Below are 144,179 nucleotides of genomic sequence, written 5' to 3' on the forward strand. Positions count from 1 at the left end.
TTTACCTACGTTATGGCCCTCATTTTTTCTCTCTGATGGATTGCTACCATGACCATTAATGTTGCGCATTTATGAAGTGGGAATCTACCAGCGAAACTAAATGGTTCCTTCATGGGCGTAGCCAGGATTTTTTTTTCGGGGTGTTTAGGGGGGATTTTTTCTCGCCCCCCCCCCCCGAAAAAAAATGTGTATGTATGTATGTATGTGTGTGTGTGTACATAATCTTTATTAAATTCTGACACTTCATTCTTTCGGAACACATTTATTGTGTCCTAGAATAGGTTCTTCCTGTTGTTAGTGGAAAAATTGTTGACTCCCCGCCATTGCCAGCAGGGGGGTCTGGGGGAGCGCTAGGAGCTCCCCCAGCGCGGGGCGGAGCCCTGCCGCCAAGCACTATTTCTGGTATTGAATGCCAACAAAATGCATATTCTGAGGTATCTACAGTGCATTGTCCTGCTATTAAAAAGTCTTATTTCAAAAACCTAATGTGTTATTCTTACCTTTCGGCGCATTTTTTTTTTGTTTTATAGAAGATGGGGATTTAACTGCAAAAAACCCTAGTAGGTCGTTTTAAACTCAAAACCCCCTTGGCTGCGCTGGGGCAAGTGATGGTTTAGTATTAAAATTTCACCTAAAATAAACAAAATCAAAGCAAAAAATCAGTCACTAAAGCCTGTCTTCGTCTTCATTTTTTAAAGGGTCAATGTCTTATTCAAATCCTCAAGAAAAAAACAAAACATTTCAGTCAAAATGTTTTTTTCTTTTAGTTAAGTGTTCCGTATCTATATAGGAACTATGCAGTTCACGCGATAATATGAAAAACTACTTATTAATTGTTGTTTTAAATTATGTCCAACTTATATGCATACTAAATAGATTTTTATCTTTAAAAAAAGTAATCATTTTTTTAGTGTAAACGTAGTAGTTAAAATGACAGAAGCAATACAAATGTAAAAAAAAATAATTTTTGACAAAAGATCTAAAACCGTTTGCATAAAAGTGTTAAAATTATGGTGGATGTCTATCTTCGCTACTAAAGAGCCTTACGTGTTTGTTAATATTAATAGTGAATAGTTGTAAAAGTGGTGTATTTTTATGAAAAAACTGCTTGCATAAGTGATTTAAAAAATTAGTTGTTGTTTTTTTTTTCGCTTTTAGAAAAGAAAAAAGTACCCGTTGCATCAGAACTTTGAAAGGTCTAAAATATTATGATGTCTGATTTTCCCTATCTTTTCTAGTTTACGAGATCTAATCGGGGCGGACGGACGGAGACAGACAGTCCACACAAAACTAATAGCGTCTTTTCCCCTTTCTGGGCCGCTAAAAAACGAAAACATTGGGGTTTTTGGTAAATTTAATCACTGCGGTTCGGATCATGAAAATAGCTTATGTGTTCTATGTACTTGAAAAGTAATTACATGTTCATTTTTGGTATTTTATCATCCACTGCAACGGAAAGAATGATTGAATATCAGTCAGTGATCAGGGCCAATGATTTTATATTGTAGAACATATATATTCTCAGAGAATAAAAAATGTCTATTGTCACATATTTATTCTATCAAACAGCTAGGTGCGAAACATTTTCACGAATGTCTATTTATTTAACTCTTTAATAAATACTTAGTTCAATCTTAAAAGATGCAAACAAAGTTTAATTTTAAGATGATTATATTTTGAAGAATTGTAACGGTCAAATCAGAGTTTTTCCTGTGTGACCAACTAGCTAGTAATTTTTTTCCCATATATATATTTATTTTTGTCAATGTTCTAGGAGAATCGTTAGAGCAGTTTTCGAGATACGTGTCTACCCAGTGTCCACACCTTTTTTCCTTAACCCATAAAGAGTTTGCAAGCTGATAAGAGGAATCGTAAACCCAGTAACATATTTTTAAAGACAATTCCTCATTTATTAAGCTGATGACCTTTTGTAAGAGTGATAACTTTGCTCTTAATAACTCATGAAGGATAGACAAGCATTTTTTTTTATCGGCTGCGATTCTCTGCAACCCCCAACGCCCTGAAAAAAATCCTTGTTAAGCCTATGTATAAATCTACTCATAGTGTATACAATTCTAGTCTAGTGATACAGATCAAGACAAGGCAACATTATAGAATGATAGCCTAGACTAGATTACAATACTTGATCTAGATTAAGGCTATGGTATAAACGATTCTAGTTTGGATCAAAAGTCTCGACTAACCATTAAAACACTAAAACATTAAATATACTATTTCTAAAAAGACAACACCTGCTTTATACAACTTACAGAGCGACTGTTTTTTTCTCTTAGTAGCTAATGAAAGTTATATTAAAAAAACAATGTAACATTTTTTACCCCACCCCATTCCCCACGAGAAAGACTCCTGGTTAAGTGAATGTATAGATCTACTACACTTTATACTATTCCAATGATAGGCATTTAGATCTACACTTTATACTATTCCAATGATAGGCATTTAGATCTACACTTTATAATATTCCAATGATAGGCCTTTAGATCTAGACTTAAAAGACGATGCTCAAAATTGTATTAAACATTAATTTCTTCAACTCTACAATGAATGCGCTAATACCCGGAGACGTCTAGTCCGTGCATTATCAATATTTTCTCGTTCTTTAATCAAATTTACATTTTTTTTATAATTTTTTTTTTTTACTTTGAAAATTATAACTGTCAAACAAAAGTGTGGCCAATGAGTTATAAACTCATTTCTTAACGTAATACAGCAACTGTTAAATTTCTAGGAAAATCGTTAGAGCCGTTTTCAAGATCTGTGTTTAGGTTGGTTCCAACCCAAAAGGTTCCAGGAAGTTGAAAAGAGGTGTAAAAAAAAAACAACTCATTTTTAGTCGTAGAATAGAAAATGGTGATTTAAATATGGCGAAATAATGAATAGTTCTGACCAGGACCCGAATATCGGATGCTTGGACTCGATAACTCCGCATTACCGGTTGCGCTGTATCGGCACCTTAGACGGAGGTCACGGCTGTATACCATTAGCTGTACGGCAGTACCGGCTGAGCACTCCTCATTAGTACCGGACTGTTAGGTTTAAAAAAAAAAAAAAAAAGGCAGAAGCACATTAGGAAATGAAACTATATCGGTGGCGTCACTGGGGTTGGTGTCACCCGGTGTGGTAAAATCGGGGTGTCAACCCTTCCCCCTCTCATTAACCTTTCCCAGAAATTTTCCACCAAAGAATTATCATGAGTTTGTTCTTCTTCTTGAACCGATACAATAAACTGATTATCTACTTCCATCGATTGTGACACAACTGTAAAACGAGTGTTATGTTTTGAAATGTCCTCGTTTGTGGCAGTTATAGTTATTTTATACTTTAAAATGTAAGTTTATTCCAATTAGAAATAGAGTTAACATCAACTGATCATGTTAGACGTAAACCAATTTTAGACTTTACGGAAAAGATCTTCCATTATGCCAGTGCTATTCAAACTAATGATACCCATCTAGACCAAAATGTCTGCCTCTTAGCTAGGGGTCTTAGGTAGCGCTGAAAGTGTCCCGGGTGCCAACATTTCTGTTATCCAAAAACTCGTCCTTCTTCGGTCTACAAAGCATTGTTTCTCCTAGAAGATTGCAAGTCTGGTCTACTAAGCTCTGTTTCTCCTAGAAGATTGCAAGTCTGGTCTACTAAGCTCTGTTTCTCCTAGAAGATTGCAAGTCTGGTCTACTAAGCTCTGTTTCTCCTAGAAGATTGCAAGTCTGGTCTACTAAGCTCTGTTTCTCCTAGAAGATTGCAAGTCTGGTCTACTAAGCTCTGTTTCTCCTAGAAGATTGCAAGTCTGGTCTACTAAGCTCTGTTTCTCCTAGAAGATTGCAAAAGTCTTCAATCTTTTGTCGGGAGAAATTGTGTCGATTCGGCTGTTTAGAGTGTAGACTTTAGAATCGCATTGGGGAAGATAAATTAAATTCTTTTTTTTTAAAGAACCTTTTCAATCAATTTAGTTGGAACAGTAGAAATGTTTAACTGAGAAGATGAATGGACCTCACTCATTTGAAATTCTTCAACTTTGATACTAATGTCATTTGTATTTGGTTAATGCTAAAATGTGGAATTACAGCAATGCTAATACAACCCCTTTGTATAAAGACTGGTGTTCATTGTGTAAACAAATCAACACATTAGCAGTGACATAAGATTAATGAACAGCAGGTGTTCACGTGGAAATGTTATTTTAAATCATTTCATGTGTACGAGTAGATATATGCTCTACCATGTAGCTCTACAACAATGGACGCTACGGGTACCTCCAAAGTAAATAAAGGTGGTGAAGAAGACAGATGTTAGCCTCGTAAATTAGTTCACTCTAGTCATTGTAATCTACTAAATGGAGACAGGATGGGATGGAGTAATCCGGTGACTGTTTTAATGTGTGTGAATTGTATTTCTAGCCCTAACAATTTTTTTTAATGCGAAAAAAATTGCGAAAAATCTTAAGAAGTAGTTACATTATAATCGAACCGGTTTAATTAGCGAATCAATGCTGACTCCACCTCCCATCTACTTCCTCTATTGTAAGAGATACAGTAGCCCATTGTTCTCAGAGGAAGCCATGTTTTTATGTTGTTCATCCACACATTTCACACACATACACATGGAACTCCATGCACGACATTTTGTTTGGATTGTTCTTTGTGACCATGTGCCTCTCACTGGAATGTTTGTTTCTCACGGGGGTCCACAGTGCACTGATCTGCGTTCTTTCAAAGTGAAAGTTTGTTTCTCACGGGGGTCCACAGTGCACTGATCTGCGTTCTTTCAAAGTGAAAGTTTGTTTCTCACGGGGGTCCACAGTGCACTGATCTGCGTTCTTTCAAAGTGAAAGTTTGTTTCTCACAAGGGTCCACAGTGCACTGATCTGCGTTCTTTCAAAGTGAAAGTTTGTTTCTCACGGGGGTCCACAGTGCACTGATCTGCGTTCTTTAAAAGTGAAAGTTTGTTTCTCACGGGGGTCCACAGTGCACTGATCTGCGTTCTTTCAAAGTGAAAGTTTGTTTCTCACGGGGGTCCACAGTGCACTGATCTGCGTTCTTTCAAAGTGAAAGTTTGTTTCTCACGGGGGTCCACAGTGCACTGATCTGCGTTCTTTCAAAGTGAAAGTTTGTTTCTCACGGGGGTCCACAGTGCACTGATCTGCGTTCTTTCAAAGTGAAAGTTTGTTTCTCACGGGGGTCCACAGTGCACTGATCTGCGTTCTTTCAAAGTGAAAGTTTGTTTCTCACGGGGGTCCACAGTGCACTGATCTGCGTTCTTTCAAAGTGAAAGTTTGTTTCTCACGGGGGTCCACAGTGCACTGATCTGCGTTCTTTCAAAGTGAAAGTTTGTTTCTCACAAGGGTCCACAGTGCACTGATCTGCGTTCTTTAAAAGTGAAAGTTTGTTTCTCACGGGGGTCCACAGCGCACTGATCTCCGTTCTTTCAAAGTGAAAGTTTGTTTCTCACAAGGGTCCACAGTGCACTGATCTCCGTTCTTTAAAAGTGAAAGTTTGTTTCTCACGGGGGTCCACAGTGCACTGATCTGCGTTCTTTCAAAGTGAAAGTTTGTTTCTCACGGGGGTCCACAGTGCACTGATCTGCGTTCTTTCAAAGTGAAAGTTTGTTTCTCACAAGGGTCCACAGTGCACTGATCTCCGTTCTTTAAAAGTGAAAGTTTGTTTCTCACGGGGGTCCACAGCGCACTGATCTCCGTTCTTTCAAAGTGAAAGTTTGTTTCTCACAAGGGTCCACAGTGCACTGATCTCCGTTCTTTAAAAGTGAAAGTTTGTTTCTCACAAGGGTCCATAGTGCACTGATCTTCGTTCTTTCAAAGTGAAAGTTTGTTTCTCACAAGGGTCCACAGTGCACTGATCTGCGTTCTTTCAAAGTGAAAGTTTATATCCTACAGGGGTCCACGGTGCACTGATCTGCGTTCTTTCAAAGTGTAAGTTTATTTCTCACAGAGGAATCAATGGGTCTCTCAATGTAGTCGAAATTCCTGCATCAAGTAACCTTATTTCTATCAGTCGCATATTTATGGGAAAATGCCATCGACGAAACTGTTGCTCTCGAACTTCTTAAGGTGGCTGTAAGCTTTGTTTGCGAACTTTGGGAAAACTATGGCGACGTCCAGTCCGTTGTTCATACTCACGAAAGTACAGTCATACACTCTGCTCGACAATACGCTGCCTACATGAATACTTCTAGCGTTTAAGGTGGCCAGTAGTCGTTTGCCCAAACCCACACATTTGGACAACTGTGTATGCTACGCCGCGGATCGACTAGTTTGTTTCAGTTAGTTACTCTGTGTTGAACGTCTTAAACCCACACGCAGACAAACATTTAAAAAAAGAGTTGAAGAGGGTCGTTGGATAAAATGCAATAAAGTAAAGAGGGAAAGACGGACTTTTTCACACTTTAGACCGATGAATGTCGGACGGAGGACATGTCCTCCTTTTGCGGGCTTCCGATGATCTTGTTTTAAACTAATTTCTTTGTTGTTTTGTTTTGTTTTTACAAAGCTCAAATCAACTCGCTCTGTCTCGTACAAATGTTGAACACGTTATTTCTCCCACTTCCCGTCGTTGGATCAAGTTAAAACTTTGCACATTTATTCATTGTAACAAAATATGAATCAATAATAAAACAATATACCAATGATACTAATTTATCAATTGGTTTAATAAAATAGTGGTATTTAATTGATTATGTATATATCGAAAAGGGGAAATAAATCTTCATAGAGATATGTCTGTAAATGTGGAGTTTTCCCCTTAGATAAGTTGTTGTTGTTTTTTTTATGTTGTTGTTTTTGTAAGTACTTTTTTATATTTTACTTGTTACATGTTTCGGATGTTTCTTCAGATGTGAAGACTATTACATACTAGCCCGAAATTCCCGCAGGCCGACGGTGTACGGCATCGGGTAGGGTTCAAACCCGAGACCATCGGGACGACAGTCCAGTACGCATACCACATGAGCAGGGAGCCAGGTTAACCACCTTCAGTGAGTGATCTATGTATAAAACAAGCGAATATAACCTATATCTGCCAATTAGGTACAAATTATTTCCCTTATTCGATATCAAACAAAGTAATTATTTACTAATAATGAATTGACAAATTGAGTATTCTTGTTTATTGATTCACGTTTTTTAGGTACGATAAATAATTTACTTGATCGGAGAAAGCGCGAGAGAGATATAGTGTGATTTTTTTAAGGGGACTAAACCCAACAAATTTAGCCATATCTTTAAATACTGAAGTATTAGTTTCCCTTGTTGCTATTAAACGAAAAATAAATAATTACCAGTAATTAACTGTCTAATTGGTTACTTTTTGTTTTATTGATTCATGTCTTCTCTTTGTCAATGAATAAATATGAAAAGTTTCAACTTAATCCGAGAATGGGTGTGGGAGAAATAACGTGTACACACTTTTTACCAGACAGACAGATTGAGTGAGTGTTGTAAAAAATGTATTGTTATGAGGCTGTTACGTCATAAGTCCCCGCATTGGCGCGCGCTCATAATGTAACCTTTTGAAACATCGAAAACTAGGGATGCGAGGCAGTGGTTGGGAGATGGAGGACAACATGAATCTTTCTTTTCAAACCTCTCTGATCACACCGCAGACAGAGTTGTAATGAATCCGACAGTGAAAATTCCTTCCACATAAGTTGAAGGCATAGTTAGGGCTACGTAACTTTCTTTGCTTTGAATGTGTTCAACCACTCAAATTCCAGACTGCAAGAAATAAATTAGACGACTGGTCAGTGGTGCCCCAATGTACGTACGTATCATGTGAAATTTCTTATCTTTTTTTTTTCTTCTAACTTGCTAGACGTGTAAGTGTTTGTGTGTGTGTCTAAAATCAGGAAATACAAACTTTTGAGTGAATATACATGAGTAAGCAGCAGACATCCGTACTACGTTGGTACTCGATACCAAGCAATGAAACACACTGGAAGCGATACAGTTTCTGACCTCAAGGACACTTACACGCCTTAGGACTTCAAGTCATCTCCTGCGCGTGTATCTTCACTGTGTGCCGCACTCCAGTATCGCTGCCAACTTATTTCATTTCTTCAGCACTAGTCTAATAGATCTGGAAGAACCGGGTCCCAAAATAAAAAGCAAATTGGTTTCAACGAAAACTATCGAAACAAAAATGTCCACACTTGCGTTCCAAGAAAACAGTATCGTAGATGAGGGAGGGGGGGGGGGTTTCTCCCTCTTTCCCCTTCCAGTGCCAAAATCTTTTCATCAAGACGACTCTTTATCTGAGGGTCAATTATGATGGTTTAAAAAAAAAAGACGTTAGTAAAATAGTTTTAAAAAACAAAACTAAACATGTAGGCTGTATTACTAATGTATTGCCCGCCCCCCTCTTTTTTTTCCTCCTTAATTTCTGTCAGCATCACCACAGCACACACACGCACACTCTTCTCACGCGCCTCCCATCCACGTCCATTACTTAGGACCCCAGCTTGGCCATTAATAAACACACACACCGTAAAGATACGTGTAGGAATCCGCAGGCAGTTCTAGAAGGTGTGCGAAAGATGTGGAATTGATTTGTAATCATGTTCTTTAGAAACAGAATCGCGCGCTAAGTGTCGCGTGAGGGAACAAAAAAAGAGGGAAAACTGCAAGACGTACACAAATGTCACTCTACAATGTCTACATTGATCGTCTGCTCCGCTAAGAAAAGGACGGAATTATTTTTTTGTGTCTAGTCTTGTGTGCGTGTGTTTGTTAATGTATTATTTTGTGGCCCTCCTTAGATCCTAAGAACTTGGGGTTAACGACCCCACCACCTCTTTTCCATCCTACACGTCTATCAGAGACACCTTTCATCAGATTTCCAGATTGTAGACCTAATATTTCCCGGTCGGCGAAAAGACATTTTAAATATCGTCTGCCGATTTAGTTTACAGACAGGGTTTTTGTTACTTTTGAAACGGAAATGGGTCGCACGTGTGGATACGCTGGTCCTGAGTTCGAACCTTTCCCGCTGCTATCCCAACACACCTTCGATATAGTCCCCCCCCCCCAAACTGTACTGCGGTTTGGGACATACTCTTCTTTTCTAGTTGAACGTCTGAAAGGAAACCAGGATGGCTACCTGATTGTATGATATGCGCTCAGGACTGTCGTCATGAAGGTCCCGAGATCAAACCCTGCCCGCTGCCATTCTGCAGGACATATGCGCATAAAGCACAAAAAGTACAGTTCCAAAACCGTTATCATTGACTATGGGACATTGTATCATGTTGGCGCCAATCTGTGGTGGTGGTGTGTCGGGGAAGCATGGTGGAAAGTTACCTGGCAGCCTTAATTATCCACATTTTGTGGTTGGGAGAAAAAAAAAAGGGGGGGGGAGGGGTGTTTGCATTCCTTGTCAGGCATATCTGTTTCATAAGCTAAATAAACGTACAACTTAGTCCTGTGGCACTTGTGTTAGTCGCGCTAATGTGTGCGCATGTCATTGACCTATGACACATTTATGAATTACTGTCGTTAAAATAACACCATTTGGTGTACACAGCGAGTTCTAAGCGGAAATTACCAAAAAAACTAAAAAAAAGCATAGCTTTCAGGAATAGCCATAGACATATGAGAATAGCCAAATTATCTTTTAGCGTAGCTTCCGAGAGCGCAGGGCTGATCACTTTTGCCAATTAAAGAATAAAAATGACTGTATTATAAAAGAAATACTTTAGAAATTCGATTTTAATGTGCAAAAAAATATTTACTCTACCAGGTAATATGTTTTTTCAAATATATTTTTATCAGTGTTTCCGTGTATGCATAACGGATGCACCTAAAGGCTCGTTTTTTTGTGGATATTCCTCCATTTATGAAAATCTCTCAAAAGTGCGTGTTTATATTATACATTTAATTTAATACTACCTCTCCAGCGTTTTCTTCATGCGCAGTGCATACATATGGGACCAGTCGAGCAGACATGTCGCAAACAATGTGCTCTTCTCGTGATTGTAGCAAACATCAATGCTTGATTCAAATATATTAGCTTGTTACGAGCGAATATAGGACGTAAGGAATCAAGTGGGCACCGTGGAGACACAATAAGCAGCGACAGTAATTACAACTTAGTCTATTGATGGCTGATAAAAAATCCGACTAATTAGCTGGTAGGCTCAGGAAGACGGAAGCTATAGTCTTTAGTGTAGAGGTAGTAGCTGTCCACGTGATAAGACCAAAAGTAGACGCAGAAAAAGTTGTGCAGTGGATGCACTATGTCCATCTCATTGATGCATCAACGCATTGGTATTGATGTATGTGCAATGGTATTGTGGTATGTGCTTTGGTATTGTGGTATGTGCTTTGGTATTGAGGTATGTGCATTGGTATTGAGGTATGTGCATTGGTATTGAGGTATGTGCATTGGTATTGAGGTATGTGCATTGGTATTGAGGTATGGGCATTAGTACTGAGATATGTGCATTAGTACTGAGATATGTGCATTAGTACTGAGATATGGGCATTACATCCCTTTCTCTTCGCCATGATTCTTTACTTCTCCAATGTTTTAATTAGGAAGGAGCTACCTCTATGGCTGTTAGAGAATACAATATGTGATACACGTTGATTAAGTGATGTCAGGCTGAAACTGAATACCCTTTTCCAATGGCGTCACTCGCGTTGGTGTCACTACAGCGGCCCGCATCCTAGTGACGCCACTGTCCTTTTCTAGGTTTGGACTACAGATCATTGTAGACAGAATCGTCTTAATAATTTTAATAGGCCTAAATCTTACATTTTTCTATTGTTTGATTTTTTAAATGCTATTAGTAAATTATCACATCTAAACAATTATTTTAAATTATTACAATCAGAGCCGGATTTAAAGAAAAGCAGGCGGGGCCTCCACAAAAGAGAAAAACATATCCGAATTTCGACGAGGCAGAAACTTTGAAGTTGTAGTTGGCTGGCAAAAATATCTTGATAAAGAAATGTTTGCTTGCAGTATGTTCGGAATAAGTAAATACAACTCTGGATTTACCATGTTCTTTACCCTCCACAAACCCAAAAATACACACTTTTTAAACCTAAATTTTGCAAATTAAATATTTTATAAAAGGAAAGTAAGATTACATTTACAAGAAGTCTGTTTCCTTCTTCGCGAAATATAGCATGCTTTTAGATGTAAGTATCTTCATTCATTCAATCAATCATTAAAGCTTTCGAAAAATAGTACGGTTCTCCACAAAAAATCATTCCCGGGGCCCAACATACTTAAATCCGGCCCTGGTTACAACAGAAATAGGCCGACGCGTCAAATCGTCAGTTTAAAACGATGTGTCTCAGCCCACAGTTTGAGAACTACTTAGTATAAAACATAACCTTCATCGTTCCTGCAGTTGGCGGCATTCCTCCCCTTCGTCCCATGTGTAACGCTAATTTAGCCAAATTAATTACAAGCAAAGGTAGACGTTGAAAGAGAATTCATTATTACTTAATGACCTGACCTGGCAACTTAAAGAGGAAATCGGGATTAACATTCAACTAATTCTAGTCTTTGCCTTCCCAGAGGCTTTCGACCTGTGTCGTCTTAGCCTAACCTACCCGTACTGAATCAAAGCGCTGAAGGTGGCTTCTGCTAGGGTCTCAAATTTTACTCAAAGTTATCTGCCCTTTGCCGTATTTTCCCCCTCCTTTTTCTCCGAAGCCCGCTTTGTTGGATAAAGCGATTTTCCCTCCCTTGTTCTCACACAGAACGCTAGTCATTCGTGCGCTGCCTTGAACTTCGTGTGAACCGAATTCTACTCTTTTAATTTTGTGGATTCCTTCATGGCTGTTTTATTCTGGATTCGACTTCTTAGAATTATGTGAAAAAAAAAAAGGTAGGCCTTTTATTTTTTTTTTTATTTCGGTTTTATTAGCATGCTTGTATTATTATTGTTATTATTTTGCAAATCACTTGGCCTAATGGAGGGACTACTTAACAATCTAGGCTAGACCTCGAACTACGTCGTATGAATATAATAATATAATAATTGAAATAATTAACAATAAATCGGTATTACTAGAATTAAATAGATCTATGATATTGATTTCTAAGTCTAGATCTAATAATAAAATAATATAATGCTGATCTAAGATCTAATCTAGAACTCGGCCATTTGAATGGTATCAAGCTAAATTAGATCCTAGATTCTAGATTAGATGAGGATCCGTATTTACTAGATCTAGATCTATTATAATATAACAATATGCCTTTGCCATGACCAAACAAAAACTATAATAGACTCTACTTAGACCTAGATCTAGTTGTTTCTAGACTGTATTGAATATAGATCTAAATGGTAGATTAGATATTTGATGCAAAAAATACATATTTAGAAAATCATAACTTTAAAAAAATCAAAGCTTTGGAGCGTCACTCAGTATGGACGCTCATGCTCTCTCTGTTTAATAACGAAAATTGATGATTTGACAGTAAAAACGAAATATCCGGTATCTGATTTGTATATTCGAATATGGTGTTTAGCCCCAGATCTACTTATAACTTATTGGTTTAGCTTAGGCTTAGCGGTCGCCTGTGTAACTCTTCGTGTTATGAAAAATAGTTAGACACTAGACTGAAGATATAGAGTCTAGTCCTAGTGTAGAGTGAAAAGCCATGATAGTGTTTACTCTGATGCATAGGACTAGGATAATCATTGATAATTAACCAAGAAATTATGTTCTTTCTAAAGTATAGCATGTTGTCAAGGTAATCAAGCGATCTCTTAAAAGCCAGCGAATGATTCAATAATATAGTCAGAATAGATAGAGGGGTCTAGAGTCTAGATCTCACCCACACTGCCACAGTGCCGACTTGCTGTGATCAGCTGTGTCGTTGTCACCCGTTTTGTGACGGTGTCATTGTGATTGTGTGAGAGAAGGCCATTAACTGATTGCTGCTTTCGAAATTACACAACAAAGTAATGGCTTTGACACATTCTAAAGTGTAGGCCTAGGAGCTAGGCATGTTGATAGGTCTTTTTCTGTTGTTGCCTAGAAGTAGATCTACGTGTAAGCCGATCAAGGCTTTATTATTCCCCTCTCACCCTCTGTCCTTGTCGTGCTAAACACATCACACAACCCAACCGTCACTACGCTGACTCGAGGTTGGCATTTACCATTGATTTTACTGAGCACGATTTTTTTTCTCCCATTAAAAATAACAGTCTGCTTCATAGGCTGCTTTTGACTGGTGCTAACTGGATTTAAATCTTTTACTAGATATCTAGTCTTTATTCTTTGCTCATACTCATAGATCTAGTTTCTGGAATTTTCTCCTAAAATGACTTTAAAAGGTTATTGACTTACACTTTAAACTGCTTTAGTTTGTAGTGGTCAACTTTGACTTTTAGAAAACAACTAAGGGAACAGACTTCATCACACCACACTAGGTCTTGACCTTTTGCACTAGAAGTTATTGCCATACCTACAAGTTCATGTATGCTCATGAAGTGTAACAATGTAAATGTATAGATCTAGGCTCTATGTGGGAATTCTTTGTTTTTTTTTCTTTGCTTGTGCTTCCTAGGATTTAAAAAAAGAAGACATTTTCCAGAACAACTGTCAACCATTAGTTTAATATACATGTCCTGATGTAGTTTTTAATTTGCATCTTAGTGCATATGAATTCTGCATTTCTAACTTATCTTTGTGCAATAAAGATGGATTTTATTTTTCTGTTGATAAAGCACTGACTTGTAGATTATATAGAACATCTAGACTGTAAGTTTTGGATGGTTGTAGGACTAAGCACTCCATTTCTCACTCACTTTCTTTTGATGGTTTTCCTAATTCTGCCCAATTAGAATATATATGCTTCATTGTTGTTGTTTAACAGCATCATCGTCCATGTACTGACTGAAATGCTTTATTATCACCCACCCTAACAAGCCAAAGGTTTAATGATGTTTACCAATCCTTTAATACACTATGTGCATAACTTGTATGTCACATCAGTTGTAGGTGTTCAGTCGCTTTGTCTCTGTTGATGTACCTGATATGTGACAGTAACTGGCCAAATGACATCCCTCCAGTCTCTCCTATCTCTGTCATGCACACATCAGACTGTGTTCTAATCATATGGCTTGTAAATTGGTATTTTCTAAGTTTCTAAGTAAAGAAAATTAAAATTTCTTACAGTTGAAAGAAAAATAATGGCATTGCTGCATTGTTTAAAACAAAAATAAAAATACATTGCCCATAAAATGTATTGCAGAGAAATGTTTTTCCTCAAAGAAATTGTTAAAAATGTGAAATATAAAATATTTTGACATTTCAGAACTTCACTTACACTATAATTTTCCTTGTCAAAATCAATTTGAGCCCTTTTCCCTGCCAGGTTGAATTAGATTCCACCGTATATATATATATTAAACAACAATATATCAGTTAACAGCTCTGTATATATTTAAAATTAGATTTATCCTGTTCATTGAATTTTTTATTTATGTTTAAATATTTTCAAAGAATTCAGCTTAATTCAGACTTTGAATATTGACGTTTTTGGGCCACAGACCTTATTTTTTTCTTTTTATTTTATTCATGGTTCAGAAATTCTAAATCAGATGATCAAAAAGCTTTCTTCTTAGTAGGGTTCAATTGATCTAATTCTGCATTTCTAACTTGGAGCCTTAGATAAGGGTAAAACTACTAGATTTCATCTCATCACTAAAGTATGTATTTGGGGTGTATAGCCATTACCTAGAGCCCATGAGGATAAATTGCTTTTATTTTTTATTGCTAGAGCTTAAAAGTATCTCTTTCTTTCTCATCTAATTATTACCAGTTAAGTGTAGTCTACTTAACCAGAAGACAACTGAATCCAAACTGCCAACACAATGCAGCTCCATAATGGGAAAGGCTTTTGGAAGAAACTTGGAAAAAAAGAAGCTAATGACCCTTAGGCAGTTTAAAGTAGACTTTCTGTCATATCCTATAAGAGAAAGAAGATATCCTGCAATGCTTCTGCTCCAAAATTCTATTGGTTCTTGTTCCTTTGAACTCCATTACTTTGGGGGAAGGGGGGATACCGTGTGAGAGACAATGTAGTATCCATACCTAATGTTCAAGCTTTTACCTCATTCCAAGGAGTTGAGGCATAGTCCTCAGACCAGATATATTACCCTCTTTTGTGACATTGTTGTAAGCCTCCTTTCTTATTTCTATGTTAAGTTTCAATGTGTTACTGTTAGCATAGAAATACTTAAGTATTTTATCTTTTACTTGTAGGTTTTATTTGTATATACATATTTTTTAAATTATTACTGATACCTATAGTAGGTTAGTGTTAGTACTGCTATTTTTCCTTCCCAGGAGCTACTAAACTACTCACTAACAGATTCAGAGAGTGAATTTGAGCGGGGGTGGGGGTGGGGGGGTGATCACCACTAGAAATATCTACCACAATATCTTCTCCTTATCTTTTCCAGTAAAACCCCCAAAACAATATTGTAACAGAATATTTGTCATGTGCAGAGTAATGAGACTGGACCTTTCTTTAGAACCTTTTTAATAAAGCAGAACCCTATTATAAAGTATATTTCAAGTAATCAGAAGCTCAATATTTAACTCAAACTTGATGTACAAACTTGTTTAAGTTCATATCAGGATGCACTTTTTTTCTTTTCTTTGTTGCCTTTTTAATTCTCAGCTTAACAAATAATAGTTCTGTTTTAAAAAATGATTTTAAACAGTTCGGAAGATGAATTTGAATTAATATATTCTCCATATTTGCTGTTTTTATTTTCAGTATTAATGTGACTTGATTGTAATCTATTTCAGAACAAGCAACATAGGTGTGCACTGCTTGGATGCATTGTGTGATTATGGATGAGCAGCCATGGAAACCAAAACACGTGCTTATAATAGTCAGGCATGGGGAAAGTGTCTTCACCCAGCAGAATCTTTTTTGTGGATTTGCACATGATGCTGACTTGACTGATGTAGGAATACAGGAAGCAATAAGAGCTGGCAAGGTACATCTCATTTTGTATACAGGAAGAAATTATTGGATCATAAGATTTTGGAAGCATTGTTTAAGAACTAGATTTATGCCAAGAAAAAAAGTTTTCTCCTTTTTTTTCCATCCTGTATTTCTGATGTCATTTAAAGTCATAATAATATTACACAGACCTATTTGGAATAAATTTATAAGATTTTTAGCTTTTTAAAAAGTACACAATTATATTTGAAAGCACTACAGACAAATAATCATAGCCTACTTCCATGAAGCCATTAAAAAAAATTCCCTTTTTTTTTTTGTTGTTTTTTTCTATGGGAGCTCATTCAAGGATTAACACTTGAAATAGAAGTTGCATTGCATTTTTTTTAATCTTAAGTTTATGTCAAATATTTTCTCTCAGAAATATAGGCCTACAATGTTTAGTTGAATGTATTCTTTTCTTTCTTAATATTTACAAGTTGTGTGTAACATAAAATAAAATCTTTACCTATAAGGAAAAATAAATTGTAATAAATGCTTAACACAATGACATTTATCTTTTTTTTTTAATCCAAATTTGAATGCTGTAGCTGCTAAAAGAGAACAATATACAATTGGATATGGCTTTTACTAGTGTGTTGAAAAGAGCAATTAAAACTTTGTTTTACATTCAAGAAGAGCTTGATTGCCATTGGTTACCAGTAGTCAAAACCTGGCGTCTTAATGAAAGGCATTATGGAGCACTTCAAGGTCTTCATAAATCTGAAACTGCAGAGAAGTACGGAGAGGACCAAGTGAAGGTTAGTTGCTAAAGCACTATTACGCATACACAATTTTAAATTAATATTTTTTCCACTTGAAACTGTTAACAAGGAATAAAATGGAAAGCTTACCCAAATAATTTGATGTATTTTATTTTTCTTAAACACATTGACAAAATGTAGGCAATTTGAAATCATCATAAAATGTATTACATACATTAGGACAGTTGAGAATCACCTTGGGTTTTTGAAAAGCAGCATGTTCCAGCATAAAGACTAATAATTAAACTATCATTTTTAGAAGCGGTGATATAGTTTATTCCTCATTTTGAATGATTTATTTAAGGTGTGAGGGACTTTCTTTTATTCAGTACTTTTAAAGGGAAATATTAGGTATTCATGGTACAGCTTAAAAGGCTCAATATTTCGTTTGTGTTTTTCAGTTGTGGAGGAGATCATATGATGTTAAACCCCCTCCACTTGACATAAATGATGAGAGGTGGCCTGGCAAACAAAGGCAGTATGCAGTAAGTTGAATCTTTATTACTAGCAACCATTGTAAAACTGTCATATCAACCAACATCTTGTTACAGTTTTTCTTTTTTTTTTTTCCTTGGAAGAAAATAAAAATCATTACATTTTTTAAACTCAGTTTGACTAAACTAAGGGGCAAAACTCTAGTAGAAAAAAAAAAGATTACACTTATTCTCTGCCCACAAAAAAATAGTTTTTATTTACTCACATACTTACAAATAAATGCATTGTAAAATAATGAGTGATGTTTTGAAACGTCCATGAAGTTTTACACTTATGATGGTTCAGTAAAACAAGTTTTGTCCTCTTGATATCAGGCAATGGATCAAGGAATGTTTCCGACGAGTGAAAGTTTGAAAGATACCATTCAACGAACACTGCCTTGTTGGTATGATCAAATAGCACCTGCAGTTAAGGTAAACTTTTTAAAAAATTTAATCCAAATTATTATAGCGATAGAGGCTAATTAAAAATTTTAAAAATCAAATCTTATATGGGTATTATGAAAATTTGTTCACAGCTCACTGAATTTTGTTTATTACAAGAATTAATGCAGCGGCATATGTGCTACATACTAGAACATTTTTTTCAGTAATTTATTAATGAAATGAATGAGCAACATTTTTAAAGTAATCGTTATATAAAAGACCAACTGTAAATCTTTTTACAATATGACACATTTCCTTGTAGTGATACGGAGGTAGTTATGGTTTGTTTGTAAAGATCCTTACCTAAAACTTATATATCTAATATTTGATATTGTGATTTCTTACAGAGTGGAAAAAATGTTTTGATTGTAGCCCATGGCAACAGCTTGCGTGGCATCATAAAATACTTGGATAGAGTTTCAGACGAGGATATTGTTGACTACGAGGTTCCTACAGGTAGTTCAGTTTATTAAAAACACTTAATATGAATAGAATCTAATAAGTCAGCCAAATATAATTTCAACCTGCTGTAGAAGGAGGTTAGTAGTGACATTTTGTCAAAGACATTATGAAACAAAAACAAATCTTAGCCGCATATAGAACTAGAAATGTTTTAAACACCTTTAAGTTTTTTGAAGGAATAAAATTGAAAAATAATAAACAAATTGAATCCATCGTTTGTATAATCTAAATCAAATTTGATAAATCTGTAATGAGATGTTAAGCTAAAAGACTTTTGAAAACCAAGTGATTTCAATTTCATCATTTGTAAAACCCCCCCAAAAAAAAAAAAAAAAATTGGGGGAAAAAAGGTGTAAGCTGTTTTATTAATTACATGGTTTTCTTTTGATCTCAGTTTAGCTCCATTAGAATTTTTTTTTCCTTTATTAGTTTTATTGAAAGTATTTTTAAGAAGAAATAAAAGCTGCTGATTTCTTTGAAATATTAACACAATGAATTGAATGAAATAATATGAAGTCACTTGACTCTGACACCATCACTCTTTATATAGGGTCCCTTGAAACTAATAGAAGTCACTATATATTATAATCACTTCTGCATGATCACTTGACCTTTTCTGGCATGAATGGCCTGAAAATTCACAACACAAATTTTTTACTGAAGCATCACGGTTGACCACCTGCCAAGCACTTGCCTGTCATCTGTGTCCACTAATTACACACCCTAATACCCCTAATATCTGCATTGCTACATCTGTGTCCACTAATTACACACCCTAATACCCCTAATATCTGCATTGCTACATCTGTGTCCACTAATTACACACCCTAATACCCCTAATATCTGCATTGCTACATCTGTGTCCACTAATTACACACCCTAATACCCCTATCTGCATTGCTACATCTGTGTCCACTAATTACACACCCTAATACCCCTAATATCTGCATTGCTACTTCATAGTTATTACTTGTTATAGTTTTCAATGTGTATAAAATGTTAACCCACTATTGGTGTAACTTATGTGTTCAAATAAGGAAAATATTTTCCGGTAAGGACTGAGAGTTAACATTGCTATTATACCTACCATACTTATTAAACACTTGACATTGTTTTCTACTTCAGGCATTCCAATGGTATATCACCTTGATGAAGATTTGCAGCCTACCAAGCGATATTATTTAGCATCAGATGAAGAGGTAGCCCTCGCTCAGACCTTGCTAGCCAATCAAGGCAAGATAAGAGAGAAATGAACGTTTTCTAGTCCAGTTGATATTTGAATTTCTAGTCTCAGGTGCTGCCACATGATCTCTCACGTACTATGACTGTGTATGTCATGTCATTGTTTTAACATTGCACAAATCTCCAAGTGCCCACTTGTTGTAGTCCATGTTAAATTATTCCATAATTTTTTTCCTTTCCTCAAATGCATTTTGGTGTATGGAAAAACTTAATAAATAAAATATGTTTCTCCCCTACATTTTTTTTTATTTATTATTTTTTTTTCACCATAATTAGGTCTGATCAATTATTGTTGACCTTTATGATTTCTGTTGAAGGTAAAGGATTAAACCAATAATTCCCAAAGTGGTCTATATTGGGGGGACCCCTACTTCCCTTGGATTATGGCATAAGTGGGTAGTCCATGTGAATGAAAAAATGAATTGTTTTCACTCTTCATCTCACTAGTTAGAAATCAGAAAAAAAAAAGTTACTAACACATTTGAAGTTGAATTTGCAAAAATGCAACATTTGCTAAGCAGGGTGGAGCATGCACCAGTTCACAGCCTTGGCGCTAAGAAAAAAATGTTTTTCATACAATTTTGAAAATAAATTAGACTTTGGTACTTGAAGAACTGAGAATCAAAATCTTTTTATTTTTTGTTTACTTACACCACCATAAAAACCACTTTTTGTCTTACAGTTTGTTGGTGATTGTTAGAATTATTTAAGAGAAATATTCCGAACAATAGTGTTTATTAATTAAACTTCCTTTCGAGGTCTCAGCCAGGAACTCTCTGAAACTCCAGATAACTCATACACGACGAGCTTGGGAAGGGAGGTAACAAAATCTAATTTAAATGAACAAGCGGTAGAGGTTTCTTTTTTGTTTTTATTGTAACAGAGATTAGAAAAAAAACAAAAATGTGTTAAACAAAAAAAAAAAAAAAAAAACATTGGACAAAAGTGCTGGAAAGATCAATTACTCGCTGTGCTGCCAAAGTGAAGGTCTCGAGTTCCAATCCAAATTGGAGCTAGTCATATTTTCAATTGGAAATTATTTCTAGCCGCGTTACCAGGCAGCACAGACACTTCTACACATATGTCCAGAAATAAGTTCAAACCAGAGCCCACTTTCTAGGTTGTAGTAGCATGTAACGCGCTGTGTTAAAAAAAAAAATTGCATCAGTTAATAAAACACAGAACACAAAGTTAATGTCGAAGCTATTAATGAAATGATTTAGTCACATGACCTACAAAAACGTCTTGCTTTGACAAGCACTCTAGACGTCTTCTACACACTGTTTTTGAAAGCTTCAATCAGAAATGCTACTGTCTTGTGAACTGAACTAAAAAGGCATGCACGTTTGCTTAAAACTCTTTGCTCCTCCATTGCCAGAGAGTTATTTGAAAATCTTCAATGATTAAATGCGTGATCAGTAGTAGCCCATTGTGTAGGCTGTAAGTCACTAGTTGATTATCCACCGAATGAACGGACGAAAGGAAGATGAATGATGGAAGTTGTTACACCCAGTATAATTACATGAATTGTTTTTAAAAAAAAATGTCTCATTAATTCATCGCTCAGTTTTGGGTTGCTTCGTTTTTGGTTAGCGCCAAGGCAAGGCCGAGCACTCCAGCTATCACTATCACAGTGCCAAACACTAGCACTGTAATCCATATACACTTCCGGTGTCTAGGGCTCCTGGTATTCACCTGAAAATGTAGGAGGGATGAAATTAAAATACATTCTAACTTTCATTTCTTAAACAACTTAAAACATTAAACGTCCATGCATGACACACCAGGCTCCGGTGTTGTTCTAGATTATTCTAGAAGACCAGAAATGGCATTGAAATACTATGGAACCAGAAATGGACTTGAAATACACTGGGACCAGAAATGGCCTTGAAATACACTGGAACTAGAAATGGCCTTGAAATACTCTGGAACCAGAAATGGCCTTGAAATACTGTTGTGATAATGCAACGAAAGTTTTCTTCAAGTTGATCTCAGCTCCTACTGACATGCAGAAGAGCTACACTTGGACTAGATACCTATTTCATGTTGAATTTGAGAGGTGGTCAAGTCCTCTCATCAAGATATGATAACTGTATCTCAGTGGTACAAAACGGAAGTGGCTTATGGGAAACACGATGCACATTCTTACCTCTTGTAACAAGTGATCGACATTTGATAGGCCAGTTAGGGTGTCAAAGAATTAAAATCGTTGTGCAGGGCGCCGAGGTCTGGGATGAAGCCATTAGGTTCCACCAGCTCTGAATATCTGGTCAGATGTGGAGGGTGTAAAGAACGCTGAGTTTGTTTCAGCCACATGCTCAGGTTTTTTTTTTTTTTTTGGGGGGGGGGGGGCTCATCTAATAAATGTCTAATATGAACTGTATATTTTTTTTATTTACATATCCTCTTGCACTTTTGAGATGATTTATATTGAGCGCTTCAACTCATGAATAAACAGAAAAAGAATAATAGGCCCCTATATAATAAAGAAGAATAAACAATAATTAAAAAAAAGCATAAGATTCAACAATACCAGCTGTATCATGTTTCATTTGAATAGAACTGGTAATTTATTATTTTTATTTGATTTCAAATAAAGGAAATAGCTTCCACATTATATAGTTGTAAGTGCGAAGTTCTTCCCCTTAGACATGCTGTGTTTTTTTTTTGTATGATTTCTTTACATACTGCTAGTTTTAGTGATTTATCTGCATCATCATCTTTTTTGAACTGAAGTCAGTATATTGTATAAGATGAGAAGTGATTTGGTATACATTTCTTTGTCGTCTGTTCGACGTGTCTTGTAGATTTGTGTGTTAGCTTAGTTTTGTTTGTTTCAAATTTTGCTATAACGTCTTACAAACGAGTGTCACTTGGGTCACGTGGTCAAGGGGAAGCTACTATTTTTATTTCTGTCAGCTCGTAGATTGCAGAACTCTCCTAGCTCACACGTACCACTTAGTTGTCCATGAAAGTGCTAGTTAAGCCCCCTGCCTGACGTCATCAATCGATGTCGGGTCGAACCGAGGGACCAATCCTGCTGAGAATCGATACTCCCCCCTGTCATGCCTGTACTCCCTCAAACTCACCACCAACTTTCCATTCCCCTCCCCCTTTCACCTCTCTCTCGTACCCTTGTCAAGTATGGCCCAAGTCGAGTTTGAAAATATCTACAAGAGTGCCGGACTAGGGGAGGGAAGCGATGAAAAAGCGAAGAGAGAGTTACAGTTTTCAAAGGCCGGCATTGTCCAGAGTATTACTAGTCTAAAATCTAGTCAGATGTTCACGATATTATTACTCTCTCTCTCTCTCTCTCTCTCTCTCTTCTAAAGCACACACACTCTCATCCTAAAATGCAATTCATACTTTGATATCTGCTCAACAAAACAAAAACTACAACTCACAAGCACAAAGGAAACAAACAGAATTCTAATTTCCTGTCTTCAGCAACTTACATGTGTTTCTGATCGGCTTGGCACATCTTGTTCTGGATCGGATGTTTCTAAATCTAAGGATTGAAAATAAAATAAACAATGTTCAAAACATGTTAGTTAATGAAATCAAAACCTTTAAAATAAAAATGCAGAAATCTAGGACACAACCGAGTGAGACATTTCTGTTCATGACATTAGTCCTACATGTCACTCGAGATTGTAGATGACAACTAGACTATATGCTTAAGCAGAGACATAGTTTTTTAACACAACACTTTGGCCTTCTGCTATGATTTTTTTTTCAAATGTAGGGAATTGCAAATAGCATTAACAACAAAAAATCGTCTCCCAACAGCTTAAGATTATCCTAAACACATAGTAACATAGGGCGAGCATAGCACAATTTATAGAACTGAATGTCTTGGTGAGCATTAAAAGTTCAAAAGTCCAGCCCCATCAACAGACCTTGCGATCTATACAGCAGATGATGTAAATGTCATCTGTTTCTATGGTTGACGAGCGTGTTATGTGGCGAGCACAACGACCAACCGCTTTACTTTCCCCAACCAATGTCAGGTACCCATTAGAGTTGAGTGCGCCCTTAAATTAAAAATCCCAGTCATCAGAGTGATTCTAACCCGGCACAGCTCGGTTCGGAAGCTAAGCGCTTTACCATTCTGTTTGGGGCATTAATTTCGGTCATCGTTTAAGCCAACGTTTAAGCCAATGTTTACTGTATTAGGACTAGTAGTCAAGTGTTAGAATATATTTGAACGAAGAAAGTCTTGATGGCAACGTAAATAATCTCACCAGAACATTTTGAAAAACAAAACACTGGGTGGAATGAGCGCCTCTGAAAACTTGAAAACTAAATCAAGATGTTTTACCAAGAACCAAACTAACCGTTTACTCTTAATTGAAATGTACTGTTCTTCCTGTAACCTAAATTGACTAGTATAGGCCTACCTATTTTTGTGTGATCAGTGTCTGGTTTGTAGTCCCACGGATTAACATCCATCATCTGACTTGTTGCATAACACATCTCTTGGAGAGTGGCTACTTTACTAAAAAGTACATCAAACGTAGACAGAAAACACAAGTTTTTGAGGACATCAAATATTTATGAATAATGGAAATTATTTTTCAAGAAGTAAACACACCAAATACTAAATATGAGAAAGATATTTTAGTCGTCAAGTTTTCATTTCTACTACTTCAAGTGCCAGGCTTCGTTCAAATGTTGACTCTTCAAATGTTGACTCTTCAAATGTTGACTCTTCAAATGTTGACTCTTCAGATGTTCTCCCAATTTGTTTAAATATATTTTGCTATATTGTTTTTATAGACATTTTTGTTTGTTTTGTATTGCTATCAATTTTAAGTAAGTTTATTCTTTCCTATGACCCAAAGTTTTCTTTAGACAACACTTATTTGTAGCCTCTTTGAAGTGGTAGACTCACTTAAAAATAGATCTATATAGTCTGTCCCAACTTCCTGTCCCTTTTTTTTTACAATCTCAAACTAAAAATATAATTTATTCTTTAAAATGGAATTATGTTTTGTACATTGACAATAAATTAAGAAATAAGCCTACACGTAAAATGGGCGGGAAATGGAAATTACCGTTCTAGTGTCGTAAACTCTTCTTGGTCAGCCATCTTTCTGTCTGGAATAGCATGCTCGTGTGAGTCTGTCGCCGAGGCACATTTCTTGTGGACATAGCATTCGCTGACCCCCGTCTGGATGAGTGCTGTGTTGGCTGCAGACGTAGAAGAGGTCATAAATATGAAAAGACCAGCTACAACAGCTTACAACAGCTTACAACAGCATACAAATGTTTATTTATGGTGCACAATGAATCGTTCTTATTATATCCATATTTAATTTTGTTGTTGTTGAATTAATGACACAATGTCCCATCAGCTACAAAACCCATTAGATCTATACAGGTTTCTGACTTTCTCATCTTCTCTGAGCCCGTTGTCCATAATCCTTATATCCCCCCAGATCTCATTTTCATTAGCCACTTTAGCCCTAAAGACCAATTTGTCTTCATAGCTTCTGGACACATAATAATCCACTCACTTGACAAAACGCCACAAAGGGATTTGTTTACCCCAGCTGCAACGACGCCCCATTTACATAGTTTTCTTTTTTGATGCAATCGCTGTTAAGTAATTTACTTCTAAATAATGGTTATTGCCCTTTAATTCTTATTTCTATCATTTAGTTATACGTAATTTCTATTTTATCTTTACTTCTATAATTAGATTATTGGTTATATATTTTATTGCTGCTTAATCTTTACTTCTAGGATTATGTTAGGGGTTATTTCTTTCATTGATCTTTAATTTTACTTCTTATATCTTATCTTATCTTATTTAATACAGACGTTATTTCAAAAAAGATGATTACGTCATACGCGTCATGCATTTAGTCATGCATAGTAACCAATGACCTAAATTCTGCCAAGTCACTGGTGTTCCTGGCTAGCTCAGGCAACCCATTCCATGCTCTAATAGCACTAGGGAAGAAGGAGCATTTGTATAAATTTGTCCTAGCATATGGTATAAAGAATGCGCCCTTATCTTTGTGTCTTTCTGAGTATTTTATTAGATTTTGTATTTGAAGATTATGGTTCAATGTTTTGTATATAATTGCCACTTTACTTTCGAGTCTTTTATCCTAAAGGCTTTCTAAATTTAGTGATTTTAATAAAGGTGTTACTCTAGTCAAATGTGAATATTCGGTTGTTATGAATCTTACTGCTCTATTCTGTGTCTGTTCCAGTTTCTTAATGATTTCTTTTATTCCTCTTTAATCTTTACTTCTAGGATTATGCTAAGGGTTAATTTTCTTTAACCTAGCTTTTACATTAGTTGTTTTTTTTTAATGCCTTTGATAGATAATTTTACGATATACACAAACTAAAAGCTTTTTTTTTTTAGATTATTTCTTAAGGTGAACAACTTTATTGACCATTGACTGTCACAAATGTATGCTTCGATACTATTGGAGTGTGTATTCGTGTACAGTAAATATCCAATCACTATTGTGTCGTTCGAGTCCTCACCATGACTAATAATGACTTCTGTTTCTTTTTCTTTTTTTTTTTTATACCTTGTATGATTTAGCCTCTTTCGTTCTTTATTCTTGCATGAAATCGAAAATATCATTCTAATATATAGATCTATATGTCGAATACTAGTGTGTATCGAATACAAAAAAGTATCGAAAGACCTACTTACAGTCCCAGAGAGGAAACACAGATTGGAGCATCATAGATCTGACAAACTCCGCCTGAAGCATCTCCAAGCAGGCTACAAAGATGCGGTACAAGCGTTCCAGGTCTTCCCGCTCCTCCTCTTTTGATCGTTTGCTGGGTAGACACAAATGTACATTGAACATTTCAAGACTTAAAGAGTTAAACAGGAGGATATTAGGTTAATGCCCTTGATCACAGAAATAAATTTCGTATTCGGCGTTTTCTCCGCCATATTTGTTTTTGTTTACATCGGCTCCTAGTTGTGAAACACTTGCTCGTTTTATGTGCAGACATCAGCACTAGAAACTAATGAAATGTTAGGCTGTATTACCAATGTCTTAGTCTAGGTGCCTTTTGTCATAGGTTAAAACTTTAGATCTTCTAGTCAGACATCCTTTTCTCTTTATCTTTCTCTCTCTCTTTATTTCTTTCTCTTTGTCTCTCTCTTTCTTTCTTTCTCTTTGTCTCTCTCTTACTTTCTCACTATGTCTCTCTATTTCTTTCTCTCTCTCTCTCTCTCTTTCTCTTTGTCTCTCTCTCTTTCTTGCTCTCTCTTTCTCTCTCTTTGTCTCTCTCCTTGTCTCTATCTCTCTTTCTCTCTCTCTTTCTATTTCGCACAATAAAAGCTAAAGGTTAGTCTATGTCGTTGGGGGGGGGGGGAAGTAGGATGTCTAGACGCAAGTAACTTTCATCGTCATATCAATTTCAATATTATAACGAAATCCAATTCGCAGTTGGTGTTGTTGTTTTTTTTTGTTCAAACGGACTATTGGGTAGTTAAGCTATCTTACATTGAAATGGACCCCCTTAAACCCTGATAATGCCACTACAGGTTATAAAGTAACTTGTAAGTGTAATATTCTCACACATTTTGTAACATTCTCATACTTTTTTTGTAACATTCTCACATATTTTGTGACATTCTCACACATTTTGTAACATTCTCACACATTTTGTAACATTCTCACACATTTTGTAACATTCTCACACATTTTGTAACATTCTCACACATTTTGTAACATTCTCACACATTTTGTAACATTCTCACACATTTTGTAACATTCTCACACATTTTGTAACATTCTCACACATTTTGTAACATTCTCACACATTTTGTAACATTCTCACATATTTTGTAACATTCTCACACATTTTGTAACATTCTCACATATTTTGTAACATTCTCACACATTTTGTAACATTCTCACACATTTTGTAACATTCTCACACATTTTGTAACATTCTCACACATTTTGTAACATTCTCACACATTTTGTAACATTCTCACATATTTTGTATGTATCCGATGAGCAAACTTAAATGACTTCATTAGACGATCACGAATATAATCGAGTTTATTTCATCCAATCAACGTTCGTTTTCCTACTTGTCAATGAGGGCTACTCAAGCTAGCCCTATAGTATCAACCCATTCATTTAATTTACATGCTCATCCACCGACTCAATCACCGACTCAATCAGCGCCTCAATCGCCAAGGCAGCAATCTTAGCTCTTAGTTCACTGACAAAACCCACTGGTTCAGAATGCACTCTCAATCAACTAACGCACAGCCCATCATTTAATTATCCTCATCTCACAAATGGAGCCCGCCACCCCTGACCTAGAGAAGCTATTCAGTCGCTCCATTAAGTGAACCACTACTAGGCCTATTGGCACGGAATCATTTCAAAAAAACCTTCTCTTCGTCCTACAGAATACTTTCAAGCTATTTACCGAACCTAAAACCTTTTTTATTTCAATATCTCATTACTTATAACTTATCCAGACAGTGACCTCATGAGGGATGCAACCACCTAAAGACAATTATTATGTCAATAAAGAAAAAGAGGCCTAAGGCCCAAGGATTCCTATGATGATAAAGCTAAAATTGAATAGCGCAAATTCTGAGGTTTCCTATTAAAAAAGAAATCTTCCTACCACGCATACAGTCAAGCTAACCCAGGGGTTCTCAACCTGTGGGCTAAGACCATCAGAAATTTTGGTTTTTCGTCTATTTTTCTTTACATTTTTGTGTTTTCGGTCATACGATTTCTTTAGTGTTATATCAAGCCCATTTGTACCATAGATGGTATACATTAAAGATACACTCTTTTTTTTTGTGTAATTTAAGAACAACTGTATTTTACATTAAATAAAATTACATAGGGACATTAACGTGGCCATAATTAATACATCATGGATATCAGAAATATACATTGCTTTTTTTTCATACAAGAAATAGGTGCCGGTATTCAGTAATAAAGTAATAAACTATAAAATATACACATTGAAATAGGTGCCGGTACGCCGTACCGCTGCGTAACGTTACAATTTGATTGGTTTTACACTATTGAAATTGCATTTAAGGCCTACCTCGGTCTATGAACGAAATGAATTGTAGCCTACGGCTGAGGTCGCCGCCTAGTGGAGAATCGTATTAGGGGGTCGCCGAGCTAAATAGGTTGAAAACCGCTGAGCTACCCGGACCAGGTCAGATAAATAACGTAGGTCTCTCAGACTCAGAGACCAAAAACCCTCAAGTCATTAAAAAAAAAAATAATTCCTCAACCCGACAACTCAACCAATGCTACTCATGTTACATTGATTTAATTACCTCCCCTACGCGTCTCACACCTCATTTTAAAACATTTATCATCAAATCACAGACACCTACAGTATTGATCACTTTTTCCAGTCACCCGGACCCTTCGCTCCACACCTCGGATAATTTAAAAATGTCTCTACAACACGGCACTATCACAGGACACAATAAACCATTCACACACACAAACAAAATCTCTGCTACGCCCAGCAAGTCAGTTTGTTGGGGTGTTGATTGAATGAAATGTTCGTCTCAAGAACGAAACGTGTCAGCTTAATGAACGCTGGTCGGCTCTTCAAATTCAGTTAGTGTCCGTCTTATTCAAAGGTCTTCCAACTGGTCACCGGTGACGTAAATTGGCAAATCCAGTTCAAATTGATTATGGTACAATAGTATGGACATCACGTGATATTTTGATGACAACAAGACATTTCTTCAGTCAGACATTGAAAAATGGAAATATTAAAACGCACTGAGAGACGTTCTTTTCCATTTGAAAATTCTCACGTGACTAAATCGGCCAATCCTTCATTGATTTACCCCAGCATTGGAGCGGTGACTCCATCTCTCATCAAGGACTTCAAAAGTAAATAAATAATATAGCCTAAGTTGTATTAGTTATCGTTTTTCTTGACTGATTTCTTGAACGAGAAATTGAGAAATCGAACATTTTATTCAAAACTCTTGTTTTCTTTTTAGCGTCAAATTAGATTTAATTTTTGAACCTTAGTTTGGTATACCACTAAATTACTACATCGTCTTTGATATGCTGTACCGTCTCTCTACCCCGAAATCAATAGGTTAAACTATCGATACTATGTACCACACATTCAATGCGTCTCCCCCCCCCCCAAAAAAAAAAAACGCGTCTATAAAATTGGAATAACTGGACATTTTTTTTCTAATTAAAAAATAAAGAATGGCAATCAACAACAGATGTCGTGGCAGCAGTGTCATTTACAATGTCAACGTGAGACTAACACAAGCTGCCTTACCTCAGGAGTAGTGGCATCAGCCGACGTTTGCATAGTTGAACCAGGTCAAAGACTTTGACGCCCAGACATTTCAGCTCGTCCCTCAAGGCGTACGAGTCGCAGACGGCCCCGAGACCCATGCTCATGAAACAGTACACGGCCACCTCTTTACTCAGGCTGTTGACAAGCTGAGGAAGAGGAAAGAGAAACAGGAAACTGAAAGCAATACATGATTAGAAGGGGGAAGGGGAGGAGGAGGAGGAGAAAAAAAAGTTGGCGGGAATTTATACAACAGATGACGTAAATAAGAAACAGAAGATACAGACTCAAACAAAGAAAGTAAATTGTTAGCTTCGAACGTCATGGAGACATGTTAAGTCTTGGGGGGAAAAAAAGATTTTCGATAAATATTTGGTAAATATCAAGCAGACAGAGACTATGTTTGGACGAACTAAATACATTTGGAAGCAGAAGCAACAGCAGACGTTATAAGCAGAAGAGGCGAAACTGCCAACTTTGGTTCTAAGGTTCATTCTAGGCATCAGTTGAGACAACTTTATCAACACTATTTTGAACTCCATTTTGTGGTTACGTCAAGACTCAAAACAAGAGACGCAGAAATAGGGCACAAGTAGCTGGTCAGGTGAAGAAGGCCAAGTACAAACCAGAGTGTTTATGTGTATTGATTGTTGATGTGTATTGATTGTTGATGTGTATTGATTGTTGATGTGTATTGATTGTTGATGTGTATTGATTGTTGATGTGTATTGATTGTTAATGTGTATTGATTGTTGATGTGTGTTGATTGTTGATGTGTATTGATTGTTGATGTGTATTGATTGTTGATGTGTATTGATTGTTATGTGTATTGATTGTTGATGTGTGTTGATTGTTGAAGTGTATTGATTGTTGATGTGTATTGATTGTTGATGTGTGTTGATTGTTAATGTGTATTGATTGTTGAAGTGTATTGATTGTTGATGTGTATTGATTGTTGATGGTGTGTTGATTGTTGAAGTGTATTGATTGTTGATGTGTATTGATTGTTGATGTGTGTTGATTGTTAATGTGTATTGATTGTTGAAGTGTATTGATTGTTGATGTGTATTGATTGTTGATGGTGTGTTGATTGTTGATGTGTATTGATTGTTGATGTGTATTGATTGTTGATGGTGTGTTGATTGTTGATGTGTATTGATTGTTGATGTGTATTGATTGTTGATGTGTATTGATTGTTAATGTGTATTGATTGTTGATGTGTGTTGATTGTTGATGTGTATTGATTGTTGATGTGTATTGATTGTTGATGTGTATTGATTGTTGATGTGTGTTGATTGTTGATGTGTATTGATTGTTGATGTGTATTGATTGTTGATGTGTATTGATTGTTGATGTGTGTTGATTGTTAATGTGTATTGATTGTTGAAGTGTATTGATTGTTGATGTGTATTGATTGTTGATGTGTATTGATTGTTGAAGTGTATTGATTGTTGATGTGTATTGATTGTTGATGTGTATTGATTGTTGATGTGTATTGATTGTTGATGTGTATTGATTGTTGATGGTGTGTTGATTGTTGATGTGTATTGATTGTTGATGGTGTGTTGATTGTTGATGTGTATTGATTGTTGATGTGTATTGATTGTTGATGTGTATTGATTGTTGATGTGTATTGATTGTTGATGTGTATTGATTGTTGGTGTGTATTGATTGTTGTTTATCTGGTAGAAGTGTCGATGAAGTAAGATCTAGAACTCAAAGAAACGTGGACCATAGAACATTCTAGACTAGAAGAACATGGATTCATGGGTTTTCTTAACTCTTGAAGAGCATGAAATGGTTGTCACTTTTAGCTCAAGAGTTTCTGCATGTATCTCTAAATACTACCAGAACTCCTAGATCTATATCCCATTGTCCTTAGGTACGAGACTCACAGACGCACAAGAAATTGTCATCAAGCGTCAGGGGTGTATCTGGTTGAGGAGGAGTAACCCCTAACCCTATGTCCAAAACCATATTTAAATGTGGTCGTAGTCCCTTGTAATCATGGTATTCATTTAGATCTATATACTGGAGGAGGGGAATAAAAGTCTTTAAACGCTTGACGGGTAAAAACAATTATCTGCCATACCAACCTTTCTAAGAAACCAAAAAGGCTACGCCTTTATCAGGACCGGCCTTATGCAATTGAAGGCACTAGGCAAAGTGAATAGGGTGGCCCCAAAAGAAATTAAAAAAAAAAATTAAGGCAGAAAAATAGGCAATGAATTAAAAACCTTCCTGTTTCCAAATCTAAATCAACAATTAAGTTCAATTCATATAGCGCCGATAGCAGGAATGCACTTCAAGGATGATTCTTGATCACAAGACCAGAAATAACTTTTCCACATCTCACCACAAGGAAGACACAATGATCTTCTAACAAGTAGATATAAACATTCGGGAATATGCTCTGTAGAGTCTCATAGCTATAGAACTAAGCTAGTAGACGTAGAGCCATAGCGTCCTGCTATGCTTGAGATTTTATCCATATCTCGCTATTTCTTCTATAAACAAAATGTTGAGCCCTGTGCGAGCACTTTGAATGTCTACTTTATAAGAATAGAAAAGTTGTCGGTTTGAATGTGCAATGACATGTTAGTTTATACTTTCGTCTTCTCGTCCTCAAATATACCAATACAATTTTTGTGCGAGGCCCACACCAATCGGAGATCCTTAATGGCGGCTTAGTTTCTATTCCACAAGGTCGGCCGTGCCGCTGTATAGAAGAAAGCAAAGGTTACGCCTCTATATGTAAGAAAACAAAAAGGTACGCCGCTGTATGGAAGAAAACAAAAGGTTACGCCGCTGCATGAAAGTGAACAAAAGGCTACGCCGCTGTATGGAAGAAAACAAAAGGCTACGCCGCTGTATGGAAGAAAAAGGCTACGCTGCTGTATGGAAGAAAACAAAAGGCTACGCCGCTGTATGGAAGAAAACAAACGTCGACGCCTCTGTAAGTAATTAACGCTTCTGATCATTGTGTTTCCAATATAAAGTGTATCTACTGCTCTGGATCTCAAGTCTTCCGAGGGCTAGATTATACTGAAGGGGCTCCGGGAGATAATCGATATAAGCATCATTCAACTAACGAAGTAGACTGTCCAGATTGAGAAGTTATTGCCACCTTCCCAACCCCTGCCCACATTGGCACATTTTTTTGTTTCTATGCCGGTAAACGCTCAACTCTCCATAAGAACAAAAATATTATGTTTATTTTTATTGCAGTTTTTATATTCACTCCTCTTTATGAGTAGTTAGAGTTATTTTTCCTTTGTAGAGTTGTTGTTTTTTTTTAATCTGCTAATTTCATCATCATATACAGAGTTTGATTTGGCTGTTGTCGTTAGCAACCGTAGCCACGCCTAGCAACAAGTTTTGTTTTTTATCAACATCTGGAAGAGGAGAAAAAGAAACAAAATGATTTCGCCAATGAATGCCTAGTAGGTGAACTCCATGTCCGAGCGTATCATTTGGCAGAAGGATCAAAGAATGTCAAGTCACATTAAAGTCATTAGTGTTGATGGTTGCTCGCTCGATGGATCAGGTTTGTGAACTGAGGCCACATCAACTGTGAAACGAATCAAAACTAAATCCGGTGATAACAAACACAGAGAGAAAACATGACGTAACATTGAAACAACAAAATAGACAGTGCGCTATGGTCCAATCACTTTGTGGACCAGTGTGTGTGTGTGGGGGGGGGTATCCGGGGGAAGGTTTCTGTGCCGTCCTTTCAAAACCAATTTAAAAAACAAAATTGCACGAGTCTAAATACAAACTGAAATTCTTTGAGCCTCCATGCTAGCAACTTATAAATAAAAATAGGTGTTATAGACTACTGTTATAGACTACTGTTATAGACTACTGTTATAGACTACTGTTATAGACTACTATTATAGACTACTGTTATAGACTACTGTTAGTTAATATTTTTTTATTTTTTTATTTTTTTGCGAATGACCTAATTGACACAAGGCTTATCTCCCCTAAGTCTAGTACATTTTCATAACAAAACAAAATTAATTAATTACAACTAATGGATTAATAAATTGTTTCGTTCCTTTTATTGATTCATGTGTTGTCATCGACAATGAAAAATTTTGCAAAAGTTTCAACTTGATCCGAGAAACGGAAATTGGAGAAACAACGTGTCCAAGATTCCACCAAGACAGAGAGTAAGTTGATGTAAACTTTGTTAAAATACACAAAAATTAATGAGAGAGAGAACACGAGCTAGATGTCCAGGTCAACCTGTTCTCAACTTTTATATGGGATGTGAAGTCTGGAACAATGTCACGTGGTAGTGGTGGTTCTGTCAGCATGTCCAGCTTCCCTTTCTATGACCTCCCACGCGCCTAACTCACCACGACACACATACACGCACAGACAATAAATTGTACGAGGAAGGGAATCGATAATTGTTAAGCCTTACGGTGCTACATACCCCTGGTCATGTCAACAATCTTGACCAGTGGCCGTGCTCGGACTGTAGAGCGCACTGCTTTAGACGTCGTCCAACTTTATGTCAAAAGGTTTTATTGAAATCAGGCCAGGCCATTACAAATACCAAAGTCTCAGTAATTTGATCTGAGTTACACACACACACACAAAACTGAACCCTGCAATGCAACGTATTATAAACAATAAGAAAAAGTAGGATCTAGTTCTATATAATTTAATATGCAAATACAAACTCTACTTTACATTCTGTCAGCACAGGCCATAGAGTTACACCACTAGGAGACCAGAATGTTTGCTGTATACGTTCATCGTTGACTTTGTTTCTTTATAAGAACTTCAAAATGACATTTATGTATTCCAGTTCACAGCCAAGATGCCGGGACAAACAGAGTGCTAATAGAACAAAAGTAGAGGAGCATGGTTGAGATCAGAGAAAGCTTTTGTTTTGTTTTTCTTGAGCTTTGTATCACTTTCACAAACTCCCTACAGTAGAGGCACCAGTTTATACACTAAATAATTCATTCACTTGATAGTAGAAGATATTGAAAAGGTATTAGCTACGCAGTTCAGTTAGGTTCACATTAGAGTGGCAAATATTAGTGTCTGTCGAGAGATCAAAAAGACTTGTCACTGTCTGCCAGTGCGAAGGTAAAGGAGGTATTGCAAGTGACTTACACATTTTGTCAAATCCAACATACATATATATATAGATCTAGATATATTATAATTATATATATTATTATAGGTTTAGTACGGGATTCGTCTAATCGGGAATTTCCTTTTAGCGACGCAACTTTTAATTGCACATTTTTTTAGACGGAAGTAGTTCTGGGATAGTAACGGCAGTTGGAGACGCACTCTTCTAGCTTAGGCAAGACGTTGTTTTTAATAAGGAACTGTTGACAGTGGACGGAGCCTCTTCTTTATGAAGTAAAGGTATATTTTAAGTTGAACAAGCTTCAGTTTTATCAAGTCATTTTTCTAAATGTATTATATGTGTAGTGAGTGGTAGCGAACCGCAAGGCCAGAGCGTGAATTATTAATAATTTTTAAAGTGCAGTTCTACATTTACACCATACAATATCACCACCACAACAATATATATATATACAGAGAGAGAGAGAGAGTGAAAGAGAGAGAGAGAGAGAGAGATTAAATTGTGTTTCGAAAAAGAGTCCTGTAATATAATTTTTTTTCCAAGCACAATTGATTCTAGATATCGACTTCACAATTTGTATGTAATAAATAACATTGTGAAAATACCGGACATACAAACAGATTTGAATTGATTTGTCTTGAAACAACGTTTGAAATTGACTTGGCATGAAATAAGGTTTTGAAATACCTGCTCCAAGCAGTTTAAGTAATTAGTATCAGGTACAAGGTATCTTACCTGAACAACTTATTCACTACGTACGTCTCAGTTCTCTCCCCTCTCTCCCTCGCTACCCCTTTGGGCCAATAGTTTCTTCCAATCTGTTATCTCCCTGGTTCAACCAGGTTCTACAGGATGTTATCTCCCTGGTTCAACCAGGTTCTACAGGATGTTATCTCCATCATTCAACCAGGTTCTACAGGATGTTATCTCCATCATTCAACCAGGTTCTACAGGATGTTATCTCCATCATTCAACCAGGTTCTACAGGATGTTATCTCCATCATTCAACCAGGTTCTACAGGATGTTATCTCCCTGGTTCAACCAGGTTCTACAGGATGTTATCTCCCTGGTTCAACCAGGTTCTACAGGATGTTATCTCCATCATTCAACCAGGTTCTACAGGATGTTATCTCCATCATTCAACCAGGTTCTACAGGATGTTATCTCCCTGGTTCAACCAGGTTCTACAGGATGTTATCTCCATCATTCAACCAGGTTCTACAGGATGTTATCTCCATCGTTCAACCAGGTTCTACAGGATGTTATCTCCATCATTCAACCAGGTTCTACAGGATGTTATCTCCATCGTTCAACCAGGTTCTACAGGATGTTATCTCCATCATTCAACCAGATTCTACAGGATGTTATCTCCATCATTCAACCAGGTTCTACAGGATGTTATCTCCATCATTCAACCAGGTTCTACAGGATGTTATCTCCATCATTCAACCAGGTTCTACAGGATGTTATCTCCATCGTTCAACCAGGTTCTACAGGATGTTATCTCCATCATTCAACCAGGTTCTACAGGATGTTATCTCCATCGTTCAACCAGGTTCTACAGGATGTTACCTCCATCATTCAACCAGGTTCTACAGGATGTTATCTCCATCGTTCAACCAGGTTCTACAGGATGTTACCTCCATCATTCAACCAGATTCTACAGGATGTTATCTCCATCATTCAACCAGGTTCTACAGGATGTTATCTCCATCATTCAACCAGGTTCTACAGGATGTTATCTCCATCATTCAACCAGGTTCTACAGGATGTTATCTCCATCATTCAACCAGGTTCTACAGGATGTTATCTCCATGGTTCAACCAGGTTCTACAGGATGTTATCTCCATCATTCAACCAGGTTCTACAGGATGTTATCTCCATCATTCAACCAGATTCTACAGGATGTTATCTCAATCATTCAACCAGATTGTACAGGATGTTATCTCCATGGTTCAACCAGGTTCTACAGGATGTTATCTCCATCATTCAACCAGATTCTACAGGATGTTATCTCCATCATTCAACCAGGTTCTACAGGATGTTATCTCCATGGTTCAACCAGGTTCTACAGGATGTTATCTCCATCATTCAACCAGGTTCTACAGGATATTATCTCCATCGTTCAACCAGGTTCTACAGGATGTTACCTCCATCATTCAACCAGATTCTACAGGATGTTATCTCCATCATTCAACCAGGTTCTACAGGATGTTATCTCCATCATTCAACCAGGTTCTACAGGATGTTATCTCCATCATTCAACCAGGTTCTACAGGATGTTATCTCCATCATTCAACCAGGTTCTACAGGATGTTATCTCCATCATTCAACCAGGTTCTACAGGATGTTATCTCCATCATTCAACCAGGTTCTACAGGATGGTATCTCCATCATTCAACCAGGTTCTACAGGATGTTATCTCCATCATTCAACCAGGTTCTACAGGATGTTACCTCCATCATTCAACCAGATTCTACAGGATGTTATCTCCATCATTCAACCAGGTTCTACAGGATGTTATCTCCATCATTCAACCAGATTCTACAGGATGTTATCTCCATCATTCAACCAGGTTCTACAGGATGTTATCTCCATCATTCAACCAGATTCTACAGGATGTTATCTCCATCATTCAACCAGGTTCTACAGGATGTTATCTCCATCATTCAACCAGGTTCTACAGGATGGTATCTCCATCATTCAACTAGGTTCTACAGGATGTTATCTCCATGGTTCAACCAGGTTCTACAGGATGTTATCTCCATCATTCAACCAGGTTCTACAGGATGGTATCTCCATCATTCAACCAGGTTCTACAGGATGTTATCTCCATGGTTCAACCAGGTTCTACAGGATGTTATCTCCATCATTCAACCAGGTTCTACAGGATGTTATCTCCATGGTTCAACCAGGTTCTACAGGATGTTATCTCCATCATTCAACCAGGTTCTACAGGATGTTATCTCCATCATTCAACCAGGTTCTACAGGATGTTATCTCCATCATTCAACCAGGTTCTACAGGATGGTATCTCCATCATTCAACCAGGTTCTACAGGATGTTATCTCCATCATTCAACCAGGTTCTACAGGATGTTACCTCCATCATTCAACCAGATTCTACAGGATGTTATCTCCATCATTCAACCAGGTTCTACAGGATGTTATCTCCAATGTTCAACCAGGTTCTACAGGATGTTATCTCCATGGTTCAACCAGAATCAACAGGATGTTATCTCCATCATTCAACCAGGTTCTACAGGATGTTATCTCCATCATTCAACCAGGTTCTACAGGATGGTATCTCCATGGTTCAACCAGGTTCTACAGGATGTTATCTCCATCATTCAACCAGGTTCTACAGGATGTTATCTCCATGGTTCAACCAGAATCTACAGGATGTTATCTCCATCATTCAACCAGGTTCTACAGGATGTTATCTCCATGGTTCAACCAGAATCTACAGGATGTTATCTCCATCATTCAACCAGGTTCTACAGGATGTTATCTCCATGGTTCAACCAGAATCTACAGGATGTTATCTCCATCATTCAACCAGGTTCTACAGGATGTTATCTCCATCATTCAACCAGGTTCTACAGGATGTTATCTCCATCATTCAACCAGGTTCTACAGGATGGTACCTCCCCTCCCCCAAGCAATACATGGAAATCGATATCAGATTACTGGATAAACTTGTCCTGTTTAAAAAGAGCATCAACTTGAAATATTGCGTTACGGAAATAGAGTTTGAGTTGAATCTGTCCTCACTTCTAAGTTCATCAATTCGGAGATGTTGACATCTTTCCAACTTGTGCTCTCCAGCGAGGAGATAGCATCACTCGACCCACTATTTACCATTAGCACAACTTATCGACAAAACAGTTATCAGCTAGTACTTTGAGAAGCTATCTTATGACAATACAAGTCTCCAAAGTCTAAGTCTAGAAGCAAACAAAGAAACTAAAATAGGAAAAAATCGATGAAAACATTTTTTAAAGTTAACAAAAAAATTGAAAGTCTTTTGCGTAATGAAGTATCCAAGTGAGAAGACAGTTGGTATTGTTCAATTGTTGTATTAGAGTTCTGAGAATTGTTCCAAATAATAAGACCTCCCTACAATTAAGCTGGAAAACAGATAAGACGTGTGTGCGTAGAAGTTTTATAGATATTTATTTTCTTGCCTTTCATCATAACAACCTTATTTGTAAAACAACGACTTCGGTTTTATTTGAAATACACAAATGTGATATAGCGTTTCCTAGAAGCCATACTATGACTATTATAATTGATGATATAATTAGATTTAGATTTAGAATAGATCTAATAGATTTAAGAAGTTCACCATTTGACCACTACATGAAAATAAATCTAACGACTAGTGCAACGAACTAGAAGTCTATCATTAAAATTATCTGTAGGCTACTTCTAAAAAACAAAAATCCAAATGAACAACAATGGCGACTGGCATGAACGCTGTGACGCAGTCTCGGGTGTTCTCCCCCGTGTCACTAGACTGAACAAAGTATCTGCACTGCGCTGCACCAGTCAATGTACACACAGGGAAGTAACTCCAACGTCAAGTCACAAACAAACTCAGATCTCAATAATTACACCTGTTGGTTTATCAGCTTAAAAAAAAGAACTTTTCTCTTTAGAATGGATTCTTAATGTAGCCATGTCAGCGGTGCCTAGTAAAGCAGTCGTCAGCTGTGCGCCGTGAGGCCGTTGTAACTGTTGTGCGTCATGGGGGAACCATGTCGACTGTTCGTCATAAGGTAACCTCATCAGTTGTGTACCGAAAGGTAACCATGTCATCTGTTCTTCATGGGGTAACCATGTCATCTGTGTGTCACAGGGTAACCATGTCAGCGGTGTCATAAGGTAAACATGTCATCTGTGTATCATGGTATAGTCATGTCAACTATGTGTTACCCTGTCAGCTGTGTCTGAAAATATTTGCTACATTTGTTCCTTTTAAAAGTGTTCTAGAATCTTGTCTCACTTCTTTGACTTTCTAAGACTTCAAAGTATCACTCAAAGTATCACTCAAAGTATCACTCAAATGGTTTGATTGCGATGCAAAGTATGATGGATTGAATAGACACCAGTTGGGAAAATAGTATCGCAATATTTCTGTGTCACAAGAAAGTCTCTGCTATTCATTCTCTGCAGTGAAGCTCCAGACTCAATCTGACCCACTGTAGTGTGTTTCATCGCGACTATGTTGAGCTCTGTTTTACCATTGTTTTATATTGCTGGTTGTCTTTGTCAGATTGTAGAAGCTCCAGTTTTGTTTTCATTCAAGCCAAACACGAGCACATACACAGGAGACAAAATTTAAATTCAGTTTTAAAAGTGCACACTTTTTAACGAAAAAAAAATATATTTTTTTTGAACCTTCGTTTTACTCATTTTTACCCTATTCATCTAATCCTCAATTCTCTGAGGTCACAGAAGATTCCGTCTCAATATCAAAGCCACAGAAAGAAAAATCCTTTGATCGTATTTGATTGGACAGAGAAGATGGAACAAACAGATACACACATACACATACACCCTCACACATACAAACACACATATACACCCACGCAAATACAGACACACCCCCACACACCCACCCCCACCCACACACACACTTACAGATGAATCAATAACTAAACTGTCAATCTGGTCTCAGATTTTTGTTTGAAAGTTACAAGACAACATCTCGACATACGGACTGCAATTCAATGTGATAAAAGTATTTTTAAAAGTGATTCGACTTGATTTACATCTACGTATTTATATAGGCCATGACAGTGTTTTCTTGAGGGGACCTAAACCTGAAGTACATAGTTCAATGTTTACTTCAGTTCGTACAAATAGACAATATTAACAGATGAAAGAAATAATTTAAAAAAATATATATAAATCAATTCCTACTTCATTTAGAAATAATATAGTTAACTAAATTCATATTTTATTTTCATAATTTTACAACAATTCTAACTCATAAAGGTATAGGATCACTACACAAAAGTGGCAAAATAACAAGGTTTTCTTTTCTTTGCATTCTCCATTTCTTCAATCATAAAAAAGATTATGTCTTAACCCTGCACAGGGGCGGCCATATGCAAAAGAAATATTAATGTTACGCAATAATAAGAAAAATACAGTACTGTAATTGAAAGCTCCACCGGGTCTCATGCGTGCAACACTGTGATTCAATAAATGAAACAAGAAAATTATTTTTTAAAAAAAAAGCTTATATTAAGTGTAACTGTATCAATTATTTTGGTTCAGTCATTAAATTTGTAATAGTTCTAGACTAACAATGATAATTATGTACAATTAGAAATATTTTTTACCAATATTATTCTTTTTGTTTTGCGCAATGTCATGCTATTCGCTTACTCAATACGCTATGATCCTATCACTTGTCTGCACCAGATGGCAAGGGTGGGGGAGAAAGAAGGGGGTATCTGTGTGAAGGTTACTGTGATCGCTTTTATAAAGAAAAAAAGGTGTATTACTTGAATTCGAACATGAGGGCTCAAGCCAATCGACTAACCACTGTGCCAGCGAAGAGCTTATGAAAATAGAAGGTATCATAGCTACATATTGCTAGTTTCAAAGTTTAAAGCGACGACCTAATTTTCTACTCAAAGTAAAAAGGGGACTAATTCAACGTATACCACCACATCTGTCGAGTACAATTTTTTTCCTTTGTTCAATATCAAACAAAATAATTAATAACAATTGCATAATTAATTTAAAAAACAAAAGGTTTGTGATAGTCAGGTCCCACATAACTAACAAGAGTTTTTAATTTTACAAAAATTATGGTTCATTACAAAATATTACGTGATTTCTAAATTCGTCTTTTTTATGTCCTTTATTTTAACTATTGTGTATCACGTGACTAAAATGTTAATCGTATGTAGCGCGCGTGTCACCGCGCTGAGCACCCATAAGCATTAATCAATAGGAAGTTATTAATCGGATCTACAGGATTGCCTATTCACACACAGTCACAGAAAACATCAGAATAACTGAACGGAGCCGCAGTGACACTGTGAGGGGACTAGAACATGATTTATGGCGCATCGGGGGTGACGTTGATGGGGCGAGAGGTGGCGCATCAGCACTGCTCTGCTTACGTTGCAAGGGATTGAATGATTTCGCTTAAGTCGTTGTTATACTCGACACCATAACTGTGTTTGCATTGATTTGCGGATCCATAGCTCTCGGCTCAAAGACGAAATTAACCATTGCGTCTGTTTGAAGACACCACTATCCCAAACACACGCTAACAAGCTTGTGGGCTCCTGGCACGGTGCATATGCGACAGTTTGTCTTGCATTGTGGGAACGTAAATCTGTCACTAGCCTATTACGATTATTGCGTTGTCCTTTAGTTGTGCTCGGTTTCATGTCCATCGGCTCCAAGCGCCAGCGATCATTCATGTAAGTTTAATACAGGTCAAACAAATGCACGCGCAGGCACTGTTGCTTTGTTGTAGGGGGACTGGAGTGTCCAGGGTCACTAGCTAACACCTGTCAGCAATGACATTATAGATTCTAGGAATGAAAGAGACGGAACTACATGAGCCAAAGTAAAGTTAGACAAGTGATGTTTTTTTTTTTTTTTTTTTTTGCTGTTTGATTGCCCTTTTGCTATTGCTATTGTGTTTTGCTAAGAAGTTAAATCTAGCACTTATAAATATATTATATATTATATATTACTTATAGAGGCATATTATTCAGTAACGTATTTTTGCGGAGTATCATGCTAAATTTTATTTACAGTAATCTTCTCTTTATTTACAAATATGAATTTTTAATTCAACTCTAGGTTAACATAACAAAAGCATTTTCATCATATTACCGAATTATAAAATGTAAAGTGTACAAAACTTCAGTATTTGGTTCAATGGATACGTTACCACCAAAAGCATAATAGTTCATCCTGTAGAGTGCCTAAAAACGTCAGGCAATATATGGAACCATTTCCTTTCTTGATGTCCTTTTGTGGCTAGGTACACTATAGCATGCCTAGGCCTTCCATAGAATGACTAGAATAGCCTCAGACAATGTGTGGAATGTTGATTTAAAATGTTTATTAATCAAATACATTTCTTGGAATACTATTTTTATTTGCCAGTTATCTAAATAATTTAGTCTTTTTCTTTAAATTGTGGATTTTGTTTTATGACTACGATTATCTAAAAGTACATTATTTGTTACATTGCATCGTACTAGGTAAAAAAAAAAATGACGCAAAAGTTGTTTCATATTACGTATGTATGAAAGGGGAAAGAAAATAGGTCTCATGTTGATCAAGATAAATACTAGTACTAAGACAGAATCACGTGACTCAATCAGAGGTTTCGTTGTGATGATCATAGAAAACATAAGTTCATCATATTAATCAAGGCATCAATGCAATTCATTTTATGTTTGAAATATTGACACTCGGTGTTATGGATATAGTCTTGCTGTTGGGTGTTTTTTTATTATGTTGGTTGTTACCTGGTCTAACTGAATGAGAATTAATGAATGTAATAGAATTATATTGTACTGTGGCTTACAATTTTCATTTGATATTTAAATAACGTTCGATTTACATGAACTTGGCAAACAAGGGGGGTGTTACGTCTTAGAGCAGCATGGTGTGAATGTCAAATGGTGTGAATGTCAAATGGTGTGAATGTCACATGGTGTGAATGTTAAATGGTGTGAATGTCAAATGGTGTGAATGGCAAATGGTGTGAATGGCAAATGGTGTGAATGTCAAATGGTGTGAATGTCAAATGGTGTGAATGGCAAATGGTGTGAATGGCAAATGGTGTGAATGGCAAATGGTGTGAATGTCAAATGGTGTGAATGGCAAATGGTGTGAATGGCAAATGGTGTGAATGGCAAATGGTGTGAATGTCAAATGGTGTGAATGACAAATGGTGTGAATGTCAAATGGTGTGAATTAGGATATTGAATGAAAGAAAGAGGAAGCCGAAAACTATGGACATGAAGAGAGTAGAAACTATTATGTTGACGTTCTTTGTACTACTATTCAAGTGTTTCTAAATTAGAACCTGAGAGTATTTGCTTACTTTTGAAGAGTCTTGTATCATAACAAGTAATGGACGGGCCTGCTATTGAAAGAGGTTCTAACTAAGGCAAAAGACAGAGAAGAATGGAGAAAGACGGTGCCCTAACGGTCCGACTAATGGATAGATGATGATGATGTTGACACCCGATTATTATGAACCTATCGAAACTGAGCTTAATAATCAACTCAGTGGCCGCCATTTTACAGAAAAGAAATGATGTTAAAAAATTATAATAAGTTATATTCTCATTTAAGTTCTTGTTATCTTATGTAATTGACTTTAAGTCAATCCAGATTTTTTAAAAAAGAATAACATTACCTAATAAACAACTTTTTTTTTCCACCCAAAACTAGTGGAAGAAAATGTCAGACATGGAGTTGCAAACTTTGGTATTGCTGAAATGACAGACAGTTGTAAAATGTCACTTCGTCTGAGAAACTTACAATGAATATTGTAATTCATTTTACAGCTTCTGATTTACTAACAATTTTCATGAACTACTTTGTAAGTCAAGTTTTGAAACGCTCATTTTGTCTTCTTTATATTTTCTTTCCTCCTTTGTAAGACTTTGTCTATTGTCCTCCAAAGGATTTGAAGGTTTCTAGTAAGCCTCAGTGGTTCTCACTGCGTTTTGTTTCCTCGACATAAGATACTAGACTTAGAAAAGACTATAAGGCAGAGTTGGGAAATGTAACAATAAAAGACACACAAACAGACTCTGTGGCAGACGAGATTTTCCCTCACTTCAAAGGTAGATGTTTATTTTAAATCCCCTTTCGTTCTATACGTTCAGACATCTAGGTGGAGCAGCGTTCTATTGAGTTTATATTTGAAGTGAAGAAATTAGTCAAAATATTTTAAAATAAGCGCCAGAGGCGTAGCGAGAGTGGGGGGAGGAATGGGGAGAATTTGAAAATCCCCCCCAAATGAGTGTTTTTTTACATTAAATATTACGCAAAATGCAGGGGACCCCAAAAATGTCAAGGCCCCCCCCCCACCGGGCCCCCAAATGGTGGCAAATTCCTAGATATGTGCGGACAAGACACAGTCTCTAAGACTCTTTATGAATTACTTAGATCCTCTTTTGCTGTTACATGTAGGCAGTTTTGCCCTTTCAATGTTTCGGCATCACTTAATTTTTCATTTTATTCTTCTTAGAAGAAACGAAACAATTTTATATTTAATAATTTATATTACTATTGTAAATAACGATTCATTGATTTCAAGAATTATTGGTTATTGAAAAATAAAAATTGAAATTGTACTTAGACATGGGCCTGCGAAGATATTTTTAGTCTTAAATCCTGTTGTTCAATTGTTGTTGTTTTTTTTCATTCATTAATATTTCATTTTTAGATCTCTTTCTAAATAAGATAAGTTTTACTTTGCCTAATGCAGAACTAATCATTCGTTATAATGTCTAGGCAAAGTAAGACATGGAGGGAGAATCGTTTAAAACCATCGCATAAGAACGTCTGGTAACAGAGGCAGCAGAGGCAGCAAAATGCTTGCAATTTATGGATGTGCCTTCGTTTAGGAAATTCTCCATTGTTTCATTGAGAAGTCATTGTTCTCTGATGTAAATTATTAGATTTATCTATATTATACATACATATGTATATATACATATATATATAGTTTTCAGAATCTTTACAGATGGTATTGTTGTATCAACTCTAGAGTTCTAGTGTTTTTTTTTGTTGTTTTTCAACCCTAGAAACACACAGTCACTCGTTGTGCCAGTACCTTTAAGGCATCAACAGTGACTTTGTGACTTTGTATTTATACAAAATGTAAAATAAAGATGAGACGGGAAAGGAGAAGGCTACTGTGAGTACACACGCGCTGTATTTAAGAACTTACCACAGCAATAATGTTGTTCATTTGAGGGGAAATTGGTTGAGACGAGAAAGATTGATACGTGTATTGGTTAATTCCCCTTTACTTTAGCGTTCAACTATTTACCATTGTCTTTGGCGTTGAGATAAATATCAATAAATACATGCATTTGTTATTTATGAATGCATACACCGAATGTGTTGACTCTCTCTCTCTCTCTCTTTATATCTCTCTCTCTCGCTTTTTCTTTGCAATGTTTTTTTAACCTAATTTGTGTTTTCCACGTTTCGGATGTTCCTTCTGACTTGAAGATTATTAAAGCTTACACAAACCTCTTGCCGGACTGTGGGGGTGTCACTTGACAGTGGGGAGGGTTCGAAACCTGGACCCTCCAGACTACAGCCCAAAACGCATACGACACAACAAGGCAGCTTTCCTAATATCATACGTTTTTTTTTAACCAACTCAATAATCTCTATTAAAATCTATGTTTTTATAATCAACTCAATAATTTCTATTAAAATCTATGTTTTTATAATCATGTAGCGATACATTTCTGTTCTTTTTTTTTCTTTTTCCCCGTCGCTTTCCTAGAAAAAAGAAAAATCAAAGGAAGACAATGGGAGAGCTCTCCATTAAAAGAAGTAATCCATTAGAATAGTCCATTTCCGTTGACTGATAAGCGCAGTGTCGCGAGGGAATCCCTTACAGTACGTCAGGAACAAAGTTTTTGTCCCGAGCAACGCCTAAACACTAGATCTTGTTTATGAGGCAGCACTGAGGTCGGTAGGGCTATAAATCATTGGTAGCAGTGTCAGGCGTAACGTTTGGAGTGAGAAATGGCCGGGGGGAGGGGGAGGTAATACATGGAGTAAGTAGGTGTGTTTATATGTAGGTCATGATGTCATCGTTGTTCGACTGCTGATACAAAAAAAAATATTATTTTATTGTCAGAGTGGCTGATTGTTTCCTAGGCCTATTCCTTGGTAGCTGCTGAGTGCATTTGTATTGGAAACTGAAAGATCACTGATGTAGTTTAATAATTTTAAAAATGCCACATATTTCTTCAATTAATGTATGCTCCTAAAAAGCCACGGGAACATTATTCAGTTATGGATCAATACTTCCGGTCATTTAGATAGTTCAGTGGTTGGTTCCCACTGCAGACACAAATAGATAGATAGATAGATAGATAGATAGATAGATAGATAGATAGATAGATAGATAGATAGATAGATAGATAGATAGATAGATAGATAGAAACTAGGTCCAGTATTCTACAGCAATCTATTCTAGACTTCTGCCTTTTGAAGTCTGGATCTCTATCACCAATTTTTATACTCAGTAGATTTTGTTTTTCTATGGGAAAGGAAATAGAGTGGGGTAATAACTTTCTTTTTTTAATAATCTATCATTCATTAGTAATTAAGAGCAAAGTTATCTCTCTTTGAACGATCATCAGCTACAAATAGGAGGAATTGTCTTTTTACAAACAAAAATATTTGTTGCTTGTTTCTGTCTCGCTTGTCTGTCCTCTTCAACTTTCCAACCAGTCCTTATTAGCTTCAACTTTCCAACCAGTCCTTAATAGCTTCAACTACGACAGACAACCTTGTGATTTCATCAGAATCCATTCAGGCTACACAACCAATCCATCCGCTCCCCATTTCTCATGATTGCATCAGAAACTCGAACACACACACTCTATAATAACCCCTCCAGACAGATAGGGGATCTGGAGGAGTGCTAAAGTTCCCACCGCGGGGTCCTGGGAGTAGCCCTGGCGCTAAGCGTTTTTTCCGTCCTAAGCTTTAGAAATTCATTATCACGGCATCTATTCATCCTAGTCACACACAAAAAAATACGCAAGTCAAATTAAGTTTAAATTTGCCAGGGTCTTTCAAGACACGTACAGCGTACGCACGTTTGAGATGGGCGTGATCGCCTTAAGATAATGTACGAGTTAAGTAAAACGTATTGAATTGATTTGTGGTGTTTGAAAAAAAAAACACGAAAAACTACGTTTCTATTCTCTGTTTGCTGCAAGGCACCACTCAAGCAAAATTTTAGAACCCTCGACAAAAAACCAACAACAGTTCATCACAGTTGCAAGGGGACTAGAGCTAGTGTTCAAGCGAACAAGATCAAAACGCTCGTCCGACGTGGTCGATCATTTCTGGACAAGGACAGGGGGGAGACGGGGGATCTAAGTTTTGTTTAATAAGGAATAATGAGCAGAAGATTGCGCTGGCACGCGGATATCATATGTAGTCCATGGAAACCAGATCTTTTTTATCACTGCTGTGACGTATTTCCTGTCAAGTGATGTTCTGTTTGCATATTTCTCAACTGTTCATTTTGGGTGTTGTTTCTTTTTTTTTTTTTTTTGGGCGGGAAAAGAAGCACAAAATATAAGGATGCTGCGTCAAACTGATAATACATTGAGGCTGGGTTTAGAATTTTGATTTTTTTTCTGGGTCTTTCTATATGGCAGGTGCGTGCGTGCGTTTGTTTCAGATAAGAAGATTCGCTCGTTGCCAAGATTATATATTTCACACACTCTCAAAAACACACACACAGAAGTGTAAAATCTTATTACCAAACAACATCTGTTTCTCAATGAAGAAAAAAAGAATGTGTGGTTAAAAGGATTAAATTGTTACAAAAATTTTGGCATGCCAAACGTTTTTACAAAGCTTATATCAACTCACTTTGTCTGTCTGTTTGTCTGCTAAAAGTTTGTACACGTTATTTATCCCACACCCAATCTCGGATCAGGCTGAAATTTTGAACAATTATTTCTTTTACCTGACAAAACAAGAATCATTAAAAAAAAATCAGTTATTTAATTCTGATGGTATTTAATTATTTGGTTAGGTATCGAACAAGGAAAAATTGTACTTCACTGATATAGTGGTATATGTTGAAATAGTCCCCTTTATACTTTGCTTTAAAGTTTGAAACTAACAATAGATGAAACCTTCTATTTTCATAAGCACTTCTCTGGTACAGTGGTTAGTGTGTTTGCTTGAAAACACTAGAGCCATCGAGTTTTAATCCAGGTCGTTCAATTTTTGTCTATTTATTTTTAATAAATGCATTTAAAAGCGATTCCGGTGATATTCACACAGATGTTCCCTTCTTTCTCCCCCACCCTTTTCCCAACTCGTCCAGACAAGTCCTAGGATCATAGCGTCATGAGGAAGCTAAGGGCTGGACTTTGCGAGAAACAAAAACATTGGTACAAATATTTCTAATCGCACAGATTTATTGTTGGTGGTCTAGAACAGGGGTGGGCAACTTTTTTCCATCGAGGTCCGCATTAAAAAAAATGTTGGGAATGGGGCGCATATATGTATATAAAATATGTAATTACAAATCAGAAAAATACGCTAGGTAACTGTGTATAATATCTTTTAATTCGTATATAATGTTTCATACATTTAGATTTTTTTTCACTCCCAATTGAGGAATTAAAACAAAAGCCATTTCTGAAATTACGAAAAAAAAAATAGATCTATATTCTTTTTTTACATCACAACCACAAACGTACAGTTGTACTTTATATGAAATATTTAACAGTTTACACTCGTACATAATGATCCGGAACTGGCTTACTAGTTGTTATCCTCGAGACTGCTGTCAAATTACAGTCAGTCAGCATTGACCTGTGATTACACTTGTTTATTTACTATGAAGAATAACAAATATTTGTTCACAGATGTATGTGGAGCCAAAGAATGTGAAGTTATTTTTAGAATGTTGAACTACAGCTTCTGGCACCAATAAAAGTATCGCGGAAGAACTGACTGAAACTTCTCTAGTAGGTCATATTTGGCTTGGAGGTCTGACCTCTGGAGCCGAATCAACTTCTCCACTAAATGGTGAGCTGAGGGTATTGAAGACTGGTTCCAAGTTCTTGACGTCTTAAAATTTGCTTTTGAATTCACAATCAAGGAATCCAAATAAGTCTTGTACTTTTCAATCACTTCACTTAAACTAGTTTCACCTTTCATCAAAGGAAAATGACAAAACTTGTTTTCAAATGCTTGCCTGGAAAGATGGGATGGATTTGTTTGAGAAGATTTAACATGTACATACATTGCATGTGGAAACATGCCTTCCTCTCTTTAGTACAAATATTAGTCACAATCAATGTCTTTCAAGAACCATAGTTTCTTCCTTAAGATCCCATATTCTTCTCAATACCATCTTGTCCATGCTAGGCCAGCGGATGATACTGCGGTACCGAACATCGGATTGTTTTGTTTCCAAATTTTAAGTACTTCTAGGAACTATCTGTGCTTCACCGAGTTGAATGTAACACGTTTGATTTCTTTTGTATAGTGATAAACACAATGTGTTTGATATTCAATGAAGCTTTGAGAAAAGTTTCCCGTTAAGAATTTATGGTTGGGATATTGTTTTATTTTTCTCAGTCAAAGCACGGGCTCCATCAGTTGTTACACTTGCCATCTTGTTCCAAGCCAACCCAGCACTTTCAACACATTTCTTCATAACATTAAATAAATACTGGCTTTAGTTTGTGTCTTTAACTGTTTTGAAATATTGCCAATAAGAATAATCTTCGTTTAATTTAAACTCTTTAGAATGACATGTAGAGACAATGTTTCTTTAGCCTCTTCCTCATAAGTGATAAAAATCAGAATTTTCTAAAATGAATATAGATATTCAGAATTATTTAGTTTTAAGTATATTTGCATTTTAGATGTTTAACCTGTGTGCACACATGATTTCTTTAGGTGTATGCGGGCCGCTTCAAAGACTCTGGCGGGCCGCATGTGGCCGGCGGGTAGTAATTTTCCCACCCCTGGTCTAGAATCTAGAACTATTTCATATTTAACTACATGACTGATCCAAATTAATTGATACAACTATGCTTATTATAATCTTTGTTTTTTTTTAAAGTATTTTAAACAAATATTTTCTTATTTTTCTATCTGTTCAGTGTTGCCTACATACATAAGAGGAAAAAGTTTTTTAATGTATTAGAGAATAATTTTTAATTTCGATAGAATGTTCTGTTTTAAACTATCACATTAACATGGCTATAAAAATCCAGAGTTTCAACTCTGTTGAGTAATAAGACTTGAATGGTCTTTGGTCTTAAAGGTCAATTACTAAATGCTCCACTTTGAAATGCATCTGTCCATCTTCCCGCCTTCACCGGTTCACCCTCTAGTCGTTTCATTCGCTTTTGGAGGAAAAGAAAAAAAAAAGTTATTTAAGCAGACGTGAAGGGATTCCAAGCTTAACGTGAATCCTTAAAATTCCTTCTCTTAAGATAGCAAACGATAAAGGGAGGCTATAAAAAGTGTAGATTACACCCTACATGTTATATATATTTATTGCTTTTTTTTTTTAAAGAAATGAAAGTTTGTTTTTAGACAGTGTCTCCATCTTCTTATGTCATATATCCTTTCTAGTTGTGCTCAGAATGATTTTGTAAAACTATTAGTGTATATATACAGACAAGTGTAGTACGTTCAAGCTGAAGTTTAAAGTTGAGACACCTAAATTTGCGTTTATCTCTGAGAGTACTTCAGACAAGCCACATATATATACAACCGAGCACGTGATCAGTGGGCACAGATGACACAGGCCAACGCTATGTAATTTGCTAACCGTGACGAAGGGCGACGCTTCAAGAAACCACTATAATCTGAACACTCCATGTGCAAGTCACTCACGATATGATCATTTGATAGTCCATAAGATTGTTCGATTGTTTTCAAGAAGGCCCTCGGGGACTCTACATAACGAGCGTAGGTGTCAGAGTCAAGACCGATTCAGATTCAGTCCGATCCTGTGAGTTCAGTGTGAAGTCGTTCCGACATGGTACGATTCAGTACGAGTCCAGGACGAGACAGAAAGGCCAGTTGAGTTTTGTACAGCAGCACTGAGTTGATACCACAGTACGGTCTATTCAAGGGGAATCATTTGTACAGTCGTGTTGCCAATTGTACAGTATTGGGTGGGAATTGATTTGACGTTCAAGTATTAAAATATGTGTGTAAGTGCAGGATGTAGCTGCAACATTTTATGCTTTGTTCAAGTTCAACACATAAACATGTAAATTGTTTTGAGTGCCATGTATACTAAGGGAATACCGAGAAATACTCTTGCCTATCAAGTCTGGTCAAGTTTTATCTCAGCAGCCATTGCTGTTAACGGAATCCTGGAAGTTGTGAGGCCTTGTCCAATGTACGCACCTAACTTTTCAAATTATTTATGTTTGGTAAGCTAATATGTCACACTAAATGGAGTACCAAACTGTACGTTCTGGAAAGTCTGTGAGAAAACAAGATGAAACTGGCAAACATATTTTAATGTCAAGTTTTTTTTATTTTTAGCTTTCATTCATAGGCCAAGTTCTATAAAGGGTTCAATACATTTTCAGATGGATGTTTCTCATAAGATAATAGTGTAGTGTAGACTACATTTATTTCTTGCTACACTGAGAATTTAAACTCTAAACAATTGTTTACTTTGTTGCAGTAGTTACTTAAAGTTTACCAATACATCGAATAGATTGCAAAGATAAACAAGAATTTAGGTATCCGAACTTTAAAAGAGATTTGAACTCGCGACATTTGTTTCAATCTGATAGTAATTCACTAGTGTCAGGCATTACAATTATGCCGTGAGACATATTTTTGTGCGTAGTTTGATTATTAAACGGGTTTATTTTGTTTGCTCAGTATTATGAGTGACAAAGTCAACAATTTAAATCATTAATGAATACGAGAGATTTGATCAACGCATGGATAAGCGTAGGAACAAGTGCACATTTCAAGATAAGAGGTGATAAAGATTCTAAAAATAGAAAGTTCAAAAGGTCATGGTTACAACACAATCCGGTGCAGCAGTCGACAACACGTTAGGATAAAATAGAGTTGAGGGCTGAGGGGGGCCGGGTAGGGCGAGACCAATCGTTAGAGAAGCCCTCAACACTGACCTGCGACGTCGCAACCTGTGGTCAGTTTAGACCAATAACTCGTTGCCACGTCACAAGTCCGACGTCACAATAGGTGGGTAATGCAAATACTCTAATATAAATGTAGCAGAATTTTCAGTCTTTGCAACAAAAAAAAAAAAAAAAGACCGTCTTAACCTCTCTCCCCTTTCTTTGCCAGCATGTTGCAATCCCTTTTGCATATTGCGAGCCTCACAATTTGAGAATCGCTGCAAACTATGACACATTTTGAACCCCCGGACCTGACAGTCAAATAACTAAAGAACTCAACTTTTGAGACCCGGGATAAATGAATAATTTGATGCTTAATAAAAATTGACATGTAGAGAAAATTGGAGGGGTGGGGGATGACAAGGGAGGTGGGAAAGTTTCAGGAAAAACTGTAAAAGTTTCAAATGTTGCTCTTCTCTAGTTCTCTTTCCCTGGCAACATTCAAGACATGCCATCGTCTAATGGATGAAGTGATATGTACCAAGGGAGGCCATTGTCGAATAATTTGTTATAGGGGAGAGAAGAGACCCATTTTGACATGTCAATTACCAAACTTTCTTTTTTTTTTCTTTCTTTTCTCTCTCTCTTTCTCTTTTTCTCTCTCTTTAAATTATTTCATCTCTTCTGTCTGTATCTCCCTTTCTCCCTCTTCTCTCTCTCAACCCCCCTCTGTGTGTGTGTGTGTGTGTGTTATCCTGCACAAACACACACACTCATTAATTGTGACTATAAATCGAGTTGGCAACAGTTATCTTTCAAAATAGCGTCTTTGACAATCTCTGTCAATCTTGCTCTTTTTTCTTACACTTTCTTTCTAGCCCCCATATTTCTCCACACTGCTTCCTCTTCTTTTTCTATGTTATTTTATTGTATTGTTTAAATAATGTAACCCATATCTTAACAAGAAAAACATTTTTTAAAAAAAGACAAAGAGAAGATTTCTGTATTTAATAACCCTGAAAGTTCCCTAAAGGAATTTTAAAAATTTCAGTTGGACCTATTTCTATCAAATATTTTCAACCGCCCATTTTGTCCGAGAACTGAAAAGTCAATTACGTTCAAACCGTTGGCCAAAAAAAAAACCTAAACTTACCTTAGTACACTCTTGCTTTGTGGCCGGCCCTTTCGGGTCGTTCTCGCTGCCATCTTGGTGGCGTTGTCCTGTGGTGCTGCCGGCGTGTCCTCCCGTGGAATGGCTGTTTTGGTTACCTCCGCTGAAGGTGGTAGTGTGCGGATGGTGCTCTATAGTCTCTGTGTGGTCCGAGGGCACCATGATATCATCAGGAACCAGAGGACCAGCACGGAAAACGGGACTTCATCTTTCATTCAAAACCCTGAAACAATCACAAGTAAAACGAGCACTTATTCACCATGAGAGACTTCAAAGATCTAATTATAGTCTTGTTCTCTTTGAATGTGTTTTTACTCTATTTAAAAATATTAATGTTGTTTGACTTCTTCTTCTTCGATAGATTCGTTTTTTGGACATATTTCAGCGCCCAGATTCAGGGATTGTCCAATGCTATTTGTCCTGCCTCTCAGTTGGAGGCTTGATTCAAAGGAGTGCTAGGAACTTAATGTGAAACTATTTCAGAAGCACTAAGGGAAAACCTTGATCTAGTCACTTGTTATGGAGAGTGTGGGTGTGTGTGTTTCTATGGTAACGGTTGGAAGAGGTTAGCGATTGGTTGTGAATGATGCAAGATTGGTGGCATTGTCCTCATTGCTTTTAGTTAGGACAGATCACTCCAGTACGTGACACTGAAAGGTTGTGTTATTGTAGTGAGTTAGATTTTGTTAAGAAATATTATTACTGAAGTCTGGTACATTCATTTTATCTCATCAACATGATCAACATCTCATCAACATGATTTCGTCTATGTTATAATAAAAGTTTTATTAGTTAAGATATATTATGCCTACAGCAGTTTAGTTGTCTACCAGAAGTTTGGTACTACAAGTCAATGACCGGCAACAACATTGCTAACCCTAAGTGATATGTGGCTAAGAGGCATACACCTCTTGGGGGCTTGATCTCGAAACCCGACTTGAGCTGTGTTTGCTGAGTACCTAAAGACAGCACGGAAACCTCCCCCCCCCCCCCCGCCCCACTGGTCCACAAAAGAGATTGAACCAGAGCGCACTGGGCATGATATAAGCACGAAAGATGAGCTTTAAAAAATGTCGCTTGATCTGACTTTGCACCAAATGGAAAAAAGTTTTGCAACTCCTTTCTAGATGATATCTCAAATAAAGAAAAATTATGGAATGAGGACTGCTTTCTAGATGATAACTCAAATAAAAAAGTTTTGGAATGAGGACTACTTTCTAGATGATAACTCAAATAAAAAAAAGTTTTGGAGTGAGGACTACTTTCTAGATGATAACTCAAATAAAAATGTTTTGGAATGAGGACTGCTTTCTAGATGATAACTCAAATAAAAAAGTTTTGGAATGAGGACTACTTTCTAGATGATACCTCAAATAAAAAAAAGTTTTGGAATGAGGACTACTTTCTAGATGATAACTCAAATAAAAATGTTTTGGAATGAGGACTGCTTTCTAGATGATAACTCAAATAAAAAAAAGTTTTGGAATGAGGACTGCTTTCTAGATGATAACTCAAATAAAGAAAAATTATGGAATGAGGACTGCTTTCTAGATGATAACTCAAATAAAGAAAAATTATGGAATGAGGACTGCTTTCTAGATGATAACTCAAATAAAAAAGTTTTGGAATGAGGACTACTTTCTAGATGATAACTCAAATAAAAAAAAGTTTTGGAGTGAGGACTACTTTCTAGATGATAACTCAAATAAAAATGTTTTGGAATGAGGACTGCTTTCTAGATGATAACTCAAATAAAAAAGTTTTGGAATGAGGACTACTTTCTAGATGATACCTCAAATAAAAAAAAGTTTTGGAATGAGGACTACTTTCTAGATGATAACTCAAATAAAAATGTTTTGGAATGAGGACTGCTTTCTACATGATAACTCAAATAAAAAAAAGTTTTGGAATGAGGACTGCTTTCTAGATGATAACTCAAATAAAAAAAAGTTTTGGAATGAGGACTGCTTTCTAGATGATAACTCAAATAAAAAAAAGTTACTTTCTAGATGATAACTCAAATAAAAAAGTTTTGGAATGAGGACTGCTTTCTACATGATAACTCAAATAAAAAAGTTTTGGAATGAGGACTACTTTCTAGATGATAACTCAAATAAAAAAGTTTTGGAATAAGGACTAATTTCTACATGATAACTCAAATAAAAAAAAGTTTTGGAATGAGGACTACTTTCTACATAATAACTCAAATAAAAAAGTTTTGGAATGAGGACTACTTTCTAGATGATAACTCAAATAAAAAAGTTTTGGAATGAGGACTACTTTCTAGATGAAAACTCAAATAAAAAAGTTTTGGAGTGAGGACTACTTTCTACATGATAACTCAAATAAAAAAGTTTTGGAATGAGGACTGCTTTCTAGATGATAACTCAAATAAAAAAGTTTTGGAATGAGGACTACTTTCTACATGATATCTCAAATAAAATTACGTTTCTACGATATAAAACATTTTCAGTTCTGGTTGTGTTTCCAATTTCCCACTCACTTATGAAATCTCATAGTCTTGTTGGTATTACCACCTAGCGAGTCTTGCTTGGTTGTTGGTATTACCACCAAGAGAGTCTTGCTTGGTTGTTGGTATTACCACCTAGAGAGTCTTGTTGGTATTACCACCTAACGAGTCTTACCTACCACCTAACGAGTCTTGCCTACCACCTAACGAGTCTTACCTACCACCTAACGAGTCTTGCCTACCACCTAACGAGTCTTACCTACCACCTAACGAGTCTTACCTATCACCTAACGAGTCTTGCCTACCACCTAACGAGTCTTGCCTACCACCTAACGAGTCTTGCCTACCACCTAACGAGTCTTACCTACCACCTAACGAGTCTTGCCTACCACCTAACGAGTCTTGCCTACCACCTAACGAGTCTTACCTACCACCTAACGAGTCTTGCCTATCACCTAACGAGTCTTGCCTATCACCTAACGAGTCTTACCTACCACCTAACGAGTCTTACCTACCACCTAACGAGTCTTGCCTACCACCTAACGAGTCTTGCCTATCACCTAACGAGTCTTGCCTATCACCTAACGAGTCTTGCCTATCACCTAACGAGTCTTACCTACCACCTAACGAGTCTTACCTACCACCTAACGAGTCTTGCCTACCACCTAACGAGTCTTGCCTATCACCTAACGAGTCTTACCTACCACCTAACGAGTCTTACCTACCACCTAACGAGTCTTGCCTACCACCTAACGAGTCTTGCCTACCACCTAACGAGTCTTACCTACCACCTAACGAGTCTTACCTACCACCTAACGAGTCTTGCCTACCACCTAACGAGTCTTGCCTATCACTTAATGGAGATGAATGATTCTTCATAAGAGTAAAAAGTACACGTATTACTTTCGATAAAAGCAAAGAGCAGCAACCCATGTTTTCTAGACTAGAGTAAAGAAATAGAGAAAGATGTGGGTAAGAGATGCGTTACAAAAAACAAACTCTAAACAATTTTGTGCTGCTCCAAAATGTGGTTGAGAAAATTAGATGTGAAAATAATTAGAACTTTGCCAACGTTCCGTCATTGCCAAGGGGAAATAACAACTTTCTTTATGAGATAGGAGGAGTTATCTGAATGGGCAGCCATGGTCTTCGCTTAGCGTCTTATTCCAAGCTATATTGTTACCGTTGATAACCTTTCTCCCCCCCCCCACCAAACCTCACCAGACCACCTTCTCCCCCTCTGCTCATTTCATCTCTTTGACGATCACACTCAACCAATCAATCAACTGGATCATGTGAAAGGCAGTTCGGGAAGGGGATGGCGCGAGGGTGCTCTTTCTCCCTCCTGGCTTTAGAATTGGTTTAGCGAACAGCAAAGAGAAGTGAAGTTTCGGTCAGTATGGTAAATATTGGGTCTTTTTTTGGCGCGAAATCTGAGCAGCTTCAGTCTAAGCAGCTACTCTATTGACGCGTGAGGATAGAGCTGACCGGTCAGTAGGGTGAGCTGGACAGTGGCTAGAATGAGACACTTTTATTGAACCTGTTTGTATCTGAACTGATACATTTAAGAAACACATTCGTTAATGGTGTTATCATTATGTGGGTTTATGAATAGGTCTTTTCTGTTTCTGTCTCTTTGTTTTTTTAATTATCTCTCTCTCCCTCTCTCTCTCCCTCTCTCTCTCCCTCTCTCTCTCCCTCTCTCTCTCTCTCTTTCTCTCTCTCTCTCTCTCTTTCTCTATCTCTCTCTATCTCTATCCCTCTCTCTCCCTCTCTCTCTCCCTCTCTTTCTCTCTCTCTCTCTCTCTATCTTTCTCAATCTCTCTCTATATCTATCCCTCTCTATCTCTCTTAAACACTATCTATCTCTCTCTATCTCTATCTCTCTCTCTATCTCTCTATCTATCTATCTATCTATCTATCTATCTATCTATCTATCTATCTATCTATCTATCTATCTATCTATCTATTTGTCTAGCAACCTGTCTGCCTGTCTATCTAAATCTTTAATAGTAAATATGAATTACATTGTAAAAATCAGTTTTCGAAAAATAATCAATCTATAAGTATTCTTGTTCTACTATACCGTACAGCGCGTCCTATTTGTTAATAATATTTCTAAAAGGCAGAGTGGCTTGAAGGCAGAGTCCCACATGACCAACAAATATTACATGAATCATACCCATAGCACCGGGGTGGGGGAGGGGGAGTTCTTTTTGTTCCATTTCTGTTACGATTGCCGAGTTCATGTATAGTCTAATGAAAATGTTTCTGAGTCCATTTGAGATATTTGCATTATGTCTAGTGAGGTATCTGATCTCTAAAATATCTTATTGGCTTTAATGGACGATCAGATATGATTTGCAAGTTTTGATGACTTTCAACCAGTAACCAGTTTAAGTAGAGTTTTAAGCCACTAGATCTATAAACTATCTGAAGACCACGATTTGGTTTGGTTTTGAACATTGTTTGGCAGGCCAGGTTTTATTTTTACAAAAGAAATTTAAAACGCATTGATTTGAGTATTTCGTGTAAGTTGGCCCCTATAAGCGACAAGAGAGTAAGAATCACTGGTTTTAAGTCTAGACCATGAACTGAGTGAAATCCCTGATTGTAAAGAAATAAAAATCCGATGTCTTAGTCACGGCGTGTCTGTGTCTGTTCATTTCTGAACATAAAGTACTTACTGTCTTTCAAGAAGAAATCTAACAACAGACTTTTTCTGTCCTGAACTTGAGAATGCATCTACGTGCTATTAAGACTACTTATGATTGCAGTAAAAACAGAGATAAGTTCAATGTGTTGTTTGTTTTACTGTACACGAAGAGACAATTAGACTTCATTTAGAAAAAAAAATGCTTTTAGGACTCTAAGACAAATGTAAGACACAGAATGATAGACTTCGTAATTCTTTACCTGTGTTCTATATTGAAACAGCAAGTTTGTGCGATAGGACTCAGGTTTCTTTAAGAATTAACAAGCTAAAAGTAAAAACGTTTAAAAAAAAAAAAATAAAGAGCTTATCTAAGAGGAAGAACTACACATTTACAACTATATCTCTAAATTATGAAGAATGTATTTCTTTTTCGATATCAAACAAAATCATTTATTGACAATAATTAATTGAATAATTGATTAATTTTTAAATTGATTCATGTTTTGTTTGGTAAAATAAAGAAATGTGGAAAGTTTCAAAGTTTCAGCTTGAATGAGAATTAACGTCTTCAAAGTTTGAGCAAGACTCATGAATGAAAATGACGCGATATGTCTCCGAGGCACGTCTCATGAAGGACAAGCTTGAAGTCTTCAGGACAAGATTTGCATTCAGTGAGGAAATTAATACGACCTTGTCATTGAAAACTGCAAGGTAAAATCAGTGGCGTAGGTAGGGTGGGAAGAAGAGTGTGGAGAATTCGAAAATCCAAATGAGTGTTTTTTACATTAAAAATTAAATATTACGCAAAATGCAGGGACCCCCAAAGAGGTCAATCCCCCCGGGTCCCCAAACGATGGAAAATTCCTAGCTACGCCCCTGGGCAAAATAAGATAAAAACTCTAGCAAACTTCGTATTTTGATTTAATTAAATTTTAACCACCGAATTCTCTATTTTTATTTTGTAAATTTGTTAGTAGTTGCAGTTACTTTGGACTTATTTGTAAGCCCTACTGTGCTGAGCAATTGGAAACGAAAGTATTTAAACATGTGTGGGGAATAAACTAACGTCTCAGTAGAAATGATGAGTTGATGGTGAATACAGTCGACTTTGACTCAGACTAAAACTGCTTTATCGATTCTTCCTAGAAAGGTGTTGTTTTGAAGTGCAGATGATCTAATGGTAATGAATGGTTCTACACAATATATCGAGAGTATCGTCCTACGAAAATTAAATTAACTTCGACAGCTAGTAAGAATTTCAGTCAATGTGTTCTGGTCACAAACAAGAGGAAGTCAGACTTACTAGTTACGAAAGACCCGGTCCAATTTGGATTGATGAAGTAATAGCAAGATTATAATTGTAGGTATTGTACTATTATTATGTTATAGAGTATATGTGAAGCTTGATAAATGTTACAACTTGATAGTGTAAGATAAATTTAGTTTATGGTCAGTATAACTTCGTGCACAAACACATGGAAAGTCAACGAAATATGATTTTAAAAAATTCATAAAAGTTTTTTTGATTTCTTTTCTAAATACAAAACGAACACGCAAAGAATCCAACTCTTGGACACAAAGACAAAATGTAAATGTAAAAAAACTATTTCAGGAACATTTTGAATTCAGTTTGAACATGGAAACAGAAACTTGGATGAGGAAACTTCTCGCCAGACTGTGTGAGTGTTCTCGCCAGACTGTGAGTGTTGTTCATCTCCATGCAACTGTTTCTAGAACTGCTAATAAATGAAAGATTAACAAGAAGCTGACAACACGAGAGGAGAAACAAAGAGAAAATGGAAAAAACATTACATTTAAAAGCAAGGTTGGGAGAGAGAGAGAGAGAGAGAGAGAGAGAGAGAGAGAGAGAGAGAAACAAAGAGAAAGAACGAAAAAGGGTAGAGATGTTGTAAAGAAAAAAAAGAAATCTTTTATTGACATCTAAATCAGTTTTCCATCTAACAAATTAATTTTAATTGAACGTCTTAATTTTCTGTAACTTGAAAAAAAAAATTGATTCGAAGACAGATACACACACACACACAAAATGGATTTAATTCTTGAAGAAAAGATCACGTGGCCGTCTGTTTCATTTCAACAGAACTGAGAGACCTGAAGAAGTTATCACAGAAACAGATCAGACAGTGAACTAAAGACTCTAGTATATGGAATATACAAAGGAATACCCACAGAATGTCTACTTTAGCATGCAGGGACAGTCTCGGGGTGGACTGTACAATTGCAGCCATGACAAATGAGCTGGTCAGAGCCAAGGAAGAATCGTGTTCCATGGCTGTCCCCAGACTTAATGACGTCATTTCCTGCCGCTAAGTGAATTGGGAGGTTATTATTGATTATTCCGCCCTCTGACCCACCCCGCCCGTCGGTGTTGAAAAGTTATTTTGGCTATTTGCATTTTCATGTCCTTTTTTTTTTTTGTTTATTACATGATCATCTTCATTTACAAGGCAGTTGAAGTTTCAGGAGGACCAGCAGCCAATGAAACGCTGAACTCAATTAAACGACCTGTAGTTTTGACAAAAAATGTGAATACCAATCAGAACAATGCTTTGAAAAGTATAATGGGGCAACAAAACAAATTTGAGAAAGTGAAACTTGGGCAACATTTCCAACAAAACAGATTTGAGAGATTAAAACGAAGGCAACATTTTTGGTGAACATGGAACATGCTTTTGAGCTCCCTCGTCAGGACATCAAACAGACAAGAGCAGGTAAACCTAAAAATACAAATCTGGTTTTGTCTGGTGCATAAACAACATTGACTGCTTGTCCATTGACATGAATGTGATTCCCTCCCCCCTCCCAATTCTATTATTCCATTGATCATCAATGTTTTGTTTCCAAACAAAGCACAATTCACTTACCACCAGATCGTGCTAGTCTGATTCGTCGGCTAATGGAGATGGACGCTGTTACTTTAATTAGTTTCCATTCTGTTTTATTAAATGAATTAATTATCTCTATTTTTAACCCGGCAAAAAAAATGAAGCGATGGTATGCTAATGAAAGCTCTTTACCAACCATTTGTTTGAATAACATCTTTTCAAATGCGTCTTGTATTCTTTAATACCATAAGGAGATGGAAAGACGCCATTCTCCACTGCTACTAGTGTCATATTGAACAGCTGGAGTAGTCACAAGATATTTGTTTGCTTACTATGAAACAATATCAAATGATTTTCATTTGGATACTTGAACGATATAAGGGCTAGTGTTTTCTAACGCCACTAGTAACAAACGTAGCACTGGACCGTCAAGTTCGCATCATTTCTCAAAGAAATTAATTGAATAGCAAGGAGGACAAAAGAACGTTTCCATGCGCTCATTGAGATGAAATGTCGGTTTAACATTCGTGCAGAGATTAGACAACACCAAGAGGTTGTTACAAGCACCCTCTCTCTCTCTCTCTCTCTCTCTCTCTCTCTCTCTCTCTCTCTCTCTCTCTGTATATATATATATATATACTAGCCAAATGTTACCCGCGGCCCGCGGGTCTTAATTTGCGTATCACTGCCGATATAGTCACTGAGAGTGTTTTATAAACAATTAAACGAAATAATAATGTTATAAGTAAAGCGAATGCGTGAATGTAAAAATAGTATGATTGGAGCTATCTAAATAGCTAATCGACCTAAATCCATTTTTTCAAATAAAAACATTTGCTTGTAGGCCTACATAAATTTGATTAAAATATGAAATGAATAGACTTTATTTTGTATGTTCAAGTGTTAAAGTATAAAGAAGATCTATCATCTTTGAATTAGATATTGAGTTAGAGATAGATCTAGACTAATCTAGAGTTAAATATTGGCTTGGATAGAGTTCATTCTGCGCGTGCGTGGAGGCTTCGCTCTGCGCATGCCTGACCTTTTTTGTTAGATGTACGCGACTCATGAATGGAACTATTATAATGTATGTCAACACGGCTTCGCAGTTATAGCGAACGAATGTATGAAAAATCATTTAGAAAAACAAATTTGAATGTGAATTTGATTAAAATATGAAATGAAGAGACTATAATTGGTATGTTCATGTGTTGAAGTATAAAACTATCTTTACGAAGAGAAGTTCTATCATCTTAGAGTTGAATTAGAGTTTTAGACGAGAGATGTGTAAAATTTCGGTCTTGTCTGATGATAGAATGTACGTCAGAAATTCTAAATTCGCAGATATAAGGAGCGAATTTATATAAATGCTTTTGAAACACAAATTTGAAGGTTACTTTTATTAAATAATGAAATCAATAGACTATATTTTGTATCTTCATGTGTCAAAGAAAACAAACTATCTGTGCAAAGCGAAGTTTTAAAAATTAGATCTAGATCTAGTTCCTTTTGATCTAAACATGCGCTAAACATGGCCTAGATAAATGAAATACTAATACTTTCATAGAGTTGGGCAACTTTTTTTGTGGGTCTTTAGTTTGTTTTAGGGCTACTATACATACGTCACGGTTCCAGTTAGTACCCAAGGAACATTTATGCCAAGTTTTATGAAGGTTGGTCAAACGGTTTAGATTTCTTTGCAGGACATACACCCATACATACAACCGTCTTACTTTCTGCTTTATAGTATAGATAAATATAGTATATATATATATATATATATATATATATATATATGGTTTCAAAGGTTGTCATGGCCAGGGGTGTCAATGGGGTTAAGCTCCCATTGTCTATAAAGTACTCCTAATGGCATGCGTCTCAAATAGCCTCTGACAACTAAGTCCAGCACCTGGCCTGCTCGTGTGGCTTAGATATTAAGCCCTGCTCTTACTAACAGGTGAAGGGGTGAAGGCGGATACCTGGCGCCACAAAACCGGGAGCTTCGGGCAGATGGAGCTCGTCAGCCTAGTAAGGCAGTTCATCTAGGAGAGGGGTACTCTGACTTCAAACCCCCGCTGCCTTGCGGTACTGAGGCTTCAGGAGACAACCTCGAGGAGAAATCAGGAGTGAAGCCCCTTAGGCGTTGGGAGTATCAGCTATGAAATTCCCTCCGGCAGCTTCTGCAACTGAGTTGGTGCCAAATGTAATGCGATGCGTTCCTTTGGATCACATCAGCAAGGTCGAGAGAGGGATCATGACGCATGGGCCACCCATGACCCCTTTATCCAAGGCCCAGGAATGCGCCCTGGAGAGGAAACTCTGGTGCTGCTGCAAAGCGGCCATATATATATATATATATATATATATATATGTATTTTTCACATTCTCGGCTTTGTCTGCATCCTGTGGCATTTTACGTCTCGAGAGACAATCTTTTCTCTTTGCAACTTTTTCTATGACTAAAGAAGCCAATCCTAGAGACAAAGCTGCGGTCACAGGGTGGGCAAAGAAATTACAATTATTTTAATGTACATATTCATTTACATGTGTATATCTTTTATTTGCTATAGTTCTACATAATTGTATTATTCTATTGAAATGTAGTTGATTATAAAGTTGAAAACTTTTAGGTCTGGGTAAAAATTAGGAGATAGTTATTTGTAATGTGAACACCAAATATTATTTGTACAAAAGCCTTGAGGTTCTAAATGATAAAATAATATTATGTTATAACATAGGACCTTATATTACCTTTATGTAACAATCTTGGCATTTCTTTGTCTATTAAAAAAATAGAATGTATTATATAAGCTTTCAGTCCTTAAGTAGTGAACAGAGAGTTTCAGAAACAGCTTGGAAGCCAACCACCATATAAGCCAACCACCATATAAGCCAACCACCATATAAGCCAACCATCATATAAGCCAACCACCATATAAGCCAACCACCATCCAAATCAGTGGATGAAAAATATTTACATTATGCTAGCAACACAAAGTTATCAATGTCTTATTTAGTCAGTGGTGGGCAGGGTCAGCCAAGGCGTCGAGTAATCAAGTCAATGACCCGTGGGTCAACAGATTCGAGTTATAAACGAAGTCAATGCAATCTCTGTATGGTACATCAAGTCCTGGTCAGATCCAGGACAGACTACCACAGCAGGGAGACTTGTTTGGACTGAGACGTTGGTCACTGCAGGGCTCGGAAAACAAAGTTTTGAAGTTAGGCATCTGTTTGTCTTCAATAAATAACAATTAAATAATAATATATACAGAGTCGATTTAAGCAAGTGGACGCCTCAGGGCAGGAGTTTTGTGGAGGCCCCTACACGTTTTCGAAAGCTTGAATCAAATACACTTAGTAATAATAATATTTATTGTGTTAAAAGCAAGCCATATTTTAGCAGAAGTAGAGGACTTGTACATTTAATATCATTCTCCCACATTTTTTAATATTTACATTTTGGTCCAAAATATTATATTTTTTTTGGTTTTGCGCACTGCAGTAAATCCGGAGCTGCCTTCACATAATACGAGCACGCTCTAAGCGGATACTTCTTAACCAAGATAGTGTTGCTAACTGTAAGATTTGAAATGCTGTCGGTAAAAATGCGAAACAAATAGATATCATATACCTAAAAAACGAAAAGTCTTTGATTCGTCGAAATATGGATTTTGTTTCTCTATTGTGGAGTCCTTTTCATTTAGATTCCCTGGGCAGTAGCCCCGCCCCTGCACTCCCTACAATCCGGCCCTGAATAAATATATACTTACACCATACTATGGTGCAGGAATTACTGTGGTGCAGCCGTGCAGGAATTCACATACGTGGGAACAACAATAGCCAGCAACCAAGATTTAGAACTGAACTGACAAAAAGAATAGGAAAGGCTTCTGCATCAATTGCAAAACTCTCCAAGCGCGTGTGGGACAATACCAAATTGACTAGGGCAAACAAAATCCTAGTCTACAATGCCTGCGTTCTGAGCACACTTCTTTAAGGCAGTGAGAGCTGAGCAACTTACATGCGTCAAGAACAAAAATTAAATAGATTCCACCTTACACTACCTGCGACGCATAATGTATATATCAATAGCTACATTTTCAGATATTTAAAATAATTTTGTGTTTAAAATAAGGCTGTGTTAAGAAACGTTGGTTGAAATTAAGTTTGTATTTAAATTATCACTTTGACATATTTGTAAAGACAACTGTGCATAGTGAAGAATCAACTCCCTATAGTACAACGTCCCATTACTATTGTAAATCTGATTAGTTTTGTTTCGAAAAATTTCACATTTTCGCCTATGATGTTACAACAGTGGTTCTCAAACTGAGGTACTCGGACTCGAGTCGACCGAAGGGGGTCCTTAGGGAGAGGAAAATTGTAACAATTGAAATAATTTCATCGATAAAAGGTCGAATGATTTGATTAATAATCAACTCGAGCCTCACTTCTGTGTACAGCTGTTTAGTCTATGACATACTCACTTCTGTGTACAGCTGTTTAGTCTATGACATACGTCTGTGTACTGCTGTTTAGTCTATGACATACTCACTTCTGTGTACTGCTGTTTAGTCTATGACGTACTCACTTCTGTGTACAGCTGTTTAGTCTATGACATACTCACTTCTGTGTACAGCTGTTTAGTCTATGACGTACTCACTTCTGTGTACAGCTGTTTAGTCTATGACGTACTCACTTCTGTGTACTGCTGTTTAGTCTATGACGTACTCACTTCTGTGTACTGCTGTTTAGTCTATGACGTACTCACTTCTGTGTACTGCTGTTTAGTCTATGACGTACTCACTTCTGTGTACTGCTGTTTAGTCTATGACGTACTCACTTCTGTGTACTGCTGTTTAGTCTATGACGTACTCACTTCTGTGTACTGCTGTTTAGTCTATGACGTACTCACTTCTGTGTACTGCTGTTTAGTCTATGACGTAGATGAATCCATACCTATGCAGGAGCAGCGTATTTAATATCCACAAACGAGGAACTTTAACCAATGTGTAAACAAAGGTACCACAAATTCTAGTCACAAAAACATATCCAAATGTATATCTGGCATTATGGGTGATAGTATAGAAGTTGTTGACTGCTTTCCCGTCTTCTTATTTGGTACAAAGCGGATTAATTGCAGAACCTCGTCACAAATAAAAGAATCCGACTCGAGAAGTGTGCCCGTTGAGCTGAGTATGAATACACTCATCAAATCTCATCAACTTCATCCAAGTTTTGATTTTTTTTGTTGAGTGGAATGGGGGGGGGGAATGGGGGAGGCTGGGTTAAATATAAGGTTCATAAAGTTGTGTTTAAGAAAAGTGTACAATAGACACTCCATTGACATCGTTTTTATATTTCTTACATACATATACATTTATGTAGTTTTTTTACTTAGGGGTCCGTGCCAAGTTTTGACTATATAAAGGGGTCACCTGTTAAAAAGTTTGAGAACCTCTGTGTTACAACATTGGCGCTACGACAGAAGTCTGTCATTTACATAGAAATACGACTTGAGGAAGGGAAGTGTGTTTTGGTGTACTGAACGATCCAGTTACTTTCGAAGCTTGCCATACGACCGACATCCGAATCCCATTTGATTGCAATGTCTTCATTTTAGATAAGACTTGAATGTCCAGCAGTTTTGTTTTTTTTCTCTAACTCCACTCCATCTCTATCTGTGTGTGTGTGTGTGTCTCTCTCTCTCTCTGTCAATATATATATATATATATATATATATATATATATATATATATATATATATATATATATATGAATACTTTCTGGTTTTTGAAAGGCAAATCTTATTGGAACTTTCTTTTACTCTAAAATATTGGTTTTTGGTATTCACGGATGTTTTTATACAGAAATCAAAATCAATGTCAAGGTTATTGCAGTTATTTTATTAAACATTTTAATATCTAATTTGTTTGAAAGTAGCTTAAATTTGGTTTTATATTAAAGATTTAGACTTAGCCAACGTTGTCATAAGTATATGTATTGGTATTGTACCACACTAAAAAAAATATCTAGTAAGCCGGTTGACTTTTTAAACCAGACTGACTGAGATAAAATATTACTTCAATCTGTAGCAAAAATGTTGACAATATTTTGAAAAACAAAAGGGGGGAGAAGGCCACCGAGTGTTACCAGTGACTACAGTCTGAATGAAAGAGGAACGCTGGTTAGGGCGTTTCCACTTCGCGCTTGAGTTCTCTTTCCACGCTGCGATAGCACGCTGTGAAGACATCTTGAAATGGAATTTTGCCCCATGTGATGGAAAAAAATATGATGTGATATGTTATGGTGTCACGATGCAATTTAAAATTAGAGGCGAGACATATAAAAAAAACATGTGCTCAGTTCTATGCTTCATCCAGGGCACCGTAGCATTGAGTTACTTTGAAAAGCGACTTTCTTTTTATTTATTTATTGATTTTGTGTTTTTTGTACGCCATTGTATTGCATTGTATGGCATATTTGTGAGGTTCAACTCCATTTGGCTCAATTAAATTGTATCTGAAGTTTTAATAACGTAGTTTTCTTTCATCTATTCTGACGCGTTGGTATGTTCGGTCATAACAAAGCACTTTGGAATATTTTAATTCAAACCCAACTTTAGATAAAGCATTTTTTTTATTCAGTTCAAATAGAAATCAAAAGTTGTCAACTAAATATTTGGTCCTCGAGAGCATCAGTTGGAGTAACACAGAGATAAACAAAATGTAAACCCAGCAGTGTGAACGCAACATAAACAAAATGTGAACCCAGCAGTGTGAACGCAACATAAACAAAATGTGAACCCAGCAGTGTGAACGCAACATAAACAAAATGTAAACCCAGCAGTGTGAACGCAACATAAACAAAATGTGAACCCAGCAGTGTGAACGCAACATAAACAAAATGTGAACCCAGCAGTGTGAACGCAACATAAACAAAATGTGAACCCAGCAGTGTGAACGCAACATAAACAAAATGTAAACCCAGCAGTGTGAACGCAACATAAACAAAATGTGAACCCAGCAGTGTGAACGCAACATAAACAAAATGTAAACCCAGCAGTGTGAACGCAACATAAACAAAATGTAAACCCAGCAGTGTGAACGCAACATAAACAAAATGTAAACCCAGCAGTGTGAACGCAACATAAACAAAGTGTGAACCCAGCAGTGTGAACGCAACATAAACAAAATGTGAACCCAGCAGTGTGAACGCAACATAAACAAAATGTGAACCCAGCAGTGTGAACGCAACATAAACAAAGTGTGAACCCAGCAGTGTGAACGCAACATAAACAAAGTGTGAACCCAGCAGTGTGAACGCAACATAAACAAAGTGTAAACCCAGCAGTGTGAACGCAACATAAACAAAGTGTGAACCCAGCAGTGTGAACGCAACATAAACAAAATGTGAACCCAGCAGTGTGAACGCAACATAAACAAAGTGTGAACCCAGCAGTGTGAACGCAACATAAACAAAATGTAAACCCAGCAGTGTGAACGCAACATAAACAAAATGTAAACCCAGCAGTGTGAACGCAACATAAACAAAATGTAAACCCAGCAGTGTGAACGCAACATAAACAAAATGTAAACCCAGCAGTGTGAACGCAACATAAACAAAATGTAAACCCAGCAGTGTGAACGCAACATAAACAAAATGTAAACCCAGCAGTGTGAACGCAACATAAACAAAGTGTAAACCCAGCAGTGTGAACGCAACATAAACAAAATGTAAACCCAGCATGCCTTCAGACATTCAGTGGATCAGAAATTAGAATCAGTGCCTTAAGACATTCAGTGGAACAGAACTTAGAATCAGTGCCTTCAGACATTCAGTGGAACAGAACTTAGAATCAGTGCCTTTAGACATTCAGTGCCTTCAGACATTCAGTGCCTTCAGACATTCAGTGCCTTCAGACATTCAGTGGATCAGAAATTAGAATCAGTGCCTTCAGACTTTCAGTGGAACAGAAATTAGAATGGAGTGACCTTATTTTTTTAAATGGATGTTGACTTCAATAGAACAATAAACTTATACAAAATTACAATACACAGACTCTAGATATTTATCAATAGTTTTTATCTTAACTGATTGGATTATCCTATTGCAGGAACAGTACAAACACTATAAGATTGTGTTGGTAGGTTAGGAATCGGTTCCAACAAGTGACCTAGCTATTCAACGGCTCTCACTACGCACACACACACAAACATACACCAACACATCACATACTGCTTGACAGTTATAAGGAGAGTACGCGTAGATTGTATACAGGAAACAATTATTACTTCCTATGTACAGTTCATGGGATCGCTCTGCCATATTTCATTCAAAACTGTATTATTTTTTTATAACTGAAAAAGAAAGCGTTCAGCCCATAGACATAATATTATATCTAGACTGGAAATCGGAAACAAATTCTAATCGGCGATTGATCGATTCACAGACATGTATATATATATATATATATATATATATATTTTTATGTACTTAACTCTTTTTCAAAGCTGTAAGGGAAGTCGCCCCAATCAATCCTTTCTGTCTTTGAAAAGTAATGATCTTTAGTTTTCAAAGTTTAGAAATATTGCAAACTCATTTCTCGGATTTTTTTTTTAGAATGGGCTATTAATCACAGAACTATATATTCACGCACATATATGAAGCAAAGCTATTTCCTGTTAGTTTCCATTGAGATAATGTTTCAAAAATCATAGATCGAAATAATTCATATCTATTGATTTTAATCATCTTATGTACATTTAAATACATTGATTACCTAGATCTTTCTAGATTATATATCCAAAAATTGCAAAATAATAATTATGAGACGATAATACTCTTATTTTTTCTGTTGTTTTTTTTCTAGATCTAGATCATAGACATAAAATATATCTACGATCTAGATCTAAAAATTAATTTATATGTTACATACATTAGGGTTGAAAAAAAAAACTTTACTTCTTATAACTTCTTATTACTTCTTATAACTACTTTACAAAACAACGCCTTAGACTAAATAGACTAATTAAAAAAGTATCGCATATCACTCGAATACAGCTACCATCTCTTGAAGAGATTTTTCATGACAGATGCCTTTCAATAAACACTCTCGATTCTTAAAGACAACCTGCACCCATTAAACCACTGTTAAATAAGATCTGAACGAAGTGGTAGTCTCCTTTCCATTAGGACTAAAACAGAAAGATTTAAAAACTCCTTCATCCCACTTTCGGTCAGAGTGTTACAAGATCAGCTGTCGTCATTGAGAAGTTCATAGAAGTCCAATTCATAAAGCGCTGGTTGTGAATGTGTATGTGTTTCGTGTGTATATGTTGTTCGATTTTTCATCTATACTGTTATTGTACAGTAGTTACGCTGTCAATTGTAGTCAAACTGAATTTCCATTTAATTGGATCAATAAAATTATCTTATCTTATCTTATCTTGTTTCAACTTTTAAAAAATTCTCACATTTTTTTAGTGTTACAAGATCACCATGTCCAGTCTAGATATAATATATTTAGGTCTATGGTTCAGCTTTTATTTTGTTGGTTTAATAACATTGGATAAAAAAAAAATCTTATGTTTTTTTACCATTTAATTACCTACTAGTAAAAAAAAGTCATTGGTATATCATGCAAATATTGAATTTTAAAAGCGTGCAAATGTGTACAGAGCAAATCGGAGAAGAGAGAGAAAATAGAGAGGGGAGAGAGAATAGAGAGAGAGGGGGGGGGAAGAGAGAGGGAGAGGGAGAATGGTGGACTAGGGTGGGAACCTAATATTATAGTGGTCAAAATGATAAAGACTCGGCAGAATACATCTAGCTGACATTAAATATGCAACAGTATTGCCAGCTTGCATATTCCAGGCCTATAGACACTGTTTTTAGGCCTTGACATTCTAATGTACTTGCAAGGCTTACATAAAGGAAACAATGTAACAGAATACAATGCTAGAAATTAGTTTAAAGCACATTGAAATTGAAATAAAAGCACATTGAATTTGAAATAAAAGCACATTGAATTTGAAATATAAGCACATTGAATTTGAAATAAAAGCACATTGAATTTGAAATATAAGCACATTGAATTTGAAATAAAAGCACATTGAATTTGAAATATAAGCACATTGAATTTGAAATATAAGCACATTGAATTTGAAATATAAGCACATCGGATTTGAAATATAAGCACATTGAATTTGAAATATAAGCACATTGAATTTGAAATAAAAGCGCCGCATTAAGAACATTTCCCGTTTCCCAAATCACAAATTTACAATTCATGCTCCACATCTTTGAATGAGATCTGAAACACGATCTCAAATGTTTTCAGAAGAACTAATGTTGTTGTTGTTGTGTTGTTGTATCTGTTGTAACAGTGACACAAGGATTGAGGTATTGGTTAGCCATTAGGTAGAGAAACATTATTGACACAAATATGCAGCCCTCAAATCTTTCACAATATAGAGGTATACTTAACGACAGGTGATTACATTTCTTGGGGGTAAATAAAGATCTTTGGTTATTAGCTTTGAAGTTGTGTTAGCTCAATAGAAGCTTAAAGAAATTCATTGCACATAGAAATATTGCACATAGAAATATTGCATATAGAAAGATTGCTGCCGCCTTTTCATTCCAAGTCCAAACGTGATCTTTGTTCTAATTATGTTTCTAAGTGTAATATTACTTCCAACCTACAAAAGATTTCTGTTTCCAATCATCAACAGAGCTCGATGAACTGTCTACATTGTCAGCATCAACACACACACACACACATGATTTTGTATTTTTAAAAAAATAATCCTAAAAACCCAAATGATAGAAAAACAAAACCTCCAGAAAATGTCAAACGAAGATAAAAGTTTCTGATAAGCAAAAAAGAAAAGAAAAACAAGAGAAAAGAACTCGCCTAATCTCGGACGGCTTTGATAGTTAGGTTCTGGTTCTTGTCTCGTGAGACCAACAGTTGTGAGTAGTTAAAACATCCGTAGTACGACTTGAACCACTGAAATGAGCTTGAGTGGTCCTCAAATTTTTATGAGAAGCAACTCGATAAAAACAATATCTGGTCTGTTTCTCAGATGCTGGAAAAAGGCCAGGACAATGCTAGAAATGAGCGCGAGTCCACTCAGCTGTTCAGTGCAGACAGTTAAGTTCCAGGACTTGATAATACCCCAAGCTATTTGAGATACGGGGCCCTTTATAAGTACAGCTATTATATGTCAATGCCAGATAAGATTTTCGGATACCTAAAGGATTAAACTGATATACAATTAATAGTGAAATAGTACATATTTAACTTCAAATAGCTATTATTCATAACAAACTCATTTGGACAATTTTAGGGGATGGGGGAAAGCCTTCAAGAACGGGTGGGGTTAAGAAAGTAGGGTCTCTTAGCTATAACTTATGTAGTCTATAAGAAAATCATACACTGGTGGATTCAACTTTACTACATACAATTTCTTGTAATTAGTTGAACTATTTGAATCTATGTACTTAAATGAACTTTGGATTGAATACTGCAGTCAAGATCAAATCCAACTCATCATTTAACTACCGAGTTTGTATGACTTCTTCAAACCTGTGTTACAAAAAGTGTCACATTGCGTCAGCTGCAATAGATGACAGCATAGTTCAGTTTGATTCTACTCCAAGTCACATTTGTAAAGTATGCCTACTCTGTCTTACTTTTAGCTGCAAAATCATCCAACATTAGCATTTTTTTTATTCGTTCAACCTGGATCTAAAGTACAAGCATTTTGTTTAGCTCAGGTGTCACAGCTTCCTGGTGTATGGACCTTTACCTCTGACAGGCAACAAATCATCACACACACACACACACATAATGATACACACACATAATGACACACACACATAATGACACAAAAAAAAACTTCCTAACCTCTAGCAGCATTCATCAGTTTGCGTATTCCAAAGTAAATGCCAGGCTCTTCAATTCTCACCAGAGGCCAATAAATCTACATCTGCGAGGCTTTAAAGAAAGTGGGAATACGACCAAGAGGAAGTAGAGAAAAACAAAACATTGGCTACTTGTTAGTGTGATGTGCTCACGAGGTTTGAGCCCCCCTAGCCCCCAGGAGGTTTGGGATAGAACCTGATAATACTTTCTGTAGAAACGTCCAACAATTGTCAAACAAACAAGCAACTAACGCTCTCGACAATATTACAGAGTTGTGCTTGAATATTATGTTAAGCGCATGTTCACACAGAACATACGAAACACAAACTATAGACCAGCGCTAAGTTCAACATTGTGAAATCTAAAAGTTCTGCTTCTTCAAGGGATAAAGCTAACCAAATGTCGACAATTGTTATCGTCTGCTAAATAAGAAATTTCATAGTTTGTCTGGCAACAGCAGAAAGAAAAAATAACATTGATCTAGTATCAGGCGTGAATAGAAAAGCAAGCAACCACACGCTCCACTCACCCCCCCCCCCCACTTCCCGGATCCATCCAGTGCCTTTAGGCTTAGAGTAGATCCCGGTAGTCCTATAGTTATATTTATAAATTGACATCTTTTCCTATCAGTCCTTGTCAAATTGTAAATTGCGTTATCATTTACACAAAGAGACATCATTTACGCAAACTGACATCATTTACACAAACTGACATCATTTACTCAAACTGACATCATTTACACAATGTGACATCATTAACGTCAATCTCTCCCACTCCCCCACTCTGTCACACGTGTGACTTGTGTATGTTTTCTGCTGTCGATGTGCTGACTAGTCTGTCAAGCATTTGGTGACACGCCACTGACAGCAAACAGTAATGTCACTCACTGTAACATCACAGAGAGGATTATTCAAGCAAGGTCACCCATGACTGACAGGTCTAGACTCTTAACTTACAGAGTTCTGGGGAAAAAGAGAGAGAGAGAAAAAAAAGTTCTAATTCCAACAACTAGGCAGGCGGAAGGAGACAAATCCCAACAACTGCACAGGCGGATGAGAACTTCATGACTACAGGTCGACCAGTCGGCTAAATTAAAGCTGTCTGCCTGGCAAGCAGCTACTTTTAGGAGAGGAAATCTAATCAAAATTAAAGCTGTCTGCCTGGCAAGCAGCTACTTTTAGGAGAGGAAATCTAATCAAAATTAAAGCTGTCTGCCTGGCAAGCAGCTACTTTTAGGAGAGGAAATCTAATCAAAATTAAAGCTGTCTGCCTGGCAAGCAGCTACTTTTAGGAGAGGAAATCTAATCAAAATTAAAGCTGTCTGCCTGGCAAGCAGCTACTTTTAGGAGAGGAAATCTAATCAAAATTAAAGCTGTCTGCCTGGCAAGCAGCTACTTTTAGGAGAGGAAATCTAATCAAAATTCACTGGAGATACTCAGTATTGGTTAAATTTTTTAGCAACATTTATAGAAAAAGAACACTTCTAACGTTTATCACATTTGTGCAGACGACTCTACAGAGACTATTTGTTCTTCTTTCTATGGGACATTTCATGTTCTTAACACGTGAGTTTCTAAAACAAATAGTGTCCTGGGGAGACTAGTACACGTATTTGGTACAGTGGAGCAAAAAGGTTCACAAGATATGCTACTAGATAAGTAGTCATGACTAGACAAACCAATCATCGAGACAGTGCGCAAGTCTCCAGTCAATTTCTCACAAAGACATTTTACTTCAATATTTCTGTGTGATCAAGGAGAAAGGAAGTGACGCAATAATCTAAGTAGTAGCGGACTAGCAGCTCAAATGCAAAAAAAAAAAAAGAAACAAGAAAAATATTTTTAAAAAAATATTTTCAAAAAGATAATACCTCCATTATACAGCTTATAATATAGTCAAATATTTAAAAACAATACTAGAAAAATATTTGGTGTCGAACCCGTAATTTTTGACACTGTCAGATGCGTGATCGGCCTTGGGGTATTGCGTACTTATTTATTTTGATTATTTATTGATATTATCATTGTATGGACATCAAGATCTAATACTAGACCAATACTTCTGATTTAGAACTCTTAAAATCTAGTCAAGATCTAGATCTAGATGTAATCTATATTAGATTTACTTTAAAAAAATATAAGTAAAGCTTAAGATTATGTTTCAATAAACTTGAAGCCAATTTAAATTAACTCAGATAATCTGTACACTACGGCTTACTACGCCATGTTTATTATTATTTTTATTATTATTGAATAATTCCAATGATAGGCCTTCAAACTAGACTTAGAAGATGAATCGTATTTTCCTCAACTTTAGTTTATTATAGCCTACTCTTGAATCAATAATGCCTTAGGCCTAAATTCGGAGAATCCTTTTAAAATTGGTGTTGGCTTTAGATCTAAGCTATTCTACGTTTTGTTCTCGATCCAAATTTACATTTATTTATGTTTTACTTTTTAAAAAAAATATAACAGAGATTTTCCCATGGTGCCAACGAGCTAGTAATTCTTTTCTCAGCAATATACATCAACTGTAAAATTTCTATAAAAATCTTTAGGGCCATTTTGAGATCAGCGGTCAGCATCCTAGCTGGTTCAAGGTGCCATAAAGTTCTGACTTGAATAGAGTTTTTTTAAAAAGGTTTTACAACTAATTTTAATGTTATATTGATCATTTATTTTTTTACTTCTGAAGCCAACATTTTTTACAAGTATCAGTTGATGAGATGCGTCACTTGTCGCTAATAACAACAGAGAGGGGTTGTGGACATTATTTAGCCAGCCAATCTGACGTGCTACAAGTATGACACCATTTCTCGATAAGTCTGGAAAACAAAAAGTCGTTTAGAAATATCTGGTTATTTCCTCCTCTTTAGAAGTTTTGATACTCTAGAAGATAAAAATCTAATGAACTATATATTTTATTGGCAAAGTGCGAAATCCAGGCATTCAACAGAATACCTAGGTATTCCATAGAACACCGAATAGAATGAATAGATCTTCGCCGGGCAATGTAGAAAATATCTTTTATTGACATGTTCTGTATGTAGCTTATATTTCTCAACGCTTGTGTTTTACTTCTTGTAAAATATCTTGTGTCTAGACTCTAGATAGGAGGTAAGATTAACAACCACCAGCCTAGCCATAGGAAGACACAAAGAAAGACATAAAGTAGAACAAAATCTTACGAAAAAGACAAATTACTCAATCAACATTAAAAACCAGGCTTGAAGTGTATAGGATGTAACGTCTCAGTAAATCTTGAGCTGTTCAGCAACAAAATTAAGTCGATCATGTACTTCTTAGACGACGCGGCTTTTTTTCCCATCAGCTCATCATTCAGAAAAGCAAAGATTACGCGTGGAACGCCCGACATTTTCATCTAATAGTACTTTGTAAAGAAAAAAACAAGAAAATAACAACTCTCACTTGATAATCTAGATCATTTTGTATCTCTTCCATCTGGATGAGGCTTTAGGTCGTTAGAAAAACCTGACAGCAAGAATATAAATCAACACCTAATTGTGTTTTTTTGTAAACACCATTTGTTTCCTCTAGAATAGACCACAAAGTGGATATAACTGGATTCTAAAGTTCAAAGTCATGACAATTGAAGTTCTTATTTTTGGATAAAACATCGTTCTTCATTCTTTGTTTTCCTTGATGGCCATTGACCCGTTGAGCACTGTGAATGGTGTCTAATATTTCAGACATAAAATGTATAAATGAACCAACTCATGTTTCCCCACAATAAACGTTTCTGCAGCTAAATGATGAACATCTAGTCACGTGGTTCTTTCTTATTCTTAGTAGTTCAATTAACCTTGAATTAACCTTGGTCACATAGTATTCATTTCACAGGTCTTTCACACAACCCAACGTGAAACATCGGTATCAACCATTGACATAGCATAATGAAGTTGTGCCACAGAAAACACACTTAGACAGCTGTAATTAAAACTGAATCCACCATTTCATCCAGTGGAGTAGCAAGGAATTTGGGGGCCCAGGGGGGCTTGACCTCTTTAAGGGCCCCTGCATTTTGACCTGCGACATCATGACATAAGATAATGTACATAATAAATATATGTCTAATGTGTGGACTACATGCAACATGGTCACTCATGTACACAGCAACATGAAGCAAGATGACATGACATTGGCGTAATAGTTCATGTACAAAAAAATTCGTACACTCATTTGGGGATCCCCTCAAGTAGGGGCCCGTGAAGATTTCAAATTTGGAGCCCCCCTTCCACAGCTACGCCACTGCTTCCACCGTTTAGCTTACTGGCAATTAGACGTTGAATTTCGGGAAATTAATGTTATTTAATAAAATACTTATATAAATCAATAATTCACACTTTGCCTGAAGCAGTTTATAGTCACAGTCTAGAGGAGATGCGGTGGCGGGGTGGTAAAGAAGGAGGCATGGTGGCTGAGTGTTAAAGAGGGCCCCGGGTTCGAATCTTGGAGAAGACGGATTTCTATTTCGGGATATCTGGGAGTCAACCCAGCTCTAATGGGTACCTGAAATTAGTTGGGGAAAAGTAGAGGTGGTTGGTCGTCATACTGGCCACATGACACCATCATTAACCGTGGGCCACAAAAACAGATGACCTTTACATCATCTGCCCCATAGATTGCAATGTCTGAAAGTGAAACTTAACTTTTTTTTTTTTTACAAAGCTTTTTTGAGACTGCGAAAAGTATTTGTGTCTATAGTACAAGTCTCCTTAAATTACTCTTTTATTTAAATTGGAAATTGTATATATTTTCTCTTTTTAAGCGGACTCAACAAGATTTGAAATATTCAACGGATGACCTGAAAAGAATGAAATATTCAACGGCAATGATGAACTGAAAGGAATGAAATATTCAACGGCAAGGATGAACTGAAAGGAATGAAATTTGTCGGTGTGGTTGTTTATTTGCTCCAAAGTTTTGTTGTTGTTGTTTTAATAAAATCACGTCGACAAATAGAATGTCCTTGTGTCCCACTGACCAAACGGTTCTCACAATAATTCACAATGATCGGAAAATATTAGTTTGAGCTTGCCGAGTTATCAGAAGAATATCAAGTATTTGCTGTTTGTTTGTTTTTTATTTTTACAAGTTAATATCAACTCACTATGTTTGTCTGTCTGTATGTCTGTCTGTCTGGTAAAAAGTTTGAACATGTTTTTTCTCTCATTTCCAATTCTCGGATAACTAAATTTAAATAATTAACCCATTAGTTAATTAATTATTCGTGATTAATTATTTTGTTTGATATCGAAATAAGGAGAATAAATGCTGCTTAATGAGAGGTGTGGATGTATATATGGATTTAGTCCCCTTATTTTTTTCTCCGACTTCTTATTCTCGGATCAAGTTGAAATTTTGCAAGATTATTCATAGTCAATGACAAACATGAATGAATCCAAAATGAACCAATTAATTAATCATATAGTACTAATTAATTAATTTTGTTTAAAATTGTAGAAAGGGAGATAAACCCTGTATTTTCAGTTAATTTCAATAATTAGCGCTTCTTCCCCTAAGATAAGCTTTGTTTTTTTTTTTCCTATTGCTTGTTGAATTCTTCATATTGAGGGGGGGATGTATCGTTCTAGACATTCATTATCATTATAGTGTTGTCATTAGAGTTGTCTGTCCATTGATTCATAATTTGATTTGTGAAAATGTAGCCAAAGTATGCCATCTACTCATACACACAACAAAACATATACACAACAAAACATATACACAACACACAAGGCTTTAACTTGAAATGTGTCTAATTCAATAAATATTTTAGTTTAGTAGCATCATCTAGCCTCATGTCTCCCTCATGTAGCAAACATAGGTTCTGTATCTGTACTAATTGTAGTACAAGTATTGCTTACCTGCCTGGACATTAGAGATACCTCGATACAAATCTTTGACTCTAATGTTAATAAATCTAACGGAGCAAGATACTTTAAGAATTATTAAAATAAAATTAATGATACAAAATTATATGTCATGGTTCAATGTCCAAGGTGAAGGTTTCATAAACCAAAGTCCAAACCCCAACGATAAAATGGACAGTGGAGAGTTCAAGTCCATCTAATCCTTGCTTAAACTAGTTTTAGATCAAATATCTGCTGTCTGGATGTGTGTTACCTTTTTATATGCCCAATGGTCATGTAGCTAGCCATTTGCGTCTCATTAATCTATAGTTGTACAAAATGATAGCTTCAGAATTAAAAAGTAATTAATCCTGTTAAGCTAGAAATTAATTTTAAGACCTCTTTCTACGTTTTCTATTATTTTATCCATTGATAATAATAATAATAATAATAATAATTATAATACTAACAATGGGAGAATGACAACTGATTCAAGGCCCTTAACATTCCTAGGAAGATTCTCGTTGCCTGTCATAGGGCAATACTGCTGCAGACCTGCCACATCACCAGAAAATTCTTCAGTGGAAACTGATAAAGGGACTACGATGAATTCTGGCAGCGCCAGAGAATGAATACTCGTTCGTTTCTAACATAATAATAATAATAATATAATCTGTAATAATCTGTATTATCCGTGAGGAAATACATAATTAGAGCAAACAATGTGTACGACACAAGATATAGGTTTATACCTGTTTCTCTTTAACATTACATGCGAAAATTACAACAGTAAGTTACATTTAATTTAAAATTTAATTACCAAAAGGAACAAAATCAAATTTAAATCATGAAAATGAGGATGGTTTTTATTTTAGTTCTTTAAAAGATGTCTGTCAATAGGAAATGTCGTCCGAATTAAGAGCCCTTATTCTGATTATGATTTGATGTTTTTTTCTATTAGTTAATGAAGGTCTTCAGTCAAGGAGTTGTGTTTTTTCTTTAATAATGCGCCGAGCAATTAATGCTTCTACTTATACACATTTAGGATCTACTCAGGGTTCAAAGTTCTCGTCCTTGAACTTAATTTCATTTTTGTAAAGCAAGTAAAAATTTAAGTAGATCTTTGGAGATAATCATTTGACACAAGATTTACTCAGTGTAGATGCAGATAAACATGGCGAATGATGCTGTCAGTGATGTTACATGCCCAGTGTTCTGTCAGTGATGCTACATGTCCAGTTTTCTGTCAGTGATGCTACATGTCCAATTTTCTGTCAGTGATGTTACATGTCCAGTTTTCTGTCAGTGATGTTACATGTCCAGTGTTCTGTCAGTGATGCTACATGTCCAGTGTTCTATCAGTGATGTTACATGTCCAGTGTTCTGTCAGTGATGTTACATGTCCAGTGTTCTGTCAGTGATGTTACATGTCCAGTGTGCTGTCAGTAATGTTACATGTCAAATGTTCTGTCAGTGATGTTACATGTCCAGTTTTCTGTCAGTTATGTTACATGTCCAGTTTTCTGTCAGTGATATTACATGTCCAGTGTTCTGTCAGTGATGCTACATGTCCAGTGTTCTATCAGTGATGCTACATGCCCAGTGTTCTGTCAGTGATGTTACATGTCCAGTGTTCTGTCAGTGATGCTACATGTCCAGTGTGCTGTCAGTGATGCTACATGTCCAGTGTTCTGTCAGTTATGTTACATGTCAAATGTTCTGTCAGTGATGCTACATGTCCAGTGTTCTGTTAGTGACGCTACATGCCCAGTGTTCTGTTAGTGATGCTACATGTCCAGTGTTCTGTCAGTGATGCTACATGTCCAGTTTTCTGTCAGTTATGTTACATGTCCAGTTTTCTGTCAGTGATGTTACATGTCCAGTGTGCTGTCAGTTATGTTACATGTCAAATGTTCTGTCAGTGATGTTACATGTCCAGTGTTCTGTTAGTGACGCTACATGTCCAGTGTTCTGTCAGTGATGCTACATGCCCAGTGTTCTGTTAGTGATGCTACATGTCCAATGTTCTGTCAGTGATGCTACATGTCAAGTGTTCTGTCAGTGAGGCTACATGTCCAGTGTTCTGTCAGTGAGGCTACATGTCCAGTGTTCTGACAGTGACGCTACATGTGCAGTGTTTCGTCAGTGATGCTACATGTCCAGTGTTCTGTCAGTGATGCTACATGTCCAGTGTTCTGTCAGTGATGTTACATGTGCAGTGTTCTGTCAGTGATGCTACAAGTGATGTATGATGTCTTACTGGATGTTTCCCTGCACTGTGCCAAACATCTGTTTACTGCATTTTGCTTTGATTAATAGCGTCACAGTGACTTCATTACCTTGTACCATCATGTAAAATGCATTACATTCTCTTTGTCTTTAGAATCGAAGACACTGCTATTATTATTATTATTTTGATTATGTTATTTTATTGATTGTGACGCAAATGAATATGAACAAGCGGGCGGAATAATGATTGGCATTGTTCATTGTTTGAAGTCAAAGAGTACACAGTGTCCGTTGTGCAGCGTTGATGTTGAATGTAATACTGAACTTTATTTTTATTTTTCAGAGAACTCAGTCAGTCAGTACATTCATAATGTCATCTAAATATAAAATGGATTGGTGTTTTTTTTCTTCTTAAAAGCCTGAAATTCTGACAGATAAAATAACTTTCATGATGTGGAGAATAAGTTAAGGTTCTGGAAACTGGTGTCAGAAGAGTTTGGTTCTTGATGCAGACATGAGCTTGTGGGAATTATTGTTAATATAACGATCTATTTTAACATTATTGAAGTCCCTTGTGTAGGCTACAACGTCATCATTCTCAACAATAACAACAAAAATAATGACTAACTCATACAGACTGGATCTAGTGTTGGATACGCAAACACTGACCTGGAATGTCTAAGGATTGTTGGTAGAGGGAACAGATAATAGGAGGTCATCTTTGATGCTAAGAAGAGGTCATCGTTGATGCTAAGGTCATTGTTGATACTAAGAAGAGGTCATCGTTGATGCTAAGAATGATGTTAAAGAAACATCTCAATAAGAAAGCCTTGTTTCAAAATGCCATCTGTTTTATTTGTATTGGACGACCCTGCTCAAGTCTGTTGGACTAAGTTAAATATAGAAAGTAAACTAATCTTTCTTTTCCCTTAATAACGATCAAGAATTATTTCTTATTTTTTTAAATCATTGAACTCAATTTTACTCTTCTTTGTTGGAAAGATAAGAAAAAAAAACAAGATTACAAAGAGAGTTTGTGTTATCACACAAACTCAGAGGCGGCAGATACCTACCAAATGCTCGTCACGCTACTGCACGAAAGTCGCTGCATAAAAAGTTCATTTTAAAAATTGTGCGTGATATTTACATCTAAAGTGCATTCTTAGCCTTTATAAACAAACAAAAATGTTTTCTTTTAAATTTTAGCAGCTAGTTGACCAGAAAAAACACCTCTAACTAATATTCATATTTGTTGTAAACATTTCTAATACATTTTATAAATATATTTGTCTTAGTAATACTAAAAATACACACAGATATTGTCCTTCTTTGTTAACATATTGTAACATTGCCTCCTTTACATTTACGTAATTGTTTTAGAATTGGTGTATTTTATGAAAAAACCGCTTGCATAATTAATTTTATAAACTAAACGGTTTGCTTTTAGAAAAACAAAAGTAGCCGCTGCACCTAAACTTTTCAAGCCGCATCGCAAGTGAAATAATATTTTTCATTTCTCTTCTAGTTTTCGAGATCTGAGTGTGATAGAAGGACAGACAGACATTTTGCACAAACCTAATAGCGGGGACCGCTAAAAAGCAGAATTTAATTCTAAGTTTTTGTTAGAATTTTGTTTCGCCATATTAGATTAGTCTCAGTTTTTAGCGTGTCCTTGAAAAAGGCATGGCGTGCCACGTCCGGCACGTGTAGGCCATAGGGCGCCTATTCCTGATCAATATCACCATAAAGTGGAGAAACGGGATCTTGATGTCGTAAACATGTTGGACTGTGTCTGCAGTTTGACCTTGCTGAAGTGCCACGAAGCCATTGTACACGTTGAGTTTCACTTTTTAGGGATTTTAGAATTTGTACAAAGAGAATTAGAGGAATGACAGAAATGGGAATCAAATTGGAGCATGTCTTTCCACCCAGAAAAATGTCAGTTATTAATAGTAATTAAAAAGCTAAAACAAATTAATTCCACTTATCTTATTAATAGTAAACCAGTAACACAAACTAAAAACGCAAAATACCTAGGTGTTATAATAAATGAAAAACTGTCATGGAATCCCCATATTGATGAAACTATCAAACAAAGCATTAGCGTTTATTAAAAGAAATTTCTATAAATCAAATAAGAACATAAAACTAAAATGTTATTTAACCTTGGTTAGGGCAATAATAGAATATACATCCTCTATTTGGGACCCCTCAACTCAAGAAAACATTAAGAAACTAGAACAGACACAAAATGTAGCAGTGAGATTCATAACAAATGAATATTCACACTTGACTAGAGTAACACCTTTAGTAAAATCACAAAATTTAGAAAGCCTTCAGGATAGAAGGCTCAAAAGTAAAGTAGCAATAATACATAAAACACTGAACCATAATCTTCAAATACAAAAACAAAATTTAATAAAATACTCTGAAAGACACAAAGATAAAGGCACATTCCTCGTCCCATATGCTAAGACAAATTTGTACAAATACTCCTTCTTCCCTAGTGCTATTAGAGCATGGAATGGGTTGCCTGAACTAGCCAGGAAAACCAGTGACTTGGCAGAATTTAAGTCATTGGTTAATATGCATGACTAAATGCATGTCGCGTAGGACGTTATCATAGTCTTTTTTTGAAGTAACGTCTGTATTAAATAAGATAAGAAGATAAGGGATCACATAGAATCTACAACTTTATCATTTCTGACTCCCATGTTTTTATTTTCGTCCCTATTGGAGACTTTCATACTAATAAGTTATTCGCTGTAATATGCTCTCTCTTGACATATTTGATTTTAATTTCTTTCTACTGTGATAACAAAGTACACACACACACACAAAATAGTATTTCCGTATTCTGAACACCGGATACACCAAAAAGGTTGATAGTTACGGATGTGCCTCCATTTTATGAAAATCGCCACATAGCATTCGTCAAACAATAATCAGGTTGACTAGGCTATTACCCTGGGCCCTAGCTGATTCAAACACACATTCTCTCTTAACAAAATAATTAATGAAATAATTGACTCTGGCCTACGCTTAACAGGCATAACAGAGCTGCTCACTCTAGACAAAGCAAAGAACAAACAATTTCCAGCGCTACCCTACAGACTTTCACCGGCAAAGCGAGATCAATAGTAAAAATAACTACTAAAAAGCTAGCCTAAAAAGGGATTACCTCTGAAGACTATCCGTCAAAAGACAACAACAGAAAGAACAGGAATGTATGAGAAGCTGCAGCTGTCAGACGTATGCCTAAACTCTTGGACAACAAAACACAAAGACCAACTCGTGCCTCTTTGTGCTCAGAAGTGCCGAGGACAAGGGGGAAGCAGCTAAGACTAAGACTAAGACTGCTTTATTGATCCTTACGGAAATTTGTTGTGATTACAAGGACTCGTTTCTCATATAAAGACAACACTAGACAGCTCTAGTTGTAAGGGAAACAAAGTCTCATGTAGGGAAAAAGATAGTTGTTTTGTTTCATTTTGTGTTATCTATACCACTGTCTGTCCGTCGCGTTTACATCTTTTTTTTTTAAAGCGAAACTGAAAATCAAAACCATCATTACATTTTTCTACTCAAATCGATGTAAAGCTACTTTTGGTCCTTTTGCTAGCGAAATGAATTTTTTTTATAAATTCAATACGTAAATTATTTGTTTAGCAACAAAAATGTATATATTTATACTTCTAGTTCCATGATATACTATTGTACGCCCATCGATTTTATAAACGCTTATCGGGTAATAATCAAAGATGTATTAATTTAATGATAGTAGACAACAGAAATGGTTTCACGTGTGTTTTAGGGCATCAGCTACTGGTGCAAGTGAAAGAATTTTGTAAGTTTGCACTTTTGTTCCAAAACAAAAAAAAAACTGTGTCAATTTGTACTTCACCTTTAACTCATATCAATATTTTTGTACAACATGAATTTATTGGCGTTCATGTTTGAAGAATAAAGCATCTTTTATGCAACTTAATGTGGTAGAACTATATCGGTTCTAGATGAAAGTGGTGACCAAACGTGTCAGTAGTTGGCCCCTAAACCCAAACGTGTCAGTAGTTGGCCCCTAAACCCAAACGTGTCAGTAGTGGCCCCTAAACATTTCTGACACAGCGTCACTTCACCGAAACAACAAGAACAAATCTCAGCAGCTTCTTGAAGTGTTTAGGCAGACGTTTCCAGGTCAGCACCGCGTCACGAGCCGGAAGTGGCCCGCGATCCTTAGTTTGGGCACCCCCCCCCCTCTAGGTTCTATACAAGCATATGATCAAATCAAGAAACAATCTAACCCAATACAATCAACTAGGTTGATATTTCAAAAGTACTTCATATATACTAAAACTTTCCAGGAAATGGTAGCTGAGTGTTTTCATCCACTTCTGCAGATAACAAGTCAAATTGTATCATTAGCAGACGAAGTGAATACATTTCTTGGCTGGCTATTTGGTTTAACGTTGTCAAATGTATTTAATGAATCAGCTTGTTTCGAAAAATCAAAGTATCAAGACATAAATCACAAATTTCTTGAAGTTGAGCAAGCATTCCAGAAGACAGATCACGTGCCCGTGTTTGCAAACACACACACGAACACACTCAAGAAGTGAGAAACGTCTGGTAAGCGTGTCAAAGCCATGACGTCATTAAACAAACATACCCAAGTGGAGACAAACCATTCACGCCAGCTCTCTAAGAAAATGTTCACTTCTGCCAAAATCTAATTTCGAAAAAAAACAAAAAACACAAGCATTCGCGACCTGAGTCTTAAAAAAAAAACTTAAGTGTCAATTTTTTTTATACGTTCAAGTAAAAACCCAGACAAAACATAAGTCACATAGTTACGTAGGTCTGAATAAAAAAAGTCACAAACCCAATAACATTATCAGTAAAAACATTAAGAAATATACTGTTCTGGTCGTGCAGTATGCGCTTTGGACAGTATGACTATGGTCCTGAATTCCAATTCTGCCCACCGAGTTCATTTTTGTCTAGGGCGAACGAAAATCTGAAACCTATTATAAATAAACAACAATCAATAGTAAAAAAAGAATGCTTTTAAAAACAAAGTTTATCTTAGGGAAGAACCGATAATTACTGCAATTTATCTGAAAATTACAGGGCTTAACTCCCTTTCTGTAATATAAAACATAACTAATTAATTAGTACTAAATGGTTAACTAATTCGTTAATTTTGGACTAATACTTGTATTGTCATCGAGAATGAATAATTATGCAAAATTTCAAATTGATCCGAGAATGGGAAGTGGGAGAAAAAAAGTGTCAAAATGTAATAAGGGGACTAAATCTATGTATACATCCACATCTCTCATTACGTAGGATTTATTACCCTTATTTTGATACCAAACAAAATGATGAATAACCAACAATTCATTTACTAATTGGTTAATTTTTTGATTGATTTATGTCTTCTCAGGCTCATTCAAAAATTGTGCAAAGTTTGAACTTCATCTGAGAATGAGAAATTGGAGAAAACAAAAGCTCAAACTTTTTACCAGAGAGTGAGCTGATATAAGCTTTGTAAGACAGACAGAGTGAGTTGATATAAGCTTTGTAAGACAGACAGAGTGAGTTGATATAAGCTTTGTAAGACAGACAGAGTGAGTTGATATAAGCTTTGTAAGACAGACAGAGTGAGCTGATATAAGCTTTGTAAGACAGACAGAGTGAGTTGATATAAGCTTTGTAAGACAGACAGAGTGAGCTGATATAAGCTTTGTAAGACAGACAGAGTGAGCTGATATAAGCTTTGTAAGACAGACAGAGTGAGCTGATATAAGCTTTGTAAGACAGACAGAGTGAGTTGATATAAGCTTTGTAAGACAGACAGAGTGAGCTGATATAAGCTTTGTAAGACAGACAGAGTGAGTTGATATAAGCTTTGTAAGACAGACAGAATGAGTTGATATAAGCTTTGTAAGGCAGACAGACAGTGTGAGTAAGCTTTGTAAGACAGACAGAATGAGTTGATATAAGCTTTGTAAGACAGACAGAGTGAGTTGATATAAGCTTTGTAAGACAGACAGAGTGAGCTGATATAAGCTTTGTAAGACAGACAGAGTGAGTTGATATAAGCTTTGTAAGACAGACAGAGTGAGTTGATATAAGCTTTGTAAGGCAGACAGAATGAGTTGATATAAGCTTTGTAAGACAGACAGAATGAGTTGATATAAGCTTTGTAAGGCAGACAGAGTGAGTTGATATAAGCTTTGTAAGACAGAGAGTGAGTTGATATAAGCTTTGTAAGACAGACAGAGTGAGTTGATATAAGCTTTGTAAGACAGACAGAGTGAGTTGATATAAGCTTTGTAAGACAGACAGAGTGAGTTGATATAAGCTTTGTAAGACAGACAGAATGAGTTGATATAAGCTTTGTAAGGCAGACAGACAGTGTGAGTAAGCTTTGTAAGACAGACAGAATGAGTTGATATAAGCTTTGTAAGACAGACAGAGTGAGTTGATATAAGCTTTGTAAGACAGACAGAGTGAGCTGATATAAGCTTTGTAAGACAGACAGAGTGAGTTGATATAAGCTTTGTAAGACAGACAGAGTGAGTTGATATAAGCTTTGTAAGGCAGACAGAATGAGTTGATATAAGCTTTGTAAGACAGACAGAATGAGTTGATATAAGCTTTGTAAGGCAGACAGAGTGAGTTGATATAAGCTTTGTAAGACAGAGAGTGAGTTGATATAAGCTTTGTAAGACAGACAGAGTGAGTTGATATAAGCTTTGTAAGACAGACAGAGTGAGTTGATATAAGCTTTGTAAGACAGACAGAGTGAGTTGATATAAGCTTTGTAAGACAGACAGAATGAGTTGATATAAGCTTTGTAAGGCAGACAGACAGTGTGAGTAAGCTTTGTAAGACAGACAGAATGAGTTGATATAAGCTTTGTAAGACAGACAGAGTGAGTTGATATAAGCTTTGTAAGACAGAGAGTGAGTTGATATAAGCTTTGTAAGACAGACAGAGTGAGTTGATATAAGCTTTGTAAGACAGACAGAGTGAGTTGATATAAGCTTTGTAAGGCAGACAAAATGAGTTGATATAAGCTTTGTAAGACAGACAGAATGAGTTGATATAAGCTTTGTAAGGCAGACAGACAGTGTGAGTAAGCTTTGTAAGACAGACAGAATGAGTTGATATAAGCTTTGTAAGACAGACAGAATGAGTTGATATAAGCTTTGTAAGGCAGACAGACAGTGTGAGTAAGCTTTGTAAGACAGACAGAATGAGTTGATATAAGCTTTGTAAGACAGACAGAATGAGTTGATATAAGTTTTGTAAGACAGACAGAATGAGTTGATATAAGCTTTGTAAGACAGACAGAATGAGTTGATATAAGCTTTGTAAGACAGACAGAATGAGTTGATATAAGCTTTGTAAGACAGACAGAATGAGTTGATATAAGCTTTGTAAGGCAGACAGACAGTGTGAGTAAGCTTTGTAAGACAGACAGAATGAGTTGATATAAGCTTTGTAAGGCAGAGTGAGTTGATATAAGCTTTGTAAGACAGACAGAGTGAGTTGATATAAGCTTTGTAAGACAGAGTGAGTTGATATAAGCTTTGAAAATAATACACGTTATAAATCAAGAATAAATGAAAGTTATCATTGTTTAAGGTGGAATTTTTTTTTTTTGTATTACACTTAATATGTCACAAATATTTGTTTGGTAAATAAATGGGAAAAAAATCCTATTTTATTGACTTAGCAATTATGAGTAGAGATCAGGTGCGGTCTGGGTCAGTCAGGTCATTTCTTTACAATGTGGCCCATAAATTGTATGACATATGATGGGCCTCCAATCATATCTGTCATCAAAAGCATTATGTTAAGTTTAATAATGTATCGAAAGTAGTTTGCTATATGAATAATTTATAAGATGATTTTAAAATTATTGAAGAAGTACTATTACTAAATGAATAAAGTATAACATTTGGAAGGGTGAATCTCTTACTAAAGACATTTCTGCTATCCTATAAATTAACATAAGCATGTACTTCACATTCACATGCCAGGCATTCCAAAGCTGACGTGATCATAAAGGTACAAATGTAATAGAAAGGCAAAGAGAAGCTACATGACAGATCTACAAATACAAACTTACCCTTGTCTTGATATATGCTTAGGATAGCTTCTGATTTTGGAAGAGTGAGAGAATTTGTTACGCCAACCTTTAAGGGACGAATGATTATAAATATAGTAAAAAATAAAAATTAAAAAAACAGGATAAAACAGGTAACAACAATTCATGCAATTTTTTTTATTTGTTTTTTTTGGGGGGAATAAATAAGTATAAAAACTTTAGGTAAGAAAAATACGCATCAGAGAATCGAACTCTGTACCTTTGGTATGACATAACAATGTTCTACGCCGCTGCCACACGACAATCAACGTAAGCGAAACTCATGGTTATTTATACATACTTTGAATGAAATTTCCATCTGAAAGATAAATCTAACATTTTTAGTTTGGTGTTTTGTAAATATTGCTTTTAAAATGTTGAACTTTATATGAATGTTCATATTTTAAAGGTTTTAAAACATTATTTGTAAAAAGAAAGAGTACGTTTAATGCTAACACTATATTTGACCTTAAAAATTATAAATTTAGTAATACTTACATAAATTAAAAATAGATGATTTTGTTTACAAAGTCATCAACCTTTGATGAAATAATCTTTTGATTTTCATATTCGTAGTACAACGACATAGAGAACTATAGGTCTTTTCATTTTAAACAAAATGTGCATTTTATTTGATACTAAATTCTGTTTTAACATGGCATAATAATACTAAAATATTTTTTAAATCAATTATTACATAAAGTTTTACTAGAAAAAAATATTTTAGTATTTATTGTTATAAGATTTGGATTTCAGGAATGTAGTACATTGTTAATGTAAACCAATATTACATTTAATATTTTAATATATATCATGGGCGTAGCCAGGGGGGGGGTTTTGGGGTTCAAACCCCCCCCTCGAAATGAAATCCCCCCCCCCCCAAAAAAAAAGGGGGGTGGATCGGAATTTAGTGAATGATATTTTGCTTTGATTTTGTTTATTTTAGGTGAGATTTTAATACTAAACCATCAATTGCCCCAGCACAACCAATGGGGTTTTGAGTTTAAAACCCCTTACAAGGGGGTTTTGAGTTTAAAACCCCCTACCAGGGAGGTTCGAGTTTAAAGACCCCTACCAGGGGTTTTGTGTTTAAAACCCCCTACTAGGGGTTTTGAGTTTTAAACCCCCTACTTGGGGGTTTTGCAGTTAACCTCCCCTCTTCTATAAAACAAAACAAAACAAAAATGCAAACGAAAATCCCCTAATTCCAAGAGCACAGTTAAGGGAGATTTTGATTTTAAAACCCCCTCCAAAATTTACGATAAACCCCCTCTTCAATATAAAAAAAAGTTAATTACGCACTCAAAATGTTATGAGCGTAGCTAAATGGGTTTTGACTTAGTTTTTAGTTTAAACCCCACTTCAGCGGGGTTTGAAGGTAAAAAATACCTCTTTAATAATAAAAACAAAGCAAATTATACACTCAAAATGTTTTGAGTGTAGTCAAAGGGGTTTTGAGTTTAAACTCCCCTCCAGTGGAGTTTGAAGCTAAAAAGTACCTCTTCAATATAAATAAAAGCAAATTACTCACACTAAAATCTATGAACGCAGCCAAAGGAGTTTTGAGTTTAAACCCCCTGCCAGGGGGTTTGAGGCTAAAAAATACATCTTCAGTGTAAGAAAAAAAGCAAATTACGCACTCAAAATGTTATGAGCGTTGCCATAAGGGGTTTTGAATTTAAACCCCCATTCAGAGGGGTTTAATGCTAAAAATACCTCTTCAATATAAAAAAAAAGCAAATTACACACTAAAATTATTTGAGCGTAGCCAATCCAATCGGGGGTTTTGAGTTTAAACCCCTCTTCTACAGATGGCGTTTGTTTAAAGTTTAAAACCCCTCCAGATGGTTTTGAGTTTAAGATCCCCCTACAGAGCATTTTGAGGTGGAAAACCCCCAACAGATTATTTTGACGATAAAACTTCTCTTTTCGATATAAAATCTAAAGCAAACTACAGTCACTTAATTCCAAGAGCGTATTCAAGAGTGGTTTCACATTTTACCAGTGGCAGGGCTCCCTTAATAAACTGTAGTGAATAGTCATCTGCCGAAATTGAAAAACACTAAATGTTGCTCAACAAAGATGGCTAAGACAGATTTTAGTAGTCAGTTATAGAGATCGGGTTTAAATCAAGGAAATACTATGCCGAACTGGGAGTCGACCCTTTAGTAAGATTGTGAGAGAGCGACGCATGAGGTTTGCGGGACATGTTCTCCGACAAAATGAATTACGCATAAGAAGAGTTGCAATGATATCCTAGTATAACTTGACGCCACTCATTCATTGAGGTCCTCATGGCAGGTGGAAAGAGGCTTCAGACATTACCAGTGACAGATTCTTATGGAAACAGCTTGACGTCAAATGCTCCGAACGGCGCGGTAGGGTCTAAGTCAGTAAGAATAGCACATTAGGTTTTTGAAATAAAACCTTTTAATAGCAGGAAAATGCACTGTAGATACCTCAGAATATGCATTTTGTTGGCTTTCGATATCAGAAATAGTGCTTGGCGGCGGGGCTTCGCCCAGCGCTGGAGGAGCTCCTAGCGCTCCCCCAGACCCCCTTGCTGGTATTGGCGGGGAATCTACAATTTTTCCACTAACTCATGGAAGAACCTATTCTAGGGCACAATAAACGTCTTCCAAAAGAATGAAGTGTCAGAATGCAATAAAGATTATTTACACACACACACATAAATACATATAAAAAAAAAATTCGCGGGGTGGGGGGGGGGTCGGGTGGTGGGAGAAAAAAATCCCCCCCAACCTCCCCCCCCCCCGAAAAAAATCCTGGCTACGCCCATGATATATATAAATAATAAAAACTTTAAGCAATTGTACTCTACATTTATAATTACGAAACATATTCTTAAACTCTTTTTAAAAATCCATTGAAACAAATATTATGTAACTTATTATGAAACGCAGAAATTAATCCATAGAAATATTTATATTTTGAATTTCGGTAAGTGTAAGATGCCCTTGAGTCCACCCTACTCAAAAGGATACCTGACCTTAGTTGAGGAATGCAAATGCGGTTGGTCATTGTACTGCTCGTCAACCATTGGCTAAAGAAACATGACTTTAACATCGTCTGACCTGTAGATCGCAAGGTCTGGAAGGGGAGTCTTACTTTACTCACAAGGTCAAATACTGCTTTCTCAATAACTTGGAAACCTAGTTTGACTGTCTGCATCTTAGAGCTGGCTGCACACACACAACAGAACATTAAGTCCACTTGTTTGACGGTAATTTAATATTGTTATAAACTTGGTGGTGGCACAGATGGGGGTAGTGGTGTGAGTGTAGTCAGCCGACGCAATTCGCCCCAGGCCAGCGCTAGACGAGCGGTCAACCGTGACGAGCTACTACGGTCAGCCGAGTCGAGTGTCAACAGGACAGTTCGGGAAGGATCGCCATCGTGAACAGATCTCAGGGGCGTCACGAGAGTTGTAGTCATCTGACCACCTAGAAACGTCGAGCGGCGTTCTGTCCTGTTCGAGAAGGCCAGTAGGGACCCTATATAAAGAGCGGAGGTGTCGCAGTCAAGACAGTCGAGAAAAGGGGCTCAATACAGCAAGGTTCAGAAAGGAGGTTCACGACAAGAGTTCAGAACACGGTCGACTACAGCACAGTTCAGCGGTGTGGTTCTGTACGGAGCATTACGACGGTTCAGTGCGGAGTACTATCAAGTACAGTTGAGACGAACGGCGTCTTGATCTTGGTCTGTGATCGAGTCCGACACAACGAGCCTAGTGTGTGAAGTCAGTCCTGAACTGTTGAACCCAGTGCAAGCCCGGAACGAGACGGAGAGGCCAGTGCAAGAGTTGATACGGCGGAACGGTGTTATCGGAGAGATATTTGTACAGTGTACGTGTTGCCAATTGTACAGTATTGGCTGTTATTTATTCAACTATTAAAGTGTTACGTTACTTTGGAGCCCTGAGTTGTCAAGTTCTTTAAGTTGGTGGTGTAAGGTGCAGTTTGCAGAGAGCCTGGATAGTGAGATTCGTAACAATATAATTACGTTCATAAAACTAATGCTGTCAAGATGATTTCATATTTTAGCAAACCCTCCATGTAGACCTATATCTCAGTCGTCTTATAGCGTTGAACCATTTCATTCAGAAATGCTGTTATCATAACGTCGGTGAATCTCTAGTGCTTGCGAGAAAACATTTTTTTTTGACAGGATTCCATCAATAGTTGCTTTTTATCTTAGTTATTTTCTGCTCCTTCTTTTTCTATTTCTTTGCATTTTGAGTCCAATTAACACATTTCTACACTGTTCAAGAAAATAATTATAATTTGTGGCTTCGTAGCGGCTACTTTAGATCATGCTACAACTCCACCAAACTAATAAGAATTCGTGGAACGTCGTTGGTTTATTTATAGATTCATCCGAATATATTCACATTAACATTGATCTCTGTATGAAATAATGGCCTTATGTTTCTTGTTTATCGTTTAGTATGTGTAAGGAATTGACGTCTACTAGAAGCACTATATACGGATGTAGGGTATTTACGGCAATGCTTTAGATTAGTATTAAAGTTTAAAGTGTCAAAGATTTTGTTTAAATCACGAACTCAAAGTGTTGCATTTAAAGAGGATATTATAAAATCTTTAAAAAAATTACTGGCATTCATGCGGCCCTTTCGGTGGCCCTACTGGCCCAATAGGGTACAGGTCCACCGGGCATTTGCACTGATGCCCATATAGCCAGTCCGCCCATGGTAGAGATAAAGCGAAGATTTATTGCATTTATAAGTTTCACTCGCGAGTTACGGTTTAAAAGAGTGTCGAGTTGACCTTAGTTTCAAGAACAGACTTTAAGTATGCGCTTGTCTAGGAACAGACGAATGTGTAACAAATTACCGACCAATTCAAAGGCAGCGAAGTAACGTGAGAATAAGATTCTCAGTAGGGAGGGGCTAGGCTCAGTTGGGGGGGGGGGAAGGGATGGTCGCTATATTAGTGGTAGAGGCTAACCAGGCGTAGCCCTTGAGTTCAAAGTTAACAGACCATGAAATTATTCTTGGTTAATCAATCACACTCAAAACATATTAAAAGACAATCGTAGAAATACCATAGCACATCCACAGTAGAGCCACAAAACTACCACAAAACAACTAATGAACTATCATAGACCAACCTCAGAACTATTACATAACAACTAATACCACCATAGAAAAAACACAAAAGTACCATAGAACAACCTCAGAACAACCACAGTGCAGCCACAGTACCACAATAAATTTATGTCCAGTGCAATTATAAAATGTCAGTGTTCATCTTACTCTTAATAACCTTTCAATATTGTTGTTTTTTAAGTTAATATCACCAGTTATTTAATATTTTCCTCTCGAGACTGCGTGACATTATTTCAGATAAAAATAGCAATCTGAAAACTTTAAAACAAATATTTTTATAACATCAAATGACACCATCAAGTGACAAAATCAAATGACACCATCAAGTGACAAAATCAAATGACACCATCAAGTGACAAAACCAAATGACACCAGAACGTTCATCGATGTGTCCCTGTCAAGAGATCGTCACGCAAGTTATCAAAAGGTCGAATTGGAGTCAGATCTCTGACCCTAGCCTCGGTGGATTATCGGAATTAGGAAGAAAAAGTCAAAAAATTAAAATATATTTAGTAGATATACAAGGGAAGATAGATAGATAGATAGATAGATAGATAGATAGATAGATAGATAGATAGATAGATAGATAGATAGATAGATAGATAGATAGATAGATATTAGGACCGGATTTACACATGAAAAGGCCTTAACCTATTTTAAGATACGTGGCATTTGATATGGCCTGGTGATATCTGTGGCAATTAGAAGCATTGTACCTGACCAGAGACAATCTTTTCTATATTAAAGGATATCATTGCTAAATATGGTTTTCGGTTATTTAAAGGATTTAACTGATTAACAATTAAGGTGTACAGCGATAGGGAAATAATACATCCTTGTGTGTCAGACCTTATTCCTCTGTAGATCCTTGTGTGTCAGACCATATTCCTCTGCAGATCCTTGTGTGTCAGACCTTATTCCTCTGTAGATCCTTGTGTGTCAGACCATATTCCTCTGTAGATCCTTGTGTGTCAGACCCTATTCCTCTGTAGATCCTTGTGTGTCAGACCTTATTCCTCTGTAGATCCTTGTGTGTCAGACCCTATTCCTCTGTAGATCCTTGTGTGTCAGACCCTATTCCTCTGTAGATCCTTGTGTGTCAGACCATATTCCTCTGTAGATCCTTGTGTGTCAGACCCTATTCCTCTGTAGATCCTTGTGTGTCAGACCTTATTCCTCTGCAGATCCTTGTGTGTCAGACCATATTCCTCTGTAGATCCTTGTGTGTCAGACCATATTCCTCTGCAGATCCTTGTGAGTCAGACCATATTCCTCTGCAGATCCTTGTGTGTCAGACCATATTCCTCTGCAGATCCTTGTGAGTCAGACCATATTCCTCTGCAGATCCTTGTGAGTCAGACCATATTCCGATGAACTATAGTCATGACTATGTACAGCCATACCAACGACAAAAATTGTTAAACAAAATATTTTTTAAAAAAATTACGGAAGGAAAAATTATTACGTTAATGGGTTAAGTGTAATGAGTTTAGTGTAATGAGTTAAGTGTAATGGGTTAAGTGTAATGCACTTACTTGAAAAGTAACTCATATAAAGATAATAAAACAACTTTCCAACATAATGTCAGCAATAAATTATAAAACAAACACGCCGTGACTGTAATTACTAAAGAAAAAAAATATTGTCTCGTCTGCCGACACACTTGACGCTCAGCGCATGCTCGAGTATAGCTAAGCAACACAGACAAATTTCTTGGGAATCTCCGTGTTTAGAGTTTTTAACAAGGTTAAACTAATAGTTTTAGCGGAAACACAAAGTCAGAATCGGCCTCCGAAGTGATCCACTCAGGCAGGCAAAAAGGCGGGTCTCAATCATTTCAGCATGAATTTCAGAAACTATGAACTGAAAACTATCAACAACCACAGTTCTATATCCGTCGATACAAAAAACAAAAAGAAGAGACTAATGAAAGTCCAAAGTGTTGCCGATAATATTGTAGTGTTAGGTCGACTGTCGACATGATACCACAAGGTACGTAGATATATCACTGTTACTATTATTTTTACATTGTTACTATTCAATGAACTATCTGTTATGGGGGTATGGTTCAGTGTGAGCTAGTTTAATTGGTGTTTTTGAATGATCATCTAATTAATGTTTTTATCAAGAGTTAATCTCTCATTCAAAGCCTCAAGGAGGAGGTCTTTCCCTTTGTTGAAGTGTATTTTGTACTGTCCCCTTAGCACTCCACTTGTAATGACGTATCAAACACCGTTTATCCAATTTGTTATAAAATATACCTATACATACAAATTGCATTCTTTGTCCGTTGAAACAAAAAGAGATCTTTACATTGATAGTAGATTTTAGAACGGAATTTTGTTTTACATTATTTAAGAAAAGAACAAAACCTTTTGCATAGATGTCAAATACATACAGAAAAATCCCCTCAATCAATATAATCTTCCCATGCTTTTCTACTATTACTAGTGAATAGTTGAAAAATTTGTGTTTTATTTTTTAAAAAAACTGCTTGCATATTTAATTGTAAAACTTAAACGATTGGCTTTCAGAAAGCAAACAAGTATAGCCCATTGCACTAGAACTTTGCAACATCTAAAATATCATAATATCCCATTTTCAGCATCTTTTGTATTTTTTTCAGCTCTAGACCGGACGGACCAACGAACAGACAGATTACGCAAAACTAATGGCGGCTTTCCCCCCAGAATTAGACATTTTACACTTTCCATTTGTATTATGCAATAATAATGAAAAAAATGTTCAGTAATGTTCAGTAATAAGTAGATACATGGATAAATTGATTGATTGATTTGACAGCAGCATTGGGTAGGAAACCTATACCAAATTGGATATGTACATATATTAAACATAAATGAATAACAGCACCAGGGACCAAGTTTTTTAAGAGAGAAAGTAGTGAATTAAAATGCTACGAAAATAAGGGCATGCGCCGACCGAGGCTCGAACCTGTGACTCCGGATTCGACACCACCGCCTAGCGATAACGCACCAAGCGAAAGTAACCTCTAGACTCTAGACCATCGGAATGTCCAAAAAAACATTCTTCTGATCAAGAGTCATTTCGCTCGTATGCAAATTACCACCCCAGTGATCAAAGGTCACAAGCCCCAGCTAGCCCCTCCCCCACCCTCGCAGCATCCGTTCACTAACAACTTCGATAGAGCCGACATAGACAGCCGTTAGGCATGTATTAGACAAACGATGGCTCTATCTAATTGTATATCTCTCACAAAGACAAGTGGACAACATAAACACATTACATATAGAAGCTTCAGTGGGTACGAGCAATAATGCTGTAAATGTAAACATAGAGTTGAAGCTAGGTGCTAGGGACCAAGTGTCGAATCCGGAGTCACAGGTTCGAGCCTCGGTCGGCGCATGCCCTTATTTTCGTAGCATTTTAATTCACTACTTTCTCTCTTAAAAAACTTGGTCCCTGGTGCTGTTATTCATTTATGTTTAATATATGTATGTATCATTTGTTTCAGCACCTAGCTTCAACTCTATGTTTACAAATTGGATATGACCTATGTCTAAGGAAATTTTAAAGGAGAAAGGTGTAACAAGTTTACCCCACTCGGAAACGCTTTAACAACCAACTCAAACGTCAGTTCGCCCTCACTGGCAAAAGCAAACAGCTAAACAGCCAGATGCTAATGGTTACTGAAAGAAACAGCTAGAGAGCGTTTACGAATGTTACTTAACAAACATTTGAGACCCAAAGACAATCCAACAGAGGCGTAGACAGCGACAAGAGAACTTAAATAGAGGCGTTGGACAGATAACGGTTTTGTTTGCATCAGATCTAACAAATCATGTAGGTTGAAACTGGGTCTGCGAAGTCACGTGAAATAAGGAACTCATCCTTAATCATCGGACCGAAGACAACGTAGTATGAGTTGTATATATTGATAGTAAATAATTAATTTTTAAAAAAGGAATACAGATTAGATAGAAAGATTACTTCGGATGCATTTTTTTAATTAAACTCAACATGTGAAAATTAGATCAAATACACTGACCTATAAGTTCTCACGTTGAATCGTCCAAGTAAAAATTCCATTTGGAAACACGAACCAAAACACGGGCACTAGATCTACTACAACACTCGGGAATTCGTCCGAATTTAATTTCACCTCGCTAGATCATCCAACACTAAAGGGACAAAAACGAATTTAAAAATGGAGACATTCGATCAAAGACACCGCCTGAGCCCACTCAATGCAAAAAAAAGAAATAGTAATAAAATAAACTTCAAACATAAATGATCACAAAGTTCCGGTGGTTGCATACATTTGCCTTGAACATCAATCGATATCTATGATATGGTAGTCGGGGAGGTGGCTTTCAGTTTGATAAACGAGGTTCAGCTAAAAGGTGTTTATGTCCTACCCATAGACAATACAAGATCATCGTTGATTTTCCTTTTAATTACTTGGATGGTTTTTTTAAATATTGATTTCCAATTTTGTCCACTTTTTGGGATCAGTAAAATTGCACAAAAAGATAAATAAATAATACACGAGGCAAGTCAAACTTAAAAACCAAGCTTTTCTTTGAACAAGACCTGGAATCATTCTATCATGTAGGGGCTAGCGTGCCTAATTGGACTAGAATCAATTGACCTAAATATTGTAAATAATGAATTGAAAATACTGTTTTAAAGTGTGTTTCTACAGTTCCGACTGTTGTATGTGTTCCATACTCTTTCTAGAGGGATGAGAAAGAGAGACTCAAACAATGGAGTTACATTCATTTGGTGAACTAGTTGGTTTTTTTAGCTTTGTCCTGTAGGAAGTAAGTTTCATGTTACTTCCGGTACTAGAAGCAGACGGTCAAAGGTTCTAAAGGAGTTGCGTCAAAACAAAGAAATAAGAAATTTTGAACTTAACTTAATGTAGACCTAAGTGATGGAAATAAGTGATGGAAATAAGTGATGGAAATACGTGATGGAAATAAGTGATGGAAATAAGTGATGGAAATAAGTGATGGAAATAAGTGATGGAAATAAGTGATGGAAATAAGTGATGGAAATACGTGATGGAAATAAGTGATGGAAATAAGTGATGGAAATAAGTGATGGAAATACGTGATGGAAATAAGTGATGGAAATAAGTGATAGAAATAAGTGATGGAAATAAGTGATGGAAATAAGTGATGGAAATAAGTGATGGAAATAAGTGATGGAAATACGTGATGGAAATAAGTGATGGAAATAAGTGATGGAAATAAGTGATGGAAATAAGTGATAGACAAAAAGTGATGAAAATAAGTGATAGACAAAAAGTGATGGGAATAAGTGATAGACAAAAAGTGATGGGACTAAGGTGATGGAACTAAAGTGCAAGCTAACAACAGGAAGTGTAAGTTGTTTAGTCGTGTACTTGTATTTAGTTCCAAGCGTTTAGTAGTTCACTTAGAATGACATCAGCATTGGTCTGTTTCTAGATGTATTCACTTAGAATTACATCAGCATTGGTCTGTTTCTAGATGTATTCACTTAGAATGACATCAGCATTGATCTGTTTCTAGATGTATTCACTTAGAATTACATCAGCGTTGGTCTGTTTCTAGATGTATTCACTTAGAATTACATCAGCATTGGTCTGTTTCTAGATGTATTCAATTAGAATGACATCAGCATTGGTCTGTTTCTAGATGTATTCAATTAGAATTACATCAGCGTTGGTCTGTTTCTAGATGTATTCAATTAGAATTACATCAGCGTTGGTCTGTTTCTAGATGTATTCACTTAGAATTACATCAGCATTGGTCTGTTTCTAGATGTATTCACTTAGAATTACATCAGCATTGGTCTGTTTCTAGATGTATTCACTTAGAATTACATCAGCATTGGTCTGTTTCTAGATGTATTCAATTAGAATTACATCAGCGTTGGTCTGTTTCTAGATGTATTCAATTAGAATTACATCAGCATTGGTCTGTTTCTAGATGTATTCACTTAGAATTACATCAGCGTTGGTCTGTTTCTAAATGTATTCACTTAGAATTACATCAGCGTTGGTCTGTTTCTAGATGTATTCACTTAGAATTACATCAGCGTTGGTCTGTTTCTAAATGTATTCACTTAGAATTACATCAGCATTGGTCTGTTTCTAGATGTATTCACTTAGAATTACATCAGCGTTGGTCTGTTTCTAAATGTATTCACTTAGAATGAAATCAGCATTGGTCTGTTTCTAGATGTATTCACTTAGAATGACATCAGCATTGGTCTGTTTCTAGATGTATTCACTTAGAATGACATCAGAATTGGTCTGTTTCTAGATGTATTCAATTAGAATTACATCAGCATTGGTCAGTTTCTAGATGTATTCACTTAGAATTACATCAGCATTGGTCTGTTTCTAGATGTATTCACTTAGAATTACATCAGCATTGGTCTGTTTCTAGATGTATTCACTTAGAATTACATCAGCATTGGTCTGTTTCTAGATGTATTCACTTAGAATGACATCAGCATTGGTCTGTTTCTAGATGTATTCACTTAGAATTACATCAGAATTGGTCTGTTTCTAGATGTATTCAATTAGAATTACATCAGCATTGGTCTGTTTCTAGATGTATTCACTTAGAATTACATCAGCATTGGTCTGTTTCTAGATGTATTCACTTAGAATGACATCAGCATTGGTCTGTTTCTAGATGTATTCACTTAGAATTACATCAGAATTGGTCTGTTTCTAGTTGTATTCAATTAGAATGACATCAGCATTGGTCTGTTTCTAGATGTATTCAATTAGAATTACATCAGCATTGGTCTGTTTCTAGATGTATTCACTTAGAATGACATCAGCATTGGTCTGTTTCTAGATGTATTCACTTAGAATTACATCAGAATTGGTCTGTTTCTAGATGTATTCAATTAGAATTACATCAGCATTGGTCTGTTTCTAGATGTATTCACTTAGAATTACATCAGCATTGGTCTGTTTCTAGATGTATTCACTTAGAATGACATCAGCATTGGTCTGTTTCTAGATGTATTCACTTAGAATTACATCAGAATTGGTCTGTTTCTAGATGTATTCACTTAGAATTACATCAGAATTGGTCTGTTTCTAGATGTATTCACTTAGAATTACATCAGCATTGGTCTGTTTCTAGATGTATTCACTTAGAATGACATCAGCATTGGTCTGTTTCTAGATGTATTCACTTAGAATTACATCAGAATTGGTCTGTTTCTAGATGTATTCAATTAGAATTACATCAGCATTGGTCTGTTTCTAGATGTATTCACTTAGAATTACATCAGCATTGGTCTGTTTCTAGATGTATTCACTTAGAATGACATCAGCATTGGTCTGTTTCTAGATGTATTCACTTAGAATTACATCAGAATTGGTCTGTTTCTAGATGTATTCAATTAGAATGACATCAGCATTGGTCTGTTTCTAGATGTATTCAATTAGAATTACATCAGCATTGGTCTGTTTCTAGATGTACTCACTTAGAATGACATCAGCATTGGTCTGTTTCTAGATGTATTCACTTAGAATTACATCAGCGTTGGTCTGTTTCTAGATGTATTCACTTAGAATTACATCAGCGTTGGTCTGTTTCTAAATGTATTCACTTAGAATTACATCAGCATTGGTCTGTTTCTAGATGTATTCATTTAGAATTACATCAGCGTTGGTCTGTTTCTAAATGTATTCACTTAGAATGAAATCAGCATTGGTCTGTTTCTAGATGTATTCACTTAGAATGACATCAGCATTGGTCTGTTTCTAGATGTATTCAATTAGAATGACATCAGAATTGGTCTGTTTCTAGATGTATTCAATTAGAATTACATCAGCATTGGTCAGTTTCTAGATGTATTCACTTAGAATTACATCAGCATTGGTCTGTTTCTAGATGTATTCACTTAGAATTACATCAGCATTGGTCTGTTTCTAGATGTATTCACTTAGAATTACATCAGCATTGGTCTGTTTCTAGATGTATTCACTTAGAATTACATCAGCATTGGTCTGTTTCTAGATGTATTCACTTAGAATGACATCAGCATTGGTCTGTTTCTAGATGTATTCACTTAGAATGACATCAGCATTGGTCTGTTTCTAGATGTATTCACTTAGAATGACATCAGCATTGGTCTGTTTCTAGATGTATTCACTTAGAATTACATCAGCATTGGTCTGTTTCTAGATGTATTCACTTAGAATTACATCAGCATTGGTCTGTTTCTAGATGTATTCACTTAGAATGACATCAGCATTGGTCTGTTTCTAGATGTATTCACTTAGAATTACATCAGAATTGGTCTGTTTCTAGATGTATTCACTTAGAATTACATCAGAATTGGTCTGTTTCTAGATGTATTCACTTAGAATTACATCAGCATTGGTCTGTTTCTAGATGTATTCACTTAGAATGACATCAGCATTGGTCTGTTTCTAGATGTATTCACTTAGAATTACATCAGAATTGGTCTGTTTCTAGATGTATTCAATTAGAATTACATCAGCATTGGTCTGTTTCTAGATGTATTCACTTAGAATTACATCAGCATTGGTCTGTTTCTAGATGTATTCACTTAGAATGACATCAGCATTGGTCTGTTTCTAGATGTATTCACTTAGAATTACATCAGAATTGGTCTGTTTCTAGATGTATTCACTTAGAATTACATCAGAATTGGTCTGTTTCTAGATGTATTCACTTAGAATTACATCAGCATTGGTCTGTTTCTAGATGTATTCACTTAGAATTACATCAGCGTTGGTCTGTTTCTAGATGTATTCACTTAGAATTACATCAGCATTGGTCTGTTTCTAGATGTATTCAATTAGAATGACATCAGCATTGGTCTGTTTCTAGATGTATTCAATTAGAATTACATCAGCGTTGGTCTGTTTCTAGATGTATTCAATTAGAATTACATCAGCGTTGGTCTGTTTCTAGATGTATTCACTTAGAATTACATCAGCATTGGTCTGTTTCTAGATGTATTCACTTAGAATTACATCAGCATTGGTCTGTTTCTAGATGTATTCACTTAGAATTACATCAGCATTGGTCTGTTTCTAGATGTATTCAATTAGAATTACATCAGCGTTGGTCTGTTTCTAGATGTATTCAATTAGAATTACATCAGCATTGGTCTGTTTCTAGATGTATTCACTTAGAATTACATCAGAATTGGTCTGTTTCTAGATGTATTCACTTAGAATTACATCAGCGTTGGTCTGTTTCTAAATGTATTCACTTAGAATTACATCAGCATTGGTCTGTTTCTAGATGTATTCACTTAGAATTACATCAGCATTGGTCTGTTTCTAGATGTATTCACTTAGAATTACATCAGCATTGGTCTGTTTCTAGATGTATTCAATTAGAATTACATCAGCGTTGGTCTGTTTCTAGATGTATTCAATTAGAATTACATCAGCATTGGTCTGTTTCTAGATGTATTCACTTAGAATTACATCAGAATTGGTCTGTTTCTAGATGTATTCACTTAGAATTACATCAGCGTTGGTCTGTTTCTAAATGTATTCACTTAGAATTACATCAGCGTTGGTCTGTTTCTAGATGTATTCACTTAGAATTACATCAGCGTTGGTCTGTTTCTAAATGTATTCACTTAGAATTACATCAGCATTGGTCTGTTTCTAGATGTATTCACTTAGAATTACATCAGCGTTGGTCTGTTTCTAAATGTATTCACTTAGAATGAAATCAGCATTGGTCTGTTTCTAGATGTATTCACTTAGAATGACATCAGCATTGGTCTGTTTCTAGATGTATTCACTTAGAATGACATCAGAATTGGTCTGTTTCTAGATGTATTCAATTAGAATTACATCAGCATTGGTCAGTTTCTAGATGTATTCACTTAGAATTACATCAGCATTGGTCTGTTTCTAGATGTATTCACTTAGAATTACATCAGCATTGGTCTGTTTCTAGATGTATTCACTTAGAATTACATCAGCATTGGTCTGTTTCTAGATGTATTCACTTAGAATGACATCAGCATTGGTCTGTTTCTAGATGTATTCACTTAGAATTACATCAGAATTGGTCTGTTTCTAGATGTATTCAATTAGAATTACATCAGCATTGGTCTGTTTCTAGATGTATTCACTTAGAATTACATCAGCATTGGTCTGTTTCTAGATGTATTCACTTAGAATGACATCAGCATTGGTCTGTTTCTAGATGTATTCACTTAGAATTACATCAGAATTGGTCTGTTTCTAGTTGTATTCAATTAGAATGACATCAGCATTGGTCTGTTTCTAGATGTATTCAATTAGAATTACATCAGCATTGGTCTGTTTCTAGATGTATTCACTTAGAATGACATCAGCATTGGTCTGTTTCTAGATGTATTCACTTAGAATTACATCAGAATTGGTCTGTTTCTAGATGTATTCAATTAGAATTACATCAGCATTGGTCTGTTTCTAGATGTATTCACTTAGAATTACATCAGCATTGGTCTGTTTCTAGATGTATTCACTTAGAATGACATCAGCATTGGTCTGTTTCTAGATGTATTCACTTAGAATTACATCAGAATTGGTCTGTTTCTAGATGTATTCACTTAGAATTACATCAGAATTGGTCTGTTTCTAGATGTATTCACTTAGAATTACATCAGCATTGGTCTGTTTCTAGATGTATTCACTTAGAATGACATCAGCATTGGTCTGTTTCTAGATGTATTCACTTAGAATTACATCAGAATTGGTCTGTTTCTAGATGTATTCAATTAGAATTACATCAGCATTGGTCTGTTTCTAGATGTATTCACTTAGAATTACATCAGCATTGGTCTGTTTCTAGATGTATTCACTTAGAATGACATCAGCATTGGTCTGTTTCTAGATGTATTCACTTAGAATTACATCAGAATTGGTCTGTTTCTAGATGTATTCAATTAGAATGACATCAGCATTGGTCTGTTTCTAGATGTATTCAATTAGAATTACATCAGCATTGGTCTGTTTCTAGATGTACTCACTTAGAATGACATCAGCATTGGTCTGTTTCTAGATGTATTCACTTAGAATTACATCAGCGTTGGTCTGTTTCTAGATGTATTCACTTAGAATTACATCAGCGTTGGTCTGTTTCTAAATGTATTCACTTAGAATTACATCAGCATTGGTCTGTTTCTAGATGTATTCACTTAGAATTACATCAGCGTTGGTCTGTTTCTAAATGTATTCACTTAGAATGAAATCAGCATTGGTCTGTTTCTAGATGTATTCACTTAGAATGACATCAGCATTGGTCTGTTTCTAGATGTATTCAATTAGAATGACATCAGAATTGGTCTGTTTCTAGATGTATTCAATTAGAATTACATCAGCATTGGTCAGTTTCTAGATGTATTCACTTAGAATTACATCAGCATTGGTCTGTTTCTAGATGTATTCACTTAGAATTACATCAGCATTGGTCTGTTTCTAGATGTATTCACTTAGAATTACATCAGCATTGGTCTGTTTCTAGATGTATTCACTTAGAATTACATCAGCATTGGTCTGTTTCTAGATGTATTCACTTAGAATGACATCAGCATTGGTCTGTTTCTAGATGTATTCACTTAGAATGACATCAGCATTGGTCTGTTTCTAGATGTATTCACTTAGAATGACATCAGCATTGGTCTGTTTCTAGATGTATTCACTTAGAATTACATCAGCATTGGTCTGTTTCTAGATGTATTCACTTAGAATTACATCAGCATTGGTCTGTTTCTAGATGTATTCACTTAGAATGACATCAGCATTGGTCTGTTTCTAGATGTATTCACTTAGAATTACATCAGAATTGGTCTGTTTCTAGATGTATTCACTTAGAATTACATCAGAATTGGTCTGTTTCTAGATGTATTCACTTAGAATTACATCAGCATTGGTCTGTTTCTAGATGTATTCACTTAGAATGACATCAGCATTGGTCTGTTTCTAGATGTATTCACTTAGAATTACATCAGAATTGGTCTGTTTCTAGATGTATTCAATTAGAATTACATCAGCATTGGTCTGTTTCTAGATGTATTCACTTAGAATTACATCAGCATTGGTCTGTTTCTAGATGTATTCACTTAGAATGACATCAGCATTGGTCTGTTTCTAGATGTATTCACTTAGAATTACATCAGAATTGGTCTGTTTCTAGATGTATTCACTTAGAATTACATCAGAATTGGTCTGTTTCTAGATGTATTCACTTAGAATTACATCAGCATTGGTCTGTTTCTAGATGTATTCACTTAGAATGACATCAGCATTGGTCTGTTTCTAGATGTATTCACTTAGAATTACATCAGAATTGGTCTGTTTCTAGATGTATTCAATTAGAATGACATCAGCATTGGTCTGTTTCTAGATGTATTCACTTAGAATTACATCAGCATTGGTCTGTTTCTAGATGTACTCACTTAGAATGACATCAGCATTGGTCTGTTTCTAGATGTATTCACTTAGAATTACATCAGAATTGGTCTGTTTCTAGATGTATTCAATTAGAATGACATCAGCATTGGTCTGTTTCTAGATGTATTCAATTAGAATTACATCAGCATTGGTCTGTTTCTAGATGTATTCACTTAGAATGACATCAGCATTGGTCTGTTTCTAGATGTATTCACTTAGAATTACATCAGAATTGGTCTGTTTCTAGATGTATTCAATTAGAATTACATCAGCATTGGTCTGTTTCTAGATGTATTCACTTAGAATGACATCAGCATTGGTCTGTTTCTAGATGTATTCAATTAGAATTACATCAGCATTGGTCTGTTTCTAGATGTATTCATTTAGAATTACATCAGCATTGGTCTGTTTCTAGATGTATTCAATTAGAATTACATCAGCATTGGTCTGTTTCTAGATGTATTCATTTAGAATTACATCAGCATTGGTCTGTTTCTAGATGTATTCAATTAGAATTACATCAGCATTGGTCTGTTTCTAGATGTATTCACTTAGAATTACATCAGCATTGGTCTGTTTCTAGATGTAACTGTAGCTAGACGTTTCTAAACATAATACACCTATTACACTGCACTGCAGGCTTTGTGCGCATCCTTACAAGGCCGTCAAACATCTTTTAAAATGCCCCTATTACCTTAGAATTTATAGCTAGTTCTTTTCGATTGGGAATATGGGGATTGTGTTTTATTTCGATTCTTAAAACTAAAGATTTTCTTTTGGGTGAAGAGTGATTTTAAATAATCTTCAACGACCAATGTGTGTTACACTATCAATAGAGAGAACGAAGACAAATTGTCTCTTTGGCCAGTCGACATAGTTCTGTGTCTATAAATAGATCTAATCATAAAATATGTTTCTTGAAATCAATGTTGTTTATCGACTCTTAGTTTTTACTTTCAATCCAAACAAAATTATAATTTTTTATTATTACAATTATTATTTGGCTTTGAGATTTTCGTTTTTAAAACTGGAAATCGTTTCCATTCACTGCATGCCTTATGTCTCAACAGAACTGTCTACTCACATCACTGGTCATCTTGGTTAGGAGCTCGTCTGTTAGGAGCTCGTCTGTTAGGAGGTCGTCTGTTAGGAGCTCGTCTGTTAGGAGGTCGTCTGTTGGGAGGTCGTCTGTTGGGAGGTCGTCTGTTAGGAGCTCGTCTGTTGGGAGGTCGTCTGTTGGGAGGTCGTCTGTTGGGAGGTCGTCTGTTGGGAGGTCGTCTGTTAGGAGGTCGTCTGTTAGGAGCTCGTCTGTTGGGAGGTCGTCTGTTAGGAGCTCGTCTGTTAGGAGCTCGTCTGTTAGGAGGTCGTCTGTTAGGAGCTCGTCTGTTAGGAGCTCAACTGTTGGGAGCTCGTCTGTTAGGAGGTCGTCTGTTAGGAGGTCGTCTGTTGGGAGGTCGTCTGTTGGGAGGTCGTCTGTTGGGAGGTCGTCTGTTGGGAGGTCGTCTGTTAGGAGCTCGTCTGTTAGGAGGTCGTCTGTTAGGAGGTCGTCTGTTAGGAGGTCGTCTGTTGGGAGGTCGTCTGTTAGGAGCTCGTCTGTTGGGAGGTCGTCTGTTAGGAGGTCGTCTGTTAGGAGCTCGTCTGTTGGGAGGTCGTCTGTTAGGAGGTCGACTGTTGGGAGGTCGTCTGTTAGGAGCTCGTCTGTTGGGAGGTCGTCTGTTGGGAGGTCGTCTGTTGGGAGGTCGTCTGTTAGGAGGTCGTCTGTTAGGAGCTCGTCTGTTGGGAGGTCGTCTGTTAGGAGCTCGTCTGTTGGGAGGTCGTCTGTTGGGAGGTCGTCTGTTGGGAGGTCGTCTGTTAGGAGGTCGTCTGTTAGGAGCTCGTCTGTTGGGAGGTCGTCTGTTGGGAGGTCGTCTGTTAGGAGGTCGTCTGTTAGGAGGTCGTCTGTTAGGAGGTCGTCTGTTGGGAGGTCGTCTGTTAGGAGGTCGTCTGTTAGGAGCTCGTCTGTTGGGAGGTCGTCTGTTAGGAGCTCGTCTGTTAGGAGGTCGTCTGTTGGGAGGTCGTCTGTTAGGAGCTAGAGCTCGTCTGTTGGGAGGTCGTCTGTTGGGAGGTCGTCTGTTGGGAGCTCGTCTGTTAGGAGCTCGTCTGTTAGGAGGTCGTCTGTTAGGAGGTCGTCTGTTAGGAGCTCGACTGTTAGGAGGTCGTCTGTTAGGAGGTCGTCTGTTAGGAGCTCGTCTGTTGGGAGGTCGTCTGTTAGGAGGTCGTCTGTTAGGAGCTCGTCTGTTGGGAGGTCGTCTGTTAGGAGGTCGTCTGTTGGGAGCTCGTCTGTTAGGAGCTCGTCTGTTAGGAGGTCGTCTGTTAGGAGCTCGACTGTTAGGAGGTCGTCTGTTAGGAGGTCGACTGTTAGGAGCTCAACTGTTGGGAGCTCGTCTGTTAGGAGGTCGTCTGTTAGGAGCTCGTCTGTTGGGAGGTCGTCTGTTAGGAGGTCGTCTCTGTTAGGAGGTCGTCTGTTAGGAGGTCGTCTGTTAGGAGGTCGTCTGTTAGGAGCTCGTCTGTTGGGAGGTCGTCTGTTAGGAGGTCGTCTGTTAGGAGCTCGTCTGTTAGGAGCTCGTCTGTTAGGAGCTCGTCTGTTAGGAGGTCGTCTGTTAGGAGCTCGTCTGTTAGGAGGTCGTCTGTTAGGAGGTCGTCTGTTAGGAGCTCGTCTGTTAGGAGGTCGTCTGTTAGGAGCTCGTCTGTTAGGAGCTCGTCTGTTGGGAGGTCGTCTGTTAGGAGCTCGTCTGTTAGGAGCTCGTCTGTTAGGAGGTCGGCTGTTGGGAGGTCGTCTGTTAGGTCGTCTGTTAGGAGCTCGTCTGTTAGGAGGTCGGCTGTTGGGAGGTCGTCTGTTAGGTCGTCTGTTAGGAGCTAGAGCTCGTCTGTTAGGAGGTCGTCTGTTAGGAGGTCGTCTGTTAGGAGCTCGTCTGTTAGGAGGTCGTCTGTTAGGAGGTCGTCTGTTGGAGGTCGTCTGTTGGGAGGTCGTCTGTTAGGAGGTCGTCTGTTAGGAGCTCGTCTGTTAGGAGCTCGTCTGTTGGGAGGTCGACTGTTAGGAGGTCATCTGTTGGGAGCTCGTCTGTTGGGAGCTCGTCTGTTGGGAGCTCGTCTGTTAGGAGGTCGTCTGTTGGGAGGTCGTCTGTTGGGAGGTCGTCTGTTAGGAGCTCGTCTGTTAGGAGGTCGTCTGTTGGGAGGTCGACTGTTAGGAGGTCGTCTGTTAGGAGCTCGTCTGTTAGGAGGTCGTCTGTTAGGTCGTCTGTTAGGAGCTAGAGCTCGTCTGTTAGGAGGTCGTCTGTTAGGAGGTCGACTGTTAGGAGGTCGTCTGTTAGGAGGTCGTCTGTTAGGTCGTCTGTTAGGAGCTAGAGCTCGTCTGTTAGGAGGTCGTCTGTTAGGAGGTCGACTGTTAGGAGGTCGTCTGTTAGGAGGTCGTCTGTTAGGAGCTCGTCTGTTAGGAGGTCGTCTGTTAGGTCGTCTGTTAGGAGCTAGAGCTCGTCTGTTAGGAGGTCGTCTGTTAGGAGGTCGACTGTTAGGAGGTCGTCTGTTAGGAGGTCGTCTATTAGGTCGTCTGTTAGGAGCTAGAGCTCGTCTGTTAGGAGGTCGTCTGTTAGGTCGTCTGTTAGGAGCTAGAGCTCGACTGTTAGGAGGTCGTCTGTTAGGAGGTCGACTGTTAGGAGGTCGTCTGTTAGGAGGTCGTCTGTTGGGAGGTCGACTGTTAGGAGGTCGTCTGTTAGGAGCTCGTCTGTTAGGAGGTCGTCTGTTGGGAGGTCGTCTGTTGGGAGCTCGTCTGTTAGGAGGTCGTCTGTTGGGAGGTCGACTGTTAGGAGCTCGTCTGTTGGGAGCTCGTCTGTTAGGAGGTCGTCTGTTGGGAGGTCGTCTGTTGGGAGGTCGTCTGTTAGGAGCTCGTCTGTTAGGAGGTCGTCTGTTGGGAGGTCGACTGTTAGGAGGTCGTCTGTTAGGAGGTCGTCTGTTAGGAGGTCGTCTGTTAGGAGGTCGTCTGTTAGGAGCTCGTCTGTTAGGAGGTTGTCTGTTGGGAGGTCGTCTGTTGGGAGCTCGACTGTTGGGAGGTCGTCTGTTGGGAGGTCGTCTGTTGGGAGCTCGTCTGTTAGGAGGTCGTCTGTTGGGAGGTCGTCTGTTGGGAGGTCGTCTGTTAGGAGGTCGTCTGTTAGGAGCTCGTCTGTTGGGAGCTCGTCTGTTAGGAGGTCGTCTGTTGGGAGGTCGTCTGTTGGGAGGTCGTCTGTTAGGAGCTCGTCTGTTAGGAGGTCGTCTGTTGGGAGGTCGTCTGTTGGGAGGTCGTCTGTTGGGAGGTCGTCTGTTAGGAGGTCGTCTGTTGGGAGCTCGTCTGTTAGGAGGTCGTCTGTTAGGAGCTCGTCTGTTAGGAGCTCAACTGTTGGGAGCTCGTCTGTTAGGAGGTCGTCTGTTGGGAGGTCGTCTGTTAGGAGCTCGTCTGTTGGGAGGTCGTCTGTTGGGAGGTCGTCTGTTGGGAGGTCGTCTGTTAGGAGGTCGTCTGTTAGGAGGTCAACTGTTGGGAGCTCGTCTGTTAGGAGGTCGTCTGTTGGGAGGTCGTCTGTTAGGAGCTCGTCTGTTGGGAGGTCGTCTGTTGGGAGGTCGTCTGTTGGGAGGTCGTCTGTTGGGAGGTCGTCTGTTAGGAGCTCAACTGTTGGGAGCTCGTCTGTTAGGAGGTCGTCTGTTGGGAGGTCGTCTGTTAGGAGGTCGTCTGTTAGGAGCTCGTCTGTTAGGAGGTCGTCTGTTAGGAGGTCATCTTGGTTAGGAGCTCGTCTGTTAGGAGGTCGTCTGTTAGGAGCTCGTCTGTTAAGGGTCGTCTGTTAGGAGGTCATCTTGGTTAGGAGCTCGTCTGTTGGGAGCTCGTCTGTTAGGAGGTCGACTGTTAGGAGGTCGTCTGTTGGGAGGTCGTCTGTTAGGAGGTCGTCTGTTGGGAGGTCGTCTGTTAGGAGGTCGTCTGTTGGGAGGTCGTCTGTTAGGAGGTCGTCTGTTAGGAGGTCGTCTGTTGGGAGGTCGTCTGTTGGGAGGTCGTCTGTTGGGAGGTCGTCTGTTGGGAGGTCGTCTGTTAGGAGGTCGTCTGTTAGGAGGTCGTCTGTTGGGAGGTCGTCTGTTAGGAGCTCGTCTGTTAGGAGGTCGACTGTTAGGAGGTCGTCTGTTAGGAGGTCGTCTGTTAGGAGGTCGTCTGTTAGGAGGTCGTCTGTTGGGAGGTCGTCTGTTAGGAGGTCGTCTGTTAGGAGCTCGTCTGTTAGGAGCTCGTCTGTTGGGAGGTCGTCTGTTGGGAGGTCGTCTGTTGGGAGGTCGTCTGTTGGGAGGTCGTCTGTTGGGAGGTCGTCTGTTGGGAGGTCTGTTGGGAGGTCGTCTGTTGGGAGGTCGTCTGTTGGGAGGTCGTCTGTTGGGAGGTCGTCTGTTGGGAGGTCGTCTGTTAGGAGCTCGTCTGTTAGGAGCTCAACTGTTGGGAGGTCGTCTGTTAGGAGGTCGTCTGTTGGGAGGTCGTCTGTTGGGAGGTCGTCTGTTAAGGGTCGTCTGTTAGGAGCTCGTCTGTTGGGAGGTCGTCTGTTGGGAGGTCGTCTGTTGGGAGGTCGTCTGTTGGGAGGTCGTCTGTTGGGAGGTCTGTTGGGAGGTCGTCTGTTGGGAGGTCGTCTGTTGGGAGGTCGTCTGTTGGGAGGTCGTCTGTTAGGAGCTCGTCTGTTAGGAGGTCGTCTGTTAGGAGGTCGTCTGTTGGGAGCTCGTCTGTTAGGAGGTCGTCTGTTAGGAGGTCGTCTGTTGGGAGCTCGTCTGTTAGGAGGTCGTCTGTTAGGAGCTCGTCTGTTAGGAGCTCAACTGTTGGGAGCTCGTCTGTTAGGAGGTCGTCTGTTGGGAGGTCATCTGTTAGGAGCTCGTCTGTTGGGAGGTCGTCTGTTGGGAGGTCGTCTGTTAGGAGCTCGTCTGTTAGGAGCTCAACTGTTGGGAGCTCGTCTGTTAGGAGGTCGTCTGTTAGGAGCTCGTCTGTTAGGAGCTCAACTGTTGGGAGCTCGTCTGTTAGGAGGTCGTCTGTTGGGAGGTCGTCTGTTAGGAGCTCGTCTGTTGGGAGGTCGTCTGTTGGGAGGTCGTCTGTTAGGAGCTCGTCTGTTAGGAGCTCAACTGTTGGGAGCTCGTCTGTTAGGAGGTCGTCTGTTAGGAGCTCGTCTGTTAGGAGCTCAACTGTTGGGAGCTCGTCTGTTAGGAGGTCGTCTGTTGGGAGGTCGTCTGTTAGGAGCTCGTCTGTTAGGAGCTCAACTGTTGGGAGCTCGTCTGTTAGGAGCTCAACTGTTGGGAGCTCGTCTGTTGGGAGGTCGTCTGTTGGGAGGTCGTCTGTTGGGAGGTCGTCTGTTAGGAGGTCGTCTGTTAGGAGCTCGTCTGTTGGGAGGTCGTCTGTTGGGAGGTCGTCTGTTGGGAGGTCGTCTGTTAGGAGGTCGTCTGTTAGGAGGTCGTCTGTTGGGAGGTCGTCTGTTGGGAGCTCGTCTGTTGGGAGGTCGTCTGTTGGGAGGTCGTCTGTTAGGAGGTCGTCTGTTAGGAGGTCGTCTGTTAGGAGCTCGTCTGTTGGGAGGTCGTCTGTTGGGAGGTCGTCTGTTGGGAGGTCGTCTGTTAGGAGGTCGTCTGTTAGGAGGTCGTCTGTTGGGAGGTCGTCTGTTGGGAGGTCGTCTGTTGGGAGGTCGTCTGTTGGGAGGTCGTCTGTTGGGAGGTCGTCTGTTAGGAGGTCGTCTGTTGGGAGGTCGTCTGTTAGGAGGTCGTCTGTTAGGAGGTCGCTGTTAGGAGCTCGTCTGTTAGGAGCTCGTCTGTTAGGAGCTCAACTGTTGGGAGCTCGTCTGTTAGGAGGTCGTCTGTTGGGAGGTCGTCTGTTAGGAGGTCGTCTGTTAGGAGCTCGTCTGTTAGGAGGTCGTCTGTTAGGAGGTCATCTTGGTTAGGAGCTCGTCTGTTAGGAGGTCGTCTGTTAGGAGCTCGTCTGTTAAGGGTCGTCTGTTAGGAGGTCATCTTGGTTAGGAGCTCGTCTGTTGGGAGCTCGTCTGTTAGGAGGTCGACTGTTAGGAGGTCGTCTGTTGGGAGGTCGTCTGTTAGGAGGTCGTCTGTTGGGAGGTCGTCTGTTAGGAGGTCGTCTGTTGGGAGGTCGTCTGTTAGGAGGTCGTCTGTTAGGAGGTCGTCTGTTGGGAGGTCGTCTGTTGGGAGGTCGTCTGTTGGGAGGTCGTCTGTTGGGAGGTCGTCTGTTAGGAGGTCGTCTGTTAGGAGGTCGTCTGTTGGGAGGTCGTCTGTTAGGAGCTCGTCTGTTAGGAGGTCGACTGTTAGGAGGTCGTCTGTTAGGAGGTCGTCTGTTAGGAGGTCGTCTGTTAGGAGGTCGTCTGTTGGGAGGTCGTCTGTTAGGAGGTCGTCTGTTAGGAGCTCGTCTGTTAGGAGCTCGTCTGTTGGGAGCTCGTCTGTTAGGAGGTCGTCTGTTAGGAGGTCGTCTGTTAGGAGCTCAACTGTTGGGAGCTCGTCTGTTAGGAGGTCGTCTGTTGGGAGGTCGTCTGTTGGGAGGTCGTCTGTTGGGAGCTCGTCTGTTAGGAGGTCGTCTGTTAGGAGGTCGTCTGTTGGGAGGTCGTCTGTTAGGAGCTCGTCTGTTGGGAGCTCGTCTGTTAGGAGGTCGTCTGTTAGGAGCTCGTCTGTTAGGAGCTCAACTGTTGGGAGCTCGTCTGTTAGGAGGTCGTCTGTTGGGAGGTCGTCTGTTAGGAGCTCGTCTGTTGGGAGGTCGTCTGTTGGGAGGTCGTCTGTTAGGAGCTCGTCTGTTAGGAGCTCAACTGTTGGGAGCTCGTCTGTTGGGAGGTCGTCTGTTGGGAGGTCGTCTGTTAGGAGGTCGTCTGTTGGGAGGTCGTCTGTTGGGAGGTCGTCTGTTGGGAGGTCGTCTGTTGGGAGGTCGTCTGTTAGGAGGTCGTCTGTTAGGAGGTCGTCTGTTAGGAGGTCGTCTGTTAGGAGGTCGTCTGTTGGGAGGTCGTCTGTTGGGAGGTCGTCTGTTGGGAGGTCGTCTGTTGGGAGGTCGTCTGTTGGGAGGTCGTCTGTTGGGAGGTCGTCTGTTGGGAGGTCGTCTGTTGGGAGGTCGTCTGTTAGGAGGTCGTCTGTTAGGAGGTCGTCTGTTAGGAGCTCGTCTGTTGGGAGGTCGTCTGTTAGGAGGTCGTCTGTTGGGAGGTCGTCTGTTGGGAGGTCGTCTTTTAGGAGGTCGTCTGTTGGGAGGTCGTCTGTTGGGAGGTCGTCTGTTAGGAGCTCGTCTGTTGGGAGGTCGTCTGTTAGGAGGTCGTCTGTTAGGAGCTCAACTGTTAGGAGCTCGTCTGTTGGGAGGTCGTCTGTTGGGAGGTCGTCTGTTAGGAGCTCAACTGTTGGGAGCTCGTCTGTTAGGAGGTCGTCTGTTGGGAGGTCGTCTGTTAGGAGGTCGTCTGTTGGGAGGTCGTCTGTTAGGAGGTACGTCTATTGGGAGGTCGTCTGTTGGGAGCTCGTCTGTTGGGAGGTACGTCTATTGGGAGGTCGTCTGTTGGGAGGTACGTCTATTGGGAGGTCGTTTTTTAGGAGGTCGTCTGTTGGGAGCTCGTCTGTTGGGAGGTCGTCTGTTGGGAGCTCGTCTGTTAGGAGGTCGTCTGTTGGGAGCTCGTCTGTTGGGAGGTACGTCTATTGGGAGGTCGTCTGTTGGGAGGTCGTCTATTGGGAGGTCGTCTGTTAGGAGGTCGTCTATTGGGAGGTCGTCTGTTGGGAGGTCGTCTATTGGGAGCTCGTCTGTTAGGAGGTCGTCTATTGGGAGGTCGTCTGTTGGGAGGTCGTCTGTTAGGAGCTCAACTGTTGGGAGGTCGTCTGTTGGGAGGTACGTCTATTGGGAGCTCGTTTTTTAGGAGGTCGTCTGTTTTGTGTTATATCCCATAAATGTTTTTGTATTAAACAATAGAAACATAAATTCGTTATGTAATTCAACGTGTCAAGATCGCCAAAACGTTCACAAGATGTTACATTCTTTGTTTTTTTCATTCCTGAACTCCCCATTAAGCTAAAAATAGTATTAAATAGATTCCTAGATTGTGACTATATAAAGGGGCGAAATGTAATCTTGGGGCCCATAAGCTTCAAGACTCTTTTTGAATATATTGAACTCAGCGGATCTGTTTCTCAAATTTAGTTTTATTTGTGCATTCGTACTTGAAATGGTTTCTTTGTTCATTCATTTTGTATGTTTTCAAATATTCAATTTCATAAAAGTGATTTATGTTCATTGATCACAATTTCAATTATCCTGCCTACGATTCGGAGTTTTAGTCCAACGGTAGGCCTACTGATTTCTAACACCAACACATTTATAATGATAAACAACAACTAAAGTACAAAATAATGAAGAAAAAAAAAACTTCATACCCAAAAAAAAAGGTTTATATTAAGTGAAATTGCATCATTTATTTTGAATGAATCATGCAATTAATTTTGTGTAGATGTAGACGAACGATAATAAATATGTGCCATTGGCACTAGTTTTGTTTCACATAACTTTCATGTTATTAGCATGCTCAATGCGCTATGGTCCAATCACTTTTATGGACCAGTGGGGGGGGGGGGGGGGCTATATGCGAGAGTGTTTCCGTGCTGCCTTTTCAAAAACAGTTTAAAAAAAAGAAAAAAAAAGTTTGTCTCTATATAAAGCAAAAAATAATTAATTAATTACGGCTAATTGATTAACTTTTTTTTCTATTGATTTATGTGTTGTCATGGACAGTGAATAATTGTGTACAGTTTCAACTTAATCCGAGAATGGGAAGTGGGTTAAATAACATGTACACGATTTGTACCAGACAGGGTGAGTAGATATAAGCTTTGTAATAAATAGAGTGTAACTCACCTATAGAGATAGATGTAAATCCCAAACTAATGCTGCTATAGTAACAATGCCAAACAACGTTGTGACCTGTTTCTGTGGCTTCAAAATGTTAAGCGAGGAAATCCGATGCTCTGTTCCTAATTCTCCAGTAACCAGAAAGTAATCCAGTGAACTATCCAGTGAACTATCCAGTGAACTATCTAGTGAACTATCCAGTGCACTATCTGCTCCTTCTCTACCTGTCACACAAGGTGTTGAGCTATTAAGGGAACATAAAAACACATTAGCTCTCCACAAGTCGGTCGCAGGGAAGAGTTACACTTGGCAGCGCACGTGTGTGCCAATATCTTGTACTAATTTGATGCCAACATGCCTGCTATAAGAGAGAGAGCGTCACGGTGGGGGGCTCTTGCGCCATGGTGCGGCGTTCAATGGATTGCGCTGCCCCCTCTTTTTTTCACCATCGTCATCGTTTCCTTAATTGTTTTTTTTTTTGTTTTGTTTTAAGATGGTACCCCCCCATGTGACGTCACCACTCACAAAGAGGCTGAGGGAGAGAGAAAAAGAGAAGAAAAAAAAGAAACATCCAAATCGGCAGAGAACATCGCTCGTCCGAAGACATTAGGGGGGGGGGGCTGTGGCGGTATCGGGTGCGCGGGAGGACTAAGAGAAAGGGGGAGAACTCCAGAGAGATAGGCCGCCTCGCGAGCAGACCCTCACGTGATTTCAACATTGAGTTCTCAACAACAAACTTTTTTTTTCTAGGTCTGTGAGTTGGGGGGGGGGGGGGGAGAGGGAGGAATGAGATGGGGCAGGGTTGGAAGGGGGGGGAGAATGAGAGAGGAGGGGGAGTTACGGCAAAGGTGTTAGATTGATTGAGAGAGGGAACAGAGATAAGAGAAAAGGTAGTGCATATGATAATTATAAGAGTAATTGAGAGAACGAAACGGAGATACAAGACAGGTAAATGGTGGGAGACAGTTTCAGTAATAGAGGCTCTAGGTTTTACCTTGTCTTTCACTCTATCCGGACGTATATCGTGCATGTGAGATAAACACATCCGCTACTAGCGGCTCACGAGTCCACACACACAATCAACTGTTTCCCTTACTACACAAACACACATAACAAGAATATGTTTTCCCATCATCCTTTAGTTCTCTTCTCAACGTTTCTAATCATGTCAACAAGGTCAAGAACGCGTTGTCTTTCTGCACACGCTTTTTTGGCACTGCCAACTTCAAGTATGGTTCAAACGATACATTCTCCTCGTGAATCTATCACTGGTTACTAGGGGGAAAAAACGATACAGGAATCAAGCAAAGACGCTAATGTCAATTGTGTCTTCATTTGTTGTCAAACATCTTGCATGAAAGGTTGAATGGTTCCGATTCTGAACTAGATCTATTAGGTTAGATTAGAGAACATAAATCGACTGTCATTGGCTGTCACCTGGGCCGGCCTTAGATATAGGCAAACTGCTAGGGCCTCCGATTAGTGGGGGCCTCAATTTTAGAGAATAAAATGGCTAAAATCTCAAACATAGCAGAAATCTTGTCTTCTAGCCTAGCTCTAAGTCTCTACTCTGATTCAAGAAGCCATACGGATCACTACTGCAATCGCGCTAGATGAATTTATTTGTGTGTATGTGTTGTTGTTGATTTAGATATAGACACAGAAAGATTGTAATTCATTGCGTAATTCTATTCGGTCTTTTATTTTTCTATTTTATTTGGGGGGCCACCTAATTCACTTTGCCAAGGGCCTCCAGTTACCTATGGCCGGCCCTGCTGTCACGGAATATGTTCACCCAGAATTATACTCGGCATTATTTACGTATCATTTGCACAACGAGTTTATTCCGTGTACAAACGGGACACATCCTGGTATAAAAGTAGAACATTTAATCGGATGTACATCCAGACCAAAATCGTGTAATGTTAAGAAAGTAAAACCGATCTAAGCGTTGCCCACTGAGAAAATGTTGAATTCTTCTGTGTGTTACTACGCCAGAATGATATTGCAACCTTAAGAACAAATATTAAAACAAAGTAGTTCGTGTGGGACAATTATCAAACCAACAACCTGAACACTACCCTCCGACTGTAGTCATCCGCATGCTATAAAATATTTAGATACCGATACATTGTTTTTAAAGAGTGAAATTTAAATCTATACTCCACAAAAACAATCCTTCATTGAGAAAAGAGAGGGATGGAAGACAATGGGAGGGAGAGAGGAGAGAGGGGGTGGTAGGGAGAGAGAGGAGGGAAGGAGTAGGAGGGAGAGAGGAGGTAGGACTACAACTTCCAGAAAGCAGGTCAAAACATTGATTGCTGACCATGTTCGAATCGATTTAATCTCTGAAACGACTTACGCCTGCATTGTCCCACGGTGTGAGTGGACGGACTTGTCCTGGAGAGTGAAAGAATAGCGATGTCCTTCTGTGTGTGAGAGAAGCTATATCCTACATTGTGTGAGAATAGCGATGTCCTTCTGTGTGTGAGAGAAGCTATATCCTACATTGTGTGAAAATAGTCTGTCCTACAGTGTGTGAGAAGTGCAATGTATTACAGTATGAGTGGACGATAATGTCCTACATTGTACGAGAATAACTATATCCTACCGTGTGTGGTAATGGATATGTCCTACAGTGTGACAATAACTATGTCCTACTGTTTGTGAGAGTAGAAATGTCCTACAATGTGTGAGAATCGCGATGTCTGTGTGAAAATGGATATATCCTACTGTTTGTGAGAGTAGCTATGTCCTACAATGTGTTGGAATTGTATGTCCTTCAATTAAGGAGAATGGATATGTATTACAGTATGAGGAGACTAAATATCACTTTTTTTCAACTATTTTGCTTTATAGAATTAGAACAACCCTAACTATTGAAAATTGAATATATATATATATACGAGTCTAAGCTCATTATTGCAGTAAGTTCACATTGCTGTACGTCACTGACATACGACAGATGAAGCCAACATTTGAAACGTCAACTAGAAATAGAAGAGGATGCAGACTGGAACCTCTGTCAAAGTCAAAGAGATTAGGGATCACGTGGTGTTACTGCAGGGTACAAAGTTAGACTTCCTACATATTTAGTAGCAAAAGTAGTGCATCAGAAATTTTAGGCGAAAAATTGTAGAACCTAGCAGCTAATGTAATGACCTAGTTATTGAGTAATGAACATTCATGCTTCTGTTGAAAGCAAAAAGAAATTCTCGCGTGCATGCTTCAAGCAGGACTATTATCCTAAGATTTCCCCCTCTTCCCAAGTTTCATATCGAGCGTCCCGAAGCAAATATTGGCCCCAGAACAGCCATATACATGGAAAACTGTATGAAGAGCGCTGACTTATCGGGAAACCATTGTGTAGTTTCATCTCAAATATAGGACTAGTCGTCTGAACCCTCCAACGTGAAGTTTATACATTCTAAGAAGAAAAAGAAATCGCTATTTCGCCTTCCAATGTTTGTCTTGCTACCCTTCCTCTCCCCGCTTAGCATGCTCTCGTCCTCTATACAGAACAGGAGCCCATCCGGCGCTACAGACAAAACGCATTGCCTCCGTACTGTCAACATTAGCATTCATCAAAATTTAACAGACAACGGCTTCGTCTGCGTTGAATGGGCTGAAATATGTTGGTCAAGGCTGGGCCTGAGTAGTCACGTGAACCAATGCTATCACTTACTTTACCTTTGGATTCGAAGATGATGTCTTTCTAATAACAAATTTAGCCTACTTTTAGTTAGCGCATTGAAGTGTTTATAGAAACAAACAATTAATGGATAGCAACGTAGAGCAGACTTTGCTTCACAATGTAGACCAGACTTTGCTTCACAATGTAGACCAGACCATGTCTCACAACGTAGACCAGACTTTGCTTCACAATGTAGACCAGACCATGTCTCACAACGTAGAGCAGACTTTGCTTCACAATGTAGACCAGACCATGTCTCACAACGTAGACCAGACTTTGCTTTACAATGTAGACCAGACCATGTCTCACAACGTAGACCAGACCTTGCTTCACAATGTAGACCAGACCATGTCTCACAACGTAGACCAGACTTTGCTTCACAATGTAGACCAGACCATGTCTCACAACGTAGACCAGACTTTGCTTCACAATGTAGACCAGACCATGTCTCACAACGTAGACCAGACCTTGCTTCACAATGTAGACCAGACCATGTCTCACACTATAGACCAGACTTTGCTTCACAATGTAGACCAGACCATGTCTCACAACGTAGACCAGACCTTGCTTCACAATGTAGACCAGACCATGTCTCACACTATAGACCAGACCTTGCTTCACAATGTAGACCAGACCATGTCTCACACTATAGACCAGACTTTGCTTCACAATGTAGACCAGACCATGTCTCACAACGAAGACCAGACCTTGCTTCACAATGTAGACCAGACCATGTCTCACAACATAGACCAGACCTTGCTTCACAATGTAGACCAGACCATGTCTCACAACGTAGACCAGACTTTGCTTCACAACGTAGACCAGACTTTGCTTCACAATGTAGACCAGACCATGTCTCACAACGTAGACCAGACCTTGCTTCACAACGTAGTCCAGACCATGTCTCACAACATAGACCAGACCTTGCTTCGCCATTTCCACAACAACTCCCTCAAAATTACACGATTTACTTATCCCAACCCCTTTTTAATATTACTGATAAAATAAAAGTCTCTGAGCGGACATTAGAAATAGATGATAGTCCAAACGGAATGCGTCTGCGTATTAATAAAAAATAATAAAAAAAAAAAACAAGGTTACAAAGACAGTTTGTGTGGAAACACAAACTCAAAATCTGTCCAGAAGCTGTCCACCCAGGCAGGAAAAAAAGGCAGGTTTCAATATTTTCAGAAGAATATCGGTATTAAATTCTATCAGAAGTAGACCACCCAGGCAGGTAAAAAGGCAAGTTTCAATATTTTCAGAAAGAATTTCATAATGAAATTCTATCAAAGGCAAATAACAGAGAAAGAAGGTTGACATATCCTGTGTGGTGCCCCAAAGGTCCAGAAGACCAAGGATAAGTGAAAGTGAATGTGAAATTAGATGTGAGCCTGGCCTAACTGGTGTCTTATAATGAGTACCTAATTGATCTAATTGTTTTGTAAAGGGTCAATCTCTTATTCAAATCCTCAAGTAAAAAACTTTTTCCGTAAAAAAAAAAAATATTTAAAAAATTTAAGTGTACTATAGTCATTTGTGATCACTACAATTTCACGCGATAATATAAAAGACTACTTATCAATTGTTGTTTTAAATTATGTCCAACTTATATACATACTAAATATTTTTTCTCTTTAAAAAAAAAAAAAAGAAAACATTTGTTTGTGTGTAAATGTAGTAGCTAGTACGACAGAACTTACCAAACTCAGCAATACACATGTAATAAAAAAATATTTTTGAGAAAAAATCTAAAACCATTTGCATAAATATGTCAAAAATATGGTAAATGGTTATTCCCCCCCCCCTGCTAAAAAGCCTCCCGTATTTGTTACTATGAATAGTGAATAGTTGTAAAAGTGGTGTATTTTTATGAAAAAAAAAACTGCTTGCATAAGTGATTAAAAAATTAGATTTTTCGCTTTCAGAAAAGAAAAAAGTAGCCGTTGCATCAGAACTTTGAATGGTCTAAAATATTATGTTGTCAGATTTTCACTATCTTTTCTAGTTTACGAGATCTAAACGGGACGGACAGACGGATAGACGAACAGACATTCCACACAAAACTAATAGCGTCTTTTCCTCTTTCTGGGGCCGCTAAAAAGTACAATTCAAACGTAATCAAGCGACTAACTTTACTTGTGAAAGTTATTACGCACGTTATAACAAACAAACAAACAAACAAAACTACAAGTTCAACATTAGAAGCGGGCAAGACAGTGATTGTAGTATATAGCCCAGGGGCAGACTGGGTGTCATAATCAGCCGGGGCATTTGTATACAATGCGGTCCATAAAGTGTGTGCCACATGATGGGCATCCAATCATATCTGTCCTCAAGAGAATTGTGTAAAAGTTTAATAATGTATCGAAAGTATTTGGCTATAGGAATAATTGATTAGATGATTTTGAAAATATCTAATAAGCACTATTACTAAATGAAAAAAATTATAACACTTGGAATGGTGAATCTCTTATTATGAAGAAATGTCTGTTACAATATACATTAACATATACAGGTACTTGACATTTACATTCAAGCCATTTAACGCTGATTCTGTCATATTGTTTGACAAGACTCACTGTCAAAATCATCTAGAATGAAAGGTACAAAAGTAAATTACAAAAGCAAAGCGAGATAGTCGACGTCCAAATATACATTTGCCTTGGTCTTGATTTATGCTATGATAGCTTCTAGTTGGTAAGAGTGAAGACAATTTTGTTATGCTAACTGGGCGGCTTACCTTTAAGGATGAAAAAAAGAAAAAAAAGGATAAACCAGATAACCACAATTTATTGCAATTTTTAAAAAAAAAACTTTATGTAAAGAAAAATCCGCACCACAGAATCGAACTCTGTACCTATGGTATGTTAAGCCAATGTTCTACGCAACTGCCATACGTCAACTAAAGGTAGCGAAACGCGAGGTTATTTATACGTATTTTGAATTAAATTTCTATTGGAAAGATAAATCTAAAATTTTTGATTCGGTGTTTTGTAAACATTGCTTCAAAATGTTGAACTTTATTAATGAACCCATTTTATCTGTTTTAAAATATTATTAGTAAAAAAAAAATAAAAAAAGAAAGAAAGAGTATGTTTAATGCTGAAACTATGTTTGATCTTAAAAATTCTAAATTTAGTAATACTTTCATAAATTAAAAATAGATGACAATAGTCCTCTACTTTTAAAGGAATGACCTCTAGGTTTTTTTATGCTTAGTACAAAGACAAAAAGAACTCTATAGGTGTTTTAATTTAAAAAATTGCATTTTATTTGATAATAAATCCTTTTTACAGTGAATAGTCCAAATTGTATAATATTTCTAAAATGTTTTTTAAATTAATCATTACATAAAATTTTACAAGAAAAAGAATAATTTTTTTAGTGTAATAAAATTTAGATTTCAGGAATGTAGTACATTTCTATTTTAAACCATTATTACTTTTAATATTTTAATATATATAAATAGTAAAAATTTATTGACGTCCATATCTACCATGTGAACAAAATTATAGAATAGCTTTCACAAAAAAAACAACTTTGCAAAGCCATTTTTAAAATAAGGTTACAAAGACAGTTTGAGTGGAAACACAAACTCAAAATCGTCCCCCAGGCAGATAAAAAGGCAGGTATCAATATTTTCGCAAATAACATCAGAATTAAATTCGATCAAACACAAATAACAGAGAAGAATGGAGAAAAAAGGTTGACAGATCTTGTGTGACGCACCAGCGGTTCAGCAAACCAAAGGATCGGTGAAAGTGAATGTGAAGGTAAATGTGAGCCTGGCCTAACTGATTGTCTTATAATGAATATGTAATTGATCTAATTGCTTTGTAAATGGTCAATCTCTAATTCCTAAAAAAGAATTTAAAAAATTCGTAAAAATAAAAAAAAAATCCTTTAGTTATTTGTGGCGTGGACTATGGCCACCGCAGTTCACGCGATGATATAAAAAATTACTTATTAATTTTTGTTTTAAATTATGTCCAACTTATATGCATACTAAAAAGATTTTTTTCTCTTTAAAAAAAGTAAACATTTTTTTTCATGTAATTGTAGCAGTTAATATGATAGAACTTAGATGACTTAGCAATACAAAAGTAAAAAAAAAAAATTTTTCACAAAAAAAAATGTGTTGAAAATATGTTAAATTGTCCTCTCCCCTGCTAAACGTCTTCAGTGTTTGTTACTATTAATAGTGAATAGTTGTAAAAGTGTTGTATTTTTATGATAAAACTGCTTGCATAAATGATTTTTAAAAATTAGATTTTTCGCTTTCAGAATTTAAAAAAGTAGCCATTGCATCAGAACTTTGAATGGACTAGTATATTATGATGTCGGATTTTCACTATCTTTTCTAGTTCGAGATCTAAACGGGACAGACGGACAGACATTTCACACAAAACTAATAGCGTCTTTTCCCCTTTCGGGGGCCGCTAAAAATCACGTGACCTATTTAGAAACGCAGAAATTAATTCATAGAAATAAAACATTATATTTTGAATTTCGGTACACTCGGTATACCATTGAGTGCACCCAACTCAAAAGGATACCTGACTTTAGTTGAGGAATGCAAAGACGGTTGGTCATTGTGCTGCTCGTTAAGCATTGGCCAAAGAAACTTGACTTTAACATCGATCTCTATACGAAATAATGGTCTTAAGTTTCTTGTTTATCGTTTAGTCTGTATAAGGAATTGACGTCTGCAAGAATACTAGAATATACGGATGTAGGGTATTTACGACAATGCTTTAGATTACTATTAAAGTTTAAAGTGTCAAGATTTTTTTTTATCACGACGCTCAAAGTGTTGCATTTAAAGATAATACAATAAAATCTTATTTGAAATTTTACTGGCATTCGTGCGGCCTTTTCGGTGGCCCTACTGGCCCAATAGGGTACAAGCCCACCGGGTATTTGCCCGAATGCCCATATAGCCAGTCCATATAGTCTATATTTAGGTCTACGAACCCTGTCGCCCCCGTATATGACACTTGCCCAGAGCCTCGATCGCGTACTGCAAAGGCTGCCTCTGTCTACTCACACACGAAATGTGTAGCCGCCTATTCCCCTTTGATAAGATTTCAGCTACGCCTCAGCTTCCTAGCACCTTTAGCAAGGAACTCTAGAACATGATATCCGCCCCTGCAGACGGATTGTAAATCTATATATGCGATCGTTGAGACGCCTGATGTACGAAAAAAAAAACAACAACTAATTTCTTATTAGTATTCACAGCGCATGCGTGCTACAATCATTTATCGCTTATTTGAACTTAAATCTTTTTTTTTTCCCTTCCTCATTCAATGAAAACGTCCTAGCGTGACCTACTACACGTGGAGCTTTCTGAGTGTGTGATAGTGTGTCAGTGTGTTGTGAAAGTGTGTGCGTGGAGGTGTGTGATTCAATAATAGCGTGGATGCACAGCCTGGAACCGCCTGAGTCTTTCTTCTTCTTATTTTCCTCCTTCTGATCGTATTTGCAGGTAATTTTAAAATCATGGTCTTAACGTTTAGTCGCCTAGTCCCATTAAGGTTATATTTAGAACTGTCTTAGAGGGTGACAGGCGTACAAGGTCAAGGCAGGAGCTTCTAGTTTGAATGCGGATATAATATAATAAAAACGATTCTTTAACTTGTAATAATGAATTTTAAGTGTTTGAGGGGAGGGGGTGGTATTATATTTATCAGTCCTTAGTGCAATAGTGGTGTAAAATTCTACAAAAAAAAAATGTTACACAGTCTCTATACTCACAATATACTATGAAGGTGTAAATGTACACATACGCAGATTCGCTAGTTTCGTAACTTAAGTTCTTAATGGAAAAAAAAGGGCGGGTTATTTTCGTGTACAATATGCCTGTATATAACCCATCTCCCTCATTTAATGTTTACTATGACAATTTGAAACAATTCTCTGGTCTTATCATGTACAATAGATATTTTTTTTAGCCGTTGTTGTTTTCAGTGTTTTTTTAATTATTCAAAGCAATATGCTAGCCACCCCCCACCTCCCCTACCCTGTGTACTTGACATGTCCAGAAGGTCCTGAGCTTGGAAGAGGCTGCGTTGCTTTCAAGAGTGAAGTCCCCCACCCGTTCATCAAAAGCTGAACCAGAATATCTGCACAGGTAGACATTCTTGTGCTGGATCTGGTTGTGCAAATCCCTCGTCTGCTATCATTCACCAATGATTCATTACGCAAGTGGCTTTCCACGAGTTCCTACAAAGCTGATTCACTTCACGTTAAAAGTGAAGATTCGTTGTCACTGACAGGAGGTCCTGGCTGCATCGTGTCCCAGAGTTTTCTGCTTTTTTCACGTCGATGTAGCTCTAATGTGGCAGTGGCGTAGCTAAGGACCCCCAGCATTTTGACATACGACGTGCATTTTGATAATGTAAAAACAAATTTTGGACACTCATTTGAAGGCCTCCCTCAAATGGGGGCCCGGGGGATTCTCAAATTTGTACCCCTCTTCCCCCCACCCTAGCAACGCCACTGTAGTGGTAATTTGACATATATCAATGAGTAGGTGTGCAACATTATTCTCTCTTCTTAATTTAGGTTTTATCACATTCTCTTCTATAGTTACATTTTTGCACAGATCTAGATCTAGTATTTCACTAGCCGTGGTATTCAGAAACCTATTGTAGCTTGGCAGGTACTTTAGTGAATCATTTGTCGTAGCATTCAGTTTGGTTAGCCATGTGTCAACCATTTGTCAATGGACCAGTTGTCTGTCAACCATTTGTTGGGTGAACCGATTGTCGGGAACGAATTGTCGTTGAACCAGTTATCTGTGAACGATCAGCCCTAACCCACACAAATCTTCACTAAGCCGCACGTCTTCTAGGCACACGAGCTGTCGTTGCACCGATGGACGCTGGGAAATGTTATCTAAGAAAACACAAGGCGCGCATAAAGTGTTCGCCTTTACTTCTGATTAGAGCAGACCTAGAGAAAAGGGGGGGGGGGGGGGGAATAGAACTGAGACTGATAACATCGATCCGTTAGGATTTAAAAATTAATGTGACCTAATTGCAGAGCTACAAATATAGTCCGCCACAGTTTGACACAAGATGGTGGGAAATGGTTTTGCTAGGTTTTTTTTTTTTTGTGTGTGTGTGTGTGTGTGTGTAGGTGAATTCGAAGTTGCGATGAATAATAGAATATTTCTGAAGAGTTAGAAACCTGTGGCGGTACCGGGAAGTTTTGGGGTGAGCTTCTCGTTCCTTTCCTTTGAAGAGTTCAAGATTTTGTGAAGAGAAGAGTCATTTAAAACGAAGTATTATTTTGTTACAAAGCTTATATAAACTCACTCTCTCTGTCTGTCTGGTAAAAAGGTTGTAAAGATGATTTCTCCCGCACCCAATCTCGGATCAAGCTGAAATTTTGCACAATTATTTATTTTACCTGACAACACAAGAATCAATAAATATAAATAACCAATTAGTTAACTATTGGTAATTAATTATTTTGTTTGGTATCTCGAACAAGGGAAAAAATTGTAATGGACTGAAGTGGTGCTATAAGCTGAATTAGTCCCCTTTATAGGTCGTCGTCTGATTCTTAGTGAACACAAACCTGAAAAATAGGTCGAGGCTATAGAAACAATTGATAACTATTTTATATTATACAATCTCCCATGTTCATAAGCTCTCCACTAGCAGAGTGGTTACCGTGTTGGCTTGAGAAGCCCGAGAAAGCTTGAGCCATGAGTTCGAATTCAGGTCGTTTCCCCCTTTTTTTTCATATATTTAAATGCTTTTTATTGTTAGTCTAGATCTACACCAAATGACTGATCCAAACTAGATGATACAAGTAGGCTTGGGATAAGGTTTGTTTGTTTTTTTAAAGTATTTTGTTATGTTTTTCTTGTTTTATGAAGAGTATGAAAAGTAATTATTGGTAATTTATTATTATTTTGTTTGGTATTGAACAAAGGAAATAAATTGTACTTGAAAGATGTGGTGGTATACGTTGAAATAGTCCCCATTATACTTTGTGAAAAGAATTAGATCGTTACTTAACGTTGTTTCATAAGCTGTCCGCTGGCACAGTGGTCAGTGTGTTGGCTTGAGTAGGCTTGGGCCCTTGAGCTCGAATTTAAGTCGCACAACTTTTATTTTTATCAAATGCATTGAAAAGGCAAATAAGGTTACCTTCACAAGATAAACCCTTTCTGTCTTCCCCCCCCCCAGCTTTCTGTCTTCCCCCCCTCACCTTTCTGTCTTCCCCCCCCCCACCTTTCTGTCTTCCCCCCCCCTCACCTTTCTGTCTTCCCCCCCCCCCACCTTTCTGTCTTCCCCCCCTCACCTTTCTGTCTTCCCCCCCCCACACCTTTCTGTCTTCCCCCCCACCTTTCTGTTTTCCCCCCCCACCTTTCTGTCTTCCCCCCAGCTTTCTATCTTCCCCCCCCCACACCTTTCTGTCTTCCCCCCCCCCACCTTTCTGTTTCCCCCCCCCCCACCTTTCTGTCTTCCCCCCAGCTTTCTATCTTCCCCCCCTCACCTTTCTGTCTTCCCCCCCATCTTTCTGTCTCCCCCCCCCCACACCTTTCTGTCTTCCCCCCACCTTTCTGTCTTCCCCCCACCTTTCTGTCTTCCCCCCCCCACCTTTCTGTTTTCCACCTACCTTTCTGTTTTCCACCTACCTTTCTGTCTTCCCCCCCCCTACCACCTTTCTGTCTTCCCCCCACCTTTCTGTCTTCCCCCCAGCTTTCTGTCTTCCCCCCCCCCTACCACCTTTCTGTCTTCCCCCCCCTACCACCTTTCTGTCTTCCCCCCCCCACCTTTCTGTCTTCCCCCCAGCTTTCTGTCTTCCCCCCCTACCACTTTTCTGTCTTCCCCCCCCCTACCACCTTTCTGTCTTCCCCCCCCCCCACCTTTCTGTCTTCCCCCCAGCTTTCTGTCTTCCCCCCAGCTTTCTGTCTTCCCCCCCCCCACCTTTCTGTCTTCCACCCAGCTTTCTGTCTCCCCCCCCCAGCTTTCTGTCTTCCCCCCCCACCTTTCTGTCTTCCCCCTCCTCCCAGCTTTCTGTCTTCCCCCCCCCCCAGCTTTCTGTCTTCCCCCCAGCTTTCTGTCTTCCCCCCCCAGCTTTCTGTCTTCCCCCCCCAGCTTTCTGTCTCCCCCCCCCACCTTTCTGTCTTCCCCCCCCACCTTTCTGTCTCCCCCCCCCCAGCTTTCTGTCTTCCCCCCAGCTTTCTGTCTTCCCCCCCCAGCTTTCTGTCTTCCCCCCCCCCCCAGCTTTCTGTCTTCCCCCCAGCTTTCTGTCTTCCCCCCCCACCTTTCTGTCTTCCCCCCCCCCAGCTTTCTGTCTTCCCCCCCCCCCCCAGCTTTCTGTCTTCCCCCCCACTTTTCTGTCTTCCCCCCAGCTTTCTGTCTCCCCCCCCCCCACCTTTCTGTCTTCCCCCCCCCACCTTTCTGTCTTCCCCCCCCCCAGCTTTCTGTCTTCCCCCCCACCTTTCTGTCTTCCCCCCCCCAGCTTTCTGTCTTCCCCCCAGCTTTCTGTCTTCCCCCCCCCCCCCCACCTTTCTGTCTTCCCCCCCCCCAGCTTTCTGTCTTCCCCCCCCCACCTTTCTGTCTTCCCCCCCCACCTTTCTGTCTTCCCCCCCCCCCACCTTTCTGTCTTCCCCCCCCCCCCCACCTTTCTGTCTCCCCCCCCCACCTTTCTGTCTTCCCCCCCCCCCACCTTTCTGTCTCCCCCCCCACCTTTCTGTCTTCCCCCCCCCCACCTTTCTGTCTTCCCCCCCCCCCCACCTTTCTGTCTCCCCCCCCCAACCTTTCTGTCTTCCCCCCCCCCCCACACCTTTCTGTCTTCCCCCCCCCCCCCACCTTTCTGTCTCCCCCCCCCCCACCTTTCTGTCTCCCCCCCCCCCACCTTTCTGTCTTCCCCCCAGCTTTCTATCTTCCCCCCCCCCCCACCTTTCTGTCTTCCCCTCCCCCACACCACCTTTCTGTCTTCCCCCCCCCCACACCACCTTTCTGTCTTCCCCCCAGCTTTCTATTTCCCCCCTCTTCTTTTTTTTTCCCTATCCCGACTGGACCGAAAAGTGATAGGACTATATAGCATTGAGGAAACTAAAAGTATGAATTTGCGCTAAACAAAAACAATTAGTAAAAATATTTCTAATCGAACAGATTTACTATTGTTGGTCTAGAACTCTAGATCTATTACAATGGTTTGTGGAGGATTTCAGCCAGGCTGGGATGCCCATCTACGTTCCTATCCATTCTCAAGCAGTTTCACGTTCCGCACCGGGTGAAACCTACCAGGGGGTGACTCTCAAGTGAAAAAGAATTGTACTTTGGAAAAAGCAGACAACTTTGATGAAAATCGGTGATTAGCTAGATACCCAAACAAACATACATACATACTTTTTAACTTTATTTTTTGGTAGGCCTACAAATGTCCAAAAAGATAAACGTTGGAAATGGGGATGCAAAGGTGGTCTTTCTTTTAAGACAAAAGTATGTTGTATTTGCATTGTAATTATTTTATTATTAATCAAGTAAAAACAGCATTATTTCCTAAATTTAAAAAAATTAAATTATTATAACTAGAACTTTCCCTCATAAACTATAAGATCAATTCAAGTGTTTGTTGTTTTTTTTCCAATAAGACTTTTCAATGCGTCAACAACAACGCGATTTGAAAGTATTCTACCTCCTTATGGCAGAACTGATACATTTCTCCCGACTATGGTACAATCGTACTATTGACTATTGTTTAGCCTTCTTGCTAAACACGAATATGATCAAATGACGATCAAGCCCTTTAATAACTTGCATGTTATGCTGCAGTTTCTCAAACTGTGTAGAGGGCGAAGCTTTTCAAATTGTTTTTCTTTCTTAGACCAGATTTCACAACTGTTGAATATCGTTATTTTGACAACGTTTGTGTAACAAAAAAAAATAATTAAAGGTCCGCAGCGTAAGTCCTTACTGAACAAGAAAATGATCTTAAGGTCATCAAAACCACTACAGACATGCTTGCGCTATATAGAGCTCGAATATCCCTCGAATAACAGTATTGACCAATGCTAACCTTCTTTATTAGACTTGGCTTTCAACTTACTTTTTTTTGTTTTAGCTTGAATGAATAGTGTGCTCTGATTGCAAGAAAATACTTCAATATCGGAACGTTCTTGCCTGTTATATTTTAACCTTTTTTGACATGGGCTCTGCATACTACGAGAAAAAAGCGCTGTAAATGATTTTAAAAAATGAAACCCTGAACGCAGGAAAGTAACTGGCCAAGCTTACTACGCTTCCCCTAGATCTTTTCCCTTAAAGGAAGGGGGAGGGAGGGGACTGATTCCTCTCTTATGCTGTTTCCAGCAAGACTTAGAAATTATCTACAAAAATATTTACGAAACCAAACCCTTGTCACCGTGTTTCGTGCTTTATGTATTTATTTATTTGAAAGTCTGACCTACTACACGAGCTGAGTTTTGTATGCACTACACAGTGACTATGTACTTTATTTTACACACCCAGAAAATGGTCAAAAACGACAGTAGCGGCTTGAGGCAAAGGCAGATACAGTCCGTGGGGCAAAAGTCTGGCTCCACAACGGAGAGAGAGACGAAAGAGAAGTCCAGGTATTACATTCCAGACGCTTCAACGTTTGCATTAAAACATTTCATGTGAATCACTTTCAGTTTTGTTGAAAACATTGTTTCGTTTTGATTTCACAGAAAACCCAAAGATGGTTCTCAACCCTTTCATTATGACCTTTGGCTAATCCTTGCATTGGATAACTGGATATTTGACTTTGGGCGCCCTATAGCTGCGGTAAGCTATATCATTTGATTCAAAGAAATTTTTTAACGGGCCATTGGTTTTGCAAGTCTATTGTCTATTGACCGAAAATCTCATTTCAAAATGTCTTTTTAACGTTCCCAATATAGGTACAACTGCTAATTTTGGTCTCGAGGTGAAATCTTTTTTTTTTTTTTACAAACTCTGTCTGTCTGTCTGTTTGTCTGTTAAAAACTTTGTACGCGTTATTCTCCCACACCCAATCTCGGATCAAGCTGAAATTTTGCACAATTGTTTCTTTTACTTAAGAAACAACAATCGATAAAAATAAAAATTAACCAATCAGTTAATTACCTTTTGGTAATTATTTCATTTGGAATCGATCAAGGGAAAGAAGTTATACTTGACTGATGTGGTGGTATACATTGAATACTTTGCAGATCGTCGCTTTTAAGTTTGAAACTAACAATAGATAACTAAAACCTTCTATTTTCAAAAGCACTTCCCAGGCACAGTGGTTAGTATGTTAGCTTGAGAAGGCTAAGGAGGCTTGAGCCCTCGAGTTCGAAAACAGTTCGTTCATCTTTTTTTTTATTATTATAAATGCATTTAAAAAGAGATCGGTAACATTCACTCAGATACCCAATTCTCAGTAAAGTTAATAGGATGAAATTGTGCTTAATAAAAACAATTGGTAAAAAAAATTCCAGTTGCACAGATTTATAATTGTTAGTCTAGAGTCTAGATCTATTACTAATTTAATCACGTGACTGATCCAAGCATCTACGCCACATATAAGGTTTTTAAAAATACTTTTTTATATTTTTCTTGTTTTTAATTTGTAATGCAAGCAGAAGAGTAGGAGGCGCGGCGGCTGAGTCGTAAAGCGCTTGGCTTCCAAACCGTAGGGTCTCTCTGAAGACTGGGATTTTTATTTCGAGTTTTTTAGGGCACCTTTGAGTTCACCCAGCTCTAATGGTACCTGACATTCGTTGGGGAAATGTAAAGGTTGGTCCTTAACTGTGGGCCACAGAAACAGATCACATTTACATCAGCTGCCCTATAAACCACACAGTCTGAAAGGGGAACTTTCATTTTTACTTTCATAAACAGAAGAGCTTAGAAGTACACATTTTAAGCTATTTTATGCTTTTCATAGTTCATAGCTAATCAATACTTTTGTACTCTGTGCATCGTCTGCATAAAAAACTTTTTTTTTTCTCTATTTATGAAAGGTAAAGAATAGTGACCATCATGGACTTTGTTTAAATAAACAGTGGAACGAATGAAATGCACAGACTCCCCACCAGCATACATAAATACATGCAGCTCAATGTCTGAACGCTTCTGTTTTTTACTTCCTTCGGGATTTTCAAAACTGAACGTGTTATCTTAAACTCTAAACAAATTGTCACTGTGACCTGGGTGTTGATGTGATCTGGGTGTTGATGTAACCTGGGTGTTGATGTAACCTGGGTGTTGATGTAACCTGGGTGTTGATGTGACCTGGGTGTTGATGTAACCTGGGTGTTGATGTAACCTGTGTGTTGATGTGATCTGGGTGTTGATGTAACCTGGGTGTTGATGTGACCTGGGTGTTGATGTGATCTGGTTGTTGATGTAACCTGGGTGTTGATGTGACCTGGGTGTTGATGTGATCTGGGTGTTGATGTAACCTGGGTGTTGATGTGATCTGGGTGTTGATGTAACCTGGGTGTTGATGTGATCTGGGTGTTGATGTAACCTGGGTGTTGATGTAACCTGTGTGTTGATGTAACCTGGGTGTTGATAAAAAGAACACGCAATAATATTAATAATAACAAATGTGTCACTACATAATGAAAATATTTACTTATAATTGTTGAATTTTCTCCTCTCTTGACCTCAGATGTTCGTGCCCTTGACATGGACGCCCCTGGATATGCCCAGCATTGGGGACTATTTCCACATGGCCTACAACGTCATCACGCCCTTCTGCCTACTTAAGGTAATTGTATTGTCTGCTGCTATTGCCCTCTGGTGTACATCTTTGCCATTGTCAATTCGGGGAATCCAACAAAATCTAGCCCCGAGTACATTTCAGTTGTGAAACATTCGATTTTGTGTGTTTTATTTGCCCCGGATAATTACTCTGTTTGATTGAACCAAAAAAAGTAGCGGTGGGAATCGAAATGAAAGTCGGTCAGAACTTGACATTGATGCCCTGATTAAAAACATTCTATTCTATAAATAGTGAATAGATTCCAATAACAGTGTATATGGGTCATTATGGGTTAGAGTTACGGTTAGGTTTCAATAGATCAGAAGTCAAACTGCTGTCTAATGCCGTGTCACTTTTGTCTTCCTAGTTATAAAGCTAGAATTTTGATTCGTCCTTGAATTTCATTGTCTTCGAGGATATTCTGATGTTAGTGGATGAGGGAAGGGGGTAATTTCGTTATTCTGCTGTGTCTGGTGTGTCTTTTGTATCTGGTGTGTCTTTTGTGGCTGTTTTCATCTGAGATAAGCATGTCATGTTACATTTCTGACGTATGTTTGTTAGACATTTTTTACTTAGTGATTTGAAAAAAAGCTTGAGACGACGTGGGTTTTACGAAGAAATGTCATCCGTGACCTGTTTTGTTGTTCTAACAGAGATGTCATCCGTGACCTGTTTTGTTGTTCTAACAGAGATGTCATCCATGACCTGTTCTGTTGTTCTAACAGAAATGTCATCCGTGACCTGTATTGTTGTTCTAACAGAAATGTCATCCGTGACCTGTTTTGTTGTTCTAACAGAGATGTCATCCGTGACCTGTTTTGTTGTTCTAACAGAGATGTCATCCGTGACCTGTTTTGTTGTTCTAACAGAGATGTCATCCGTGACCTGTTTTGTTGTTCTAACAGAAATGTCATCCGTGACCTGTTTTGTTGTTCTAACAGAGATGTCATCCGTGACCTGTTTTGTTGTTCTAACAGAGATGTCATCCGTGACCTGTTTTGTTGTTCTAACAGAAATGTCATCCGTGACCTGTATTGTTGTTCTAACAGAAATGTCATCCGTGACCTGTTTTGTTGTTCTAACAGAAATGTCATCCGTGACCTGTTTTGTTGTTCTAACAGAGATGTCATCCGTGACCTGTTTTGTTGTTCTAACAGAGATGTCATCCGTGACCTGTATTGTTGTTCTAACAGAAATGTCATCCGTGACCTGTTTTGTTGTTCTAACAGAGATGTCATCCGTGACCTGTTTTGTTGTTCTAACAGAGATGTCATCCATGACCTGTATTGTTGTTCTGTTGTTGTTTTGTTTGTGAAATCATATTGTCGTGTTGATTAGTATTGTCTGAGGGGGGGGGGGGAGGCTGAGTGGTAAAGCGCTCTGGTTCGAATCCTGATGAAGACTGGGATTTTGAAATTCGGGATTTTGAGGTCTCGCTCCTGAGTTCAGTCTGTATACGTCGGGGAAGTAAAGGTTGGTCGTTGTGATGGCCACGTGACATCCTCATTAACAGTCGTCCTTCATATAAAAAGATCATCCGCCCCCATCAATCGAAAGGTCTGAAATGAATACCGTTACCTTGACCTAGCATTGTCTGAAAGTCAATGGGGGAACCAGGAGTGTTGAGATGTCCAGACTGTAGATAGAAGGGAGAGAACCCAACATTGTGTTTCTTATAGGCTGATGCCTAGCAAACAAACTCGTGTTATTTTGTACAAAAGACTTCGGCAAGGGCCCTTCTAGGAGTCTTGTATGTGTGTCCCGCGAGCTTAGTGAGAGCTCTCCGTCTGTGTCTTTCAGAGACCATCCGCTGCCAGCTGCTTTCCTCTATGCCAGTGAGAGCAAAATGGCGCATACGTAGAATGGGATTTTAAATTTCGGACTTATTAGGTCGCCCCAGAGTTCACCCAACTCTATTGGGTACCTCAATTTTATTGGGAAAAAATAAAGACACCCTCATTAACCATGGGCCACAAAAACAGATGACCTTAACATCAGATGCCCCTTAGATCGTACAATCTGTAAGGACTACTTTACTTTACTGACATACATAGTTCAATCAGATGCCGTGTGACTTGTTACACTATAAAGTTTGAATATAATTAACTTTAAATAGTACAAAACACTCATTTGAAAGGCATGTATACATAGAGAAGCTAAAGAGAGTTAAATAATTTTTTTATAAGTAATTAAGGGACGCTACTCTTTTATTATTTTTAAGAGCATGTCGGCATTTTTTATTTTTCTTTACTAAAGAAATGGTTTAGGAGTAAGGTGGTCGAGATGTCAATCCGAACGACGCGTGAGTTGAGATCTGGGTGAAAGTCTGACGTTACTTTAATCCAGCGGTTCTCAACCTTTTATGCTCGGCGACCCCTTTTTACAATCATCCACTCTGCCGCGCCCCCCCCCCCCCACACACACACACAGCAAAAGAAGAATAGACAATAACCATCCATATTTTCGATGGTCTTAGGCGACCCTTAGCAAATCCGTCAATCGACCCCCAAAGGGGTCGCGACCGACAGGTTGAGAACCCCTGCATTAATCTAAATGGCTATCTGGTCTCAGCTGGAAGAATACAAACGTTTGGTCATTGACACATTGTGCTGGCCAAGAAACACCATGTTAACCGTTGACCTAGAAACCAATTAACTTATCATCTGCCCTCTGCTCCTCTATGTTTCAAATGGAAACAAGCATACCGTTTGAATATTAATGTTCCAAAACTAGCATGTACATAATACATAATGCATGTATTTAGAAAACACAAGTGAACCCTATAAACGCTCTAAATGTATACTTCACAAAGAGTTGTTGCCCTTGCATCCTTCATGTGTATCTTTGTATTTAAACACAACACCTATTTGAATGGTGTCACTTTGTTCCTGTGTCCCCAGCTGTTAGAAAGAAGCACCCACCGCTTGTCCTCCAACGTGACCTACCTCAGCATCATCGTCTTCGTCATGGGTGCCAGCATCCACTTGGTGGGAGACTCGGTGAACCATAGGCTCATCCACTTGGGCTACAAGAATCACCTGAGCGTGGCGGAGAACCCAATCATGAAGGAGCTTCGCCCCAAGGAACTAGTGAGTGGCAGCTAAATAGATCTAGTCACCTCTCATATACTATTACGACATTTCTCTGCCAACCCCCCCCCCCACCCGCCTTTCTCTATTTCTCCATCTTCTTGACTCAGATTCGTAAATGAATTATATTTTAAATAGCGCAGAAATGCTTTCTCTCTCGGTATGTTTTACTAGATTTATCTTTTAAATGCTATTAGTATTAGATGCTTTTTGGACAGTGTTATATTACTTGCTCTTTCTCTCTCTCTTTTTTTTTCTCTCTCTCTCTCTTTCTCTCTTTCATTGCAGTTTAGACATAACCCACTCAAAGGGTCGCCAAGTTAACGGTGTGGACGCCTATGTGAAACCAGAACAGTTTATCAATGCACTGTACCAGTGTAACCTTTCACCCGTTTCTTTGACGCGCTGACGTAATTTGGAAGACAAATATTGATGGTAGACATCCCGAACTGCAATCTTATGACCGGATCAATAATTTCATTAATCTCAGGCGCCATCTTATTTAGTATCGTGTCTGCTGGGGGCTTCCCCCTTCACTTGCAGGACGTGACGGTGTAATGATATGCAAATGTGTCCATTAAATGCAGTCTGGTCCTGTAATTGAGACTTGGAATATGAGTGGGGCGGGGGGGGGGGGGGGGGGGGGAGGGACGCACATCGGTGGATGTGAAAAAGAACGTTTAGAAATTGGCCCTTCACCTTTAGTCTAGATATGTTTCGGGGGACAACGGTGTTGAGTGCCCCCCACTTCAAATATAATAAAAATAATTTCTAAAAATAATTTTTAAAAATGTTTGATTCGATTCGTGTATCGAACCCAGGACACCGTCGTCTGCTAGAACTAAACGCATTTTCTGATTCTGCCTGCGAGAAAGTCATATGCGATTATTTATTGGTATGCTCATTGTATTGACATCTAGATCGAACATTTCCAAAGAAATGCAAGGCTAGAAATGCAAGGCTAGTGGTCACGTAATTAGACAATTTGAAGTTCTTTTTAAGGATACATTTTCTACTATTTAACTTTTTATATGTTTTCAAGGTAAATATTATCTTTACATAAGTATTATACAGAAGTTATATTTAATATACTATAGTATTCGTTAAACTAAGGCATGGGTATTTAGCAAAAGTAAGCTCGAGATTGTAATTTTAATCCAAAATATTTTGTTTAAATGTCTCTACTAAAGCAAAGCTTCAGTTTTTACAATGGCTCTTTGTTCAACGTCATTTCTGTATTTTTTCACATTTGGCTCTTTTGGGTTGTCAGGTTTGGCGACCACTGAACTACACAGCCGTCCAATGACACGTCGTATTTAATGGCGATTATGGCAAAGCCGCGAAGATACTTTGGAGTCACTATCAACCTAACATTAAGAAAAGCTGGACTCAGTGATTTAGCTCGTCTTGGATCCTTCCCTGCTATTTAATGGCCATCCCCTGCTCTACAGCCTTTTACGAAGCCCAGAGGGGAAAGTCAAGTTCAAATCAACATTTTTTTTTGGTCACTTCCTATCGACCAAGTAGTACAACTGGTTTACTACGCTAGCAAATCAATAAAGTTCAAACAGTGGTACTTTTGTCATGTTCCGTTAGTCTATCATTACTGCTTATCTGAGTTATTTGAGACATTTTTAAAGCCCGGATGTGGTCGGAAGTACCCGGGAAATTGTACCCATTAAAGTTTACAATTGTGTCTTAAATTGTTTCAATCTTGAAGTCACTGGGAGACCGATGTAGAGCAATATAATTGTCTTAATAACATAATAGTTATTGATCAATTGAGATCACAATGTGGACTGATTGCACTGTGCTTTTAATAAATAAATTATGGCTTTTATATAGCGCTACTTTCATGCTTATAACATGCTCAGAGCGCTTTGGTCCAATCTCAGTTGTGGACCAGTTTGGGGGGGGGGGGGGCGGAAGATATCTAGGAGGAGGTTTTTCCGTGCTGCCTTCAGGCACTCAGTTAACACAACTCTGCCCAAGTCGGGTGTCGAACCTCGAGCCCCCTTCATAAGTAGCCAAGCCAAGTTCAAGCGCACTTAGCCTATTATTCTAATGATATTAATAATAATTTTGAAAGACATTCAAGAAAAAGTCACGTGACAGACAGTTTGCGTATAAAGAAACAAAATCTAGTGAAGATTTTCTAATAATACTGTAGTAGGCCTACGTATATTTTTAGAATGTAGTTAGGATTAAATTGTAAGTTACTACAGTATGTTAAATCATCTCTTATTGTAACCTGTCTCCCTACTCATTTCTCTTATTGTAACGACATGTCTCTCTATTGCTTTCTCTTATTGTAACGACATGGCCTTCTTAAGATTATTGTTTAACAAATAACAAGTTACTATGAAAAGTCCCGGGTTCAAACCCTGCCCGCTGCCATCCCCTTCATCTTGCGGGAGGTTTGGACTAGGACGTAGATGATCAACTCTGAAGGAACATCTCGAAACATGTCAAACATTTGACACACATGTACAAATAGATCACTGATATACTTTCTTGTGTATGTCAAAACTCATAACTCATATCTTTTATTAAACATATTTAGTGCAAGGCATAACCTTGATGTATGTATTGTACATATTCATCTAGATGTTTATTGCATCTCATTATGATCTCATAACCTTGACCTCTGTTGTAGCTGAAGTCTTTCGAACTGTTGTACAGATATGACGAAGAAATAGGACACTTGATGTGGTAAATAGGTATTCTAATTAGTTAATTTCATAAAGCACTACTTATCTGTTGTGGCACCCTATGCAGTTTGACAAACGTTGGTGAAGGTAATTCATATTTGCATAAGAACAGTCACCAGTAAGCAATGCAAGACTTAGATATGATGTAAAAGAAGTTAATATCGGTAGAGACAATCGCATTTCTTTACATAGAGAAGTGACAGAGGGAATGTTGGCAATCAAAATGAACATGAGAATCCATGAGTTTTATCCTGAAAGAAAATATTAAACATCTTAGGTAGCATTATACTAAGCATCATGTGTAGCAATATACTAAATATCCTAGGCAGCAATACTACAGAAGAACTGTAACTAAGGTCATTTAAGGTACTTCTTCAATGCATCTTCTGTACAGCTCTTTTGCAGTTTGCACTTTGAAGAAGTAGCGTGCTTCTATTTTCAACTGATCCGCTCTGGCCTACAGCGTGTGTTGTCATACTGGGTTGTTGTTACTTTTGATACATTTGAAGACCTCAGTGGTAAAAATACTTCACCCCCGCTTTGTTAGAGCTAGAAATTATCTTATCTATGATTGGTTTAGCTGGGCGGAAAATCGAAGTCTTGAGAAAACAAGTATACATGAAAAGTTCATATTTCAACATCTAGAAGAGGTCACTTTACATGATTGGCACTTGTGTTATGGTAGGGTTTTTTTTTTTTTTTTTGTATTCTCGTTATAACAAAGTTGTTAGTGTCTTTAAGTCTCCAAGAACAATGGCGTTCTTTTGTGTGTATGTCTGCGTGTGTTTGTTGGGTATAATCAAATGAATGGTACATTATTTAGACAATTGTTGTTAAATCCACATAGGGCGCTATTATAGTGACTCGTGTAGCTAAAAGCTAAAATTGATTTATACATTATTTACGTCAATCAAAACGATTTTTTTTAAATTCACAAACAAAATCAAAACCTAACAGACGCTTGTGTTTTTCAGGTACATCCCATTCTTCCTGTGTCTCTTGTTGTACTATGTGGGCTGTTTCACGAAATCATCCACTTTAAGTACACGTGTGGGCTTCGTCTGGTCCTCATTAGTGCTAGTCAGCGGTACCTACTACTGGTAAATGGTCGTCTCTAAAATAGAAGCCTATAAACCTTAATGAAGGATCGATAGTTTATTAGCTCCTATCTCTGTCCAACATTCACTTCTTCTCTTCCATCCAGGTATCTAGCTACAGAGGGACAAATCTTTCCGCTGTTCTTTATAACGTACCTGGTCATGGTGGCTGTCAGTGTCCTTAACTCATTTCGAGGTTTGTCCTGCGACTTGAACGGTCGCTTTCTTATCTGGACTTTCACCTTGACCACTGTCCTGACAGGGGTGTGGTCCTTCTGGCTTTGGGATGACCAGACCTTGAGAAAGAAATATCCAGGGCTCATCTACATCCCTGAACCCTGGGCGTACTACACGCTCTACCTGGCACAGTGAGAAGGTCTTTACAAAGGTTGCTATCTTATGTTATTCACTTGAAATAAATAGATCTACTAGACGAAGCAGTATTTTGTTTCCTTTTTATTCTGGCTAGATGCCCTAACATATACAACCAGTCAAGCGGTATGTGTCCTTCAGAGTAAGTGTGCCCATGTTCTTGGCTGAGCAATAGTTTACTCTAGTACGTGCCCTGTGATTTTCAATTCAAAGTAGTTTTATGAAGAAAGACTTCAAACTTTAATCTTCCTACAATTAAATTAGTTTTAGAAATTAGTTTATGTATATCTTTGGGAAAAAAACTACCAAATGGACCACATTGTGAAAACTCTGCTTTGATCGTTATAATTTTTCAGACTAAAATCTTCAAATTAAATTTGGCTTACAACTTTGTAGTTTAACACGTTTCAGCGGTATTTCTCGCACTCGACTCAAATGTTTTTTTGTATTCAAATTAGAGGTGCAGTGGCTGAGCGGTAAAGTGCTTGGCTTTTGAACTAGGGGTCCAGGGTTCAAATCCTGGTGAAGACGGATTTTTAATTTCGAATCTTTGGGCGCCTCTGAGTCCACCCAGCTCTAATGGGTACCTGACATTAGTTGGGGGAAAAGTCGTTGTGCTGGCCACATGACACTCTCGTTAACCGTAGGCCACATAAACAGATGCCACAAGGTCTGAAAGGGGGAACTTTACTACTTTTTTACTATTCAAATTAGATGAACTGTTAAAAGAAGAGCTTGATTACTTGATTAGTCAAAGATCTTACTAAAAAGACATCTTGCAATAGTGAGGCATTAGAAGAAATAAATAGAATGACAAATTATAAACTACCTCAGTTACATTAATTATAAACTACCTCAGTTACATTAATTATAAACTACTTCAGTTACATTAATTATAAACTACCTCAGTTACATTAATTATAAACTACCTCAGTTACATTAATTATAAACTACTTCAGTTACATTAATTATAAACTACCTCAGTTACATTAATTATAAACTACTTCAGTTACATTAATTATAAACTACCTCAGTTACATTAATTATAAACTACTTCAGTTACATTAAGGAGAAATTGATATTTAAATATGTTTTTTTTTAATCCAAATTGCAAAGTGAAGAGATCAATTTTATAGCTTTCAGTTCTATGTACGATTTGATACTAAATTGAGAGATATAAGTTTTAAAAAGATGTCCTCTTATATCTAAATACTCAATGCTGTACACACACAACCCAAACTACAATTCTTAAAGTGAAAGTTTATTGTGAACAGGTTAAGTAAAACTCAATGTGACAGACATGAAAGCAGACAAACACACAAAGGCAAAGGCAATAAATCCTCTAAAACTATTTGAAGAAGTACATGACCACAAGGAGACTGTCTTCTGCTCATGGATTCAAAGCTTGACTAAAACAATACACTAGACAATGTTGATCACAAATTGTTTACTCAACAAGCTGCCACCACCAACTATCAGACAATGAACATGACTTGCAGCAGGAATTCTAAAAGATCCTTTAGAAAGTCAATAATAGAGATATTACTAATTGAAACACAAATAAACTATTACACAGTAAAGTGTAAGGTATTAACATTATAAAGTTTTTAAGTGTAAGATATTCACATTATAACAAACCAGTTTCAAATATTAAGTTTCAAGAAATAAAAACAAAAAACTGTACTTTCTTACAAATAGAAACATTTTTCAATCACACAAATAGTTAGGTTTTCATGTTTACATTTTATTTCTGACAAAAAACATATTACCTGAACAATAACATACAGACAATGGTTAATTAAAACATATGATGACCGTAGAATAAGTTGTATAGTTTTGAAGCCATTCAAACAAAAACATTGCAATTATTCCAAAGAGATGTTTCTAGCAAGCATTGTGCTTAAGGTTTACACCTGCCAACAAATCGAGGGTAAGCACACACTTCACGGATATGATATCTGTTTAGTATCCAACATAGG

At 37.8% G+C, this 144,179-nt stretch overlaps 4 protein-coding genes across 15 annotated transcripts in view; 2 read left to right on the forward strand and 2 right to left on the reverse strand.

Annotated features, from left to right (window-relative positions):
- The first annotated feature begins 9,748 nt into the window (after positions 1-9,748).
- On the forward strand, positions 9,749-19,637 carry LOC106058281 (2,3-bisphosphoglycerate-dependent phosphoglycerate mutase-like). Of its 5 annotated transcripts, XM_013215668.2 has the most exons (8): positions 9,749-9,767; positions 11,744-11,871; positions 15,815-16,008; positions 16,565-16,774; positions 17,179-17,262; positions 17,587-17,685; positions 18,045-18,153; positions 19,285-19,637. In XM_013215668.2, the coding sequence occupies exons 3-8, from the start codon at positions 15,844-15,846 to the stop codon at positions 19,410-19,412; spliced, it is 795 nt and encodes a 264-aa protein (XP_013071122.1). In that variant the 5' UTR covers positions 9,749-9,767; positions 11,744-11,871; positions 15,815-15,843; the 3' UTR covers positions 19,413-19,637. The 5 variants fall into 5 exon arrangements, with proteins under 5 accessions (XP_013071122.1, XP_055868763.1, XP_013071125.1 ...); XM_056012788.1 differs by lacking the exon at positions 9,749-9,767 and having other exon boundaries at positions 11,487-11,867; positions 15,813-16,008; XM_013215671.2 differs by lacking the exons at positions 9,749-9,767; positions 11,744-11,871 and adding an exon at positions 12,607-12,743.
- A 376-nt stretch (positions 19,638-20,013) lies between these two features.
- On the reverse strand, positions 20,014-118,030 carry LOC106058280 (regulator of G-protein signaling 9-binding protein-like). Of its 6 annotated transcripts, XM_056012747.1 has the most exons (10): positions 117,495-118,030; positions 90,021-90,087; positions 59,259-59,323; positions 53,855-54,095; positions 29,698-29,864; positions 26,084-26,214; positions 24,459-24,594; positions 23,802-23,899; positions 22,857-22,909; positions 20,014-21,096 (listed from the first exon to the last, which is right to left on the reverse strand). In XM_056012747.1, exons 4-10 carry the CDS (start codon positions 54,032-54,034, stop codon positions 20,965-20,967), a joined length of 897 nt encoding a protein of 298 aa, XP_055868722.1. In that variant the 5' UTR covers positions 54,035-54,095; positions 59,259-59,323; positions 90,021-90,087; positions 117,495-118,030; the 3' UTR covers positions 20,014-20,964. The 6 variants fall into 6 exon arrangements, with proteins under 6 accessions (XP_055868722.1, XP_055868705.1, XP_055868736.1 ...); XM_056012730.1 differs by lacking the exon at positions 59,259-59,323 and having other exon boundaries at positions 117,495-118,029; XM_056012761.1 differs by lacking the exons at positions 59,259-59,323; positions 117,495-118,030 and adding an exon at positions 99,215-99,352.
- Positions 118,031-126,496: 8,466 nt separating this feature from the next.
- Positions 126,497-142,265, forward strand: LOC106071911 (ceroid-lipofuscinosis neuronal protein 6-like). Of its 3 annotated transcripts, none has more exons than XM_056012814.1 (9): positions 126,498-126,673; positions 128,967-129,025; positions 132,687-132,790; positions 132,887-132,983; positions 134,839-134,937; positions 137,832-138,020; positions 140,677-140,732; positions 141,706-141,831; positions 141,936-142,265. In XM_056012814.1, exons 3-9 carry the CDS (start codon positions 132,690-132,692, stop codon positions 142,198-142,200), a joined length of 933 nt encoding a protein of 310 aa, XP_055868789.1. In that variant the 5' UTR covers positions 126,498-126,673; positions 128,967-129,025; positions 132,687-132,689; the 3' UTR covers positions 142,201-142,265. The 3 variants fall into 3 exon arrangements, with proteins under 3 accessions (XP_055868794.1, XP_055868789.1, XP_055868787.1); XM_056012812.1 differs by having other exon boundaries at positions 128,972-129,025; XM_056012819.1 differs by lacking the exon at positions 128,967-129,025 and having other exon boundaries at positions 126,497-126,673.
- A 1,180-nt stretch (positions 142,266-143,445) lies between these two features.
- Positions 143,446-144,179, reverse strand: part of LOC106071969 (asparagine--tRNA ligase, cytoplasmic-like) — an 11,787-nt gene continuing 11,053 nt past the window's right edge. Inside the window, exon 17 of the mRNA XM_013232208.2 lies at positions 143,446-144,179. This exon is cut by the window's right edge and continues 53 nt beyond it. Coding sequence (XP_013087662.1) covers positions 144,101-144,179 — 79 coding nt within the window. The 3' untranslated portion in view covers positions 143,446-144,100.

The sequence above is a fragment of the Biomphalaria glabrata genome, chromosome 1, assembly GCF_947242115.1.
Source record: "Biomphalaria glabrata chromosome 1, xgBioGlab47.1, whole genome shotgun sequence".
Classification (NCBI taxonomy): domain Eukaryota; kingdom Metazoa; phylum Mollusca; class Gastropoda; family Planorbidae; genus Biomphalaria; species Biomphalaria glabrata.

Bases quoted from the DNA above. Each gene is read 5' to 3' on its own strand.
- LOC106058281 (XM_013215668.2), top strand. From the start codon at position 15,844: ATGCATTGTGTGATTATGGATGAGCAGCCATGGAAACCAAAACACGTG. The intron at 16,775-17,178 runs GTTAGTTGCTAA...TGTGTTTTTCAG, and splicing joins ACGGAGAGGACCAAGTGAAG to TTGTGGAGGAGATCATATGA. The intron at 17,263-17,586 runs GTAAGTTGAATC...TCTTGATATCAG, and splicing joins GCAAACAAAGGCAGTATGCA to GCAATGGATCAAGGAATGTT.
- LOC106058280 (XM_056012747.1), bottom strand. From the start codon at position 54,034: ATGGTGCCCTCGGACCACACAGAGACTATAGAGCACCATCCGCACACT. The intron at 26,215-29,697 runs GTAAGGCAGCTT...GTGTCTACCCAG, and splicing joins CTGATGCCACTACTCCTGAG to CAAACGATCAAAAGAGGAGG. The intron at 23,900-24,458 runs GTAATTTCCATT...TGTACTTTTTAG, and splicing joins GAGTTTACGACACTAGAACG to TAAAGTAGCCACTCTCCAAG.
- LOC106071911 (XM_056012819.1), top strand. From the start codon at position 132,690: ATGGTCAAAAACGACAGTAGCGGCTTGAGGCAAAGGCAGATACAGTCC. The intron at 134,938-137,831 runs GTAATTGTATTG...CTGTGTCCCCAG, and splicing joins CGCCCTTCTGCCTACTTAAG to CTGTTAGAAAGAAGCACCCA. The intron at 138,021-140,676 runs GTGAGTGGCAGC...CCTCTGTTGTAG, and splicing joins AGCTTCGCCCCAAGGAACTA to CTGAAGTCTTTCGAACTGTT.